This window comes from Entelurus aequoreus, linkage group LG19 (assembly GCF_033978785.1).
Source record: "Entelurus aequoreus isolate RoL-2023_Sb linkage group LG19, RoL_Eaeq_v1.1, whole genome shotgun sequence".
In the NCBI taxonomy this organism is placed as follows: Eukaryota; Metazoa; Chordata; class Actinopteri; order Syngnathiformes; family Syngnathidae; genus Entelurus; species Entelurus aequoreus.
The window spans coordinates 46386558-46530736 of NC_084749.1; the positions used below are offsets into that span (position 1 = coordinate 46386558).

Consider the following 144179-nt stretch of genomic DNA (forward strand, 5'->3'; position numbering starts at 1 on the left):
TCACATGTGAATAACATAAATACAGTCTATTACACAGTATTATTCACATGTGAATAACATAAATACAGTCTATTATACAGCATTATTCACATGTGAATAACATAAATACAGTCTAGTATACAGAATTATTCACATGTGAATAACATAAATACAGTCTATTACACAGTATTATTCACATGTGAATAATATAAATACAGTCTATTATACGGCATTATTCACATGTGAATAACATAAATACAGTCTATTATACAGAATTATTCACATGTGAATAACATAAATACAGTCTATTACACAGTATTATTCACATGTGAATAATATAAATACAATCTATTATACAGCATTATTCACATGTGAATAACATAAATACAGTCTATTACACAGTATTATTCACATGTGAATAATATAAATACAGTCTATTATACAGCATTATTCACATGTGAATAATATAAATACAGTCTATTATACAGCATTATTCACATGTGAATAACATAAATACAGTCTATTACACAGTATTATTCACATGTGAATAATATAAATACAGTCTATTATACAGCATTATTCACATGTGAATAACATAAATACAGTTTATTTTACAGCATTATTCACATGTGAATAATATAAGTACAATTTATTATACAGCATTATTCACATGTGAAAAACATAAATACAGTATATTATGCAGCATTATTCACATGTGAATAATATAAATACAATCTATTATACAGCATTATTCACATGTGAATAACATAAATACAGTCTATTACACAGTATTATTCACATGTGAATAACATAAATACAGTCTATTATACAGCATTATTCACATGTGAATAACATAAATACAGTCTATTATACAGAATTATTCACATGTGAATAACATAAATACAGTCTATTACACAGTATTATTCACATGTGAATAATATAAATACAGTCTATTATACGGCATTATTCACATGTGAATAACATAAATACAGTCTATTATACAGAATTATTCACATGTGAATAACATAAATACAGTCTATTACACAGTATTATTCACATGTGAATAATATAAATACAGTCTATTATACGGCATTATTCACATGTGTATAACATAAATACAGTATTATACGGCATTATTCACATGTGAATAACATAAATACAGTCTATTATACGGCATTATTCACATGTGAATAACATAAATAGTCTATTATAAAGCATTATTCACATGTGAATAACATAAATACAGTCTATTATACAGCATTATTCACATGTGAATAACATCAATACAGTCTATTATACAGCATTATTCACATGTGAATAACATCAATACAGTCTATTATACAGCATTATTCACATGTGAATAATATAAATACAGTCTATTATACAGCATTATTCACATGTGAATAATATAAATACAGTTTATTATACAGCATTATTCACATGTGAATAACATAAATACAGTCTATTACACAGTATTATTCACATGTGAATAATAAAAATACAGTCTATTATACAGCATTATTCACATGTGAATAACATAAATACAGTTTATTTTACAGCATTATTCATATGTGAATAATATAAGTACAATCTATTATACAGCATTATTCACATGTGAAAAACATAAATACAGTCTATTATACAGCATTATTCATATGTGAATAATATAAATACAATCTATTATACAGCATTATTCACATGTGAAAAACATAAATACAGTATATTATACAGCATTATTCACATGTGAATAATATAAATACAGTCTATTATACAGCATTATTCACATGTGAATAATATAAATACATTATACATTTACAGTACATGTACAGTCAAAATGAACATATGCATTATACAGTCTGATGGCTGTCAGTATTAGTAATTGTAGTAAATGTAATATTAGTAATTAATGATGTTTCGATAAGGTTTTATGCTACAGAATCCGATCATCCACAAGTAAGATCGACCGATAGCAATACTGATACGGATCACAGGTATTTACATTTTTCAATGTATTTACTGACTGTTTAAAAATATCAGAACAATATTTTAACCAGCTCTTATGATCTTTTGTTTGAGAAAAACAAAGTCAATAGTACTAAATAACGAAACGAGAAAAAAAAAAAAAAAGGTATCTACGACATAGTTTTTTTCCCCTCAAAGTCGTCCTGCGTCCAGGGACTTATTTTCTGAATTTGTAAATATTAACAACCCAAATGAAAAAAATATTTTGACAAATCGAAATATTGATGTGATCATTCGAGTATCGATCACATACTGATATTATCTTTGGTGTTGACACAACCAATTTTTAGATTGATCCTTGCACTGACTGACACTGCTCACACACCAGCAGTTGTTATATTATCTTCTCTCTCGAGTCGAGAGAGACTGATACAAAGTGGAAAAGTGTTCTGTGGTCTGACGAGTCCACATTTCAAATTGTTTTTGGAAATTGTGGATGTCGTGTCCTCCGGACCAAAGAGGAAAAGAACCATCCGGATTGTTGTAGGCGCAAAGTGTAAAAGGCAGCATGTGTGATGGTATGGGGGTGTATTAGTGCCCAAGACATGGGTAACTTACACATTTGTGAAGGCACCATTAATGCTGAAAGGTACATACAGCTTTTGGAGCAACATATGTTGCCATCCAAGCAACGTTACCATGGACGCCCCTGCTTATTTCAGCAAGACACGTGTTACATCAACGTGGCTTCATAGTAAAAGAGTGCGGGTACTAGACTGGCCTGCCTGTAGTCCAGACCTGTCTCCCATTGAAAATGTGTGAAGCCTAAAATAGCACAAGGGAGACCCCCGGACTATTGAACAACTTAAGCTGTACATCAAGCAAGAATGGGAAAGAATTCCACCTGAGAAGCTTCAAAAATGTGTCTCCTCAGTTCCCAAACCTTTACGGAGTGTTGTTAAAAGGAAAGGCCATGTAACACAGTGGTGAACATGCCCTTTCCCAACTACTTTGTCACGTGTTGCAGCCATGAAATTCTAAGTTAATTATTATTTGCAAAAAAGTTTGAACATCAAATATGTTGTCCTTGTAGCATATTCAACTGGATATGGCTTGAAAAGGATTTGCAAATCATTGTATTCCGTTTATATTTACATCTAACACCATTTCCCAACTCATATGGAAACGGGGTTTGTACTTAATGTTGACGCTGAAGTAAGTCAGCTCGTAGTGACAGTGACTAGTTTTACGTAATCTAACCAACCTGGCTTTAAGACCAGTGTGCATCACGCATGGAGGCAGCCCAGAGGCAGCAAGCATGTGAAGATGTGGGCACATGGTTGCACAATCCCGCACAACTTCACACTCCAACGGGGATTGGAAAGATAGCGACGAGCCTGCATCGTACGGAAGATGACCGGCTGAAGATGGGTGTTGCACAAATAGGTCGCGCGTGAGTGCTGGAGGGAGATAGTGAAAGGAAATGCATGAAAAGAAGGAGTAGTGCATTCATACACTCAGTGCTGCATTGTGTTCGTGCACGTACACTATATTGCCAAAAGTATTTGGCCACCCATCCAAATGATGAGAATCAGGTGTCCTAATCACTTGGCCCGGCCACAGGTGTATCAAATCAAGCACTTAGGCATGGAGACTGTTTCTACAAACATTTGTGAAAGAATGGGCCGCTTTCAGTGATTTCCACCTGTGCAACAAATCCAGTCGGGAAATTTCCTCGCTCCTAAATATTCCAAAGTCAACTTTATTATAAGAAAAGTAAAGAGTTTGGGAACAACAGCAACTCAGCCAAGCCTAAACTCACAGAGAGAGGTCAGCATAGTGCAAAGACTTTCTGCACAGTCAGTTGCTACAGAGCTCCAAACTTCATGTGACCTTCCAATTAGCCCACGTACAGTACGCAGAGAGCTTCGTGGAATGGGTTTCCATGGCCGGGCAGCTGCATCTAAGTCATACATCAGCAAGTCCAATGCAAAGCGTGGGATGCAGTGGTGTAAAGGACATCACCACTGGACTCTAGAGCAGTGGAGACGCCTTCTCTGGACTGATGAATCACACTTTTCCATCTGGCAATCTGATGGACCAGTCTGGGTTTGGAGGTTGCCAGGAGAACGCTACATTTCGGACTGCATTGTGTGAAATTTGGTGGAGGAGGAATTATGGTGTGGGGTTGTGTTTTCAGGAGTTGGGCTTGGCCCCTTAGTTCCAGTGAAAGGAACTTTGAATGCTCCAGGATACCAAAACATTTTGGACAATTCCATGCTCCCAACTGTGTGGGAACAGTTTGGAGCGGGCCCCTTCCTCTTCCAACATGACTGTGCACCAGTGCACAGAGCAAGGTCCATAAATACATGGATGACAGAGTCTGGTGTGGATGAACTTGACTGGCCTGCGCAGAGTCCTGACCTGAACCCTGATAGAACACCTTTGGGATGAATTAGAATGGAGACTGAGAGTCAGGCCTTCTCCACCAACATCAGTGTGTGACCTCACCAATGCGCTTTTTGGAAGAATGGTGGAAAATTCCTATAAACACACTCCGCAACCTTGTGGACAGCCTTCCCAGAAGAGTTGAAGCTGTAATAGCTGCAAAAGGTCATATTGAACCCTATGGGTTAGGAATGGGATGGCACTTCAAGTTCATATGTGAGTCAAGGCAGGTGGCCAAATACTTTTGGCAATATAGTGTAGATTGGTAATAGGCCAACAGCTGTGTCATGGCTTTCATCTGGAATCCTATCGGGTGCCCAATGGCAGCATTTCATGCACCCAAAATAACACACTGGGCTGTTTGTGTTGTCAGTGTGTCACCTGGCCCGCCTGACCTCAGGAGGAAGCTATGCTGGAGTTGAACCCGAACATAGTCCGGTCCATTTGTACGCTGACATAAGCCGCTCCTTTTGCATCACAACATTATATCCACTTTATTTGCCAGCCTCTTTTAGCAGCAACATTTAGGTGGAGGCCAAGGATGGAGGCAAACTTTCTGGCTTCTAAAGTGGAAGATTAGGGGATTTAAAACACAACACATCCAAAATATACAGTCGTGGTCAAAAGTGTACATACACTTGTAAAGAACATCATGTCATGGCTGTCTTGAGTTTCCAATCATTTCTACAACTCTTATTTTTTTGTGATTGGAGCACATACTTGTTGGTCACAAAAAACATTCATGAAGTTTGCTTCTTTTATGAATTTATTATGGCTCTACTGAAAATGTGAGGGTCAAAAGTATACATACAGCAATGTTAATATTTGCTTACATGTCCCTTGGCAAGTTTACCTGCAATAAGGTGCTTTTGGTAGCCATCCACAAGCTTCTGCTGGAATTTTTGACCACTCCTCTTGACAAAATTGGTGCAGTTCATCTGACCACAGAACTTTCCTCCAGAAGGTCTTATCTTTGTCCATGTGATGTCAGATGAAACAAAAAATGGAGCTGTTTGGCCACAATACCCAGCAATATGTTTGGAGGAGATAAACTGAGGCTTTTAATCCCAGGAACACCATCCCTACCGTCAAGCATGGTGGTGGTAGTATTATGCTCTGGGCCTGTTTTGCTGCCAATGGAACTGGTGCTTTACAGAGAGTAAATGGGACAATGAAAAAGGAGGATTACCTCCAAATTCTTCAGGACAAGCTAAAATCATCAGCCCGGAGGTTGGGTCTTGGGCGCAGTTGGGTGTTCCAACAGGACAATGACCCCAAACACACTTCAAAAGTGGTAAAGGAATGGCTAAATTAGGCTAGAATGAAGGTTTTAGAATGGCCTTCCCAAAGTCCTGACTTAAACGTGTGGACAATGCTGAAGAAACAAGTCCATGTCAGAAAACCAACACATTTAGCTGAACTGCACCAATTTTGTGGTCAAACATTCAAGCAGAAGCTTGTGGATGGCTACCAAAAGCGCCTTATTGCAGGTAAACTTGCCAAGGGACATGTAAGCAAATATTAACATTGCTGTATGTATACTTTTGACCCTCACATTTTCAGTAGACCCATAATAAATTCATAAAAGAAGCAAACTTCATGAATGTTTGAAAGTATGTGCTCCAATCACTACATCACAAAAAAATAAGAGTTGTAGAAATGATTGGAAACTCAACACAGCCATGACATGATGTTCTTTACAAGTATATGTAAACTTTTGACCATGACTGTATAAATATATATAAATATAGTCGAGGTTTCTGTGGTTTATCCGTTATACAGTGCACAATACCGGGGTAGAGCGGAATATACGTTAGGTCAGGAAAAACACAGAGGCGATTTCATCCCTACAAGCCTGTTTTGCAGGTTTGTCTGCTCTTCAGGGGATTTTGTATATATATACATATACATACATATATGTATATATGTATATATATTAAAGATAATATCGGCCTGCCGATATTATCGGCCGATAAATGCTTTAAAATGTAATATTTGAAATTATCGGTATCGTTTTTTTTATTATCGGTATTAGTTTTTTTTTCTTTGTTTATTGATTTTTAATTAAATCAACATAAAAAACACAAGATACACTTACAATTAGTGCACCAACCCAAAAAACCTCCCTCCCCCATTTACACAAAAGGGTTGTTATTAATATTCTGGTTCCTACATTATATATCAATATATATCAATACAGTCTGCAAGGGATACAGTCCGTAAGCACACATGATTGTGCGTGCTGCTGCTCCACTAATAGTACTAACCTTTAACACTTAATTTTACTCATTTTCATTCATTACTAGTTTTTATGTAACTGTTTTTATATTGTTTTACTTTCTTCTTTATTCAAGAAAATGTTTTTAATTTATTTATTTTATTTTATTTTATTTTTAAAAAAAGGACCTTATCTTCACCATACCTGGTTGTCCAAATTAGGTATAATAATGTGTTGATTCCACGACTGAATATATCGGTATCGGTTGATATCGGTATCGGTAATTAAAGAGTTGGACAATATCGGATATCGGCAAAATGCCATTTTCGGACATTCCTAAAAAAAAAAAAAATATATATATATATATATATATATATATATATATATATATATATATATATATATATATATATATATATATATATATATATATATTTTTACTCTGGTCTTCCCACGGGCCGTAGTTTGGGGACCGCTGAGTTAGACTGCAAAAAGTGATAGTGTTTTTGTAAAATAAGGATGTCCAAAGGGCCATTTTTGGACTGTTTTAATTGGACTTTTAACATATTCTAAAAATACAATGACTTCATAATTAATGAGGTCTTTTTTTAGGTATTAGTAGGGTGTCCCGAACTGATATTGAATATGAAAATCGGTGCTATATGAGCAAAAAACAAGATGATATCGTCTTGCATCTAAAATCTATATACTGTACCTCTGAATGCTCCTATAGGAGCTTCATAATGGGCCACACATTTTCAATGGGAGACAGGTCTGGACTACAGGCAGGCCAGTCTAGTACCTGCACTCCAGATGTTTCTACTCCTCTTTGGTCCGGAGTACACGAAGTGTCCACCGTTTCCAAAAACAATTTGAAATGTGGACTCGTCAGACCACAGAACACTTTTAAACTTTGCATCAGTCCATCTTAAATGAGCTCTGGCCCAGCGAAGCCGGTGGCGTCTCTGGGTGTTGTTGATAAATGGCTTTGGCTTTGCATAGGAGAGTTTTAACTTGCACTTACAGATGTAGCGACGAACTGTAGTTACCGACAGTGGTTTTCTGAAGTGTTCCTGAGCCCATGTGGTGATATCCTTTACACACTGATGTCGCTTATTGAATCAGTACCGCCTGAGGGATCGAAGGTCACGGGCTTAGCTGCTCACGTGCAGTGATTTCTCCAGATTATCAAGATTCAAGATGCTTTATTGTTGTCCATTCTTTAACATGTACAAGACACATAAGAACTGAAATTCCATTTTGGGCACAGTCCCGCTAAGAGCAGACATACGTTACAAGGGGACAAGACGGGACCACCAACGGATCAGCCACTTACAGCGCTCCTTAAAAAAGGTGGGGAAAAGGTGACATTGAGAAAGGGGGAAGAGTAAAAAAAGTATCAGTCTAAGGCTGGACCCTCGGGAGGGGTCCGGACTGAGTCCGAGGAAAAAAACCTCACATAGCATAGCACACATAAACATGGTACATGTAATCACAACAACTCGCAACCGAGGGGGGGGGGTTGGGGCCCTGGAGGCCGGCTGCCGCCATAAAGCGCTACTCAGCCATCCACAACCCCGAAGAGGAATTAAGCAGTGGTGAAGGCGTTGATTGGGGGAGGGGCGGGTGCGTGCATGTATGCCCAATTAACTTGGGTGAGATGTTGAAATGTTTTTGTGGACTGGGGCCGATCTCAAAGTTCGACACCAGGTGTTATTGAAAACAGGACAAGGACGCATGAAAGCAAGCAGGGAAGGAGGGAGCGGAGAAAAATGCGACCGCCCTCACCAAGAGGCAAGACAGAATATGAACCTTTTGATGATATTACGGAGCGTAGATGGTGAAATCCCTAAATTCCTTGCAATAGCTGCTTGAGAAATGTTGTTCTTAAACAATTTGCTCAGGCATTTGTTGACAAAGTGGTGACCCTCGCCCCGTCCTTGTTTGTGAACGACTGAGCATTTAATGGAAGCTGCTTTTATACCCAATCATGGCACCCACCTGTTCCCAATTAGCCTGTTCACCTGTGGGATGTTCCAAATAAGTCTTTGATGAGCATTCCTCAACTTCCCCAGTCTTTTTTGCCACTTGTGCCAGCTTCTTTGAAACTTGTCGCAGACATCCAATTCCAAATGAGCTAATATTTGCAAAAAATAACAACGTTTTCCAATTCCAACATGAAATATCTTGTCTTTGCAGTCTATTCAATCGAATATAAGTTGAAAAGGATTTGCAAATCATTGTACCGTATTTCCTTGAATAGCCGCAGGGGCGTTAATTAATTTAAAACCTCCTGTCACTCCTGCGTTTACCGGAAACCGGCGGGATGGCCGTGCATGCGGTAATTATTTTAAAACCTCTTCTCACTCCGGCGTTTACCAAAAGGAATCCATAAAATTTAGGCATGCGCTTTGAGTGTGATGTAAGCATACCATCATGAAAAGCACATTTAATTAAAAAAAACGTTATTATGGTCTTACCTGTACTTATAAATGGAGTCCATTTGCAGCTCCTTCTGACCAAAAGCATCGATAACTTGTTTATAGAAGTCTTCATTATTTTCTTTTTTCAGTTTTAAAAGTCTCTCTGTCTCGATGGAGATATTCCTTTAATTATTACCTCCTGCTTCCATTGAAAGTCCAGTTTAGAAAACTGTTTTATTTTAGATACCGGTATGTAATCCTCCATGTTAAAAGTTCAGGCAGAGGAAAAAAAAAAAATCTCTTGCTGCGTGTGTTCACTTCTTCTGCAGTACCGGAAGTCGCAAGAAGGATCACTAGCGCGGCAGCGCCCTCTACCACCAGGAGGCGGGAGTCATTTAATGACTTATACAGTATTTCACACACGCAGCTACGGTATATTAATAAAACATAGCTGCTTACTGTTCTCTTTAGCATACTGTACCGGTATTCAATAGCTTGGACCTTAAATCCTACTGAAAAGCTTTTTATCTTTTTTCCTTTGTGCGATTGTAAACTACTGAAAGCAGCTTCCTCCATTTTGAAAATGAGGACAGATGCGTCACTCGTGACGTAACGAATTTGACCCGGTGGAAGTTCTAGCCATATGCTAAATATTTTGCGAAACGAGTTTGACCCGGCGAAAATTATAGACATGCGATAATAAAATTAATATTTTGCGAAACGAATTTGATCCGGCTTCAATAATAAACCGGCGATAAGGCCAAGCATGCGTTAATTATTTTGAGAAACTAGTTTGACCCGGCAGTAATTCTAGACGTGCGAATACTATATTCCCTGCGCCAATTCAAGGAAATACGGTATTCTGTTTTTTTATTTACCATTTACACAACGTGACAACTTCACTGCTTTTGGGTTTTGTAACAAATGTCCTTCATTGAACAAGATTGCCGTCTTAAACACAACAGTTGTCCATATAAATAATTGTAGTTGCATATTACTTACACTACCGTTCAAAAGTTTGGGGTCACATTGAAATGTCCTTATTTTTGAAGGAAAAGCACTGTACTTTTCAATGAAGATAACTTTAAACTAGTCTTAACTTTAAAGAAGTACACTCTATACATTGCTAATGTGGTAAATGACTATTCTAGCTGCAAATGTCTGCTTTTTGGTGCAATATCTACATAGGTGTTGTGGATAATGCATATTTTTAAGAGTTATTTCTTTATTCATAATCATGTTTGAATCAGCTCATATTTTTCCATGTATACTCTGTATACCAGTTTCTCTTTGTCTTCAGATTGCCTGTTTAGACAGGGTCGTAAACCATCAGGAATGTGAACACAACCCCCAAGTCTCTCTTCTTATCAGTGTTGAGAGGAGGGGGGGGGGGGAGATGGGGGCTTTCTTTGTGTGAAAAGAGTTGCTTTTTCCTTTGGAATGCCAGATCAACTTGGGCTACGCATTTGTATGTGTTGTACGAGGCTGGTCTCTATTCTCAAATATTTGACAATAAATTACAAAATACCTATTCTGTGCTTGGTGGTACCTTTGAGTTCAGTGTATATGTCATTAAGGAACTTGGGACTGACCAGCGTTTTACATCCCACTTGGAGGAACATCTGGTCAAACGCAACAATTTATAGAGGCCCATTTCCAGCAACTATCACTCCAGTGTTCTAATGGTACAATGTGTTTGCTCATTGGCTCAGAAGGCTAATTGATGATTAGAAAACCCTTGTGCAATCATGTTCACACGTCTGAAAACACTTTAGCTCGTTACAGAAGCTACAAAACTGACCTTCCTTTGAGCAGATTGAGTTTCTGGAGCATCACATTTGTGGGGTCAATTAAACGCTCAAAATGGCCAGAAAAAGAGAACTTTCATCTGAAACTCGACAGTCTATTCTTGTTCTTAGAAATGAAGGCTATTCCACAAAATTGTTTGGGTGACCCCAAACTTTTGAACGGTAGTGTACATATGCAGAGTCTCCAAGGCAGAAGTTTATTAGAAAGCATTCAGTTGCCCGTGTTGGTAATAACGGCGTTGGAGTATAACGGCATTATTAACGGCGTTATTTTGTTGTTGTTTTTGTAACAACTCTGAGTGATCTAAGTCATTACTGTTGCCATCGTTGCAACGCCGTTTGCAGTCACTAAGTTTGTAAGGTGCAGTTTGGTTGAACGGGTTTAAGGCGTGCATGAACGTGACCGCAGACAGAAGGCGTGGGGATGATGAGGCTCTTGTAAACGCTTCTTACCGCACGCTTTGACTGACACAACAATGCTACCATTTTTTTTAAAGCGTCAGAACCAGGGAAATTCAAACGAAATGTTCTCAAACTGGAAATACCAGTACTACTTTTCGCTCAAATGAAAGGCAAGAATATTTATGTAACTAACATGTAACAACAGCCTTTCTCCATGTCTCATCGTCACATTTCGGATTAATCACGGGTGATTACACGCTAGCATAAAGGAAATACACTTAATATTTGTACGTCAGTGCAATTTTATTTGTCAGGATGTCATCCAGGAACGTTTTGAAATGTCTCACTTGAAAAAAAAAATCCTATTTTTATGGTTAATTTTCAATTTTTTTTAAAATAGCTTATAAAACTGTAGATTTGAAGACATTATCTGTAAATAAACAATCCGCATGTTATTCAAGTAATATGCCAGTAATGACAAACTATGTATATTTCTATTTTTTGTACAGAAAAATACCCAATTAATTATACATAGCATTTTCTGTTTTCTTAAAGGCCTACTGAAACCCACTACTACCGACCACGCAGTCTGATAGTTTATATATCAATGATGAAATCTTAACATTATAACACATGCCAATACGGCCGGGTTAACTTATAAAGTGACATTTTAAATTTGCCGCTAAACTTCCGGTTCGAAACGCCTCTGAGGATGACGTATGCGTGTGACGTAGCCCGACGAACACGGGTATGCCTTCCACATTGAAGCCGATACGAAAAAGCTCTGTATTCATTTCATAATTCCACAGTATTCTGGACATCTGTGTTCGTGAATCTGTTTCAATCATGTTCATTGCATTATGGAGAAGGAAGCCGAGCAAGCAAAGAAGAAAGTTGTCGGTGCGAAATGGACGTATTTTTCGAACGTAGTCAGCCACAACAGTACACAGCCGGCGCTTCTTTGTTTACATTCCCGAAAGATGCAGTCAAGATGGAAGAACTCGGATAACAGAGACTCTAACCAGGAGGACTTTTGATTTGGATACACAGACGCCTGTAGAGAACTGGGACAACACAGACTCTTACCAGGATTACTTTGATTTGGATGACAAAGACGCAGACGTGCTACTGTGAGTATGCAGCTTTGGCTTTTTTTTGCGTATGTACGTAACTTTTTTTAAATATATAAGCTTTATGAACCTTGGGTTAGGTGAACGGTCTTTTGGGCTGAGTGATTGTGTGTGTTGATCATGTGTTTGAATTGTATTGGCGTGTTCTATGGAGCTAGGAGCTAGCAGAGGAGCTAGGAGCTAGCATAACACGTACCTACCGTACGTGCGCGTCACGTACGTAACTTTTTAAAAATATATAAGCTTTATGAACCTTGGGTTAGGTGAACGGTCTTTTGGGCTGAGTGATTGTGTGTGTTGATCGGGTGTTTGAATTGTATTGGCGTGTTCTATGGAGCTAGGAGCTAGCAGAGGAGCTAGGAGCTAGCATAACAAACACGCAGGTGTTTTTATGCAGGATTAATTTGTGGCATATTAAATATAAGCCTGGTTGTGTTGTGGCTAATAGAGTATATATATGTCTTGTGTTTATTTACTGTTGTAGTCATTCCCAGCTGAATATCAGGTACCGTGAGTATGCAGCCTTGGCTGCTAAACATTCGATAACTTGACCGTATGTGCGCGTCACGTACGTAACTTTTAAAAAATATATAAGCTTTATGAACCTTGGGTTAGGTAAACGGTCTTTTGGGCTGAGTGATTGTGTGTGTTGATCAGGTGTTTGAATTGTATTGGCGTGTTCTATGGAGCTAGGAGCTAGCAGAGGAGCTAGGAGCTAGCATAACAAACACGCAGGTGTTTTTATGCAGGATTAATTTGTGGCATATTAAATATAAGCCTGGTTGTGTTGTGGCTAATAGAGTATATATATGTCTTGTGTTTATTTACTGTTGTAGTCATTCCCAGCTGAATATCAGGTCACCCCCGGCTCTCACAGCATCTTCCCTATCTGAATAGCTTCAACTCCCCACTAGTCCTTCACTTGCACTTTACTCATCCACAAATCTTTCATCCTCGCTCAAATTAATGGGGAAATTGTCGCTTTCTCGGTCCGAATCTCTCTCACTTCATGCGGCCATCATGGTAAACAATAGGGAACTTTGCGTATATGTTCAACTGACTACGTCACGCTACTTCCGGTAGGTGCAAGCCTTTTTTTTATCAGATACCAAAAGTTGCAATCTTTATCGTCGTTGTTCTATACTAAATCCTTTCAGCAAAAATATGGCAATATCGCGAAATGATCAAGTATGACACATAGAATAGATCTGCTATCCCCGTTTAAATAAAAAAAATTCATTTCAGTAGGCCTTTAAATTACTTTCAAATTCATGTAAAATGACAGTAATTATCTTTCATTAAACATGTAGCTTGTTATATAAAAGTCTATGTCCATACTAACAATCTAACCCAGGGGTGTCAAACAAATACAGAGTGGGCCAAAATGTAAAAGTGAACAAAGCCGCGGGCCAAGGTTGAACAAATTAACCTTTTAATAGGGACCCAAATAAGTTTTGCATTGAATATTGAACAAGCAAGGCTTATATAACTTTATAGTGACATGCAAAATCCAGTTTCCAATAATAATAATAATAATTAAAAAATATCAATGGCATATCAAACAAAATGTAAATAAAAATTGAATGCCTCTTTTCTATGTGCAGCCTTCTGAGGTAAATATCAAAATAAACTTGTTCCACAGGCTAATAATACATTTGAAAATAAAATAATAATGAAAATACACCCCCCGTACCACCAAACCTCCCCACCACACACACACACCTTGTAGCGTCCCGGAAGAGTTAGTGCTGCAAGGGGTTCTGGGTATTTGTTGTGTTGTGTTTATGTTGTGTTACGGTGCGGATGTTCTCCCGAAATGTGTTTGTCATTCTTGTTTGGTGTGGGTTCACAGTGTGGCGCATATTTGTAACAGTGTTAAAGTTTTTTATTCGGCTACCCTCAGTGTGACCTGTATGGCTGTTGATGAAGTCAATCAATCAATGTTTATTTATATAGCCCTAAATCACAAGTGTCTCAAAGGGCTGCACAAGCCACAAGGACATCCTCGGTACAGAGCCCACATACGTATAAGTATGCGTTGCATTCATTTATGTGTGCATGCAGAAGCCGCACTGGCTGACTGACTGGCTGACTGACTGGTTGGCTGGCTGGTTGGCTGGCTGGCTGGCTGACTGGCTGGCTGACTGGCTGGCTGGCTGGCTGACTGGCTGGCTGGCTGGCTGGCTGGCTGACTGGCTGACTGACTGGCTGACTGGCTGACTGGCTGGAGTTTGGAAGACTCCCGGGAGGGTTGGCAAGTATTAGAATTAGTGGTGAATGCGGTGGCGGGCCAGCTGTAGTGTTAATTTGATATCTCCTCAAGGCCAAATTTGGCCCGCGGGCCAGAGTTTGACACCCATGCTATAGAATAAAGGTATTTTTCTGCAGAACTGTTTGCATCGTCACTTTATTAAAGGCCTACTGAAAGCCACTACTACCGACCACGCAGTCTGATAGTTTACATATCAATGATGAAATCTTAACATTGCAACACATGCCAATACGGCCGGGTTAACTTATAAAGTGACATTTTAAACTTCCGGTTGAAAACGTCTATGCATGATGACGTACACGCGTGACGTCAATCGTTGAAACGGAAGTATTCGGCCTTATTGAATCCAATACAAATAGCTCTGTTTTCATCTCAAAATTCCACAGTATTCTGGACATCTGTGTTGGTGAATCTTTTGCAATTTGTTTAATGAACAATGGAGACTGCAAAGAAGAAAGCTGTAGGTGGGATCGGTGTATTAGCGGCGGACTACAGCAACACAACCAGGAGGACTTTGAGATGGATAGCAGACGCGCTATCCGCCGACCTCACCTTGACTTCCTCCGTCTCCGAGCCGCCGACCGCACTGATGATTGGGTGAAGTCTTTCGTCGCTCCGTCGATCGCTGGAACGCAGGTGAGCACGGGTGTTGATGAGCAGATGAGGGCTGGCTGGCGTAGGTGGAGCGCTAATGTTTTTAGCATAGCTCTGTGAGGTCCCGTTGCTAAGTTAGCTTCAATGGCGTCGTTAGCAACAGCATTGTTAAGCTTCGCCAAGCTGGACATCATTAACCGTGTAGTTACATGTCCATGGTTTAATAGTATTGTTGATTTTCTGTCTATCCTTCCAGTCAGGGGCTTATTTATTTTGTTTCTATCTGCATTTAAGCACGATGCTATCACGTTAGCTCCGCAGCTAAAGAGCTTCACCGATGTATTGTCGTGGAGATAAAAATCACTGTGAATGTCCATTTCGCGTTCTCGACTCTCATTTTCAAGAGGATATAGTATCCGAGATGGTTTAAAATACAAATCTGTGATCCACAATAGAAAAAGGAGAAAGTGTGGAATCCAATGAGCCAGCTTGTACCTAAGTTACGGTCAGAGCGAAAAAAGATATGTATTTCACTACATTCTAGTCCGTCACTCTATTGTTCCTCATCCACGAATCTTTCATCCTCGCTCAAATTAATGGGGTAATCGTCACTTTCTCGGTCCGAATCTCTCTCGCTGCTGGTGTAAACAATAGGAACATATGAGCAGTCCTTCCTCCGGTGTCGTCATGCTACTTCCGGTACAGGCAAGGCTCTTTTTTATCAGAGACCAAAAGTTGCGAACTTCATCGTCGTCGTTCTCTACTAAATCCTTTCAGCAAAAATATGGCAATATCGCGAAATGATCAAGTATGACACATAGAATGGATCTGCTATCCCCGTTTAAATAAAAAAAAATTCATTTCAGTAGGCCTTTAAGGGTGGTTGATCTTAACAATTCAGAAAAAGTGTGTAAAATAATGGTATTTTTCTGTGGAGCTGCCAGCATTGTCACTTCATTAAAGGTGTTTGATCGTAATAATTTGGAGAAACTCTGTAGAATAAAGGTATTTTTCTGCAGAACTGTTTGCATCGTCACTTTATTAAAGGTGGTTGATCTTAATCATTTAGTAAAAATCTGTAAAATTACGATATTTTTCCGCAAAACATTTCATGAAAATTTCTGTAAATATAATGTTTTTGATCGTTATTTGGTTTACAATGTTTTATTTTAATTTTATGGTTTTCGTTTGGCAGCCGTAGCTGCCAGTAGATGACCGTTTTTTTTACAGAATTTTTTTTTTACAGTGTGTCGTCTACTTAGTTTTATCTGATGTTCTTTCAGGCTGTATTTTGGTGTACAGGTGCAGAGAATTGCACTACTTGAAGGCCAAATGTTCCATTGTGTCTTTTTGACCAACGTTGACATTTTCTGGTACTGTTGTCTCGGCTCTCAAACAAACATAAGCCTAAAGCAGCGTTTTTCAACCCTAGTTGAGCCAAGGCACATTTTTTACATTGCAAAAATCCAAACCAAAAGCAGAAATCATTAAAAAAAACAAAACTCAGTCGTAGTGTTTTAGTTCTTGTCTCGCGCTCCTATTTTGGTGGCTTTTTCTCTTTTTTTGGTATTTTCCTGTAGCAGTTTCATGTCTTCCTTTGAGAGATATTTCCTGCATCTACAAACCCCGTTTCCATATGAGTTGGGAAATGGTGTTAGATGTAAATATAAACAGAATACAATGATTTGCAAATCATTTTCAACCCATATTCAGTTAAATGCGCTACAAAGACAACATATTTGATGTTCAAACTCATAAACATTTTTTTTTGTTGCAAATAATCATTAACTTTAGAATTTGATGGCAGCAACACGTGACAAAGAAGTTGGGAAAGGTGGCAATAAATACTGATAAAGTTGAGGAATGCTCATCAAACACTTATTTGGAACATCCCACAGGTGAACAGGCAAATTGGGAACAGGTGGGTGCCATGATTGGGTATAAAAGTAGATTCCATGAAATGCTCAGTCATTCACAAACAAGGATGGGGCGAGGGTCACCACTTTGTCAACAAATGCCTGAGCAAATTGTTGAACAGTTTAAGAAAAACCTTTCTCAAGCAGCTATTGCAAGGAATTTAGGGATTTCACCATCTACGCTCCGTAATATCATCAAAGGGTTCAAAGAATCTGGAGAAATCACTGCACGTAAGCAGCTAAGCCCGTGACCTTCCATCCCTCAGGCTGTACTGCATCAACAAGCCACATCAGTGTGTAAAGGATATCACCACATGGGCTCAGGAACACTTCAGAAACCCACTGTCAGTAACTACAGTTGGTCGCTACATCTGTAAGTGCAAGTTAAAACTCTCCTATGCAAGGCGAAACCCGTTTATCAACAACACCCAGAAACGCCGTCGGCTTCGCTGGGCCTGAGCTCATCTAAGATGGACTGATACAAAGTGGAAAAGTGTTCTGTGGTCTGACGAGTCCACATTTCAAATTGTTTTTGGAAACTGTGGACGTCGTGTCCTCCGGACCAAAGAGGAAAAGAACCATCCGGATTGTTATAGGCGCAAAGTGTAAAAGCCAGCATGTGTGATGGTATGGGGGTGTATTAGTGCCCAAGACATGGGTAACTTACACATCTGTGAAGGCACCATTAATGCTGAAAGGTACATACAGCTTTTGTAGCAACATACTGTATGTTGCCATCCAAGCAACGTTACCATGGACGCCCCTGCTTATTTCAGCAAGACGATGCCAAGCCACGTGTTACATCAACGTGGATTCATAGTAAAAGAGTGCGGGTACTAGACTGGCCTGCCTGTAGTCCAGACCTGTCTCCCATTGAAAATGTGTGAAGCCTAAAATAGCAGAAGGGAGACCCCCGGACTGTTGAACAACTTAAGCTGTACATCAAGCAAGAATGGGAAATAATTCCACCTGAGAAGCTTCAAAAATGTGTCTCCTCAGTTCCCAAACCTTTACTGAGTGTTGTTAAAAGAAAAGGCCATGTAACACAGTGGTGAACATGCCCTTTCCCAACCACTTTGGCACGTGTTGCAGCCATGAAATTCTAAGTTAATTATTATTTGCAAAAAAAAAATAGAGTTTATGAGTTTGAACATCAAATATGTTGTCTTTGTAGTGCATTCAACTGAATATGGCTTGAAAAGGATTTGCAAATCATTGTATTCCGTTTATATTTACATCTAACACAATTTCCCAACTCATATGGAAACAGAGTTTGTACTTTGTTTTAGCAATCAAGAATATTCCAGTTATTTTTATCCTCCTTTGTGGGGACATTGTTGATTGTCATGTCATGTTGGGATGTACTTTGTGGACACCGTGTTTGCTCCACAGTAAGTCTTTGCTGTCGTCCAGCATTCTGTTTTTGTTTACTTTGTAGCCAGTTCAGTTTTAGTTTCGTTCTGCATAGCCTTCCCTAAGCTTCAATGCCTTTTCTTAGGGGCACTCACCTTTTGTTTATTTTTGGTTTAAGCATTAGACACCTTTTTACCTGCACACTGCCTCCCGCTGTTTCCAACATCTACAAAGCAATTAGCTACCTGCTGCCACCTACTGATATGGAAGAGTATTACACGGTTACTCTGCCGAGCTCTAGACAACAACAACACATCATTTGCAGACTATAGTTACTGCTTTGCAAAAAATATTTTTAACCCAAATAGGTGAAATTAGATAATCTCCCACGGCACACCAGACTGTATCTCACGGCACACTAGTGCCGCGGCACAGTGGTTGAAAAATAGTGGCCTAATGGACGCCTCGGGGTAGAATTCTCCACGCGCTGCGGTATCACTTGTTGTCGTTTTGCTTGATACAGTTGTGGTCAAAAGTGTACATACACTTGTAAAGAACATCATGTCATGGCTGTCTTGAGTTTCCAATACTTTCTACAACTCTTAATTTTTGTGATAGAGTGATTGGAGCACATACTTGCCGGTATGTTGTGGCCAAACAGCTCCATTTGTGTTTCATCTGACATCACATGGACAAAGATAAGACCTTCTGGAGGAAAGTTCTCTGGTCAGATAAAACAAAAATGGAGCTGTTTGGCCACAATACCCAGCAATATGTTTGGAGGAGAAAAGGTGAGGCCTTTAATCCCAGGAACACCATTCCTACCGTCAAGCATGGTGGTGGTAGTATTATGCTCTGGGCCTGTTTTGCTGCCAATGGAACTGGTGCTTTACAGAGAGTAAATGGGACAATGAAAAAGGAGGATTACCTTTCAAATTCTTCAGGACAAGCTAAAATCATCAGCCCGGAGGTTGGGTCTTGGGCGCAGTTGGGTGTTCCAACAGGACAATGACCCCAAACACACCTCAAAAGTGGTAAAGGAATGGCTAAATCAGGCTAGGATGAAGGTTTTAGAATGGCCTTCCCAAAGAAATTCCAGGAATTCCATAATACCATTTCTCAATTCAACATGTTACTGCTTCAACATTTCTTGACTGATTTGAAAAATTTCAACACCAACCATTTCAACTCATTTAGACCATTCAAGTTATTTACCATTTTCAAAAAAAAATCCCGCTTTTCCCGAAATTCCCAATTTTTTCTGAAATTCCCATTGAAATGAATGGGACATTCTTCAAAGTTGCACAATTCCCACATTTTTCATCTGTTTCAAACTGTTTTAACTTCAAAATATTCAGCCTGTTCAGAAATTATGTGCTCTACTTCAACAATTCTAAAAAAAATTCCCGGATTTCCCATAATTTCTTCTTTTTTTTTTTTTTTTTGCATTTTCCCCATTCAAAATGAATTGGCCATTTTTCAAACTTTCACAATTCCCACATTCTTCAAACCATTCAAACCATTCCACCTTCAACACATTCCACCATTCTGGAAATTCAAACTACCTTTTTTCCACATTCAACACATTTCCAGAAATTCCCGTTTTTTGGTAACCTATTTCCACCCTTCTTAAGTTCGACTACTCCTTTAACATTTTTCAACCCATTTCAACCGTTCCACCGTCAAAGCACTCCTCATATACAAGACAAAAACCAAGTTGGTTAAGAAACTAGAACATTTCCCGGTTTTCCCGAAATTTCAGGAATTTCTCTATTAAAAACTGTTACTAATTCAACATTTCTTGACCAATGTAAACAATTCCAACACCAACCAATTCAGCTCATTCAGTACATCCATGCTCCTAAATCATTTTTTTTTAAAATCCTGCATTTCCCAAAACTCCAAAATTTCCCGGATTTTCCCATTGAAATGAATGGGACATTTTTCCAAGTTGCACAATTCCCACATTTTTCATCTGTTTCAAACCGTTTCAACTTCAAAATATTCAGCCTCTTCAGGAATTGTGTGCTCTACTTCAACAATTCTAAAATAAATTCCCGGATTTCCCATAATTCCTTTTTTCTTTTTCCTTTGCATTTTACCCATTCAAAATGAATTGGCCATTTTTCAAACTTCCACAATTCCCACATTCTTCAAACCATTCCACCTTTAACACATTCAACTCATCCTAGACATTTAAACTACCATTTTTCCACATTCAACACATTTCCAGGAATTCCCGTTTTTTGGTAACCTATTTCCTCCCTTCTTTAGTTCGACTACTCCTTTAACATTTTTCAACCCATTTCAACCGTTCCACCGTCAAAACACTCCTCATATTCAAGACAAAAACCAAGTTGGTTAAGAAACTAGAAAAATTCCCGGTTTTCCCGAAATTTCAGGAATTTCTCAATTAAAAACTATTACTAATTCAACATTTCTTGACCAATGTAAACAATTCCAACACCAACCAATTCAGCTCATTCAGGACATCCATGCTCCTAAATCATTTTTTAAAAATCCTGCGTTTCCAAAAATTCCAAAATTTCCCGGATTTTCCAATTGGAAATGAATGGGGCATTTTTCCAAGTTGCACAATTCCCACATTTTTCATCTGATTCAAACCGTTCCAACTTCAAAATATTCAGCCTGTTCAGGAATTGTGCGCTCTACTTCAACAATTCTAAAAAAAATTCCCGGATTTCCCATTATTCCTTTTTTTTGTTTTTGCATTTTCCCCATTCAAAATGAATTGGCCATTTTTCAAACTTTCACAATTCCCACATTCTTCAACCCATTCAAACCATTCCACCTTCAACACATTCAACTCATCCTAGACATTCAAACTACCATTTTTCCACAATCAACAAATTTCCAGGAGTTCCCGTTTTTTGGTAACCTATTTCCTCCCTTCTTTAAGTTCGACTACTCCTTTCAAAATTTTCAACCCATTTCAACCGTTCCACCGTCAAAACACTCCTCAAATTCAGGACAAAAACCAAGTTGGTTAAGGAACTAGAACATTTCCCGGTTTTCCCGAAATTCCCGGAATTTCTCAATTAAAAACTGTTACTAATTCAACATTTCTTGCCTGATTTAAACAATTCCAACACCAACCAATTCAGGACATTCATGCTCCTAATCGTTTTTTTAAAAATCCCGCATTTCCCAAAATTCTAAAATTTCCCGGATTTTCCCATTGGGGCAATTTTCCAAGTTGCACAATTCCCACATTTTTCATCTGATTCAAACCGTTCCAACTTCAAAATATTTGGCCTGTTCAGGAATTGTGTGCTCTACGTCAACAATTCTTAAAATAAATTCCCGGATTTCCCATAATTCCTTTTTTCTTTTTTTTTTTGCATTTTCCCCACTCAAAATGAATTGTCCATTTTTTAAACTTCCACAATTCCCACATTCTTCAACCCATTCAAACCATTCCACTGTACTTAACAAAAAAAGGTGAAATAACTGAAAACACATTTTGTATTCTCGTTTCTTCAAAATAGCCACCCTTTGCTCGGATTACTTTTTCGCACACTCTCGGCATTCTCTGGATGAGCTTCAAAAGGTAGTCACCTTAAATGGTTTTCACTTCACAGGTGTGCTTGAAGCTCATCGAGTGAATGCCAAGAATGTGTTCACCACACCTAGTGTGTGTGTGTGTGTGTGTGTGTGTGTGTGTGTGTGTGTGTGTGTGTGTGTGTGTGTGTGTGTGTGTGTGTGTGTGTGTGTGTGTGTGTGTGTGTGTGTGGGTGTGTGACTATCAGTTGTATGGGTCAAATGCAAATAATAATTTCACCACACCTAGTGTGTGTGACAATCATTGGTACTTTAACTTGAACTTAACTTAAAGCAGTCATCAGAGCAAAAGGGTGGCTATTTTGAAGAAACTAGAATATAAAACATGTTTTCAGTTATTTCAACTTTTTTTTTTAAGTACATAACTCCACATGTTTCATTCATAGTTTTGATGCCTTCAGTGACAATCTACAATGTAAATAGTCATGAAAATAAGGAAAAAGCATTGAATGAGAAGGTGTGTCCCCACTTTTGGCCTGTACTGTATATAGTTGTTTTTTTTTTTACCTGCCAGCAGTTTGCAATTTTTTTATATTCCATTTTAAAAATCATTACAGCTGTTGACACAAAAAGCTACATTGTTTGTCGTGGTGTATTTTATTTCATTACTGTACTGAAAAAGGACCAAACTGTGATCTTAAAACCCGAAAAACGTCCTAGTGTTGTTGTCAGGTTCAAACACTGATGGCATTTATTAAACAGACAAGAAGCAAGGAATTAAACAGAGACAGAATTCAATTTAGCTCATTGAGGATAAACGTCTGGACTGTACTTTGTGTAAAGTCTTCCACCACGCTCTGACGAAAGGTCGCACGCCTCCTTTTATTTGGACTTTCCATGATTACATGGCAACAGCTGTTTCTAAAGGGAGGGGGGGTCGTAAACAGCCGCTGCCTTTGGTTACAAAACAGTTCAAAAAGGTCCTGCTTTCTCTCCGCTTTGTAGATCTCGGGTCAAGACAAAATCTTCCTATGGATTACGATACATCAAAGAAACCGACACCTTCATGTCGCTTCCCATCCTACACAGTGGAGTTTTACAAGCGTTTTGATTGGTAAGATCAAAGACAGCTTTTGACTGCTCGCCGGGAACTCATGCAAACACAAAGTTTTGTGATAACTTAGATCAAATTATTCTGACTGTTGTGATTCCGATTCAATTGTAAACCACCAAAGTTGGTTTTCATTGCTCGTTTTGAAGTCTTGTTTTTAGTTTGAAAACCAAGCATACAAAACCTCCTTCCATTCTTGGGAGCCCGGGATCCACTGAGAATCTCTAAATAGGCCAAGTGTCTTTTTTTTCTACAGTTCCAATCAATTATGGAGCAATGAGAAGCACATGCATCATGCGCTTCTTCATTCTGCTTCACTGGGCAATAAAAAAGAAAAAAAAAGCCAAGAAAGCATTATGGACAAAACATGTCTCTTTACGCAACACTTACTGCACTACAGCTTTGTATAATCTAACATGTACTTTACTACTTTATTGTTATTTCAATGTCTCTACAAACAGGTTTCTTCAACCATTTTAATGGCATGACTATTTTTTTTTAGCAGTTTTTATTAATACTCAATAAGAAATGGTACTAGGCAGAGAGAATGTTTATTGTGAATGGATGAGTAATGTATTCACTTAAGCAATTGATATGTTTAGTTTATTATTTTTTTCTTCGGTCAGTGGTCAACAAAACAAACAAACAGTTTTACATGGACAAACAGTTGTACATTCATAAATTGAAAATGTTGCAGACCGAAAGGGTTTAGGCTGAAGTTGAACACTTATTGCGCCTAACCCTATAAACAATGTCAAATACAAGATGAGCTTCCGAAAAATATGAAATTTCCTTTGCACAACATACTACAAATACACCTTGTACACAACATTGTCAGGTTCAAACGCTGATGGCATTTATTAAACGAGACAAGAAGCAAGGAATTAAACAAGAGACAGAATTAAATTTGGCTCAATTGAGGAGAAACGTCTGGACTGTAGTCTTTGTAGTTCCACCACGCTCTGACGAAAGATTGTACGCCTCTTTTATTTGGACTTTCCCTGATTACATGGCAACAGCAGTTTCTAAGGGAGGGGGGGTCGTAAACAGCCATCGCCTTTGATTACAAACAGTTCAAAGAAAAGGTCGTAAACAGCCGTTGCCCTCGGTCATAGAACAGTTCAAAGAAAAGGTGCCTGGAGGGGGGTCAGGCCCTGCCTCCTCTACGCTTTGTAGATCTCGGGTCAAGTCAAAATCTTTCTGTGGATTACAATACATCAAAGAAACCGACGCCTTCACGTCGCTTCCCATCGTACACAGTGGAGTTTCACAAGCCTTTTGCTTGGTAAGATCAAAGATAATAATATGCCCACTGCAGATGTATATTTAATATTTACTGCTTGTTAAGCAACCAACAGCCCGAGACAAATTAAAGAAGTGTTTACAAACATTTATTCAGACAAAGTTTCATATTGTAAAAATGTCACACCACAACTCAATACGAAAATGTCACAAAAAGTAGATCCGTGCCGATTTGCCGTTTGGCATTCACTCCCCAGCATGTTGCAGATGTGCTTCCTATGCTTGAAATTGCAAAACAAAAAAAAAAAGGACTAAATTAGGGGTGTCAAACTCATTTTAGGTCTGGGCCCACATGGAGAAAAATCTACTCCCAAGTGGGGCGGACTGGTGACTTCACGGCACGATAACTTCAAAATAAAGACAACTCCAGATGATTTTTCTTTGTTTAAAAAAAGAACAACTACATTCTGACAATGTACAAATCATAATGTTGTTGTTGTTTTTTTTACACTTGCATGTTGCGGTTAATAGTATTTTATCTTTATTCGTCGTTATTTATACTTTCTGAATACATTATGTGATAATAGGAGGGGGTGGGGGGGGGCACAGGTCCGGTGGCCATGGATGAAGTGCTGGCTGTCCAGAGTCGGGACCCGGGGTGGACCACTCGCCTGTGCATCGGTTGGGGACATCTCTGCGCTGCTGACCCGTCTCTGCTCGGAATGGTCTCCTGCTGGCCCCACTATGGACTGGACTCTCACTATTATGTTAGATCCACTATGGACTGGACTCTCACTATTATGTTAGATCCACTATGGACTGGACTCTCTCACTATTATGTTAGATCCACTATGAACTGGACTCTCACTATTATGTTAGATCCACTATGGACTGGACTCTCACACTATTATGTTAGATCCACTATGGACTGGACTCTCACTATTATGTTGGATCCACTATGGACTGGACTCTCACACTATTATGTTAGATCCACTATGGACTGGACTCTCACACTATTATGTTAGATCCACTATGGACTGGACTCTCACTATTATGTTAGATCCACTATGGACTGGACTCTCACTATTATGTTAGATCCACTATGGACTGGACTCTCTCACTATTATGTTAGATCCACTATGAACTGGACTCTCACTATTATGTTAGATCCACTATGGACTGGACTCTCACACTATTATGTTAGATCCACTATGGACTGGACTCTCACTATTATGTTGGATCCACTATGGACTGGACTCTCACACTATTATGTTAGATCCACTATGGACTGGACTCTCACACTATTATGTTAGATCCACTGTGGACTGGACTCTTCACTATTATGTTAGATCCACTATGGACTGGACTCTCACACTATTATGTTAGATCCACTATGGACTGGACTCTCACTATTATGTTGGATCCACTATGGACTGGACTCTCACACTATTATGTTAGATCCACTATGGACTGGACTCTCACACTATTATGTTAGATCCACTATGAACTGGACTCTCACTATTATGTTAGATCCACTATGGACTGGACTCTCACTATTATGTTGGATCCACTATGGACTGGACTCTCACACTATTATGTTAGATCCACTATGGACTGGACTCTCACACTATTATGTTAGATCCACTATGGACTGGACTCTTCACTATTATGTTAGATCCACTATGGACTGGACTCTCACACTATTATGTTAGATCCACTATGAACTGGACTCTTCACTATTATGTTAGATCCACTATGGACTGGACTCTCACACTATTATGTTAGATCCACTATGGACTGGACTCTTCACTATTATGTTAGATCCACTATGGACTGGACTCTCACACTATTATGTTAGATCCACTATGGACTGGACTCTCACACTATTATGTTAGATCCACTATGAACTGGACTCTCACTATTATGTTAGATCCACTATGGACTGGACTCTCACTATTATGTTAGATCCACTATGGACTGGACTCTCACACTATTATGTTAGATCCACTATGGACTGGACTCTCTCACTATTATGTTAGATTCACTATGGACTGGACTCTCACTATTATGTTAGTTCCACTATGGACTGGACTCTCACACTATTATGTTAGATCCAGTATGGACTGGACTCTCACACTATTATGTTAGATCCATTATGGACTGGACTCTCACTATTATGTTAGATCCACTATGGACTGGACTCTCACGCTATTATGTTAGATCCACTATGGACTGGACTCTTCACTATTATGTTAGATCCACTATGGACTGGACTCTCACACTATTATGTTAGATCCACTATGAACTGGACTCTCACACTATTATGTTAGATCCACTATGGACTGGACTCTCACTATTATGTTAGATCCACTATGGACTGGACTCTCACACTATTATGTTAGATCCACTATGGACTGGACTCTCACTATTATGTTAGATCCACTATGGACTGGACTCTCACACTTTTATGTTAGATCCACTATGGACTGGGTTCTCACACTATTATGTTAGATCCACTATGGACTGGACTCTCACTATTATGTTAGATCCACTATGGACTGGACTCTCACACTATTATGTTAGATCCACTATGGACTGGACTCTCACACTTTTATGTTAGATCCACTATGGACTGGGTTCTCACACTATTATGTTAGATCCACTATGGACTGGACTCTCACACTTTTATGTTAGATCCACTATGGACTGGGTTCTCACACTATTATGTTAGATCCACTATGGACTGGGCTCTCACACTATTATGTTAGATCCACTATGGACTGGACTCTCACACTATTATGTTAGATCCACTATGGACTGGACTATCACAATATTATGTTAGATCCACTATGGACTGGACTCTCACAATATTATGCTAGATCCACTATGGACTGGACTCTCACACTATTATGTTAGATCCACTATGGACTGGACTCTCACACTATTATGTTAGATCCACTATGGACTGGACTCTCACACTATTATGTTAGATCCACTATGGACTGGACTCTCACACTATTATGTTAGATCCACTATGGACTGGACTCTCACTATTATGTTAGATCCACTATGGACTGGACTCTCACACTTTTATGTTAGATCCACTATGGACTGGGTTCTCACACTATTATGTTAGATCCACTATGGACTGGACTCTCACTATTATGTTAGATCCACTATGGACTGGACTCTCACACTATTATGTTAGATCCACTATGGACTGGACTCTCACACTTTTATGTTAGATCCACTACGGACTGGGTTCTCACACTATTATGTTAGATCCACTATGGACTGGACTCTCACACTTTTATGTTAGATCCACTATGGACTGGGTTCTCACACTATTATGTTAGATCCACTATGGACTGGGCTCTCACACTATTATGTTAGATCCACTATGGACTGGACTCTCACACTATTATGTTAGATCCACTATGGACTGGACTATCACAATATTATGTTAGATCCACTATGGACTGGACTCTCACAATATTATGCTAGATCCACTATGGACTGGACTCTCACACTATTATGTTAGATCCACTATGGACTGGACTCTCACACTATTATGTTAGATCCACTATGGACTGGACTCTCACACTATTATGTTAGATCCACTATGGACTGGACTCTCACACTATTATGTTAGATCCACTATGGACTGGACTCTCACTATTATGTTAGATCCACTATGGACTGGACTCTCACACTTTTATGTTAGATCCACTATGGACTGGGTTCTCACACTATTATGTTAGATCCACTATGGACTGGACTCTCACACTATTATGTTAGATCCACTATGGACTGGACTCTCTCACTATTATGTTAGATTCACTATGGACTGGACTCTCACTATTATGTTAGTTCCACTATGGACTGGACTCTCACACTATTATGTTAGATCCAGTATGGACTGGACTCTCACACTATTATGTTAGATCCATTATGGACTGGACTCTCACTATTATGTTAGATCCACTATGGACTGGACTCTCACGCTATTATGTTAGATCCACTATGGACTGGACTCTTCACTATTATGTTAGATCCACTATGGACTGGACTCTCACACTATTATGTTAGATCCACTATGAACTGGACTCTCACACTATTATGTTAGATCCACTATGGACTGGACTCTCACTATTATGTTAGATCCACTATGGACTGGACTCTCACACTATTATGTTAGATCCACTATGGACTGGACTCTCACTATTATGTTAGATCCACTATGGACTGGACTCTCACACTTTTATGTTAGATCCACTATGGACTGGGTTCTCACACTATTATGTTAGATCCACTATGGACTGGACTCTCACTATTATGTTAGATCCACTATGGACTGGACTCTCACACTATTATGTTAGATCCACTATGGACTGGACTCTCACACTTTTATGTTAGATCCACTATGGACTGGGTTCTCACACTATTATGTTAGATCCACTATGGACTGGACTCTCACACTTTTATGTTAGATCCACTATGGACTGGGTTCTCACACTATTATGTTAGATCCACTATGGACTGGGCTCTCACACTATTATGTTAGATCCACTATGGACTGGACTCTCACACTATTATGTTAGATCCACTATGGACTGGACTATCACAATATTATGTTAGATCCACTATGGACTGGACTCTCACAATATTATGCTAGATCCACTATGGACTGGACTCTCACACTATTATGTTAGATCCACTATGGACTGGACTCTCACACTATTATGTTAGATCCACTATGGACTGGACTCTCACACTATTATGTTAGATCCACTATGGACTGGACTCTCACACTATTATGTTAGATCCACTATGGACTGGACTCTCACTATTATGTTAGATCCACTATGGACTGGACTCTCACACTTTTATGTTAGATCCACTATGGACTGGGTTCTCACACTATTATGTTAGATCCACTATGGACTGGACTCTCACTATTATGTTAGATCCACTATGGACTGGACTCTCACACTATTATGTTAGATCCACTATGGACTGGACTCTCACACTATTATGTTAGATCCACTATGGACTGGACTCTCACACTTTTATGTTAGATCCACTATGGACTGGGTTCTCACACTATTATGTTAGATCCACTATGGACTGGGCTCTCACACTATTATGTTAGATCCACTATGGACTGGACTCTCACACTATTATGTTAGATCCACTATGGACTGGACTATCACAATATTATGTTAGATCCACTATGGACTGGACTCTCACAATATTATGCTAGATCCACTATGGACTGGACTCTCACACTATTATGTTAGATCCACTATGGACTGGACTCTCACACTATTATGTTAGATCCACTATGGACTGGACTCTCACACTATTATGTTAGATCCACTATGGACTGGACTCTCACACTATTATGTTAGATCCACTATGGACTGGACTCTCACTATTATGTTAGATCCACTATGGACTGGACTCTCACACTTTTATGTTAGATCCACTATGGACTGGGTTCTCACACTATTATGTTAGATCCACTATGGACTGGACTCTCACTATTATGTTAGATCCACTATGGACTGGACTCTCACACTATTATGTTAGATCCACTATGGACTGGACTCTCACACTTTTATGTTAGATCCACTATGGACTGGGTTCTCACACTATTATGTTAGATCCACTATGGACTGGACTATCACAATATTATGTTAGATCCACTATGGACTGGACTCTCACAATATTATGCTAGATCCACTATGGACTGGACTCTCACACTATTATGTTAGATCCACTATGGACTGGACTCTCACACTATTATGTTAGATCCACTATGGACTGGACTCTCACACTATTATGTTAGATCCACTATGGACTGGACTCTCACACTATTATGTTAGATCCACTATGGACTGGACTCTCACTATTATGTTAGATCCACTATGGACTGGACTCTCACACTTTTATGTTAGATCCACTATGGACTGGGTTCTCACACTATTATGTTAGATCCACTATGGACTGGACTCTCACTATTATGTTAGATCCACTATGGACTGGACTCTCACACTATTATGTTAGATCCACTATGGACTGGACTCTCACACTTTTATGTTAGATCCACTACGGACTGGGTTCTCACACTATTATGTTAGATCCACTATGGACTGGACTCTCACACTTTTATGTTAGATCCACTATGGACTGGGTTCTCACACTATTATGTTAGATCCACTATGGACTGGGCTCTCACACTATTATGTTAGATCCACTATGGACTGGACTCTCACACTATTATGTTAGATCCACTATGGACTGGACTATCACAATATTATGTTAGATCCACTATGGACTGGACTCTCACAATATTATGCTAGATCCACTATGGACTGGACTCTCACACTATTATGTTAGATCCACTATGGACTGGACTCTCACACTATTATGTTAGATCCACTATGGACTGGACTCTCACACTATTATGTTAGATCCACTATGGACTGGACTCTCACACTATTATGTTAGATCCACTATGGACTGGACTCTCACTATTATGTTAGATCCACTATGGACTGGACTCTCACACTTTTATGTTAGATCCACTATGGACTGGGTTCTCACACTATTATGTTAGATCCACTATGGACTGGACTCTCACTATTATGTTAGATCCACTATGGACTGGACTCTCACACTATTATGTTAGATCCACTATGGACTGGACTCTCACACTTTTATGTTAGATCCACTATGGACTGGGTTCTCACACTATTATGTTAGATCCACTATGGACTGGACTCTCACACTTTTATGTTAGATCCACTATGGACTGGGTTCTCACACTATTATGTTAGATCCACTATGGACTGGGCTCTCACACTATTATGTTAGATCCACTATGGACTGGACTCTCACACTATTATGTTAGATCCACTATGGACTGGACTATCACAATATTATGTTAGATCCACTATGGACTGGACTCTCACAATATTATGCTAGATCCACTATGGACTGGACTCTCACACTATTATGTTAGATCCACTATGGACTGGACTCTCACACTATTATGTTAGATCCACTATGGACTGGACTCTCACACTATTATGTTAGATCCACTATGGACTGGACTCTCACACTATTATGTTAGATCCACTATGGACTGGACTCTCACTATTATGTTAGATCCACTATGGACTGGACTCTCACACTTTTATGTTAGATCCACTATGGACTGGGTTCTCACACTATTATGTTAGATCCACTATGGACTGGACTCTCACTATTATGTTAGATCCACTATGGACTGGACTCTCACACTATTATGCTAGACACTTACAGCTGTCCATATGATCTTATTGTTCTGTCTTTATATATTTTTTTCAATTGGAATATATTTCTACAATCTTTTATCTCATTGTAAAGAGAACTCCATAGTTGAACCCCCACCACTGATGTACACATTTGTTTTAAACTTGTCCTTGAATACTGATGTTTGAAATGACCTTTCCTTCTATGCTCTGATGAGAGTATTTGGCAAGCACCGTTTTGTCCTACTAATTTCAGCGATCCTTGAACTCATCGTAGTTTGTTTACATGTACAACTTTCTCCAACGCTGCCACAGTGAGACGTGTTTTAACCTCCTGAGACCCAGCGTCCTCTGAAGTGGAAATTCATGTTAAGTATATACACTACCGTTCAAAAGTTTGGGGTCACATTGAAATGTCCTTATTTTTGAAGGAAAAGCACTGTACTTTTCAATGAAGATAACTTTAAACTAGTCTTAACTTTAAAGAAATACACTCTAGTCCAGGGGTCGGCAACCTTTACCACTCAAAGAGCCATTTTGGCAAGTTTCACAAATTAAAGAAAATAATGGGAGCCACAAAAAATTTTTTTAAATGAAAAACACTGCATACAAAGCTTAAATTGCTTTGTGCTATGTTAACCAGGGGTCTCAGACACACGCACCGGCACGCACTTTAATATGGAAATTTGTGGCCCGCGAGTTTTGAATGAATGGCGCTTGATAGCGTCGTACTTGCTAACCCTCTCATTATCAGGGCGTGATGGCACTGCTTTTGGCGCCTTCTACAGCCTGCCCAAACAGTGTACCTGCTCAACCACATGTAGAATGCAGCTTCAGCTTGCTCACGTAAGTGACAGCAAGGCGTACTAGCTCAACAGCCACACAGTTTACACTGACGGTAGCCGTATAAAACAACTTTAACACTGTTACGTTACAAATAAGCGCCACACTTTGAACCCACACCAAAAAAGAATGACAAACACATTTCTGGAGAACATCTGCACTGTAACACAACATAAACACAACACAACAAATACCCAGAATCCCATGCAGCCCTAACTCTTCCGCTCAACCGACGCACGGAGGGGGGTGGGGGGGTTGATGTGTGGGGGGGTTTTGTGGTAGCGGGGGTATAATCTAGACCGGAAGAGTTAGGGCTGCATGGGATTCTGGGTATTGGTTGTGTTGTGTTTATGTTGGGTTACGGTGGGATGTTCTCCAGAAATGTGTTTTTCATTCTTTTTTGGTGTGGGTTCACAGTGTGGCGCATATTTGTAACGTAACAGTGTTAAAGGCCTACTGAAACCCACTACTACCGACCACGCAGTCTGATAGTTTATATATCAATGATGAAATCTTAACATTATAACACATGCCAATACGGCCGGGTTAACTTATAAAGTGACATTTTAAATTTGCCGCTAAACTTCCGGTTCGAAACGCCTCTGAGGATGACGTATGCGCGTGACGTAGCCCGGCGAACACGGGTATGCCTTCCACATTGAAGCCAATACGAAAAAGCTCTGTTTTCATTTCATAATTCCACAGTATTCTGGACATCTGTGTTCGTGAATCTGTTTCAATCATGTTCATTGCATTATGGAGAAGGAAGCTGAGCAAGCAAAGAAGAAAGTTGTCAGTGCGAAATGGACGTATTTTTCGAACGTAGTCAGCCACAACAGTACACAGCCGGCGCTTCTTTGTTTACATTCCCGAAAGATGCAGTCAAGATGGAAGAACTCAGATAACAGAGACTCTAACCAGGAGGACTTTTGACTTCGATACACAGACGCCTGTAGAGAACTGGGACAACACAGACTCTTACCAGGATTACTTTGATTTGGATGACAAAGACGCAGACGTGCTACTGTGAGTATGCAGCTTTGGCTTCTAAACATTTGATCGCTTGACCGTATGTGCGCAACTTTTTTTTGCGTATGTACGTAACTTTTTAAAAATATATAAGCTTTATGAACCTTGGGTTAGGTGAACGGTCTTTTGGGCTGAGTGATTGTGTGTGTTGATCAGGTGTTTGAATTGTATTGGCGTGTTCTATGGAGCTAGGAGCTAGCAGAGGAGCTAGGAGCTAGCGTAACAAACACGCAGGTGTTTTTATGCAGGATTAATTTGTGGCATATTAAATATAAGCCTGGTTGTGTTGTGGCTAATAGAGTATATATATGTCTTGTGTTTATTTACTGTTGTAGTCATTCCCAGCTGAATATCAGGTCACCCCCGGCTCTCACAGCATCTTCCCTATCTGAATAGCTTCAACTCCCCACTAGTCCTTCACTTGCACTTTACTCATCCACAAATCTTTCATCCTCGCTCAAATTAATGGGGAAATTGTCGCTTTCTCGGTCCGAATCTCTCTCACTTCATGCGGCCATCATTGTAAACAATAGGGAACTTTGCGTATATGTTCAACTGACTACGTCACGCTACTTCCGGTAGGGGCAAGCCTTTTTTTTATCAGATACCAAAAGTTGCAATCTTTATCGTCGTTGTTCTATACTAAATCCTTTCAGCAAAAATATGGCAATATCGCGAAATGATCAAGTATGACACATAGAATAGATCTGCTATCCCCGTTTAAATTTAAAAAATTCATTTCAGTAGGCCTTTAAAGTTGTTTTATACGGCTACCGTCAGTGTAAGCTGTGTGGCTGATGACTAAGTATGCTTTGCTGTCTCCTATGTGTGCAAGTAAAAGCTACACACAACATGTGGCCGGGCTGGCACGCTGTTTGTAGATGCTATAGAGAACAATTACTGTAGTGTAATTAGGGCACGCTCTTAATTTAGTAATTAGAGAGATAATAGGATTATATTTGCCCTGGGAGTTATGTAGGAGAGGCACTGAGATCCATAAGTCTCCTGGGAAAATCGGGGGGGGTCGGCAAGTATGCAGCTGAGCCGCATCAGAGTGGTCAAAGAGCCGCATGCAGCTCCGGAGCCACGGGTTGCCGACCCCTGCTCTATACATTGCTAATGTGGTAAATGACTATTCTAGCGGGGCAGCACGGTGGGAGAGGGGTTAGTGCGTCTGCCTCACAATACGAAGGTCCTGAGTAGTCGTGAGTTCAATCCCGGGCTCGGGATCTTTCTGTGTGGAGTTTGCATGTTCTCCCCCGTGACTGCGTGGGTTCCCTCCGGGTACTCCGGCTTCCTCCCACCTCCAAAGACATGCACCTGGGGATAGGTTGATTGGCAACACTAAATTGGCCGTAGTGTGTGAGTGTGAATGTTGTCTGTCTATCTGTGTTGGCCCTGCGATGAGGTGGCGACTTGTCCAGGGTGTACCCCGCCTTCCGCCCGATTGTAGCTGAGATAGGCTCCGGCGCCCCCCGCGACCCCGAAGGGAATAAGCGGTAGAAAATGGATGGATGGATGGACTATTCTAGCTGCAAATGTCTGGTTTTTGATGCAATATCTACATAGGTGTATAGAGGCCCATTTCCAGCAACTATCACTCCAGTGTTCTAATGGTACAATGTGTTTGCTCATTGGCTCAGAAGGCTAATTGATGATTAGAAAACCCTTGTGCAATCATGTTCACACATCTGAAAACACTTTAGCTCGTTACAGAAGCTACAAAACTGACCATCCTTTGAGCAGATTGAGTTTCTGGAGCATCACATTTGTGGGGTCAATTAAACGCTCAAAATGGCCAGAAAAAGAGAACTTTCATCCGAAACTCGACAGTCTATTCTTGTTCTTAGAAATGAAGGCTATTCCACAAAATTGTTTGGGTGACCCCAAACTTTTGAGCGGTAGTGTAACTTTCTGAGAACAAACGTCCTCCAAAGTGGACATTTGTGTCAATGTCCACATTGGAGGACGTTTGTTCTCAGAAAGTTATATACTTAACATGAATGTCCACTTCAGAGGACGCTGGGTTTTAGGAGGTTAAGCCACTCCTTCTTTGTCCCGTTTTGTCCACCAAACGTTTTATGCGGTGTGTGAATGCACAAAGGTGAGCTTTGTTGATTTTAATGAGTTCTTGGAGTGCTTATCGGGCATATGCTAACATGCTATTTAGGCTAACTGTATGTACATATTGCATCATTAGGCCTTGTCTGTAATAAATGCATTCAAATCCCGAAAATAAAATTTAAGAAAATCTGAGTCGTGGCGGACGTAATTCTTGCCCTATATAAGTGTTATAATGAAGGCAACACATGATGTGTCTATTAGCCTACTATCAAAATGACTTTAAAAGTCTTATATAAGTGTTATAATGAAGACAACACATGATGTGTCTATATTAGCCTACTATCAAAATGACTTTAAAATCCTTATATAAGTGTTATAATGACTGCAACACATGATGTGTCTATATTAGCCTACTATCAAGAGGACTTTAAAATTCTTATATAAGTGTTATAATGAAGGCAACACATGATGTTTCTATATTAGCCTACTATCAAAATGACTTTAAAAGTCTTATATAAGTGTTATAATGAAGGCAACACATGATGTTTCTATATTAGCCTACTATCAAAATGACTTTAAAATTCTTATATAAGTGTTATAATGAAGGCAACACATGATGTTTCTATATTAGCCTACTATCAAAATGACTTTAAAAGCCCTATATAAATGTTATAATGAAGGCAACACATGATGTAAGTGTCTATATTAGCCTACTATCAAAATGACTTTAGAAGTGGAAGGCATCATGTGTTGCCTTCATTATAACACTTATATAAGGATTTTAAAGTCATTTTGATAGTAGGCTAATACAGCTAATATAGACACTTACATCATGTGTTGCCTTCATTATAACACTTATATAAGGATTTTAAAGTCATTTTGATAGTAGGCTAATTTAGACACATCATGTGTTGCCTTCATTATAACACTTATATAAGGCTTTTAAAGTCATTTTGATAGTAGGCTAATACAGCTAATATAGACACTTACATCATGTGTTGCCTTCATTATAACACTTATATAAGGATTTTAAAGTCATTTTGATAGTAGGCTAATTTAGACACATCATGTGTTGCCTTCATTATAACACTTATATAAGACTTTTAAAGTCATTTTGATAGTAGGCTAATACAGCTAATATAGACACTTACATCATGTGTTGCCTTCATTATAACACTTATATAAGGATTTTAAAGTCATTTTGATAGTAGGCTAATTTAGACACATCATGTGTTGCCTTCATTATAACACTTATATAAGGCTTTTAAAGTCATTTTGATAGTAGGCTAATATAGACACATCATGTGTTGCCTTCATTATAACACTTACATAGGGCTTTTAAAGTCATTTTGATAGTAGGCTAATATAGACACTTACATCATGTGTTGTCTTCATTACAACACTTATATAGGGCTTTTAAAGTCATTTTGATAGTAGGCTATTGTAGCTAATATAGACACTTACATTGTGTGTTGCCTTCATTATAACACTCATATAAGACTTTTAAAGTCATTTTGATAGTAGGCTAATATAACTAATATAGACACTTACATCATGTGTTGTCTTCATTATAACACTTATATAAGACTTTTAAAGTCATTTTGATAGTAGGCTAATATAGACACATCATGTGTTGCCTTCATTATAACACTTATATAAGACTTTTAAAGTCATTTTGATAGTAGGCTAATACAGCTAATATAGACACTTACATCATGTGTTGTCTTTGTTATAACACTTATATAAGGCTTTTAAAGTCGTTTTGATAGTAGGCTAATATAGACACATCATGTGTTGCCTTCATTATAACACTTATATAAGGCTTTTAAAGTCATTTTGATAGTAGGCTAATATAGACACATCATGTGTTGCCTTCATTATAACACTTACATAGGGCTTTTAAAGTCATTTTGATAGTAGGCTAATATAGCTAATATAGACACTTACATCATGTGTTGTCTTCATTACAACACTTATATAAGGCTTTTAAAGTCATTTTGATAGTAGGCTAATATAGACACATCATGTGTTGCCTTCATTATAACACTTATATAAGACTTTTAAAGTCATTTTGATAGTAGGCTAATACAGACACATCATGTGTTGCATTCATTATAACACTTATATAAGATTTTTTATTTTTTTGCGGCTCCAGGCATATTTTTGTTGTTGTTGTATTTTTTGGTCCAAGATGGCTCTTTCAACATTTTTGGGTTGCCGACCCTGCCCTAGCCCCTTCCTGCTCTGCCACTGATAAGAATACGGTGGCAAATTGCATGGTCTCCCGTGGGGGGGGGGGGGTTGCTATGATATGCCGTGTTACGTCCAATCCGCGTTATAATCATGTCAGACGTGCAGCAGCGAGTTCTGATGGGATTGCAATTTCTCTCACAACAGCTGATGTGACAATGCATCCTTTTTTTCTTCTTCTTTTTTTTTCTTGCTGCAGCATACTGGTGCGAGACTGAGGTCTATGATGCATGAACACCTTCTCTACTGTACTGTACTGTATGACTGGTGCATTTCAGTAAAGACTTGTTTTGTTCCACCTAGTATGGAAACAAAAAGCCAATAATGCACACTTTGTTCCACCTTGTATGTCAACAAAAAGCCAATAATGCACACTTTGTTCCACCTAGTATGTCAACAAAAAGCCAATAATGCATTTTGTTCCACCTTGTATGTCAACAAAAAGCCAATAATGCACATTTTGTTCCACCTCGTATGTCAACAAAAGCCAATAATGCATATGCTTGCATAGAATCCACAAATAGTACCTCTCCCCATGTGCACTGCGGCGCAGACAAGAGGTCTCCTTACCTGGCAAAGGGGGGAGATAATGGCTGCTGACACCGGTAAGATTCCTGCGGTAGTGTGCAGTCTGATAGTAGGCTGCGTCCTGGTTCCTCAGCTGCAGCGTCATGGCAGCAGCAGCGGCCCCGCTCTCGTCCACCACAAACCTGGGCGGGATGGCGGAGTCTGCCAGCCGCCACCACTCCCTCACAGACGGCGGCGTTCACGGCAGGGGTCGCAGTCTCCGGCGGAGGGACTTGAGGGCGGAGAGGAGGGATCCACTCGGGGAGGAAGGAACAAACATCGCGTGGTCATGTTGGTGGTTCGATCAAAAAAAAAACGACAGCATGCGGGTGGAAAGCGGAGATACGCGCGGTCGATAATGATCCAGCACCCCTTTCGTGTATAGTGGTATAGTCTATTACCGATACCACTGCTGTTAATGTGCATGGGCGGCAATGACACATACAGTGTCGATGCAGATACTTTTTTTCCCCCCAACATATATATATATATATATATATATATATATATATATATATATATATATATATATATATATATATATATATATATATATATATATATATATATATATATATATATATATATATACATACACTTGTAAAGAACTGTTCTTTACAAGTGTATGTAAACATACATACATGTTCTTTAAGAACATGATGTCATGGCTGTCTTGAGTTTCCAATCATTTCAACAACTCTTTATTTTTTTGTGATGTAGTGATTAGAGCACATACTTGTTGGTCACAAAAAAAAAACATTCATGAAGTTTGCTTCTTTTATGAATTTACTATGAGTCTACTGAAAATGTGAGCAAATGTGCTGGGTCAGAAGTATACATACTGCAATGTTAATATTTGCTTACATGTCCCTTGGCAAGTTTCACTGCAATAAGGTGCTTTTGGTAGCCATCCACAAGCTTCTGCTTGAATTTTTGACCACTCCTTTTGACAAAATTGGTGCAGTTCAGCTAAATGTGTTGGTTTTTCTGACATGGACTTGTTTCTTCAGCATGTCCACACGTTTAAGTCAGGACTTTGGGAAGGCCATTCTAAAACCTTCATTCTAGCCTGATTTAGCCATTCCTTTACCACTTTTGACGTGTGTTTGGGGTCATTGTCCTGTTGGAACACCCAACTGCGCCCAAGACCCAACCTCCGTACTGATGATTTTAGCTTGTCCTGAAGAATTTGGAGGTAATCCTCCTTTTTCATTGTCCCATTTACTCTCTGTAAACTTTACAGAGAAGGCCATTCTAAAACCTTCATTCTGGCCTGATTTAGCCATTCCTTTACCACTTTTGACTTCTTCCAGGAGGTCTTATCTTTGTCCATGTGATGTCAGGTGAAACAAAAATGGAGCTGTTTGGCCACAATACCCAGCAATATGTTTGGAGGAGAAAAGGTGAGGCCTTTAATCCCAGGAACACCAATTCCTACCGTCAAGCATGGTGGTGGTAGTATTATGCTCTGGGCCTGTTTTGCTGCCAACGGAACTGGTGCTTGTAAAGCATAATAGAATAGAATAGAATAGAATAGAATGGACTTTATTGTATTATATTTGCATATAACGAGATTAAGGACTCCAACTTAAGGTGCGGTAAATTGTTAGTTTTTACTTTATTACACAAGAGATAATAAAGAAAAAACAAACAATTTAAATAAACAGACTACTATCCAATAAAAATAATAAGCAATCCTGTGCAATATACAAAACACTATAGAAATACAGAATACTGTACAATATACAGAACAAGACAAGAGTACCGGAGTAATAAATAACAATCAGTGTCAGATGTATTGCACTCGAAGGGTAATATTGCACAGTAGGGTATCAGGGTAGGATATTGTATAGGGGTGAATTATCATTATAAATTACAGTTCAAGATGGTGACAGCTCTGGGAAAGAAGCTGTCTCTGAGCCTGTTTGTTCTGGCTCTGATGCACCTGTAGCGCCTGCCCCATGGTAGCAGGTCCAACAGGTGGAAGCCATGCAGGGTGTGTGCCGTCCTTGGTGATGCTTTTTGCTCTGTTGAGGCAGCGGGAGTTGTGTAAATAATACTACCACCACCATGCTTGACGGTAGGCATGGTGTTCCTGGGATTAAAAGCCTCACCTGTTCTCCTCCAAACATATTGCTGGGTATTGTGGCCAAACAGCTCCATTTTTGTTTCATCTGACCACACAACTTTCCTCCAGAAGGTCTTATCTTTGTCCATGTGATGTCAGATGAAACAAAAATGGAGCTGGAAGTCTTAAGTGTTGTACATGCGTACAAATGTTTTATATTACATTTTTCTCTAAGATTATATTTCTCCTCTTTTTTGTAACACCGTTAATGAATGAGGTGTACTTTTGTAGTTATTTCCCCATATTTCTACACAATAAGTCAGATATGGTAACACTAGTGAGCAGTAGAGAATATGAAGTGATTTTTGGTCTAGAACATATTTTGCTTTATTCATTATTGACGTGTTTCTTGCTACCTTATGTTGTATATTTTTTACATGAGATTTCTAGTTCAATTCATCATCAATCATTATATCTAGAAATGTGGTTTCATTTAGTCTTTCAATTTCTATTCCGTCTATTTGTATTTGTGTTTGACTTTCTCTTCTACTGTTACCAAATAGCATTATTTTAGTTTTACTGGGATTCAAAGATAGTCTGTTTTTGTCAAACCATCTTTTTTAACTTGTTAATTGCTTCTGTTATTATTTGTATTAGCTTCTGTGTGTTCTTTCCTGAACAAAACGCTGTTGTATCATCCGCAAATAGTACCAACTTTAAATCGTTTGTAATTTACAAATGTCCTTTATATTGAGATTGAACAATTTTTGGTCCCAGTATTGATCCCTGGGGTACAACACAGGATATATTTAGCGTTGTAGATGTGTGTTCGCCAAGCAGTGACACTACTAATGTGTGATTAATTCCAATATATTAGAGGGACACGTATGCGGTAAAAACAAATGGATGGATGTATATTGTAGAGACATGGGGCCGTACTTATCAAGCTTCTTAGAATTACTCCTAAGAAGTCTGCTAAGAGTTGACTTAAGAGTAAATCAATTCTTCGCTGAAAGCTGCACTTAAAAGTTAGTTATCAAGCGTCTTACTCACACTTTCAGCGAAGTGTAGGACTGAATCTTAAGTGTCACACTCAGAGCTGAATTACGACTTTACTATGTGCCGTAAACGGAATTTTAGGTGACGTCATTTCTGTGTCCATAGAAATGACCAATCACGGAAGGGAATCCGTTGTCTAAGAATAAAGAAATATCTTGGAAATATTTAATTGGACAATGGGAGTGTATATTTTGACAATAAACTACAAAATAATACAAAACAAACTAGTCCCCGCCGGCACTCACGCTACCGCTCCCTCTCTTCTCTCGCCCACACACTCACTGACGTCACTCACCTCACGGCCACACACATACGCTACTGTCATAACATTTTCTTTCCAATTCATTAATTAGGCAACTAATTTGAAACTGGTGTGGGTGGCTCTATATATACTAGCCCACTGCAGACACATGCAGAAATCAACAAGGAATCGAAAAGTATTAAATCTGTGACAAAAATAATATCCGCTCTGTCTAAACGATACCGTTTGATCAGCTGCTCGTCATCAAAAAAACAACAACATTGTTCCGTTCCCTGAACGTTGGCGCACGTCTCTCTCGCCTCAGTGCCATCCCCTGCTGGCAACTCCTAACCACTTAAGACACCTCTGAAGGTCTCTTAAATATCGTGGAGAGTAGGAGTGATTCTTAGACTTAAGAACGTTGATAAAAAGCTTTTATTCTTAAGTTTGAGAGTAGGACTAAATTTCGCAAATTCTCAGGACTTAAGTGTAAAATGGCACTCTAAGAAGCTTGATAAGTACGGCCCCTGGATTTTAGAGATTGAACAATTTTTGGTCCTAGTATTGATCCCTGGGGTACGCCACATGATATATTTAGCTTCACGTATTGTTTCCTGTTCGCTAAATAACTTCTAGTCCAGTTTAATTAAGACCGACCCTCAGATGCCATACCGTTCTAGTTTTTTGATTAAAATATTGTGATTAATTGTGTCAAATGCATAGTTTGATTGGCAACACTAAATTGGCCCTAGTGTGTGAATGTGAGTGTGAATGTTGTCGGTCTATCTGTGCTTTGATTGATTGATTGAAACTTTTATTAGTAGATTGCACAGTACAGTACATATTCCGTACAATTGACCACTAAATGGTAACACCCGAATAAGTTTTCCAACTTGTTTAAGTCGGGGTCCACGTTAATCAATTCATGTTAGATTCATGTTGGCCCTGTGATGAGGTGGCGACTTGTCCTGGGTGTACTCAGTCTTCCGCCCGAATGCAGCTGAGATAGGCTCCAGCGACCACCACGCGACCCAGAAAGGGACAAGCGGTAGAACATTTTAAAATTTCTTCTGTAATTTCAATTAAAGCCATCAAAGTTGAAACATTAGCTCTGTATCCATATTGGTTCTCAACGAGTATTCTGTTTTTGTTCGTGAACAAAAGTTTTAGCAACTACTACGTAAAGGAAAAGGGGTGGTAGGGTTAAATAAGCTCTGCTTCTTCCTACTCCTTTTCGAACATGTCTGAATAGAGAACCTGGAAATTGTGACGTATCATGTTATATGCATGCATGTTCCAAATAAACTCAAACTCTCATTATTACACTGCAAAAACTGAAATTTAAGTAAGATTAAATACCTCAAATAAGGGTGATATTTACTTATTTTCTGTCTGATAAGATAATTCTTCTCACTAAGCAGATTTTATCTGAGAGTGTTTTACTTGTTTCAAGTGTTTTGGTCCTAAATGATCTCAGCTTGTTGCTGAGATTTGATGACCTATATTGAGTAAAACATGCTTGAAATTAGAATATCAACTGTTGCAAAGCTGTGTCATCAACACTCACAAGTATAAAACTACTTTTTTAAAGTAATAATTTCTGATTTCAAGCATGAAAAAAAAAAAATCAGGATTTTGACACAATTGTGTCTCATAATTAAAACAGATGACAGCCAAATGGACTTTTTTATTTTCAATGAAACAATAGAAAACACGTACTCATATAGTAGTACAGTTGGCACAGTACAGCAAACTGACAGTTAATATTTAAACATTTGACATTTCAAACAATTTTGAACAGAAATAGTTCATGCACATTCAGATAAATTCCTCAAAATTACAATTAAAAAAATTTTGGCCGGTGGCCGGCTGTATATATGCACTAGGGGTGTGGGAAAAAATCAATTCGAATTCGAATCACAATTCTCACGTCGTGCGATTCAGAATCGATTCTCATTTTTAAAAAATCGATTTTTTAATTTTTAAAATTTATTTATTTTAATTTTTATTTTTTAGTAATCAATACAACAAAACAATACACAGCAATACCATAACAAAGCAATCCAATTCCAAAACCAAACCCGAACCAGCAACACTCAGAAGTGCAATAAACAGAGCAATTGAGAGGAGACACAAACACCACACAGAACAAACCAAAAGTAGTGAAACAAAAATGAATATTATCAACAACAGTATCAATATTAGTTACAATTTCAACATAGCAGTGATTAAAAATCCCTCATTAACATTATCATTAGACATTTATAAAAAACAAAAAAGAAAGAATAGTGTCACAGTGGCTTACGCGTACATCGCATCTCATAAGCTTGACAACACACTGTGTCCAATATTTTCACAAAGATAAAATAAGTCATATTTTTGGTTCATTTAATAGTTAAAACAAATTGACATTATTGCAATCAGTTGATAAAACATTGTCCTTTACAATTATAAAAGCTTTTTACAAAAATCTACTACTCTGCTTGCATGTCAGCAGACTGGGGTAGATCCTGCTGAAATCTATGTATTCCATGAATAGAGAATCCTGTTGAACCGGGAAAATATAGTTTTTGAATCGAGAATCGTGTTGAATTGAAAAAAAAAAAAAGATTTTGAATCGAATCGTGACCCCAAGAATCGATATTGAATCGAATCGTGGGACACCCAAAGATTCACAGCCCTAATATGCACACTAATTGACTGAAAGAGCAGGCACTTGGCGCGATGATGTCATGTTATCGATGGAAAAATGCATTTTTAGACAATATGATTTGCCTGAGCGACCTTGTTGCCTTTCCATTATGAACTATAAATTAGTTTTTAGTGTAAGTTTGCTGGTTTCAAGAAATGTAATGCCGAGCGCATATCATTATGTCAAGATAATGGCACTAGCATTTACTTCATTTAAGAATATTTTTCAACATATTGAGCTAAAAAGGTCTCTTTTTTTTCTACCAAGAAAAGTGCACTTAGTGAGAATGTCCTTATTTTAAGGTATTTTGGGGTTCATCGAGGTTAGCTAATTTTACTTGTTTTGGAAAATCTTGACAAGCCAAATTTTCTTGTTCTATTGGCAGATAATTTTGCTTAGTTCAAATAAAATACCCCTCATTTTTGTATTTTTTTTCTTGTTTTTGAACACTGACTTTTTGCAGTGTACCCTCGCCGCTCGACTCATTAATGCACTGCAAAAACCGAAATCTAAGTAAGATTAAAAATCTCAAATATGGGTTATATTTGCTTATTTTCTGTCTGATAAGATAATTCTTCTCACTAAGCAGATTTTATGTTAGAGTGTTTTACTTGTTTTAAGGGTTTTGGTCCCAAATGTTCTCAGTAAGATATTACAGCTTGTTGCTGAGATTTGATGACCTATATTGAGTAAAACATGTTTGAAACTAGAATATCAACTGTTGCAAAACTGTGTCATCAACACTCACAAGTATGAAACTACTTGTTTAAAGTCATAATTTCTTATTTCAAGCATGAAAAATAAAGCATTTAACATGTCACATTTCAAACAATTTTGAACAGAAATAGTTCATGCACATTCAGATAAATTCTTCAAAATTACAATTAAAAAAAATGTGACCGGGGGCCGGGCTGTATATATGCGCACTAATTGACTGAAAGAGCACGCACTTGGCGCGATGATGTCATGTTATCCATGGAAAAATACATTTTTAGACAATATGATTTGCCTGAGCGGCTAGGAGACCCCGAGAGTAACAAGCGGTTGCCTTGTTGCCTTTCCATTAAGAACAATAACTGTATTTTTCGGAGTATAAGTCGAAAATGCATAATAAAGAAGGAAAAAAACATATATAAGTCGCACTGGAGTATAAGTCGGATTTTTGGGGGAAATTTATTTGATAAAAGCCAACACCAAGAATAGACATTTGAAAGGCAATTTAAAATAAATAAAGAATAGTGAACAACAGGCTGAATAAGTGTACGTTATATGAGGCATAAATAACCAACTGAGAACGTGCCTGGTATGTTAACGTAACATATTATGGTAAGAGTCATTCAAATAACTATAACATATAGAACATGCTATACGTTTACCAAACAATCTGTCACTCCTAATCACTAAATCCCATGAAATCTTAGTCTCTTACGTGAATGAGCTAAATAATATTATTTGATATTTTACCTAATGTGTTAATAATTTCCACATAAGTCGCTCCTGAGTATAAGTCGCACCCCCGGCCAAACTGTGAAAAAAACTGCGACTTATAGTCCGAAAAATACGGAAATTAGTTTTTAGTATAAGTTTGCTGGTTTCAATAAATGTAATGACGAGCGCATATCATTATGTCAAGATAATGGCACTAGCATTTACTTCATTTAAGAATATTTTTTAACATATTAAACAAAAAGGTCTCTTTTTTTTATACCAAGAAAAGTGCACTTGTTATTAGTGAGAATATACTTATTTTAAGGTCATTTTGGGTTCATTGAGGTTAGCTCATTTTACTTGTTTTGGAAAGTCTTGACAAGCCACATTTCTCTTGTTCTATTGGCAGATAATTTTGCTTAGTTCAAATAAAATACCCCTAATTTTTGTATTTTTTTTTTCTTGTTTTTGAACACTGACTTTTTGCAGTGTACCCTCGCCGCTCGACTCATTAATGCACTGCAAAGACCGAAATCTAAGTAAGATTAAAAATCTCAAATATGGGTTATATTTGCTTATTTTCTGTCTGATAAGATAATTCTTCTCACTAAGCAGATTTTATGTTAGAGTGTTTTACTTGTTTTAAGGGTTTTGGTCCTAAATGATCTCAGTAAGATATTACAGCTTGTTGCTGAGATTTGATGACCTATATTGAGTAAAACATGCTTGAAACTAGAATATCAACTGTTGCAAAACTGTGTCATCAACACTCACAAGTATGAAACTACGTGTTTAAAGTCATAATTTCTTATTTCAAGCATGAAAAATAAAGCATTTAACATGTCACATTTCAAACAATTTTGAACAGAAATAGTTCATGCACATTCAGATAAATTCTTCAAAATTACAATTAAAAAAAATGTGACCGGGGGCCGGGCTGTATATATGCGCACTAATTGACTGAAAGAGCACGCACTTGGCGCGATGATGTCATGTTATCCATGGAAAAATACATTTTTAGACAATATGATTTGCCTGAGCGGCTAGGAGACCCCGAGAGTAACAAGCGGTTGCCTTGTTGCCTTTCCATTAAGAACAATAACTGTATTTTTCAGAGTATAAGTCAAAAATGCATAACAAAGAAGGAAAAAAACATATATAAGTCGCACTGGAGTATAAGTCGGATTATTGGGGGAAATTTATTTGATAAAACCCAACACCAAGAATAGACATTTGAAAGGCAATTTAAAATAAATAAAGAATAGTGAACAACAGGCTGAATAAGTGTACGTTATATGAGGCATAAATAACCAACTGAGAACGTGCCTGGTATGTTAACGTAACATATTATGGTAAGAGTCATTCAAATAACTATAACATGTAGAACATGCTATACGTTTACCAAACAATCTGTCACTCCTAATCGCTAAATCCCATGAAATCTTATACGTCTAGTCTCTTACATGAATGAGCTAAATAATATTATTTGATATTTTACCTAATGTGTTAATAATTTCACACATAAGTCGCTCCTGAGTATAAGTCGCACCCCCGGCCAAACTATGAAAAAAACTGCGACTTATAGTCCGAAAAATACGGAAATTTGTTTTTAGTATAAGTTTGCTGGTTTCAATAAATGTAATGACGAGTGCATATCATTATGTCAAGATAATGGCACTAGCATTTACTTCATTTAAGAATATTTTTTAACATATTAAACAAAAAGGTCTCTTTTTTTTATACCAAGAAAAGTGCACTTGTTATTAGTGAGAATATACTTATTTTAAGGTCATTTTGGGTTCATTGAGGTTAGCTCATTTTACTTGTTTTGGAAAGTCTTGACAAGCCACATTTTCTTGTTCTATTGGCAGATAATTTTGCTTAGTTCAAATAAAATACCCCTAATTTTTGTATTTTTTTTTTTCTTGTTTTTGAACACTGACTTTTTGCAGTGTACCCTCGCCGCTCGACTCATTAATGCACTGCAAAAACCGAAATCTAAGTAAGATGAAATATCTCAAATATGGGTTATATTTGCTTATTTTCTGTCTGATAAGATAATTCTTCTCACTAAGCAGATTTTATGTGAGAGTGTTTTACTTGTTTTAAGGGTTTTGGTCCTAAATGATCTCAGTAAGATATTACAGCTTGTTGCTGAGATTTGATGACCTATATTGAGTAAAACATGCTTGAAACTAGAATATCAACTGTTGCAAAACTGTGTCATCAACACTCACAAGTATGAAACTACTTGTTTAAAGTCATAATTTCTTATTTCAAGCATGAAAAATAAAGCATTTAACATGTCACATTTCAAACAATTTTGAACAGAAATAGTTCATGCACATTCAGATAAATTCTTCAAAATTACAATTAAAAAAAATGTGACCGGGGGCCGGGCTGTATATATGCGCACTAATTGACTGAAAGAGCACGCACTTGGCGCGATGATGTCATGTTATCCATGGAAAAATACATTTTTAGACTATATGATTTGCCTGAGCGGCTAGGAGACCCCGAGAGTAACAAGCGGTTGCCTTGTTGCCTTTCCATTAAGAACAATAACTGTATTTTTCGGAGTATAAGTCGAAAATGCATAATAAAGAAGGAAAAAAACATATATAAGTCGCACTGGAGTATAAGTCGGATTTTTGGGGGAAATTTATTTGATAAAAGCCAACACCAAGAATAGACATTTGAAAGGCAATTTAAAATAAATAAAGAATAGTGAACAACAGGCTGAATAAGTGTACGTTATATGAGGCATAAATAACCAACTGAGAACGTGCCTGGTATGTTAACGCAACATATTATGGTAAGAGTCATTCAAATAACTATAACATATAGAACATGCTATACGTTTACCAAACAATCTTGTCACTCCTAATCGCTAAATCCCATGAAATCTTAGTCTCTTACGTGAATGAGCTAAATAATATTATTTGATATTTTACCTAATGTGTTAATAATTTCCACATAAGTCGCTCCTGAGTATAAGTCGCACCCCCGGCCAAACTGTGAAAAAAACTGCGACTTATAGTCCGAAAAATACGGAAATTTGTTTTTAGTATAAGTTTGCTGGTTTCAATAAATGTAATGACGAGTGCATATCATTATGTCAAGATAATGGCACCAGCATTTACTTCATTAAAGAATATTTTTTAACATATTAAACAAAAAGGTCTCTTTTTTTTATATCAAGAAAAGTGCACTTGCTATTAGTGAGAATATACTTATTTTAAGGTAATTTTGGGTTCATTGAGGTTAGCTCATTTTACTTGTTTTGGAAAGTCTTGACAAGCAACATTTTCTTGTTCTATTGGCAGATAATTTTGCTTAGTTCAAATAAAATACCCCTCATTTTTGTATTTTTTTTTCTTGTTTTTGAACACTGACTTTTTGCAGTGTGCCCTCGCCGCTCGACCTATTAATGGCACTGTCGGCACGGCTCACAACATCCTCGCACACGACATGCTGCTCTGCTTCCGTTCACGACCATCGAAGGCGGTTCCCCTATGTTTGTGACGGGCTCCTGCCGTGAAGAGTGGCCGGTGAAAGGACGGAGAACAGGCGGCGTGGGGAACCGCAGGGCTCGGCTCGGCTGGCTGCTGTTAGCCGCGGAGAAGCTAGCAGCGCCGCCATCATCTCCGTAAGCTCGTATTTTTTATTGTGTACTATAATGTTAGCGTGTTAGTTAGGCGGGCTTAAATCGACTAGCATTATAAAGGCGGACACGGCTAATTGTAACGTTTTTGTTGTATTATCATACGAGGCTTGTCGTCATTGTGTGACGAGTTAACGTTCGCATCATCACAGCGCTGTCATTCTTTAACACAGCTAGCCGAGCCACCATCAACACCCTTGACCTCATCTTGTTTGTTCCAGTCTCCTCTTCCCACGTCGCCCGCTGACAAGCCCGAGGATGGATGGAAGCCTGAAGGCTGGATCTAGCCCGCCATCTGCCGCCCTCTGAGGTATGTCTACAACAGGCTTGGGCAATTATTTTGACTCGGGGGGCCAAATTTAGAGAAAAAAATGTGTCTGGGGGCCGGTATTATTTTTAGGAACACTAATACAAAACCTCACAATAATGTCTGATTGAATGCCAGCACCCCCCCGCGACCCCAAAAGGGACAAACGGTAGAAATACATGGATGGATGACTGCTAAAAACGTTATGACAGACCGCCTTAAATACGGAATGGAATTTAAATTTTTTTTACTGAGTGAGACACCCAGAATGTACAAACCCCGTTTCCATATGAGTTGGGAAATTGTGTTAGATGTAAATATAAACGGAATACAATGATTTGCAAGTCATTTTCAACCCATATTCAATTAAATGCACTACAAAGACAACATATTTGATGTTCAAACTGATAAACATTTTTTTTTTTTTTCAAATAATCAGTAACTTTAGAATTTGATGGCAGCAACACGTGACAAAGAAGTTGGGAAAGGTGGCAATAAATACTGATAAAGTTGAGGAATGCTCATCAAACACTTATTTGGAACATCCCACAGGTGGACAGGCAAATTGGGAACAGGTGGGTGCCATGATTGGGTATAAAAGTAGATTCCATGAAATGCTCAGTCATTCACAAACAAGGATGGGGCGAGGGTCACCACTTTGTCAACAAATGCCTGAGCAAATTGTTGAACAGTTTAAGAAAAACCTTTCTCAACCAGCTATTGCAAGGAATTTAGGGATTTCACCATCTACGCTCCGTAATATCATCAAAGGGTTCAGAGAATGTGGAGAAATCACTGCACGTAAGCAGCTAAGCCCGTGACCTTCCATCCCTCAGGCTGTACTGCATCAACAAGCGACATCAGTGTGTAAAGGATATCACCACATGGGCTCAGGAACACTTCAGAAACCCACTGTCAGTAGCTACAGTTGGTCGCTACATCTGTAAGTGCAAGTTAAAACTCTCCTATGCAAGGCGAAAACCGTTTATCAACAACACCCAGAAACGCCGTCGGCTTCGCTGGGCCTGAGCTCATCTAAGATGGACTGATGCAAAGTGGAAAAGTGTTCTGTGGTCTGACGAGTCCACATTTCAAATTGTTTTTGGAAACTGTGGATGTCGTGTCCTCCGGACCAAAGAGGAAAAAGAACATCCGGATTGTTATAGGCGCAAAGTGTAAAAGCCAGCATGTGTGATGGTATGGGGGTGTATTAGTGCCCAAGACAAGGGTAACTTACACATCTGTGAGGGCGCCATTAATGCAGAAAGGTACATACAGCTTTTGGAGCAACATATGTTGCCATCCAAGCAACGTTACCATGGACGCCCCTGCTTATTTCAGCAAGACAATGCTAAGCCACGTGTTACATCAACGTGGCTTCATAGTAAAAGAGTGCGGGTACTAGACTGGCCTGCCTGTAGTCCAGACCTGTCTCCCATTGAAAATGTGTGGTGCATTATGAAGCCTAAAATAGCACAAGCGAGACCCCCGGACTGTTGAACAACTTAAGCTGTACATCAAGCAAGAATGGGAAAGAATTCCACCTGAGAAGCTTCAAAAATGTGTCTCCTCAGTTCCCAAACGTTTACTGAGTGTTGTTAAAAGGAAAGGCCATGTAACACAGTGGTGAACATGCCCTTTCCCAACTACTTTGGCACGTGTTGCAGCCATGAAATTCTAACTTAATTATTATTTGCAAAAAAAAAAAAAAGTTTATGAGTTTGAACATCAAATATGTTGTCTTTGTAGTGCATTCAATTGAATATGGGTTGAAAAGGATTTGCAAATCATTGTATTCCGTTTATATTTACATCTAACACAATTTCCCAACTCATATGGAAAATGGAAACGGGGTTTGTATATATATATATATATATATATATATATATATATATATATATATATATATATATATATATATATAACAGCCACGTTTTTTTATTATAATTTTGAAGAATTTACATGAATGTGCATGAACTATTTCTGTTCAAAATAGTTTGAAATGTTAAATGTTTAAATATCAACTGTCAGTTTACTGTACTGTGCCAACTGTACTACTATGTGAGTACGTATTTTCTCTTGTTTCATTGAAAATAAAACGGCAAAGTCCATTTGGCTGTCATCTGTTTTAATTGTGAGACACAATTGTGTCAAAGTCATGATTTTTTTATTTCACACTTGAAATAAGAAATTATTACTTTGAAAAAGCGGTTTTATACTTGTGAGTGTTGATGACACAGCTTTGCAACAGTTGATATTCTAGTTTCAAGCATGTTTTACTCAATACAGGTCATACAATCTCAGCAACAAGCTGTAATATCTTACTGAGATAATTTAGGACCAAAACACTTAAAACAAGTAAAACACTCTAACATAAAATCTGCTTAGTGAGAAGAATTATCTTATCAGACAGAAAATAAGCAAATATCACCCTTATTTGAGATATTTAATCTTTCTTAGATTTCAGTTTTTGCAGCGTATGAACGATAAAACACTGAATATTGCCAACGTTTGAACGTCACACCCCCTCTCCATCCACATATACAAACACAGCAAAATATGATCGCTAAGGGTAAAAAAACCAAAAAAAACACCTATCTGATATATCACTAAGCTTTAGAACTTTGTTGTAAAAGTCTCCTTCCGCATCTGTCCCTAAAACCCACATTTCGGGCTCTTGAAACGCACTGTGGAAACGCTTCCCACCCACACTGCTTGGTGCCTCGTCTGAACTGCTGTGACTTAGATTACCATAGTAACTAATTAGATTACCATAGTAACTAGTATATCAAGCAAAAGTGCAGATTCCAACCATTGAAAGACTTAGTATAGTTGAAGACTTACGGTCATTAGAAAACATCACTGCACATCATAATGGAAGCTACATTTTCCAGCTTAAAGATCTAAAAAAAATTATTTGAGAATGTCCGGCGGGCCAGATTGAAAAGCTTAACGGGCCGCATGTGGCCCCCGGGCCTTAATTTGCCCAGGTCTGGTCTAGAATGATGTAGCTTGTTGTTTGAAGTCTACTATAGCAGTGTTTTTCAACCTTTTTTGAGCCAAGGCACCTTTTTTGCGTTGAAAAATTCCGGAGGCACACCACCAGCGGAAATCATTAAAAAACGAGAAACTCAGTTCACAGTAAAAAGTCGTTGGATATCACTTTAAACCATTACCAAGCATGCATCAATATAGCTCTTGTCTCCAAGTAGGTGTACTGTCACCACCTGTCACCATACTTGCCAACCTTGAGACTTCAGAATCAGGGAGATATTCAAAAGGCCCGCATATGTCACCGATTCTGTTCATAACTTTTATGGACAGAATTTCTAAACGCAGTTAGGGCGTTGAGGGGATCTGGTTTGGTGGCTGCAGGATTAGGTCTCTGCTTTTTGCAGATGATGTGATCCTGATGGCTTCAACTGGCCAGGATCTTCAGCTCTCACTGGACCAACAAGTATGTGCTCCAATCACTCTATCACAAAAAAAAGAGCTGTACAAAGTATTGGGAACTCAAGACAGCTATGACATTATGTTCTTTACAAGTGTATGTAAACTTTTGATCGCGACTGTATGTTTGCCAATGTGCTGTTGCTGGACCATTCAACTAGCCTGTTTTTGAGGCCAATGCTCCCCCACACCCTTACATCCTGTGTTGTTTGGAAGCTTCCTTTTTTGGCCAAAAGTGCTCAGTCGCATCCTGATTAGGGTCACAGCTCACAAAACCGTTCAATGAATGTTATGTTGTTAAGTTTATTTTTTAAGCTTGAGCACATTTGATTTTTCCCTTTAATATTTTTGTCTCATTCTTAAGGGGTCATATTGTGATTTTTTTTTCTACGTTTAAAATCATACCATGGTCTACATCAGTGGTCCCCAACCACCAGTCGGTGACGCATTTTCTAACGGGCCGGAGAGAAACATTAATTAATTTATAAAGGACTGCATTTTCTCCAACTTAACTTTGTTCTGTCCCACTAGACCAGGGGTGTCAAACTTGTTTTCATTGAGGGCCACACCGCAGTCATGGCTGCCATTAGAGGGCCGCTCGTAACAATAAATAATTAATGAATTTGCCTATGAATTTAAATGTTTTACATTTTTTTAATGTAAAGAGTAAAAAAAATCTGCGGATTTTACCATAGTTTTTTACAGAAAAACTTTTACTGTAAAATACTGTGTATAGTGTTTTTTTTAATTATTTTTTTCAACGTATTACTGTAAATAGAAATACTGTACCGCTGTTTAATTTTATTTTGGCAACTCAGCTGCCAGTTTTTTACCATAATAAAATGTGATACCATAAGATTATCAACCGTGGATTTTACAATAAAAAAAACACACAAAACTGACAGCTCAGTCGACAGAATTTTACTGTAAAAAAAACAACATTGGTGGGGGTTTTTTTCAACTTACAGTAATATGCTGTTAAAAAAACTCCCAAAATTTTACAGTAAATCAAATCAAATCAACTTTATTTATAAAGCACATTTAAAATTTACCACAGGGGTAGCCAAAGTGCTGTACAATGGGCAGGTTAAAAATAATGCGAGAACCGAGCAAACACAACACAACACAAACAGAACACGATAAAAAATAAATAAATAAATAAAATATAAAAACTTAAAAACAGGTTCACAGCAGGTGTATTATGGGGCGCCATTGCAGGATGGATATCACTCAGTGTTAAAAGCCATGGAATAAAAGTATGTTTTTAAGAGAGATTTAAAAACAGGAAGAGAGGAGGCTTGTCTAACACTCAGAGGTAGGTCGTTCCAGAGCTTGGGAGCAGCAGCAGCGAAAGCTCTGTCACCTAAGCTTCAGCCTTGTGTCAGGGACCGTCAGTAGCAGCTGATCGGCTGATCTTAGGGATCGGGTGGGGCAGTAAGGCTGAAGGAGGTCGGAGAGATATGTTGGCGCGAGGTTGTTTAGACATTTAAAAACAAATAAAAGGAGTTTAAAATTGATTCTGTAACACACAGGGAGCCAGTGAAGGGACGCTAATATAGGGGTGATGTGTTCACGTCTGCGGGTCTGTTTTAGCAGACGAGCAGCAGAGTTCTGCACGAGCTGCAGGCGGGCGAGGGAGGCCTGGCTAATGCCTACATACAGGGCATTGCAGTAGTCTAAACGAGTCGAGATAAAGGCGTGGATTAATTTCTCGAGATCATGTCCTGATAGAAGTGGTTTCACTTTCGCTATTTGGCGTAATTGATAAAAGCTTTTTTGTACGACGCTGCTGATTTGTTTTTCGAATTTAAAATCTGAGTCGAACTTTACCCCCAGGTTTGTGACACAAAAAAATGACTTAGAGGGCCAGATCTGGCCCGCGGGCCTTGAGTTTGACACCTGTCACACCAATAAGCTCGTTTATAGATGTACAATGAACCTCCTCATAGGAAGATGCTATTTGTTATATTTTTTATAACTTTGAAAAGAGACACATTGTAGCCAAAGGCTGATTTCCATCTGCATCTCTTTGCAAAGAAACACTATTTCAGCGTTATAATGAGTTGTATTTTTTATGCACTTAATTTTGCTGTATTTTATCTGGCACAAGTGGGAAGCCGGCCCCTGAAAATAAAGTCTACATTAAACCGGTCCGTGGTGCAAAAAAGGTTGGGGACCACTGGTCTACATAACACGTAACAATGGTGCTTTGGTCATTATTTTGCATAAATTTTGATTTGCAGACCATCTTCAGGATTCTTTCTGACGGTCTATCCTGTTTTGTAGGCGGTCTTATTTAGAGATCAACCGGAAAAAATATTTTCAGGACCGATATCGATTATCAGTATTCAAGGAGGCCGGTATTCATTTGCAGTAAAAGTTATTTAAACATGAATTGTAGACGTCAGTAAACAGCTGGACAAGGCTTTAAGTTGTTTTTTCAACATGTTTTTTTTAGGAAACATCAGACCAGTGGCAACATAATGTTGATGCTGGGTGGGGTCTTCTGTTCTGCAGCTTAGCAGAAAGGAGCACTGGGTATAACTAACTTACTCTCTACTTATCACCATTATTTGATCCTAAATACTGGTATCATATGGGTGTATATTGAATGTGCTGATCTATTTCTGTTGTAGTTGTAAAAATATAAATAAAAAATGTCAGCCAATACCAATAAAAAAAGGCCGATATAGATATACATCAAAATGCCAAATATTGGGTCCGGTAATCGGTCGATCCCTAGTCTTATTTACGTGCCAAAGCCCTCTTCAACTGCGTCTTCACCCCGTAGTTTTTACAGCTTCCATATAGTCTACTGACAAATATAAGTTAGAATTATATCCTACTTTTCATAAAAAATGGCTACATTGGAGGATTTTAACATGCATATGCATGTGCGAGCCAGTCTGCCCCACAACAAGAGGATAGAGAAAAAAAAAAGGAACTTGCTGATTACAACTTTGAACTACAACTAAATGAAATTGGGAACTCGGTTTACCCAAAGCTTTTTTGGGTAAACCTCTACCATGCATGGAGATATCCGCTGATGTAACTAAGGCAAAATACGTCACTAAAGTTGCAAAATCCACCTTGCTCATTTGAAGCAAGTTTGGGGAAAAAATAAGATTGTTTTATAAATATTTCTGCCATGCCTCAGTGGTTTTTTATCAAATTTTCAAGACTTATGAGAATCCCTAACAATAAAAAACAGGTAATACCCAGTAAGAAAAAATGGTTTTGCATAATAGGACCCCTTTAACACATTAACTAGTTAGTAGCAGTTTTCCAACCGCTTTACCTAATCTGCTTCACACTTGATAGTCTTTAATTTTGATTTGATATATATGATTTGATATATTTTTATTTCAAATATGCAAAAAAACAAGAGCAAGCCTGATCCAATACAGTGTTATAGCCTTAACAGCCATTATAACAAAATGAAAACAATGGAGAATAAAAACAAATAAACAAAATGAGCAATAGACTTTTTATTTAATTTTTTTAATTTTTCACATGTTTGAAAAGGAGTCAGAAGAAGTTTACACTTATAGACTTTAATCAACATGTACAGGTTAGCCTTAATAACTCATTTGTTTAGCATTCAGATGCTATTTACCAAGGGTGTCAAACTCAAATACAGAGTGGGCCAAAATTTAAAACTGAAAAAAAGCAGCGGGCCAAGGTTGAACAAATTAACTTTTTAATAGGGACCCAAACAAGTTTTGCATTGCATATTGAACAAGCAAGGCTTATATAACTTTATAGTGACATGCAAAATTGAGTTTCAAATAATAATAATTAAAAAATATCAGGCAGCACGGTGGCGGAGGGGTTAGTGCATCTGCCTCACATATGAAGGTCCTGAGTAGTCCTGAGGTCAATCTCGGGCTCAGGATCTTTCTGTGTGGAGTTTGCATGTTCTCCCTGTGACTGCGTGGGTTCCCTACGGGTACTCCGGCTTCCTCCCACCTCTAAAGACATGCACCTCGGGATAGGTTGATTGGCAACACTAAATTGGCCCTAGTGTGTGAATGTGAGTGTGAATGTTGTCTGTCTATCTGTGTTGGCCCTGCGATGAGGTGGTGACTTGTCCAGGGTGTACCCCGCCTTCTGCCCGTGTACAGCTGAGATAGGCTCCAGCGACCCCAAAAGGGACAAGCGGTAGAAAATGGATGGATAGAAAAAATATCAATGGCATATCAAATAAAATTTAAATAAAAATTGAATGCCTCTTTTCTATTTGCAGCCTTCTGAGGTAAATATCAAAATAAACTTTTTCCACAGGCTAATGATAAATTAGAAAATAAAATAACAATAATGAATGAATCAAACATTCAAGCCTTGAAGTAGCAAGAGAAAGTGCATGAATAAAACGTAAATTATTGCTCAGTTTGCTACACTGATTTGCTTTAACACTGAATATGGAACAAGCAACGCTTATATAACTTAATAGTGCAAAATCTACTTTCAAAAAGTTGAGGTGCGGGGTTGAGGTGGGCGGAGTTTGGTGGTAGGGCGGGGGGTGATTGTATATTGTATCGTCCCGGAAGAGTAAGTGCTGCAAGGGGTTCTGGGTATTTGTTCTGTTGTGTTTATGTTGTGTTATGGTGTGGATGTTTTCCCGAAATGTGTTAAGGGTCGTTAAGTATACTGGGAAAACCGGGAGGGTCGGCAAGTATGCAGCTGAGTGGTCAAAGAGCCGCATGCGGCTCCGGAGCCGCGGGTTGCCGACCCCTGATCTAGTTCAACCCTTAGCAATACTGCTGCATAGTGTTTCAATAAAGCTGGATTTGTTCAGCACTCAGTTTCTAAAATTTGTAAATCATCCTCCATATACTCAGGCTCAAACATATAAGGTTCTGATCATCATTTGTGCCAAAGTAATCGTTGTTGGCTCTTATGAAGTATGCAAGAGTAGGAGTGCTGTCGTTGAAAGGAAAAGCGAACATTGTGATGCGTCTGTGAAATTAATACGCCACCGTATGCTGAAAATGACCAAAATACGTAAATATTACATATTATCATTAATGTGTCTGTTACTACAGTACATATATACTCAAAGCATGCATATAAAACGTTGAAAGAGGTCTTTTGGATGTTTTTTTTAGAGCGCTGAATAGGCTTCATTGTTAGCTGACCTTTGCTAGCGTTAATTTACGAGTTTGAATGCATAAAAAGAAGACGTATGTGTGTGCCTGTCTTACATAAAAATTGTGAATGATAGGCAAAATTCCAAAAAAAGTGCAGTTCTTCACATACACATGCATAAACATGGAGAATTCTTGACAGGTTATCCAGCGGTTTATCTGTTGCAGGCTGCCACAAATACATTTATGAGAAACTGGTATTATACTAAAATTACGAGACATTATTCTAATTTTACCTAATAGAGTGCAGACCCCAGACTATGCTGGTCTGTTAAAGGGGAATTGTACAATTGTACAATCCCATGTGAGACAAGAACACACGTCTTTTTCTTCCGTGCAGTCTAAAACTAGGAAAACCAAGAGGCAGCTGACAATGTGTAAGTCATAGCCCTTTGAGACACTTGTGATTTAGGGCTATATGAATAAACATTGATTGATTGATTGATTAGAATACAATTTATTTTGCATATGATGCACTCTAAAAAAATCTCCAAAAGCCTCCAACGTCTGTTATACATGCTGTAAATATATATGTAATAATAACAGGCACATTGATGATAGCATGTAATATTTAAAGTACTTTGGTCATTTTTAGCATTTCCGGAACTCCTTCTTTGGGCATGTTGATTTTACAGAGCGCATAGCAACATTTGCTATTTCCGCCAACAAAACAAGTGCCACTAACCGTGCTAGACTTCAACAGAGCCAACGATGGCTACTACGGGACAAGGATGATCCAGAATCCTATCTTTTTGAGCCTGAATGTAAGGAGGAAGAGCTACAAGTTTTAAAAGCTGGGCTCTAACTTCCTCTAAGCCAGGGGTATGGAACCTATGGCTCTAGAGCCAGGTCTGACTCTTTTGATGACTGCATCTGGCTCTCAAATAAATCTTAGCCGACATTGCTTAACACGATAAGTAACGAATGATTCCGCTGGTAATCACAGTGTTAAAAATAACGTTCAAAATTAAAAAATTTAATCCATCCATCCGTGTTCTATCGCACCTGTTCAAGAAGTTGCATTAATATTTTATTTATTTTTGGTTAGTTTCAGAATAACAATGTTATTAAAAAGAATAAGAGACTTAATATACTCTAAAAATGTTAGTCTTACTTAAAAATGCACTTATTTAGTTGTATTCGGTGTTAAAAAATATTGGTAACACTTTAGTATGGGGAACATATTCTCAGTAACAGACTTAATTTAGAGTTATTTGGACACCAGGGGAACATATAAGGGTTAGGGTTAGGGTTACTAATAAGCAATAATTCTGAGGTTACTAAGGGAAGACTCTTAGTTAATGGCTTCCTGGTTGTATAATAAGGCCATGCAGAATAAGGCATTAATAAGTACTTAATGACTAATTAAGACACAATATGTTACTAATTTTCATGTTATTAAGTAACTAATTAATGGTGAATATGTTCCCCATACTAAAGTGTTTCCAAAATATTATATGGCGCTCACGGAAATACATTTTACAATATTTGGCTTTCATGGCTCTCTCAGCCAAAAAGGTTCCCGACCCCTGCTCTAAGCAGATCCAGCTCGGGTAAAACACTAAGCCATCATATAGCACTAGTGCTACGTGCTAAAAAAGAAATACAAACTATGAACATAATACAACAGTCATTACATATTTGACATTAGAGAGTCGTAACGTTTTTGACCGCGGGGGCCCAACTTTTCCACTACAGCGGTGCCCACTCAAATATTTACATTGAATTAGTCATTTTACTTTTGATTTTAATCGTATTATTGTGGTGGAAAAATGTATTAAAACTGAGTACCGCTGCGGCCTATACAGACCACAGCTGAGGAACATATTTTTTGGCAGCCCAACAGTGGGCCTCGGCCCTATGGTTAACAAACACTGACTTACTGGGACGCCGACTGATGGAGTGTTCATATCTTTCAGCACAAGACTTGTGCTCTCTGTTTAGGTGATGAATTAATCAGTCTTCACTTCTCCGGTAAAGAAATGCTGCGATGAAACAAGCATCTTTCCCCATCTTCCTAGCGACGTCGTCGGGTCTAAGTTGAATTTCAAAGTTGACCAATTTCACGGCTCATGGCCACAACCTTCTACTATACAAGTGTGATGCATTATTTATAAACTAGCATTACCTTTTACAAACCTTGGGGATTCAGAAGCAGTAGCAGCTGAGGAGCTCAATGCCTGCAGTACTTAGTTGACCTTGCTGTGAACAATGTGCTGAGTTACTAAAGGTAATTCCTCGATGTTAGCTTTTACAATATCAATGTTGCTATGGCTTGTTTAATATGCCTATTAATAGAGCGTTTCTGAATGTTTTTTAGAGGGCTTTATGGGCTAAAAAAGATGAATCCCATTACCTACATTGTTAGACGCTTCATACAAGCAGTTTTTTGTTTGTTTTTTACAATTAAGGCTGCACAAAATATGGCAATATGTGTGTTCTTCTCTCATTTTTTGTTTGTTTTTTACAATTAAGGCTGCACAAAATACGGCAATATGTGTGTTCTTCTCTCACATTGGGATTGGGAATGATAGGCAAAACAAAAGTACAGTTCTCCTTTAAAGGAGACCTATGATGAATTTTGTCTTTTCTGATTTATATATGTTGTCACAATGTTGGGTACTGGTTATAAATAGAGATGTCCGATAATATCGGCAGTCCGATGTTATCGGCCGATAAATGCTTTAAAATGTAATATCGGAAATTATCGGTATCGGTTTCAAAAAGTTAAATTTATGACTTTTTAAAACGCCGCTGTACGGAGTGGTACACGGACATAGGGAGAAGTACAGAGCGCCATTAAACCTTAAAGGCACTGCCTTTGCGTGCCGGTCCAATCACCAATCATCCAATTACCATGAATTGATTAACGTGGACTCCGACTTAAACAAGTTGTAAAACTTATTCGGGTGTTACCATTTAGTGGTCAATTGTACGGAGTATGTACTGAACTGTGCAATCTACTAATAAAAGTTTCAATCAATCAATCAAAAAAATCTCATAATATATCTACGGCTTTTCACACACAAGTGAATGCAAGTCATACTTGGTCAACAGCCATACAGGTCACACTGAGGGTGGTCGTATAAACAACTTTAACACTGTTACAAATATGTGCCACACTGTGAACCCACACCAAACAAGAATGACAAACACATTTCGGGAGAACATCCGCACCGTAACACAACATAAACACAACAGAACAAATACCCAGAACCCCTTGCAGCACTAACTCTTCCGGGACGCTACAATATACACCCCCCGCTACCCCCCACCTCAACCCCGCCCCCCCCAACCTCCTCATGCTCTCTCAGGGAGAGCATGTCCCAAATTCCAAGCTGCTGTTTTGAGGCATGTTAAAAAAAATAATGCACTTTGTGACCTCAATAATAAATATGGCAGTGCCATGTTGGCATTTTTTTCCATAACTTGAGTTGATTTAATTTCGAAAACCTTGTTACATTGTTTAATGCATCCAGCGGGGCATCACAACAAAATTAGGCATAATAATGTGTTAATTCCACAACTATATATATCTGTATCGGTTGATATCTGTATCGGTTGATATCGGAATCGGTAATTAAGAATTGGACAATATCGGGATATCGGCAAAAAAGCCATTATTGGACATCTCTAGTTATAAACAATGCTACAGCGTCAAATCTGAAGTTTCATGCATTTTAGCATGTGCATTTACATTTTCAAAAGATAATTATGATACTTTTGGAGAGGGTGGTGCGTGGTTTCACTTGCAATCAGGGAATGCCTCTGGAAACCAACATCTTGCAGACACATTTAAAAACGAGTTACAAAAGTGATTGTGGAGCAAAATTTACACCAAATCCAATATTTATTATCTAGAACACAAGAAAATGTTTTAAATGTAGATTAAAATTATCATAGGTTTTCTCTTAAGCGTAATAGGGGGGAAAATGTTGCACAAAATGTGGAATGAGGGGTTTCACAAAGATCCTGGGACAAGGATCTTTCCTTAAATCCCGTTGCATTGTGACTCAAACAGAGAAAATCACTGTTAAAGTTAAAGTACCAATGATTGTCACACACACACTAGGTGTGGTGAAATGTGTCCTCTGCATTTGACCCATCCCCTTGTTCACCCCCTGGGAGGTGAGGGGAGTAGTGGGCAGCAGCGGTGGCCACGCCCGGGAATCATTTCAACCCTTGATGCTGAGTGCCAAGCAGGGAGGTAATGGGTCCCATTTTTATAATCTTTGGTATGACTCGGCCGGGGTTTGAACTCACAACCTACCGATCTCAGGGGCGGACACTAACCACTAGGCCACTGAGTAGGTACAGTTCTAACCTTCCTGCATATTCCAGCAAAAATGAGTCGGTCTTTACTTTGGGGATTATTTCGAGTTTTTCTATCCATTTCTATTAAGAAATCTCTCAACTGCCATTCCGGGATTTTCGATTGAAAAGATCATTAGAAGTTTCCAGCACAAAGCTATGAGGAGCCTGCATAAAAAAATGTTTGCTGTCATATTTTATGGTTGCAGCAATTTTGTTTGACTGAACTGGGAGAAAAAGAGGAAGATGCCTCCCAGGCCGTCCTCAGGGGAATTATGGGGCATCCACCTAATGCCTCCAAGGTAGGGCACTCCAAAATTATTTTAAATGCATGTGTATTCTGTGTACGCAAGCACTTGATGAGAATTTAGCATGCACCTGCAGGATCCTGGTGGATTGCCTATTGCCCAATGGGATGATTCTGACCCTGGAGTGCCTCCGTGAGGCTACGCTCATTACCATCAAGCATGAGCTGTTTAAAGAGGCCAGAAAGTACCCACTCCACCACCTTTTGCAGGAGGAGACCTCCTACATCTTTGTCAGTGTTACTCAGGTATGAATATTCCATCTCAATGTAATATTGAGACACACCTGTAAGGCTTTTTAAAATTGTGCCGGACTGCTGTTTGCGTACGGGAAGTAGATTTGTGTCCAATTATGATTAAAAAAGAGAAAGGAAAAAGAAAAGTAATACATGTAAAGCTCATTTTTCCTGCCTGCAGGAAGCTGAGCGGGAGGAGTTTTTTGACGAGACTCGAAGGTTGTGTGACCTTAGACTTTTTCAGCCCTTCCTTAAGGTCATTGAACCAGTTGGCAACAGAGAGGAAAAGATCCTGAACAGAGAGATTGGTGGGTCCGCATTGGGCTAAATAGAATGGGTTTTGTTGCCTTTTTGTTTTACAGTTTCATTGTTACAAAGAATGAGGATAATTTGATCTGTTGTTGCTCATATCAAATGCTTACCAGGCTTAATGCAGTACCACATCTCTCAAGTGATCTTGTCACACAAAACTGCCTCATTCTTGCCTCAGGTTTTGCCATTGGTATGCCGGTGTGCGAGTTTGACCTGGTGAAGGACCCCGAAGTTCAAGACTTTAGGAGAAACATTCTGAATGTGTGTAAGGACTCTGTGGAGCTGAGAGATGCCACCGGGCCCCACAGCCGAGCCCTCTATGTTTATCCACCCAATGTAGAATCCACACAGGAACTACCAAAACACATTTACAGCAAACTGGACAAAGGTAGGCTGTCGAGTTTTTCGACCCGCACATGCGTTATTGATTCCTTTTTATTTTTGAGAAAAATAACGCAATTAAAGGCAGCAACAAAAAAGCACTAAGTCTTTTGCTGGCCATTACAAAACAGATGCACTAAATCAAGCTGTCCCCAGGGAATTCATGAATGTGCTGATAACTAGGGGTGTAACTGTACACAAAAATTTCGGTTGGGTACGTACCTTGGTTTAGAGGTCACGGTTCGGTTCATTTTCGGTACAGTAAGAAAACAACAAAATATAAATTTTTTGGTTATTTACCAAATTTGTAAAAAAAATGGCTTTATCCTTTTAACATTGGGAACACTATAATAATTCTGCCCACGTTAATCAACATTAAACTGCCTCAAGTTGTTGCTCAGATTAAATACAATGACAACACTTTTCTTCTACATATAAAAAGTGCAACATTAAACAGTTTCAAGTCAAGATAGATAGATAGATAGATAGTACTTTATTGATTCCTTCAGGAGAGTTCCCTCAGGAAAATTAAAATTCCAGCAGCAGTGTACAGAATTGAGATCGAATTTAAGAAAGTAAATAATGGGGGTATGAATGGAAACAAAATAGAAAAATATTACAATAGAATAAAAACAAAAAGCATCAATGAGAATACAAATATAACAGTAAAATAAGAATATAACAAGAGAAACTAGGCATTAGTGACCATGTTATGAAAACGTATTACACTGTTATTGTTTTGCATCCCCCGTCATTCTAGTACCCCCCCTCGCCCCCAGAGAGGAGTTGCACAGTCTAATGGCGTGTGGGACAAAGGAGTATTTTAGTCTATTAGTCCTGCACTTGGGATGAAGCAGTCTAGCACTGAACAGGCTCCTCTGGCTACTGACAACGGTATGCAGAGGGTGACTGGCATCATCCAGGATGCTCACTAGTTTTTCCACAGTCCTCTTCTCTGCCACCGTCACCAGTGAGTCCAGTTTTAGTCCGATCGTAGAACCGGCCCGCCTGATCAGTTTCTCCAGTCTGGAGCTGTCCTTCTTAGATATACTGCCCCCCCAGCACACTACGATGTAGTACAGAACACTGGCAACCACAGACTGGTAGTACATCCACAATAGTTTTTTACAGACGTTGAAGCGTACTTCTGGATGTGACACAGCTCTGAGTTGTAGCAGAAGTCAGCGGTGTACAGGGTGAAGAGAAGAGGGGCCAGCACCGTTCCCTGGGGTGCTCCGGTGCTGCTGATCACAGTGTCAGATGTGATGTCCTTCAGTCTGACGTACTGTGGCCTATCGGTGAGGTAGTCTGAAATCCAGGCAACCAGGCAGGGATCCACTCGCATTCTGTCCAGCTTGTCCTGGAGTAGGCGGGGCTGGATAGTATTAAAGGCACTCGAGAAGTCCAGGAACAGGATCCTCACAGCGCCATTTCCCTTATCCAGGTGTGAGTGGGCTCGGTGCAGCAGGTAAAGGATAGCATCCTCCACACCAACGCCTGCCTGGTACGCAAACTGCAGGCTGTCCTGGGCATTTTGCACCTGTGGTCTGAGGAGGCTGAGAAAGAGCCGCTCCATTGTCTTCATTATATGAGAGGTGAGCGCCACTGGTCTGTCTGCACTCTCCCCAGCTGCAGGCTGAGGTTGAAGATCCGCTGGAGTGGTTCACCCAGTTCTGCAGCACAGGTCTTCAAGAGTCGGGGGCACACCTTGTCTGGGCCTGCTGCTTTCCTAGGCTGTAGCTTCCTCAGTTGACCTCTGACCTGGTCTGCAGAGATGACTGTCTGTGTAGATGTGGTGGAGGGGGGTGTTGCCATGGCTGGGGGGGAGGTGCGTTGAGGGGAAAGGGGGTGGCTGCGATGGGGAGTGAGGGGTGGAGAGGACACGGGCTGGTTGAACCGGTTGAAGAAGTTATTCATCTCATTGGCCCTCTCTATTGTCCCCCCAACAGCTCTGGTCTTTGCCTTGTGGCCTGTGATGGTTTTCACACCTTCCCAGACCTCCTTCATGTTTTTCTGCTGTAGCTTCTGCTCCAGCTTCTTCCTGTAGCTGTCCTTAGCTTCCCTCACGCGTTGTTTCACCTCTCGCTGTGCTGCTCTCATTGCCTCCCTGTCTCCACTCCTGAAGGCAGCTTTCTTCTTGTTGAGGACAGCTTTAACCTCTTGTGTTACCCAGGGTTTGTTATTAGGGTAGCACCGAACAGTCTTAGCAGGGCAGATCACGTCCACACAGAAGTTGAGGTAATCCGTGAGACAGTGAGTCAGCCCATCAATGTCCTCACCCTGTGGAAGCAGCACGTCCCAGTCTGTGGTGTTGTAGCAGTCCCTGAGGGCATCTTCCATTTCAGGGGACCATCTCCTCACAGAGCAAGTGTTAACAGGCTGCCTTTGGACCAGGGGGGTGTATTTTGGCTGCAAATGGACAAGATTGTGGTCAGACTTCCCTAGTGGGGGGAAGGGTGTGACCTTGTATGCATCCTTGACATTAGCATACAGTAGGTCAATTGTCCTGTTGTTTCTCGTGGGACAATCCACAGCCTGGTAAAAAGCAGCTAACGTTGAGTCCAAAGTAGCATGATTGAAGTCCCCAGAAATGATGAAAAAAGCCTCAGGATGTTTTGTCTGTAGCCTTGATGTGATGGCGTGGATCATCTCACATGCACTGGCTGCATCTGCCCTCGGGGGAATGTAAACACAGAGGGAGATCACGTGACTGAACTCCCTCGGCAGATAGTATGGCCGGAGGCTAACAGCTAGTAGCTCCAGGTCCGGGCAACACAAGACTTTCTTCACGGAGATGTGTCCCGGGTTACACCAGCGGTTGTTAACGTATATGATGAGCCCCCCACCTTTGCTTTTCCCACATGCTTTAGTGTCTCTGTCAGCTCTCACTGCGGTGAATCCCTGCAGGTCCACGTTAGCATCCGGTACCAGATGGTTTAGCCACGTTTCCGTGAAGATAAACAGGCTGCTCTCTCGATATGCACGCTGGCTTTTTAGTCCATGAAGCTCGTCGATCTTGTTTGGCAGCGAGTTCACATTCCCCATGATGACGGAAGGAATGGATGGTTTGTAGCACCGTCGATTTTCCTTCGCTTAGCCTTTAGCTTAGCCCCCGCTTTGCAGCCCCGAGGATTCTTCCTCAGCTCCACTGGAATGGAGTGTCGGATACCAGTACGCCCCAATGTTTTCAGAGTGAGCAGCTCCTCTCTCAAATAAGTAAGAAAGCTGGCTCTTGGTCTTTTAAAACTGCCAAAAGTATCCATTGGATATGTACAGGGATTTACTGTCTTCAAGGAAAACATAAAAAAGATAAAAGACAAAAGATAAAAGATAAAATAAAAGTTTATAAGATCTAATAAATAATAATAATTATAATAATAATAATAATAATAATAATAATTAAAGATTAAAGATCAACTCATAATGCTTAATTTATTACAGCATTTGGGAAGCCTGTAGTTGATTTTTATTATGTAAATGTTATATTTTTATCAACGTGATAGCAGGGACCCTGCCATTCAAAACTAGGCTGCTGCATTTCTAATGATTAATGTAACTGTAGCTGAAAAATAGTACAATAGCAATAGGAGAGACTATTCATCCCTGAACACCATGGAGTTCATGTAGGCTTAATGATGCAGTTACATATTCATCCCTGAACACCATGGAGTTCATGTAGGCTTAATGATGCAGTTACATATTCATCCCTGAACACCATGGAGTTCATGTAGGCTTAATGATGCAGTTACATATTCATCCCTGAACACCATGGAGTTCATGTAGGCTTAATGATGCAGTTACATTATTATATCAACTAGCAGAGACAGAAACTCTTCATTTAACATAATGTCCTTTTTTTGCTGCTTCAACACAGCTCAATCAACACAGAAAAAGGTAGAGTGAAATAACAGACAGACAGGGCTTTGATGTCCGTAACACACACACACATCACAAAATGAGCTAATGTTACGATAAAAGCGAATTAGCCTTCACCTCAAGCCAGGACTGCGAGCGAGCTGAACTGCCTTTTATATTTCTAGAAGGTCAACGGGCTCATAGTGATGTTACTAGTAGTTGACTGGGAGGTGTTTATTATAATTTGGGGAGAGTCCGCTGCCTGACGCTTACCTGCTAAACGCTAAGCACTGAATACATGCGCTCTGAATATGCACTGCTGATTGGCTGTTACCACTCTGAATACACACTGCTGATTGGCTGTTACCGCTCTGTTTGTAACCAATCAGATGGTTGTGTGGGTGGGACAATGCTGGGTGCTGTGTAGAAGACTGACAGATACAGAGGCAGAAGGAAGCGGAGGCGGCTACTTAATATGTTGGTGTGGAAACTCGTTCGGTACACCTCCGGACCGAACCGAAACCCCCGTACCGAAACGGTTCAATACAAATACACGTACCGTTACACCCCTACTGATAAACAATACTATAAGACTAATCAAAGATTGGTTCTGGTTTGCTGTTTGTGGCAAAATAAATGTATTGATGTATTTCCGCACCATTATGTTAACCTGTTTGTCTGTTTTAGGTCAAATTATTGTTGTAATTTGGGTTATTGTGTCTCCAAATAACGACAAACAAAAGTATACGTTGAAGATCAACCATGACTGCGTGCCCGAGCAGGTTAGTGAACACTACCTACTTTAACTTGTTTATTCAAGTCAAGAAATTCCATAGGAAATCATATGAACAGGAACAGATCAACATTGAAGTCCAGTACAACCATCTTGCTGCTTTACCAAACAAAAATTTGGACTATTGTTTACTTTGTCCTAAAGGTGATTGCAGAGGCCATTCGTAAGAAGACGCGCAGCATGCTGCTTTCCCCCGAACAACTAAAGATGTGTGTTCAGGAATATCAGGGTAAATACATACTCAAAGTTTGTGGCTGCGATGAGTACCTACTGGAAAAGTACCCTATCAGCCAATATAAGGTAATAATGCCTTTGAAATAAAGCTATATAAATTATTACTTACATCAAAGGAAAACACTAAAACTGATATTCTTGTACTTGCACTTTCAAATCTTCCCATTTAAAACATGGCTCCTCCTGGGGAAAAACTAATTCACTCATTGGTCAACCTCAGAAAGTCTATCATACTGTATGTATTTCATATTATCTTCTCATTTTTGTCTTTCTCTAGTACATCCGTAGTTGTATCATGCTGGGCAGGATGCCTAACCTGATGCTCATGGCTAAGGACAGCCTCTACACCCAGTTGCCTCCTGATAACTTTGTCATGCCGTCATACTCACGCCGCATCTCCACGGCAACATCATATATGAATGGTGAGGCAGCTGCCAAGTCGCTGTGGACAATCAATGGAACACTCCGAATACGGATCCTCTGTGCCACCTACGTTAACGTCAATATAAGGGACATAGACAAGGTGGGAATACTCAGATTTGACAAAGTAGTCACAGGAAAAATCATGAATTATATTTGTACAATCTGATGAGATTGATTACAGAACCACATCGAAATCCTACCTTTTAAAAGATAATCATTGTTAGATAAGTTTGAGTAAATTTTTTTGCACATTAATGAACACAACAAAAAATATGTAAATATGCCGGATTATAGCAAGGATGCTAATTTCCATCCGCAGTCGCTCACCCAGTCCCAGTTTACTCAAGTATTCATTTAACATGTTTAGCATTGGGAATATACATCCATCCATCTTCTTCCGCTTATCCGAGGTCGAGTCGCGGGGGCAGCAGCCTAAGCAGGGAAGCCCAGACTTCCCTCTCCCCAGCCACCTCGTCCAGCTCTTCCCGGGGGATTCCGAGGCGTTCCCAGGCCAGCCGGGAGACATAGTCTTCCCAACGTGTCCTGGGTCTTCCCCGTGGCCTCCTACCGGTCGGACGTGCCCTAAACACCTCCCTAGGGAGGCGTTCGGGTGGCATCCTGACCAGATGCCCGAACCACCTCCTCTGGCTCCTCTCCATGTGGAGGAGCAGCGGCTTTACTTTGAGCTCCCCCCGGATGGCAGAGCTTCTCACCCTATCTCTAAGGGAGAGCTCCGCCACCCGGCGGAGGAAACTCATTTCGGCCGCTTGTACCCGTGATCTTGTCCTTTCGGTCATAACCCAAAGCTCATGACCATAGGTGAGGATGGGAACGTAGATCGACCGGTAAATTGAGAGCTTTGCCTTCCGGCTCAGCTCCTTCTTCACCACAACGGATCGATACAGCGTCCGCATTACTGAAGACGCCGCACCGATCCGCCTTTCGATCTCATGACCCACTCTTCCCTCACTCGTGAACAAGACTCCGAGGTATTTGAACTCCTCCACTTGGGGCAGCGTCTCCTCCGCAACCCGGTGATGGCACTTTTCCGGGCGAGAACCATGGACTCGGACTTGGAGGTGCTGATTCTCATCCCAGTCGCTTCACACTCAGCTGCGAACCAATCCAGTGAGAGCTGAAGATCCTGGCCAGATGAAGCCATCAGGACCACATCATCTGCAAAAAGCAGAGACCTAATCCTGCAGCCACCAAACCAGATCCCCTCAACGCCCTGACTGCGCCTAGAAATTCTGTCCATAAAAGTTATGAACAGAATCAGTGACCAAGGGCAGCCTTGGCGGAGTCCAACCCTCATTGGAAACGGGTCCGACTTACCACCGGCAATGCGGACCAAGCTCCGACACTGATCATACAGGGAGCGGACCGCCACAATCAGACAGTCCGATACCCCATACTCTCTGAGCACTCCCCGCAGGACTTCCCGAGGGACACGGTCGAATGCCTTCTCCAAGTCCACAAAACACATGTAGACTGGTTGGGCAAACTCCTATGCACCCTCAAGGACCCTGCCAAGAGTATAGAGCTGGTCCACAGTTCCACGACCAGGACGAAAACCACACTGTTCCTCCTGAATCCGAGGTTCCACTATCCGGCGTAGCCTCCTCTCCAGTACATCTGAATAGACCTTACCGGGAAGGCTGAGGAGTGTGATCCCACGATAGTTAGAACACACGCTCCGGTTCCCCTTCTTAAAGAGAGGAACCACCACCCCGGTCTGCCAATCCAGAGGTACCGCCCCCGAATATACAGTCGCGATCAAAAGTTTACATACACTTGCAAAGAACATAATGTCATAGCAATAATTTCTACAACTCTTATTTTTTTGTGATAGAGTGATTGGAGCACATACTTGTTGGTCACAAAAAACATTCATGAAGTTTGCTTCTTTTATGAATTTATTATGAGGCTACTGAAAATGTGAGCAAATTTGCTGGGTCAAAAGTATACATACAGCAATGTTAATATTTGCTTACATGTCCCTTGGCAAGTTTCACTGCAATAAGGTGCTTTTGGTAGCCATCCACAAGCTTGATTTGCCCATTCCTTTACCACCTTTGACGTGTGTTTGGGGTCATTGTCCTGTTGAACACCCAACTGCGCCCAAGACCCAACCTCTGGGCTGATGATTTTAGGTTGTCCTGAAGAATTTGGAGGTAATCCTCCTTTTTCATTGTCTCATTTACTCTCTGTAAAGCACCAGTTCCATTGGCAGCAAAACAGGCCCAGAGCATAATACTACCACCACCATGCTTGACGGTAGGAATTGGTGTTCCTGGGATTAAAGGCCTCACCATTTCTCCTCCAAACATATTGCTGGGTATTGTGGCCAAACAGCTCAATTTTTGTTTCATCTGACCACAGAACTTTCCTCCAGAAGGTCTTATCTTTGTCCATGTGATGTCAGATGAAACAAAAATTGAGCTGTTTGGCCACAATACCACTTTTGACGTGTGTTTGGGGTCATTGTCCTGTTGGAACACCCAACTGCGCCCAAGACCCAACCTCCAGGCTGATGATTTTAGGTTGTGCTGAAGAATTTGGAGGTAATCCTCATTTTTCATTGTCCCATTTACTCTCTGTAAAGCACCAGTTCCATTGACCACATAACTTTCCTCCAGAAGGTCTTATCTTTGTCCATGTGATGTCAGATGAAACATGGCCACAACACCCAGCAATATGTTTGGAGGAGAAAAGGTGAGGCCTCTAATCCCAGGAACACCATTCCTACCGTCAAGCATGGTGGTGGTAGTATTATGCTCTGGGCCTGTTTTTCTGCCAATGGAACTGGTGCTTTACAGAGAGTAAATGGGACAATGAAAAAGGAGGATTACCTCCAAATTCTTCAGGACAACCTAAAATCATCAGCCCGGAGGTTGGGTCTTGGGCGCAGTTGGGTGTTCCAACAGGACAATGACCCCAAACACACATCAAAAGTGGTAAAAGAACGGCTAAATCAGGCTAGAATGAAGGTTTTAGAATGGCCTTCCCAAAGTCCTGACTTAAACGTGTGGACAATGCTGAAGAAACAAGTGCATGTCAGAAAACCAACAAATTTAGCTGAACTGCACCAATTTTGTCAAGAGGAGTGGTCAAAAATTCCAGCAGAAGCTTGTGGAGGGCTACCAAAAGCGCCTTATTGCAGTGAAACTTGCCAAGGGACATGTAAGCAAATATTAACATTGCTGTATGTATACTTTTGACCCAGCACATTTGCTCACATTTTCAGTAGACCCATAATAAATTCATAAAAATACCAAACTTCATGAATGTGTTTTGTGACCAACAAGTACAAGAGTGATTGGAGCACAAACATCACAAAAAAATAAGAGTTGTAGAAATTATTGGAAACTCAAGACAGCCATGACATTATGTCCTTTACAAGTCTTTTTAAGAGGTATTTCTAATAACTTTTACCATATCTGTACACAATTTTTAAATACATACTTTATAAAAAGTCGAATAGTTGAATGTAAAATAGTGTATAGTGACAGTTTTGATCATCACTAATTACTGTATTTTCTTTTTACAATATTGTAGATTTATGTGAGAACAGGCATTTACCATGGAGGAGAACAGATGTGTGACAATGTGAACACACAGAGAGTGCCCTGCTCCAACCCCAGGTAAATTAACACTTTTCCACCAAGGTTTCATTTGCTTATTCTTAGCGCAAGCTTTTAGCATTTTTGCACTGCTAATTTAGCTTTTGATTATGATTGGTGACTGCAATATACATTATTATATGTTACTATGTACTTGTAGTTCATTATTGTCTACACTTTTGTTGTTTATCTACAGATGGAATGAGTGGCTGACCTATGACATGTACATCCCGGACATTCCCCGTGCTGCCAGACTTTGCCTCTCCATTTGCTCAGTCAAAGGCAGGAAAGGAGCCAAAGAGGTACTGTAGAACAGTGTTTTTCAACCTTTTTTGAGCCAAGGCACATTTTTTGTGTAGAAAAAATTTGGAGGCACACCACCAGCAGAAATCATCAAAAAAACGAAACTCAGTTGACAGTAAAAAGTCGTTGGGTATGACTTCAAAGCATAACCAAGCATGCATCAATATAGCTCTTGTCTCAAAGTAGGTGTACTGTCACCACCTGTCACATCACGCCGTGACTTATTTTGAGTTTATTGCTGTTTTTTTGTGTGTAGTGTTTTAGTTTTTGTCTTGCGCTCCTATTTTGGCTTTTTCTAATTTTTTGGTATTTTCCTGTAGCAGTTTCATGTCTTCATTTTGAGCGATATTTCCCACATCTACTTTGTTTTAGCAATCAAGAATATTTCAGTTGTTTTTAACCTTCTTTGTGGGGACATTGTTGATTGTCATGTCATGTTCGGATGTACATTGTGGACGCCGTCTTTGCTCCACAGTAAGTCTTTGCTGTCGTCCAGCATTCTGTTTTTGTTTACTTTGTAGACAGTTCAGTTTTAGTTTCGTTCTGCATAGCCTTCCCTAAGCTTCAATGTATTTTCTTAGGGGCACTCACCTTTTGTTTATTTTTGGTTTAAGCATTAGACACCTTTTTACCTGCATGCTGCCTCCCGCTGTTTCCGACATCTACAAAGCAATTAGCTACAGGCTGCCACCTACTGATATGGAAGGGTATTACTCAGTTACTCTGCCGATCTCTAGACAGTACCGACACTCAACAACAACACATAATTTGCAGATTATAATTACTGGTTTGCAAAAAATATTTTTAACCCAAATAGGTGAAATTAGACCATCTCCCACGGCACACCAGACTGTATCTCACGGCACTAGTGTGCCGTGGCACAGTGGTTGAAAAACACTGCTGTAGAAAGCAGGGGATAAGCTAAAATGTTAAATTATTACTGGTTTTAGTAAGAGTAACCATTTATCATAGTACAATATGTATTAATATTAATATAAAGTACTTCTGTGTTCACATTTCATTGACTAAATACTGTATGTGCTAGAATGCTTTCATATTTATTCCGAATTAGCTACTTTCATAACAACTAGTGACTTTTTTTTTTATTATTCATTGTGGTAGTATCAAAGTGCAGTAAACAGTGTTTAGGCTAAGCTTCCATTTACTTCAATGGGAAAGCGTAGAGTGGGTTGTTCCACGGCTGCCACACTAGACAGTCATTGGATAAATGCTGGGCGATATCCCGACCAACGGACGCCAAGTTTCTCTGGAAGTGTATGGAAAGTAAGCTTGGCCTTGGCTGGCCTGGAGGCTGGGCTTCCGCATGATGAGTGGATGATCTGTTTGAGGCTGAATCCCTTTTTGATTGACAGCAAAATGAGTGAATCTGCAATCTTGGAATATAAATCCCTGCCAGAGTATTTTTCAAGTTTCATTTCGTTGTTGAGTTGATATGGAGAATTTCACAATCCTCTTAAGTGACATTTTCTTTGTACAATCTGGCGTCTTTATAGCTTTTATCTGTTATTGGAGACTGTAATCGTGTTTGGAGCATTCTTGACAACATTCACGTTTTTGCAGGGGAATCACGTTTTCTGTCCTTTCTTCCCAGTGTCTTAATGGTCCTGTTTTTTTCCGGGATTTTGTGGGGGTGGCTGCAGCCTATCCCATGTCATATTTATATCTGGCATGCTGAGGAGATTATGTAGTTAAAGTAAAGTGCATTGTATTTATATAGCGCTTTTTCTCAGAGTGACTCAAAGTTCTTTACATTGAGAAAATATGTCAGAGTAAAGGTCGAAATAGTTAGGGACACTTTGTTTTGAGTCAAAGGGACATGAGTTTGGTTCTAATCTAAAACCCAGTTTTACTTTTTTTATATCCCCTATTTAGAAATGCAAATGTTGACAGGTATGGCTTAAAGATTAGCTGAAATTGAGCTTCCCCTACTTAAAACACCAGCTGCCGCCACTGTACAAGGCCTAATGACTGAGGTTTGCTTGTCAAAATACCAGGGTGTCTATCTAGCCATCATAATAATACACGTTACAACGACAGAGAGTACAGACAAAGAGAATGATGTCATCCATAAGATCTTGTAAGGTACTCAATCAAAGTTGACCTATATAGCCCTTAATCACAAATGTCTCAAAGGGCTGCACGAGCCACAAGGACATCCTCGGCTCAAGTCCCACATCAGGGCAAGAAAAAACCCAACTCGATGGGAACAACAAAAAACCTCGGAAGGGACCGCAGATCTGGGAATACCCCCCTGGGTGACCAGTGCAATGGATGCCGAGTGGATGCATGTAGACATCACCGACTGAGACATAAGGAGTGGTCACCCCGGGTCCCGACTTCAGGTGCAAGTCCAGTCTATTAGGAGACCAGCAGGGGATCATCTTGAATGGAGACAAGTCATCAGTGCACAGACGTCACCAACTGATGCTAAGAGGAGTGGTCCATTCTGGGTACCGACTTTGAACAGCTAGCGATTCATCCGTGGAGGCTGATCCATGGTCACCTGATAACCTCTCCATGCAGGAGAAGTGGCAGAGCAGAAAATGGAGACAGCATATCAACTGGTCTGAAAAGGGGGTGTATTTAAAGGCTAGAGTATACAAATGAGTTTTAAGATGGGACTTAAATGCTTCTACTGTTTAAATCCTTATTAATGAGAATGAGAAAGAAATGCTCATAGAGACAGACTGGTGCAATGGTGTGAGTCGAAGGACATGCTCATCACAATTACTCAGTTGAAAGACCACCCCCGAAGGTTGTATACTTGGATGGGGAGCTCTCAAAGAACCAGATAGACAACAGATTCAAGAATGCAGTGAAATGTGCAAAAACTCATACCTGTGGTAACGGTGGAACAGGCGGAGGATGATTGCTAACCCTATGGAGCGTCACAACAGCTGCGATGGCGGATGAAGGCTGCAGCAGAAAAGGGTCTCCAGTCGTCTTGGACTCCATGCCACTGGACCCTGACCCGGATTTGCCAAGGATCGTGTGGTGACTGTCTGTGCACCAGTCTCCCCACGTTAAACAGAGTCACGCACAGGCATCCTCCATAAAGGTATACACCCCTACCAGGAGGACCGTCATACTCGCTTCGAGTGACCGCCGATGATGATGATGATGATGATGATGATGAACCACACTCTAATGCAAACCCAAACATTTGAAGTGAGCAAGAACAGTACAAAAGCTGGACTTTGAAAAACAGTCAAAGCCTGATTTTTTTATTTCAATCTTCTGTTCAGGTTTAAAAATAGTTGAAGTACTTGTTGATGAAGAGGACAAGACAAGCTGGGATACAGTGAGAGACATTTTAGTCCAGATAGTCAAAGACACTTTGCTTAATAAAGACCAAAGGACGCTTCAGAAGTGTATGGCAGTGGATATTGGTATTTTGGGATTAAACAAAAGGTTAGAGAATGTAGAAATGTAGAGAAGCAAATAATAGACTATAATAATGATCAGTGTGTGAAACAGAAAGTGACTTGGCAAATATTACAGTGTGTACAATAAGCTTGATTACAATTCTGGCAGAAAGGCAGGCCATGTAAGTTATGGGTGCAAAACTTCAAAAGCTTCCTATATCCTATCATTTTGGAGAGTATATAGGAGAGTTATTTCACAATATGAGAGAGACTATGCCAAATGTTCCAGAACCACTGGAAGGCCCCAAATTTCTGAAATCCAATCTGAACTGCCATGAAGATGATGTGGAGTTACAAAGCATCTGATCAAAATGGGGTTGTGCTCGAGAGGATTGATGCCCCGGAGGAGTATACTGTTGAGAAACTAATGGATGTCTTAAATATGTTCGAGAAACATTTCCAGAGGTTCTGGCTCAGTTAATTTTCATTGTACTCCCCAAGAAATACGATGCAGTGAAAATGGCCCAATCCGCCTAAAGAGCTATGCCGCAAAGATTGTTCTCAGAAATGTGCTACTCACAGCATGCAGGAGGATAACGCCAGCAATTGGAAATCAACAGTTTGTAAACTATGCAGGCACAAGATAATTGTTTTAAAAATCATGACAAAAATGCAGGTATGTCTGTGCATGTTTAATTGATTATACAAAAGCTCACAAAGGATTGTCTGAAGATGTTAGCAAACTGGACCTGCATGCGGAAGACTTCTGTTTGCTGACAGGTTTATACTGGAACCAGTCAGCATGTATTAACAATTGATTAAGACTACAGAAAATCTACAAATATATTTGTAACATGGGTAAATGATGCAAAATGATCATTGGGGAGCTAGAAAAAGAGAGGGATCTAGGAATTGGAGGCAAAAGCATAACAAATCTGACTGACGAACATGGACAATCATATTACAGTATCTGTTAAGTATTAGCCCACATTTAATGTATTGTATGTACACAGCTAGCCAGACAGCATATACAAGTATACTGTAGTTGTAATAGCGCGCATGACGTGCCGCATGTATCATGATCAATATAAAGTGTGACTCACTCGACGGACTGTTATCTGTTTGGGCCAGCTGGCCGGGGATGTTTTTTCCGACGTTTTTGGAAAATAGCATGTTTTCAAATTCCACAAGTTGCAGTTTCGAGTGACTTTCACCTCACTCTCTCAGCTTCCGTCTGCTCCAACGTCTCACTCTTCCATTCGTGCTGGCTTCTAAAAGCAGTAGTTCATCCTCCGTATATTTAGCATTAAAAAGATAAGGTTGTGAATTCTCATTTGTTTAAAAATAGTCGTCTTTGTTGTTTCTTACCATGTCTGCCATGATTAGAAGACACACATGCCTTGTTTACGGAAGTAGGACTGCTATAGAAACTGAAATAAATGTGACGAAGAACTAGTTCTGGCAATGATTAAAATGACCAAAATACGGTAAATATTGTACATATTTCATATTGTTATGAACGTGTCTGTTACTACATTATATAAATACTTGCAGTGTGTATATACAAAATGTTGATGGAGGGTTTTGAAGTTGTCTTAGTGGGCTTTGAACGCTACAATGATGAATACCATTAGCTGCATTTTCCAAGCGTTTTTTATCATCTTTAAAATAAAATAAAAAATAAGCGTGTTCTTGTCTGTCATAATGATTGTGAAATTCCCAAAAAAGTGCGGTTCACCTTTAACATTCACTTATTATAGAAGTGAAGTATTGTCAATAACGCCAGGCACGATCTGGGCTGGGCGAAAATACAATCTCAGATTATTTTCATAAATAATGTGATTCACAATTTATATTTATCTTTTTTCTTTTTTAAAATAGGTACAGATAAAAATAAATTTAAAAAGTTTTGTTTTTATTTGATCAAAAACTTAAAAGTAACCCATAGTTCTCTCTTTGACTCAAAGTGCAAGCTGTGCTTTTGTTTATAGGTGATAAACTTGTTTATATTTACATTGAAATCTGCACAAAAAAAAAACATTAACATGTAATTCTCTCATTCCAGAATCTGAACAAAAATAGACTGAGCATTTTCCTTATCTCCAGGTTTATACAATGCCACAACTTTCAGGAATAATTAGTGATGCAAAGCGACCGCTTTAGTCATCACTCTTCATACGTGGTACCTTAGGCAAATAAATACACAACAGTAAGCTGCTTTTTAGCGGCAGTTTGTTGGTTGTAGCGATGTTGTTCCCTTTGCAAAAGTGGCATTTCTTCCACTTGGCCAGATGCCTGTTTTAGATGCTGGTATACTGTATAAACTAGTTGTGCTGATGCCGTTTGCTGCAATGGGCTTGAGACAAACTTTGCAGGCAGCATCACTTGTTCCACGTCTGTTGCCTCACACTCAAACCACTTCCAAACCATTGGCAATACTATTCCTTTTTTGGGAATAGATTTCTCGCTCTCATTAGCCTTGTTGTTGCTCTGCATGTACTTTATATCTCTGTTATAGAAATGAAAGTTAACTTTCACAGGGAAGATAGTAGTAAAGATACTAGTCTTTGATTGGTCTTAATGCATGGATTGGAGAGAGGTATAAGATATTAAGAAATGGAGCTGATTGAGAATGCTAAAAACAGATTTGTGGAATACCATGATTGTCTATGTCTCCAAATAAAGCACTTCCAGAGAGCATTCGAAAGAGAGATGTAAGGTGAATGAGAGCAGTGAGATCGTCTTTGGTTCTGTTCAATTGCTAATCAAGGAGTGTGGTGACAGAAAACGTCATTGGAAACTCTATCGGTAAGATTAGTCTTTTCCGTTTGTATAAACACTCAAACTTACTGTATTCTAGGAAGACCAGAACACTTACTCAAAGCATAAATAACAACTTCAAATACATCACTTATTGGTTGGATATCAAGCAAAGTGGTTAAGCTAAAAATACTATATAAATGTATTTAAATTGTCCTATGTAGATTTGTTGGTGTTTTATTGATGGTGAATCAAAGATGGACGCAGATTTTTTCCCCCTCTTCTGTCTTTCATTGGTGGAGAAATGTGTGTGCGATTGTGTCAAAGTGTGGCAGACATGTATATGGTAAACAGACACCAGGGGTTCGTCCTTTCCCCTGTTGTGCCATGGCAGGTTGAGGTTAGGTTTGCGGATGTTCTTTCAGACACTACTTGAATTAAAGATAAACACCTCTTTACAGCAGCCTTTTGTTCAATCACTTACTTTAAATAGACCCTTTTTGACTGGCTGCCAATGTGAAATTCTGTCCACCTCCCCACATTGTCGTTTATCACCTGCTTCCATCACTGACTCTCAGTGCACAGTAAAGAATCATCTTGTAGATCAAGACCTTTCCTTTCCAATAGAATTACCAATAAACAAGATTGTGTAATTATACGTCCATATTGCTCCTGTAATAGGTTTTATTTTTTCCTGCTAATTTTTGTATAGTAGCATATAAAGGTGAAAATACTATGAGAATATGCTAGTACCTTCTTTTTTTTAAACATGATAGATAAAAGAAAAGGAGGGTATGCAAAGATGTCCAGAATCCCAAGATATAAAAATAAGTTTAATAATGCCATCTTATTTCAGTAGTTTTAAAGATATGTAGATTTACAGTGGAGGAAGTCATCAAAATATTGATCTTTTGCTGGCTGTTTAAGTTAGTTTTGTTTAACCACATGAGCAGTCTAAATGTTGTGAACAATACACAAATAGTGTATTTGTGATATATCACCTTAGATGTTTCAGATTTCTTTCTTGATATTCCCTCCATCGCTGTTAAAACACATGATTATAATTAGCGACTGCTCATGCATTTGCATTTTATTTTGTCGTTAAAACTATTTACAGAGAAATTATGAAGCAACGTAAAAGTGTCAGTTGGTTCATTAAGTTACCATTATGTGAATGCATCTTATTTTGGCATGAATATCTCACTGCTTTCCTTCCTCTTTTTAAGGAGCACTGTCCTTTGGCCTGGGGAAATGTCAACTTGTTTGACTACACCCACACTTTGGTGGCGAACAAGATGGCACTGAACCTCTGGCCTGTTCCTCATGGCCTGGAAGATCTCCTTAATCCCATTGGTGTCACAGGCTCCAACCCCAATAAGGTATACTCATCAAATGAGATACTCAAATATCATACAGCAGCATAGACCACGCCGTTGAGTTGAAGAGTCTAAATACTGAAAAAAAAGAATGCATATTGGGGCCATGGCAGTCTAAAGAATGAATGGTTAATTTCCTCAGTAAAATTATTATTTTTTGTTATAAAAAAAACCTGAACTTGTTGCACCCTTGCACAGATTTTGCTGATATTCACAGTTTGACTCTGTTGTACAGGAAACACCATGTCTGGAGCTGGAATTTGACCATTTCAGTAGTCAGGTCAAATACCCAGATATGAACGCTGTTGAGGATCATGCTAACTGGACAATCTCAAGAGAATTGGGGTTTAACTACAACTTCTCTGGTCAGGTATCAGTTACCTACTAATGCGTACAACAACGTTGTGGCATTATTCATGTGTTGGTGTTTTTTGTAACGCATATTATTATTAATGATCACAGTGACTTATCTGTCAATGTATTTAAAGTGATACAATATTTGCAAACTGCCAGTGTAAAAAATGTGTAGTTTACATGGAGAATGTGGGGAATGAAGACACAAGCTTGAATGTGTGATTTCATGCTACAGATTATTATTTTATAGCATGAAATCACATGTGTTTTATTAGCTGGGTGCATGACTATGTACGAGTTTAACTCTAAGCTATGAAGACAAATGCAAAGCACGTGAAAAAGGTCAAACAAAATCTGTCTTGGTTATTGTGATAGATTCATTGTGTTGCAACAGTTAGGCTCGGTAGGAACCAATAATGGTGGACAGACGTTGAATTAAATTAGTAAGTGGATTTAATTTAATACAGTTAAATTGCCACCACAAGTTGTGCTTATTAGGTATCTTTTTACAGGTTCATCAGATACGGGATGACAAAAGAGGGATAATACACAATTTATTTATTTATGATGGAGTAATGTGATGTTTTAAGTGATACCTTTTATCTGTAACTTGAGTTGTTTGAGAAGCTTTCCTAACCGGTCCTAATGCATCACTACTGTGGATTGTCCGGGCTTCGTTTGTTCCACACAATGACTGCATGGCTGAATGACTGCATTGACCTCCACTAACCGTACTATTTTGTTAATCTTGCAACAAAACTCTCACCACTAATTCAAATATAGTTTCGTGTTCCTGATTTCCCTTGTGAGATGTGAATAGTAAAGGAGGAAAAATGTAATAATAAGTGAGGCAGTAATGTAGAGTGTATATGTCTTACCATTGTGTTCCAGAGCAATCGTGTGGCAAGAGATCACGCCCTGACCGACGGTGACACGGATCAAATGAGACAGCTGAGTAACAGAGACCCTCTCTCAGAAATCACTGAACAAGAAAAAGACTTCCTCTGGAGACACAGGTATTTGCTTAAGCAATAATTAATATTTAGAAGTCAATATTTCATTAGAAAAGCTAGGATTTTCTTTTAGCCTTGAAATCAGGACAAAATTATGCAAAAGTAGGCAGGTTATACATAAACTTTGTTGATACATGTACTGGCATGCAGATGTATGCAGGTTTTAATACCTTTCACTTACTAGGCACTATTGCATGAATATCCCAGAGATCCTCCCCAAGATCCTCCTTGCTGTCAAATGGAACTCCAGAGATGACGTAGCACAGGTATTAAAATTGCCATAATGTCAAAAAGTATTTTGAGTTCTTTTTTATTTCCTTTGTGGGTGCACGGGTTCTTGATTGTATGTGATGAATATGGCCCCTAATTGTTTATCGGTACACACTACACAGCGTTGACAAATTGTTGTTATAACTTCTACTCCATACATTTATAATTTTGAGTGTTGAATACCCAATTTTAATTTGATGTTAGGTGTTTTCCATCACTCTACAATGTTTGAGTGTTATGTTTCCTAGATGTACTGCCTATTGAAGGAATGGCCCTCCATTCGTCCAGAGCAGGCCATGGAACTGTTGGACTGTAACTACCCGGATCCCATGGTCAGACACTTTGCTGTACGCTGCCTGGATAAATACCTGACTGATGACAAATTGTCTCAGTACCTCATCCAGCTTGTACAGGTTTGTACTTTTTACAATTTTGTTTCAAATCTATATCATTTGGTGTATAATATGTGGAAAGCAATTACAGTACAACATGTGAATTGTCTGTATTTGTAATAGAATAGAATATATCTTTATTGTCATTGTACATTGTACAACGAAATTGTATGCAAAACTAATTTAGTGCAAATTCATAATAACACATAAAAACATAAGAACATAGATAAATAGATAAAAATACCAAGCACACAGCTCACATGCACAGTCATTATTGTCTTGTGTTCAGCGACACTAATACACTAATGTTTTCAATTACAAATTATATTATTTTTAGTGGATGATTAAACATTTGATCCTCTGTTGTCTTCGATTCCTCATAGTAACTGTTCCTTTAATGTTTCTCATCTTGTGCCAGGTGTTGAAATATGAGCAGTACCTTGACAATCCTCTGGCCCGTTTCCTCCTTAAAAAAGCTTTAACTAATCAAAGAATAGGACATTTTTTCTTTTGGCATCTTAAGTGAGTTAAAACATTACATTTCCCTGTCTTTCTAGTTATTTTTTTTTTGGCTGAATACAGCTATTACTTTGCTAATGTAAGCCTCTGCTTGTTTTTCTTTCTCTCAGGGCTGAGACGCACAACAAAACAGTGAGCCAAAGGTTCGGTCTGCTGTTGGAAGCATACTGCAGGGCTTGTGGCATGTATCTCAAACACCTCAGCAGACAAGTGGAGGCCATGGAGAAGCTCATCAACCTCACTGATATTCTCAAACAGGAAAAGAAAGATGAGACGCAAAAGGTGAGATTATGCACACGTTCACAGAATTTTGCATGTATATATCATCCATCCATCCATTTTTCTACCGCGTGTCCCTTTCGGGGTCGCGGGGGGCGCTGGAGCCTATCTCAGACATGCACCTGGTGATAGGTTGATTGGCATGTGTATATATATATATATATGTATGTATGTAATTATGTATGTATGTGTATGTATATATATATATGTATATATGTATATATATATATGTGTGTGTATATATATATATATATATATATATATATATATACGGTATACATATACCTGTGTGTGTGTGTGTGTGTATGTGTATATATATATATATATATATATATATATATATATATATATATATATATATATATATATATATATATATATATATATATATATATATACACACACACATACAGTCGCGATCAAAAGTTTACATACACTTGTAAAGAACATAATGTCATGGCTGTCTTGAGTTTCCAATCATTTATACAACTCTTATTTTTTTGTGATAGAGTGATTGGAGCACATACTTGTTGGTCACAAAAAACATTCATGAAGTTTGGTTCTTTAATGAATTTTTTAAGGGTCTACTGTGACATGTGAGCAAATCTGATGGGTCAAAAGTACAGCAATGTTAATATTTGCTTACATGTCCCTTGGCAAGTTTCACTGCAATAAGGCGCTTTTGGTAGCCATCCACAAGCTTCTGGCAAGCTTCTGGTTGAATGTTTGACCACTCCTCTTGACAAAATTGGTGCAGTTCAGCTAATAAGAAGAATACAGTATATAGAAAATTTATAGCACAAAGAACTATAGAGGCAGAAATTAAGTACAAAAAGTATAAAAACCAGTTAACAGACATACTACGATCATGTAGAAACAATATTACAGTGAATTATTGGACAGGAACAAAAATAATATGAGAGCAACATGGGGCATTCTCAATAGCATCATTAAAAATGGCACAAAGAGGGACTACCCTCAATACTTCTTAGACGGAAATAAAATAATGACAACATAAAGGAAGTAGTTGAAAGCTTCAATAATTATTTTGTAAATATTGGACCAAAATTGGAAGAAAGGATTCCAGACCCAGTTCCAATTGAGGACTATAATGATACCATAGAGCGAAATCCCAACTCCATGTTCCTCAGTAATGTGACACAGGAGGAAATAGTTACAATCGTGAAAAAATGTAAATTACTGATTGTAACGGAATTGATATGGAAACGATAAAAAAGGTTATTGAAGAGATCTCAGGACCATTAATGTATATTAGTAACCTATCATTTCAAACAGGTACATTTCCAAACAAAATGAAAATAGCTAAAGTTGCACCAATTTATAAGACTGGAGACAAACATCAATTTACAAATTATAGACCTGTTTCTCTACTTCCACAATTTTCTAAAATCATTGAAAAACTGTTCAATAACAGATTAGAAAGTTTCATAAATAAAAATAGAATACTCAAGGAGAACCAATATGGATACAGAGCTAATGTTTCAACTTCAATGGCTTTAATTGAAATTACAGAAGAAATTAACAATGCTATTGATAGTAAAAAATGTGCGGCAGTGGTTTTTATGGATCTAACTAAAGCATTTGACACAATTAATCACAATATTTTAATCAAAAAACTAGAACGATATGGCATCAGAGGGTTAGTCTTAAACTGGATAAGAAGTTATCTAACGAACAGGAAACAATATGTGAAGCTAGGCGAACACACGTCTACAACGCTAAATATATCCTGTGGTGTACCTCAGGGATCAATATTAGGACCTAAATTATTCAATCTCTATATAAATGACATTTGTAAAGTTACAAAAGATTTAAAGTTAGTATTATTTGCGGATGATACAACAGCGTTTTGTTCAGGAGAGAACACACAGGAGATAATACAAATAATAACAGAAGAAAAGAACAAATTAAAAAGATGGTTTGACAAAAACAGACTATCGTTGAATCTCAGTAAAACTAAAATAATGCTATTTGGTAACAGTAGAAGAGAAAGTCAAACACAAATACAAATAGACGGAATAGAAATTGAAAGAGTAAATGAAACCAGATTTCTAGGTATAATGATTGATGATAAATTGAACTGGAAATCTCACGTAAAAAATATACAACATAAAGTTGCAAGAAACACGTCAATAATGAATAAAGCAAAACATATTCTAGACCAAAAATCCCTTCATATTCTCTACTGCTCACTAGTGTTACCATATCTGAGCTACTGTGTAGAAATATGGGGAAATAATTACAAAAGTAGACTTCATTCATTAACGGTGTTACCGGAAAGATCAGTTAGAATAATACATAATGTTGGATATAGAGAACATACAAACCCTTTATTTATTGAATCAAAAATACTGAAATTCCACGACATAGTGAATTTGCAAACAGCTAAAATTATGCACAAAGCAAACTATAACCTGCTACCCAAGAATATACAACAATTCTTCTCAACAAAAGAGGAGAAATATAATCTTAGAGAAAAACGTAATTTAAAACATTTGTTTGCACGTACAACACTTAAGACCTTCAGTATATCAGTATGTGGAATTAAATTATGGAATGGATTAAGCAAAGCAATCAAACAATGTACTAATGTGATCCACTTCAAGAAACTCTTCAAACTTAAAGTGTTTACAAAGTACAAAGAAGAAGAACCAAGACAAACATTCTCAATTTATTTCATCCATCCATTCATTCATTCTTAAAGTAATCTTACTTATCTCATCATATGAAATATGACTTACTTCACCAATTATTATTATTAAATTCTTACTATTATTTATTTATTTATTTATTTATTTTTATTGTGATTACTTATGGAGTTTATTGTGAATAAATTGTAAACAGGAAGTGAACAAAAAGTTTTGCAACTGTTATGTAAAGAAAAGGGATAGGATTAAATAAGCTCTGCTTCTTCCTACTCCTTTTCGAACATGTTGAAAAGAGAAACTGGAAATTGTGATGTATCATGTTGTATGCTTGCATGTTCGAAATAAACTCAAACTCAAATTTGTTGGTTTTCTAACATGGACTTATTTCTTCAGCATTGTCCACACGTTTAAGTCAGGACTTTGGGAAGGCCATTCTAAAACCTTCATTCTAGCCTGATTTAGCCATTCCTTTACCACTTTTGACATCTTCCAGAAAGTCTTATCTTTGTCCATGTGATGTCAGATAAAACTAAAATTTAGCTGTTTGGCCACAATACCCAGCATTATGTTTGGAGGAAAAAAGGTGAGGCCTTTAATCCAAGGAACACTAGGCCTACCGTCAAGCATAGTGGTGGTAGTATTATGCTCTGGGCCTGTTTTGCTGCCAATGGAACTGGTGCTTTACAGAGAGTAAATGGGACAATGAAAAAGGAGGATTACCTCCAAATTCTTCAGGACAAGCTAAAATCATCAGCCCGGAGGTTGGGTCTTGGGCACAGTTGGGTGTTCCAACAGGACAATGACTCCAAACACACGTCAAAAGTGGTAAAGGAATGGCTAAATCAGGCTAGAATGAAGGTTTTAGAATGGCCTTCCCAAAGTCCTGACTGTGTGACGTAAGACGTGTGGACAATGCTGAAGAAACAAGTCCATGTCAGAAAACCAACAAATTTAGCTGAACTGCACCAATTTTGTCAAGAGGAGTGGTCAAAAATTCAAGCAGAAGCTTGTGGATGGCTACCAAAAGCGCCTTATTTCAGTGAAACTTGCCAAGGGACATGTAAGCAAATATTAACATTGCTGTATGTATACTTTTGACCCAGCAGATTTTCATTTAAATTCATTACATTATTGCAGTGCTTCTCTATTTTTTGCCACAACACCCCTAGGCAAAATAATCATAATTTGCGCCCCCCAACTCCCTGCCGCGTCTATAAATAGTATAATTTGTCGATAAATTGTTATAAGTACACCTCTGCGTAACATTGTATCCTTATTAACATTAAAGACAACAAAAAAGAAAAATAGATCAACTTACTAAAAATAATAACTTTTTATACATGTGTTAGGCTGTCACAGAAAATATTTAAATTGCATCAATTTGCCTGGATTTTTTTTTTTTAACTATAAACATTTTTTTGACAGACTTGAATTATTTAATACAATAAGTAATAATAAATTATAATTGACTAGCAACATTTACTCAGGAGCACAATTAAACATTTTAACCTACAAAAAAGCTAATAAAACAAATTTGCTGGGATTAATGGCTACAATGAGCACACCTGCTCCACTATTTGACAACAACTGTGTTATTGTGACAAATCAAAAAATGTACATATAACCAAAGAAAGTGGCTTCATTAAGTTTTTTAGTTTTTTTTATCAGATACAGTTTTAGCCATTTACTAAAATAAGGTAATCAGGTCCATACAAAATGCTCAAATAAACACATAATGAACGGTAAAAGCACTTTTCTGAGGAATACAAAAGCAAAGATTGAATGTTGAACTTGTTGGGTTTTGTCTGCTCAGATAATATAAAATAAATAAAACAGACCCATTAACTACACAGTGTTGTAAGTTACAATAAAACAACATTTAACTGTTTATCATTACAAAATAAAGTGATGATGAAAAAACATCAAGCCATCACTTTTTTGTAGGCTTCAGAGGACAAAAGCAGCTATCCATCCATCCATTTTCTACAGCTTGTCGCGGGGGGAGCTGGAGCCTATCTCAGCTGCATTCAGGCGGAAGCTATGCTAACTGCAATTTAATCAATGCTGGTCCTCCCCAAAACCTCTGAATTGTATCATGTAACATGCCTTTTAAAAAGAAAAAATAACTTTTTGATAAGAAATATAGCACGGTGAAAGAGGGGTTAGTGCGTCTGCCTCACAATACAAAGGTCCTGGGTTCGATCATGCGCTCGGGATCTTTCTGTGTGGAGTTTTGCATGTTCTCCCCGTGACTGCGTGGGTTCCTCCGCATACTCCGGCTTCCTCCCACCTCCAAAGACATGCACCTGGGGATAGGTTGATTGGCAACACTAAATGGTCCCTAGTGTGTGAATGTGAGTGTGAATGTTGTCTGTCTATTTGTGTCGGCCCTGCGATGAGGTGGCGACTTGTCCAGGGTGTACTCCGCCTTCCGCCCGAATGCAGCTGAGATAGGCTCCAGCACCCCCGCGACCCCGAACGGGACAAGCGGTAGAAAATGGATGGATGGATGGATAAGAAATATTGTTTAAAACACAATAGAGAGGTTTTGATTTTTTTTTTACATTTACCACAATGCATTGCCAAAATCCATATTGAAGGGCGGAAGTTAGTGAAACGCTAATTGTCTCCGATAAGTTATCCAATAATATTCAAAGATGACATACTGCCACAATCGAGGTGGAAGGAATAAAACTAGCTTGTATCACATTCCTAAGCGTATTTCTGGACACATGGAAGATGACCCGAGATTGCCACGATCAACCAAGATGTGACGTGCCGACGACTTTGTGTTTGTTTGGATCATTTCAGGTAAAAAAATAATCTAAAATAAATAACACCCAAGTCACCATTGGCTTGAACTCTTGCCCTCAGGGAGGCGCTATAAGAGCATCAAAGCAAGGACAAATAGATTGAAAAACAGTTTCTATCCTAGAGCTGTTATTGCCCTAAACTCTGCCCGTACCTGAACACTCACCACTTTATTAACTTGCTTAGCTTTGATAGAGAACTGCTGTGCAATATGTTTTTAACATTTTATTAGGTTTTTAAATTTTACATTTTTGTATTATTGTTTGTTGTCTTAAGACTATTTTATGTAGGTTGTTTTAAAAGCACTGAGCTGGATTGCTTTCCAATTTCGTTGTTTCCATACAATGACAATAAAGGTATTCTGGTTCTAAAATAAATAACAGCCCCACTTTGCATTAACTTGGTGTGCTTAGTTGAATAACTTTTATGGTAATTGTATTAATATAAATATGTGATATTTCGCTCTACTTTAATTTTCTGAACTTCTGCTTCTTGTTTTCTGACCACACAACCCCCATAAGCTGCCGAATGACTTCCTCCACAGTTACAACATTTGAACAGTGACATTGCATCCACATTTTCCATAATCGTGTTTTCCTCCACACCTTCCACAACGTTGACTAGATCGACATACTCTCGCTACGTGTCCATATCTGACAATTATAACACCTTGTCGCCAGTGGAACATACGGTCGAACATAGCTCACGTATGCTATTATAATGCGCTTTGGCGATACTTCTTCCTCAAAACACAACATCAATAACTCACTTTATTTTTCGCTCTCTCAACGCAAACAGTTTCTTAATTTCAGTGACATGTCCTCCTTTGATTTCCTCTTTTATTTCTTCCAGTTTGTCTTGTACAGGGATTCCCGTCACCACACCTCTAGTTCCTCTCCTTTCACCCACAATCTTGCTTTCTATCACTTCCTTTCGAAAAAATGTTTTTAAGGTTCATTGCTCTATTTCATTTTTACATTTTATCAGCAGATTGCCATCTCCTATAACTTTCCCCGTTTGCACTTCTCTTATTTCCTTCTTCACTCTCTTAGTCTTACTCACTGGGCTTAGTGCTAAAAAACTGACTTCAAATTTTACGAGGACTTTGTCCCTCGCAATCTTCTTCCTAGCATCTCCTTTCCAATTTTCCTCCTAAGCTTTTTCACATTTTTTTTCTTCTCTCGTTACTTCCGCCACCTTTTCTTCCACGCGCCAGTCTCGTCCAGTCCTTTTCCCCCCTCTTCCAACCAACTCTGACATCTCCTCCACCGTGGTATCAGGTCCTGGGGTTTTCAGCTGATAACCCTTTTCAGCTGATTGGGCCAAATTAGATGCAGCTGTGAGGCCTGCAAACACATACAATGTAGAGGGAAAATAGATGAGAAGAAGAGAGGGGGAGAGGGAGTGGAGGTGGCCTAGCAGGCTTCCACTCTGAACCTATTCCCACAAGGCTCCCACAAGGCCTGGGCCATAACAATTATATAGAATATCTGTCAGAATAATTGTATCTTAAGTTATCACAAAACTTTGTGTTGCCATGAGTTCCCGGCGAGAAGACAAAAGCTGTCTTTGATCCTACCAAGAAGAAGGCTTGTAAAACTCCACCGTGTAGGATGGGAAGCAACATGAAGGTGTTCTGTTTCTTTGAACTGTGTGTAATAAAAGGCGGCGGCTGTTTACGACCCCCCTCCCTTAGAAACAGCTGTTGCCATGTAATTAGGGAAAGTATAAATAAAAGAGGAAGTGTACAATCTTTTGTCAGAGCGTGGTAAAACTGCAAAGAGTACAGTCCAGACGTTTCTCCTCAATTGAGCCAAATTGAATTCTGTCTGTTTAATTCCTTGCTTCTTGTCTTGTTTAATAGATGTCATCAGTGTTTGAACCTGACATATCAGACTTTGAGTGTATCTAATTCTCGTTGCTTCTCCGCCAAACACGCAGACCGCAGCTTCTCCATATTCTCATGGATAAATGTCCGCCGTTTAGATATTCTTGTGTCCGTCCTTTACTCTCCTAAGTCCTTGCTGTATTTTCCCGGTCAGTGTTTTTGGAGAAGCAACAGTTACAATCTAGTACTATAAGGCTGTGCTTTCACTTTTTCGTTGTCATACTTTTTGTTAGTAGAAAGCAATTTCGTTTTTTCAACAAAGCATCATGTCTATGCCTATTTATATAACAATTAACTTGTGTGGTTCTGTGTGAAGGTCCAGATGCGGTTCCTTGTGGACCAAATGAAAAGACCCGATTACATGGATGCGCTACAGAATTTCACATCTCCTCTCAACCCTGCGAACCAACTGGGCAGCCTGAGGTTAGGGGCGTGTGAATGGGTGTGAAAGGATAGAATACAATATAATAGAATACCTTGGATGTGTAGTGTGTCTAAGAGACAGGAACAACAAAGGGATACATAAATAATGCATGATTATTTCTGCACAGGTTAGATGAATGCAGGATCATGTCATCTGCAAAAAGACCATTGTGGCTCAACTGGGAAAATCCAGACATAATGTCTGAGTTGCTCTTTCAGAACAATGAGATTATCTTCAAAAACGGAGATGGTAAAGATACATGAGCTGCATAATAAAACCAATAATACACACATATCCTAAAATATTGTAAATATGTAACAGCAGTTTAAAGGCTGGTATCATTTTTGTTATCAAACATTAATTATGACTGTCCTTGTGTTGTAGATCTGCGACAGGATATGCTGACTCTACAGATTATCAAAATCATGGAGAATATTTGGCAGAATCAGGGACTGGACCTACGGTACACGCTCTCTATCTTTGCCACTGTGTATATATCTCCCACCACCCCCGGCAGGGGCTAAGAAATGATCTTGTGTGTGGACTTGCATGTTTGTTTTTGCCCCCAGCATGCTGCCATACGGCTGTCTGTCATTAGGAGACTGTGTGGGACTCATTGAAGTGGTTCGGAGCTCACACACTATCATGCAGATTCAGTGTAAAGGTGGCTTGAAAGGGGCTTTGCAGTTTAATTCAAACACTCTGCATCAGTGGCTCAAAGATAAGAACAAGGGCGAGATGTAAGTCCTTTCACATTTTTAACCACATCATTTCACTGCACCATGTCCTTCACTGTGGCCTAATCATGCTTTGATGTTCCATTTTTTTGTTATTTGTATGTAATTGATTGCAGGTATGATATGGCGGTGGATCTTTTTACAAGGTCATGTGCTGGCTACTGCGTAGCTACGTTTATTCTTGGTATTGGAGACAGGCACAACAGCAACATTATGGTCAAAGACGATGGACAGGTAACCACACACACAACTGCAATGTGTTACCATCTTGAAATTATTGATACCAAATTATGAAAATTGCTACCAAGTTAAATTCCTTCTGTGTTAATAAACATACTTGCTTGACAATACATCTTATTGTGATTCTAATTAAATGTCCCTATTGTACAATTTTTCAATGATTTTAAGTAAGCCTCTGAGGTCCCACAATGGGGAATTCAACGTTTATTGCCTAAACAATAACCTTGATGCTGGAACTCAGACAATTTTAAAGTTCTTACTAGAACCATGCTGTTTGTTGTGTCTGTGGCTTTAAAGGCCTACTGAAAGCCACTACTAGCGACCACGCAGTCTGATAGTTTATATATCAATGATGAAATCTTAACATTGCAACACATGCCAATACGGCCGGGTTAACTTATAAAGTGCAATTTTAAATTTCCCGCTAAACTTCCGGTTGAAAACGTCTATGTATGATGACGTTTGCGCGTGACGTCAATGGTTGAAACGGAGGTATTCGGACACATTGTATCACAATACAAACAGCTCTGTTTTCATCGCAAAATTCCACAGTATTCTGGACATCTGAGTTTGCAATTTGTTTAATGAACAATGGAGACTGCAAAGAAGAAAGCTGTAGGTGGGATCGGTGTATTAGCGGCTGGCTGCAGCAACACAACCAGGAGGACTTTGAGATGGATAGCAGACGCGCTATCCGACGCTAGCCGCCGACCGCATCGAGGATCGGGTGAAGTCCTTCGTCGTGCCGTCGATCGCTGGAACGCAGGTGAGCACGGGTGTTGATGAGCAGATGAGGGCTGGCTGGCGTAGGTGGAACGCTAATGTTTTTAGCATAGCTCTGACGATGTCCCGTAGCTAAGTTAGCTTCAATGGCGTCGTTAGCAACGGCAATGTTAAGCTTCGCCAGGCTGGAAAGCATTAACCGTGTGGTTACATGTCCATGGTTTAATAGTATTGTTGATTTTCTGTCTATCCTTCCAGTCAGGGGCTTATTTCTTTTGTTTCTATCTGCATTTAAGCACGATGCTATCACGTTAGCTCCGTAGCTAAAGTGCTTCGCCGATGTATTGTCGTGGAGATAAAAGTCACTGTGAATGTCTATTTCGCGTTCTCGACTCTCATTTTCAAGAGGATATAGTATCCGAGGTGGTTTAAAATACAAATCCGTGATCCACAATAGAAAAAGGAGAAAGTGTGGAATCCAATGAGCCCTTGTACCTAAGTTACGGTCAGAGCGAAAAAAGATACGTCCTGCACTGCACTCTAGTCCTTCACTCTCACGTTCCTCATCCACAAATCTTTCATCCTCGCTCAAATTAATGGGGTAATCGTGGCTTTCTCGGTCCGAATCGCTCTCGCTGCTGGTGTAAACAATGGGGAAATGTGAGGAGCCCTTCAACCTGCGACGTCACGCTACTTCCGGTACAGGCAAGGTTTTTTTTTTTATCAGCGACCAAAAGTTGCGAACTTTATCGTCGATGTTCTCTACTAAATCCTTTCAGCAAAAATATGGCAATATCGCGAAATGATCAAGTATGACACATAGAATGGATCTGCTATCCCCGTTTAAATAAAAACAATTCATTTCAGTAGGCCTTTAATGCAGTGACAGTGCGTGGCTACAAGAAGCACTATTGTGTACCTAATCCACTTTTTACTACTGTATTTATTTAATGTAATAGTTGCCATATATCTGATACAAACAATAAAAAAAAGGTTTTGGAGGGAGCTTCTTTACATCACAGAATTTCAAAACCGACCGTCTCTTTGCACAAATATGATAGATTTTTAGGTATGAAAGATTAGGTGGTCATAAATAGGCTCTGGTGACACATATTTTTGTTATACCATTTTTAAAAAGTATTTTTTGCAAAAAAGGGGATCTTTTGTCTTTTAACTGTGGAGGTGAGCCGTGAAGGTAAGTCTTTGCAGTTATGTTAAAGGGGAACTGCAAATTTTTTTATTTTTTTTTAGAATTGTGCATATCATTTACAATAGTTATCTAAGACGAGCACACATATGTTTTTCATTTTTTCATGCACTCTAACTAGCAAATAAATGCTGGCAAAAGTAATCTTATAATGGAAATTTAAACATCCAAACACTTCCATCTATGTTTTATATACATTCTGTAAGTATATATGTAATGTAGTTATGGGCACATTCTTAATAACATGTAATATTTGTGTATTAATTTAATAAACGCATCACAACGTTCGCTCTTGCCTTAAACAACACTGACTACTCATGGCAGACTTTATTAGAGTCAACAAACAATCCAACATCACTTACTGTACAATGCCTGCTCTTGCTGGAATGGTGACTGATGAGTTGTTCATATATTCCCGTTTATGACTCATAATCGTCACAAAGAAAAATGGGGCGTGCAACCGAGTGTCTTTTCGGGTATTTTTTCGCCATTTCAGAGTCTCAAGTTGGCTGTCAAAGTGTACCAACTTCTCAGTTCATGTCCTCTTACTTTTACAATCCAGGCGAGAGGCGTAATTTCTAATCTAGAATTAACTTTCATCAGGTCAGAGGCGAGAGAGCAGCTCCCAGCACATGACGTCAATATAGAAGCATGAACTATAGTTACCACTCTCTGATGAATGCGCTGCTAAAAGTAGGTCCTTAATGTTAGCGCTTACCGTATATTAACATTATCGCTGATACTCAGTTAATATTCAGGTTACGAAGTGTGAATGAAGTATTTTTGGCAGTTTTTAAATTTTTTTTGGTGGTTTTTATGGGCGTAATAGACACAATGACATCGTGGCTCCAATTGGCTCCATTGTAAGCTGACTGTAATTTACAAGTTAGAATGCATGTTCTTGTTTCCCATAAGGATTGTGAATTATAGGCAAAATTCCAAAAAAATGCAGTTCCCCTTTAAAAGTCAAAATTTAGAGTTGGTATAAAATCTAGTGGTCATGTTGTGGTCAAAGATTTACTTTGTTGTCCCCCAGTTGTTCCATATAGACTTTGGACATTTCCTGGATCACAAGAAGAAGAAATTTGGCTATAAGAGAGAGCGAGTGCCCTTTGTATTGACCCAAGACTTCCTCATTGTCATCAGTAAGGGTTCTCAGGAGTGTGCCAAAACCAAAGAGTTTGAAAGGTACTGTTCCTTGGCACTTCATTTTTAAATACAAACCAGTGAGCAATGAGCATGTTATTTTATTAATACTGTCTGGTCTTGCTGAGGGTGAAACAGTGGCTTTGTAGTGTTACCTGATTGAAACTTTAATCATTAATGTGTCTCACCCTCCAGGTTCCAGGAAATGTGTTATAAAGCTTACCTTGCAATCCGGCAGCATGCTAACCTGTTCATCAACCTATTCTCCATGATGCTGGGTTCCGGCATGCCTGAGTTGCAGTCATTTGATGACATTGCTTACATTAGGAAGACACTGGGACTGGAAAAAACTGAACAGGTATAATATTTATGACAACATTGTCTTTTGTCATTTGTCTTTTTTTTAATGAACTGCCATTTAAACAAATGTTTTTGATTCATAATGAACATGCCAAATGTGATACAGCCCTGCTACTGTACAATATACTGCAACAAATGCACTGCACACCTGAATTGTTACCTTGCTGGTTCCCATCAAGTAATTAACGCCATTATGCCTCTATTTCTGGCTTCCTCGCACCTCCATACACATGCACCTGGGGATAGGTTGATTGGCATACACGCATAAATATATCAACACTAAATTGCCCCTAGTGTGTGAATGTGAGTGTGAATGTTGTCTATCTGGGTTGGCCCTGCGATGAGGTGGTGACTTGTCCAGGGTGTACCCCGCCTTCCACCTGAGTGCAGCTGGGATAAGCTCCAGCACCCCTGCGACCTTGATAGGGACAAGTGGTAAAAAAATGGATGGATGGATGGATGGATGCTTCAAGGTCGGAAAAAACCCAACTTTTATTATCCCAATTCCCTATTAGGTATTCAGAAAATCATTGTACCGACTGTTACTCCTGTCTCATGGTGTTTTTGTTCCTGATGCAGGAGGCGTTGGACTATTTTATGAAACAAATGAATGACGCTCACCACGGGGGGTGGACCACTAAGATGGACTGGATTTTTCACACTATCAGACAACACGCACTAAACTGAGCCGCACACCAACGATTTCCATTCGCCGCTACATGGTCCTCTCCTCGCTTGCAGGTTTGACGTGTCACTGAATTTTTTAGTCATACCGGTCGGTGTTCTCCAGTGTGTTGTTATCTGTGTTGGACCCTCAATATACTGGAAGTTCCTTCATCAAGGCTGACAGAATGCATTCTTTGTTTTTGTTGATAGCTCTAGGACATGGAGAATGGACATTGCTCCTTAAATGTGAGAGTAATCCATAATGTGTGTGTGCGTATTGTCCTGCTGCAAAAGGAGAGGCTTGCCTGGAAAACTTTTTCTAACCAGTGCCAAAATGCTGGATGGCACAAAAAAATGATCAAAATCGGATAATCGTGTTTTACTTCAGTAGTGGGACCTGTGTGATGGCTGCCACTGCACATTGTTTTTAGTCTTCCGCCATGTTTGTGGTATAACAAGCTTAAGCGGGGACACGCCTTTGCCACTTTTAGTAACCTTTTGCATATGCAGAGCTTGTCATTTGCAACTTACCAGTATCCCCCCCAGCCTTAAAGAGAAAGCACTGCAGGCTCAGCAGCATTTGTTGGTGGTGCACTCGAGTACTTTTGAACCAACTTTCAGGGTTATGTTGCGTCCTTAAAAGCCACCATTTGGAATTTCTGGAACAATATTTATTAGAACTTTCTGAAGGTTTATGTATGTCTTTTTATTCATTGTTACTGTGGCAAGCCCTCACTTGCTATTGTTTGTGTCACTTTCTGTTGCTGGGTTCCAGACAAGTGACATAGGCAATTTGTTTACAGTTTTCACTTTGGGGCAAACATTTCAATATAGCCACTGTTTAGTTTTTATTTTCAAGTTTCTACAGACGTTGACAAAGCAGTCACTGCAAACTTTAGCGTGTTCGGACTCGGCTCCCCCCGAAGAGAGCGACAGGCTCAGCACTGCGATTCTTTTTTGGTTGTTTTGTGTACTTGTGTTCCCTATGTGAAGGACTGATTAAGAAACTCTGTAATAACGTCTCTATTGGAATAATATCCACAGACAAAAGCAGCCCATGTATTTGGCAATTTAGCTCTGAAATTTACTTGAATACTTACTGTGACTACACTTGTTTGCCCCCCCGAGTCCACAGCAACTGGACGTGAGACATTCATAGCGGGCTGTGCATTTTGTACCGGGGCCTTCAGTTGGGACTTGGATCATTTAATCCACCTTTTAATACTACTATCATGTCGCAGTCTAACATACCATTGGTAATGAACAAAAATGCAGTAGAACAAAACAAGGCTTTTTTTTTTATTTATGGGACTGATGATACCATCATAACAAAGAAAGGTGGTCATCCATCCGAGCCCAGACTTCCCTCTGAGGCGTTCCCAGGCCAGCCGGGAGACAAAGTCTTCCCAACGTGTCCTGGGTCTTCCCCGTGGCCTCCTACCGGTCGGACGTGCCCTAAACACCTCCCTAGGGAGGCGTTCGGGTGGCATCCTGACCAGATGCCCGAACCACCTCATCTGGCTCCTCTCGATGTGGAGGAGCAGCAGCTTTAGTTTGAGCTCCTCCCGGAGGGCAGAGCTTCTCACCCTATCTCTAAGGGAGAGCCCCACCACCCGGCGGAGGAAGCTCATTTCAGCCACTTGTACCCGTGATCTTGTCCTTTCGGTCATAACCTAAAGCTCATGACCATAGGTGAGGATGGGAACGTAGATCGACCAGTAAATTGAGAGCTTTGCCTTCCGGCTCAGCTCCTTCTTCACCACAAAGGATCGATACAGCGTCCGCATTACTGAAGACGCCGCACTGATCTGCCTGTCGATCTCACAATCCACTCTTCCCTCACTTGTGAACAAGACTCCGAGGTACTTCAACTCCTCCACTTGGGGCAGGGTCTCCTCCCCAACCCGGAGATGGCACTCCACCCTTTTCCGGACGAGAACCATGGACTCCGATTCTCATCCCAGTCGCTTCACACTCGGCTGCGAACCGATCCAGTGAGAGCTGAAGATCCTGGCCAGATGAAGCCATCAGGACCACATCATCTGCAAAAAGCAGAGGCCTAATCCTGCATCCACCAAACCGGATCCCCTCAACGCCCTGACTGTGCCTAGAAATTCTGTCCATAAAAGTTATGAACAGAATTGGTGACAAAGGGCAGCCTTGGCGGAGTCCAACCCTCACTGGAAACGGGTCCGAATTACTGCCGGCAATGCGGACCAAGCTCTGACACTGATCATACAGGGAGCGGACCGCCACAATCAGACAGTCCGATACCCCATACTCTCTGAGCACTCCCCACAGGACTTCCCGAGGGACACGGTCGAATGCCTTCTCCAAGTCCACAAAGCACATGTGGCCCTCAATTACCAAATTATACACCTTAATTAAAATTAATTACGAACTATGTGAGCATATAGAAAATAGCAGAAGTAAGTTCTTACAACATACTAATTAAATATGAATTCACACAACTCTTTAATTTGTCCATGTTGGGAGTTAAAGGAAATATGTGGGTGAGAAGTGAATTCCACAGGCGCGACGTCCTTGGTATGTAGAAAGAGTGATGGAGATATGTGTTAGACCTTGGTGCAGTGAGTCTGTAGGGGTGTGCAGTTGCAGAAGATTGTGTCGTTCGAACATTAAAGGCCAATCGGAGGAGAATTCCAGACAGCTCAAGGGACGGTTTGAGGAAGATGTGAATGTAGAAGGTGCAAAGGGATGCTCCAGTGGATAAATACCAACGTTGGTAGGGTCATCTACTCTTAGGAAGCGAAGGGCTTTCCTCTGTAGCCTGTCCAGAAGTCCAAGTCCAGTGGTACCATCTCCAGTCCATATCGGAAATGTATACTCCATTAAGAGCCTAATGTAAGCTTTGTAGATGGTGACTCTTAGGGATGAATACAATGATTACTTTATCTTCCAATACTTTGTTGCTGATACGCCTGAGTTACAATTCTGCTTGTAACTAAAAGCATTACAGTGTGTAACTTTCAATGCCAATCACTGGTAGAAACTGCCTGTAAATTTGGCGCTGGACCAAAAAGCACTCGGCGAGTGCAGACTTCCATCCTCTTTAATATTGGGTCGATGGTGCATCGACCCAATAATAAAGAGTCCTTTAAAAAAAATGTAATCGAGACGGTGATCCAGATTGCTCCCAAAATCTAATCATTTGTTCCTTATCCAATTTCCGATATTTCCTGAAAGTTAAATCAAAATCCGACAATAAGAGCAGAATGTTCGAGAGCAGAATTAAATAAACAGAGTGAACCCTCTTGTCAGTCATCCACTCTTTGTGGGTGGAGGCGGGGAGGCTAACATACATAGAGCAGTTCAGTCTCGTAACATGGTAGAAATGATCTGACTCACCCCCATAATCTAAACACCTGTTCCTTGCCCTGTATCTGACATTTTCTGAAAGTTCATGAAAACTATGTTGCTATCTTAACGGACAGGCAGATAAGCCTCAGTGAATACAATAATAAGATAAAACGATTGAGTGATAAATGTTTCAGACATCTCAATTCATCTGGAACAGCTCAGAATCAATATCTATCTAATAACATGACACAAAGTTAAATCAATCAATCAATGTTTATTTATATAGCCCTAAATCACAAGTGTCTCAAAGGGCTGCACAAGCCACAACGACATCCTCGGTTCAGATCCCACATCAGGGCAAGGAAAAACTCAACCCATTGGGATGACAATGAGAAACCTTGGAGATCATTCAAATTAAATTCATCATACTCACCAGAGATGCAAATTATATAAAATTCGATTTAGCGGGTCAAACAGTTTTGCTCTAATCAACTAATCAGAGGATTGAAAAATGCAGCCATTCTCGTACGCCATTATTAGCTGGCTCACTGTGACGAGGATCTGAAATTTGATTGGTGAAAGAAGCAGCACCATTGCTAATAGTTTAGGCCAGCACTACTGATTCTGAAGGCCTTGGGTTGAGTAATTTGACGTGGCCGCACCGTTTTTTTGTCCAATCAGATTTCAGCTTCGAACACATACTGGTAGCAGTGCAGCCAGAAGACAAGCGACAAAATGAACATATTACTGTAAACTGTTAGGATTCATGAGTAGGGTTGCAAAGGGGTGGAAAGTTTCCAGTAAATTTCCGGAAACTTTCCGGAAATTTACCACGGGAAGTTAAGCTCGGGAAGTCTGGAAATATTGACCATTTTTTGATTATTCAAAGTTGGACACCATCCATGGGAATTTATGGGAATGAATGGGGAATTACAATAATTATATATTATTGGGCACTTGTCTATATGCTGCTGCATCTTTGTGGCATTTTGCACAGTATTTGCAAATGTACCCAGCCTTTATGCCTACATTGGTTGGGGTGAAATGTCTCCACACATCATACGTGGCATTATTCTGTTTGTATTTATTTATTCTTGTAAAACACTAATGCAATGCCACACACACAGATATAAATAGTCAGCTAAACAATTGGAGTAGTCTTTAAAAATATTTGACTGATGGACAAATGAATAGAAATAGGCCAGATGAATAAATGAACAGTCAATCAGCATTCTAAATCAAACTATAACCTACATTCTTGTATGACAACAGAATGGCTAGCAGAACAGAAGGCAGAGGAAACTACACCTTTTGATTTAGTATTTGCTAGTTGAACTTTACACATCACAAACAAGGTAAATTCGGATCGCCAACATTGTTAGCATAAATGAATGGGATTTAACAGAGAGAAAATTAGCATCACGGCTAACGAAGAAACATTTTTGGTTCATTATGAGACTGGTGGTACATAAACCTAGCTAGCTAGAGATATTGGCCACAAAATCATTTAACAAGTACAGGAACAGCTAGCTAGCTTGAGTGGAAGTCTGTTGGAGTAGTCTACAGTCATACAGTAACAAGCAATTACACCTCTATTCAACTTAAAGGCCTACTGAAAGCCACTACTACCGACCACACAGTCTGATAGTTTATATATCAATGATGAAATCTTAACATTGCAACACATGCCAATACGGCCGGGTTAACTTATAAAGTGCAATTTTCAAATACTAGTGTGGCCTCAATAGCCCTGCTGTAGTGTGTAGCATGCTGGGAATTATCTGTGCATGTGATGGAGGAATGCACCGTGCGGGGTTGAAATTCTACTGATATTTGCAAACCTCTAAAGGCTTAGTGGCCACATGCATGGACAGCACCTTTTAGCTCTTATTTCCAAAATTGGGTACACTACTGAATTGGGGTCTTATGGCCGCTTATGTGGACACTTATACTGCCATCTGATGGTGTCAGAAGAGTATAACATACAATGAAATTTGGTAAAAATAAAATAAAAATAAGAATGAGCATATTCCCGTTAATTCCCATGGAAAGTTTCCAATTTTGAATAATCCCGGAATTTTGCAACCCTATTCATGAGTACAATTTCATGGGACAAGTGATAGTACTTAAGTTGTAAATGTAGGTCAGTGCGTCTCATAGCATTTATTAGACCGCGGCCTGCCACTTACATGCATCAGGTGGAAGTGTGTAAATGTTTTTTGTGTTGCAAAATGGAAAAGGGTGACAGTTCGAGTCTCATCTTTTTGTAACCTAATGAGACCCAGGGGAATGTCATGTCTTCCTGTTGATAAAAATGCCTTTTTGTAAAAGCGCAAAACGTTATTGCACACGGCTTCATTAATGTTACTATCACTGTTGCCAACCGTAGCACTCAAAACATTGATTTAATTAGCCTCGTTTAACATTGCCCTTACTATGTCTGTGTGAAAGTCGCTTCCTCTCAGTTCAACTGAAGACAGGGCACAAGAGCCCAGCGTGCAGTTTTTAACAAAGGTTTTAATGTACATAGGATTTTTCAAAGTCTTTTTCCCCCAGAACGTGACTTTTCAGTCTCCGTCCGTATCCTCTCTCTTCTTCTGCTCCCGGCGGCTTACTGTTATAGACAACAGATGATTAGATTAACACGTACCACCTGTGAAATCTAATCACCTGCCAGCTGTGTCTCGCCGTCAGCACTGCCACGTCCCCGTCTGATGGTGCTCTGTCCTCAGCACCATGGACAGAGGTGGTGACTTTTGTTCCTGCAGGCAGCGCTGGCTACATCTCCCCCCACAGAGTTTGTTGAATGTTTTACATAGCTTTATTTTTATTAGTTACTATATTTACGCACACTTAATTGACTTTTGTCTCTCCTATAACAAAACAAAGCACTCATGCCTTTTAGTGGTGATCCACTTTAAAGAGTCTTTGAGGTGTGCTAAGGACGCACATTGTATAAGACAATTATTGTTCGGGTATACATGGTCAACTTGTCAACACTCAAACTGTCAGTCCAGTGGTTGATTGTACTGGAACTGTGATGATGGCTAGAATGTATTGAACTGCTACCACAGGCCTTTACTGTATGTGCACTCGTTATTTATGTCAGGTCTTAATGTTTTTTGATATTTTTTCCATGCCGCTCACAATTCCTCACGCATTTGGTCCAATTTAAAAAAATATATTTGTTGCAGACTTTGCAAGAAAGAAAACTGTGCACTTAAAAGTTGAACACAATGCCTTTCCGTCCAAAAGTGCAAGTAGAAATCCCACCTTTTTTTTTTGCATGCTTCTAAAGCATCACTACATGTAAAGTATTTAGCGGTATGCATGTAGAAGGTCCAGACCAACAACTTGTGTGTATTGTAGTCCTGAATGTCCTTGCCGTGTGTGCATGTGTACTTATGTCTGCACGGGCTGCAGAACATCACTGGCAGGTCCCAGTGACAACCCACTATGAATTTCTACTCGTGTGTGTGTGTGTGTTCATTTGTCACTCACTCATTCCTAGCATAGTAATCTTGTTTAATTTAACAAGAGTGAGGAATTGTAAAATGAGAAAAATGCAAATGTGTTTTTTTGACCGACATTTTTTGCATTACATGTTTCTACAAATTGATTTTAAACCCAATTGTGTGTGTGGAGAAATGATGATTGAAAATACGGTCACATGGTCTAACACTGAGCAACCCCCAAAACATAATGCAATCCAATGCAAATGCAAATACAGGATATGTGAAATGAACAATTCATGTTTAGGTGCTATGTTTTTGATTGTGTTTCTGTCTAATCGTTTAAACATATTTCCCTCTATTGGAGCGACTGTAATTGTGAGTGTGACTAATTGTGCTCTCGGGCCTTTCAATGGGCTTTAAACTGAATGGATATTGAGGGTTGTGGAAATACACTAAGTCCTGTTTAGATCAAAATATTGTTGATGTTTTATTACATATCATCCTTCTGAAATGACCCAGAGTAATATAGATGCAGTGATTTACATGTTGTCTTTGTTTTTATATACATGACAGAACCTTAGTCGTTACTATGAATGTGCAGTGCCCCAATGTATTGTTTTTTCACATCCTAGCTGCATGAGATTGTGTAAAGGTTAAGTGTTTACCATGCAAAGCAGTTACAAAGATTCATAAACGAATGCCTTAATTTTCCCCCTCATCTTCTCATTAACATGTTTTATTTATAACTACTGTATAATGTATTGTTTTTTTCCTTGTTCAAGTTTGCACCCGGACTGACTGACCATACGAGTGTTTTGTGAGGATGTACAAATACATTTGGTAAACATTCACCTGGCTTTGTGTGTGCTTGTGTGCACGGTGCAATACTTCTGGCCCCTTCATGAAATATCTAACCTAATAAGGCTCAGTGTAATCATCACATAGCCTTATTTACTTTGCACATTATATCTGTCTATACATTTACAATAGTGCTAAAGAGAAGTGCATACACAAAATACATCCGTACATGACAAGGATAGTAAGAATTTAAATAGTCTTGATTGCTAAAACAAAGCAGGTGTGGGGAATAGCGCTCAGGGAAGAAATTAATCTGCTACTGGAAAACACCAACAAAACAGGAAAAGCCACCAAAAGACAAGAACTAAAACACTATACACAAGAAAACACCAAAAAACTCTAAGTTGTGGCGTGATGTGACAGGTGGTGACAGTACACCTACTTTGAGACAAGAGCTATAGTGATGCATGCTTGGTTATGGTTTGAATACATATCCAACACTTGCGAGAACAACTTTTTACTGTCAATATCTGCTGAGTTTCATTTTTTAAATGTTTTCTGGTGGTGGTGTGCCTCCGCATTTTTTCAATGAAGCTCTCTGCGTACTGTACGTGGGCTAATTGGAAGGTCACATGAAGTTTGGAGCTCTGTAACAACTGACTGTGCAGAAAGTCTTTGCACTATGCGCTTCAGCATTCACTGACCCATCTCTATCAGTTTATGTGGCCTACCACTTGGTGGCTGAGTTGCTGTTGTCCCCAAACTCTTCCATGTTCTTATAATAAAGCCCACAGTTGACTTTGGAATATTTAGGAGTGAGGAAATTTCATGACTGGATTTGTTGCACAGGTGGCATCCTATGAAATCACTGAGAGCGGCCCATTCTTTCACAAATGTTTGTAGAAACAGTCTCCATGCCTAAGTGCTTGATTTTATACACCTGTGGCCGGGCCAAGTGATTAGGACACCTGATTCTGATTATTTGGATGGGTGGCCAAATACTTTAGGCAATATAGTGTATGTCACTGCCCAATTTACTGAGCTTCCACTCCCTACTCAACAGAAGTTTTTCCATAAAATTTGTATTTTAAAATGTTTCTAAACTACTGGTTTGGAAAAGTATCCACTCACCATGTCAAATAATTCGACAGCCACAACTTTTATGCATTCACATCTTCATTCGTTGTTTAAATTTGAAACTTCCCTTTTTTATCTTAGGTTGGACTACGATGACACATTTGTAGGCACATCATTAAATAAACTTGCATTTCGCAGTGTTAACTGAAGAGGTCCGTTATTTAAAAATAATGTACGCTGATGTGAATGCACTTGCGTTGTTATTTTGTAACATTTCCTGCAAAGTTGTTAAGTTTGCGCATGCACGTTGCAGCTCAGATTGAGCAATTCAGTAAATAGGGACAAAAAGATACTTTTATTAAATTTTATTACATTTTTAAACCATAACATTTTAATTATGTCATGCTTGTATCACATTTTCAACGACTATTACACTTATTTGCAATAGTTTGAAGGGGAAGAATACAATATTTAAAAATGGATTCTCCACAGGGGGCTGAGATACATTTTTAATTCCATGAGAAATACACACAAAAAAATAATGTACCTGTTGGGGTGGACTATGTAGTCAAACAATAACTTCTACTGAGAAATACAGCATTCCATATATTCTACAGAGCAAAAAAATACAGTATATTACATTTCTCGTTTGAATTAATTCAAATATTGGTTTCACTCCTAATAGAAGTCAACCCCTCTCTTTTGTATAATTTCCAGTCATTTGGCGACATTAGAAGACATTGTAATTGATAGTTTTGCATTACACTCATAAAATATTACAATACTCAGTAGAATTTGATGGAAGGGATTATTTCCTATGATAGGCCCGAAGAAGCTTTCATGCCAACAAGTCTTCATCGAGGAGAGGCCTGTTTGTGGGAGGTGCTGGTGTGGCCGCCATGGCGGGAGCTACAAACTGGACCGGGTGGAACTTTTTCCAGGGCTTGGATGGACAGTGGAAGGGGTTGTCATTCTCAGCGTCGGCGGCTCCGCCAGTGGGAGAAGCTGTCGCGTCCTCTTCAGATGATTCCTCCTTGCCCGATGCCACCGAGGGGGGAGGTAGGACCATCGTGGCATCCCTAAACGGAGTCCAGCCAGCGGGAAGGCGCCTGCTGAACGGCCCAGCCTTCAACAAATAGGTAAGTCATCAGAGGTTTATTTTACTACATCACATCTTCTTTTAAAAAGGTTGTTTGGTTTCCAGTGGAAATACATTATACAACAGAAATATACACTTCTATATATTCATCGTTATATTTAGGAGATGTTTATTTGTTCTCACAAGTTTACAGTTAATTTCATTGAGCATTTGTACATTTTATTTCCTGGTGACCCAAGTGGCACTAATTTGGTGAAATGCTCCTTATATGCTGTTTGTGAGTTGACTATTTAATTCAAATGAACTTGTATTGTGAATTAGGGGGGTACGAGTAAAACATCTTCACTTCCGATACAATACCAATATTAGAGGCTTAAGTACCGGCCTATACCAATATTAATCTGATACGATATCAGCATAATGATAGTACTGTACATACTTTTGTAGTGTGGGATGTTAGAAAAGGTTTAATTAAATAAAATTACTCGGGAGAACTATGGTAGGTATGGAAAAAAACTAACCAAGGTATGACAGACTTTTATAGTGTCTTTAAATTGCCGTGGAGGGAAAATGTTGTTTTGGCAGGCAATTGCATGATGTGTACAAGTTTGTTACTGGATACTTCAGAATAGGCTTCTACCTTGGACACTATGTGTAACTAATATGCAACTGTAATTATTTGATACTTATTCATATCGACAAATGCCACGTCTGAGACTATATAATTTTGTTTAATTAGGACACTTGTTACAATAATAATAACAATAATAATATATTTTATTTGTAAAAAAACACTTTACATTGAGCAAACAACCTCAAAGTGCTACAGTGTATTCAAAAAATAAAATGAAAAGATAATTTAAAAAATTTAGAACAGCCTAATAGCTAGAACTAGTATGCATACATCTAAAAAAAAAAAAGGCTTTTTTTCCCAATTTTTTTTTAAAAAGAAGGGTTTTTAAGCCTTTTTTAAAAGCATCCACAGTCTGTGGTGCCCTCAGGTGGTCAGGGTGAGCGTACATAGAGTCCATCCAGAAAGTATTCACTGCGCTTCACTTTTTCAACATTTTGTTATGAAATAATATTTTTGGTTTTAAATTTGGCAATTTATTGAAAATGTAAAAAAGTCCCATCTATGTAATCACAGCCTTTGCTCAATACTTTGTTGATGCAGCTTTGGCAGCAATTACAGCCTCAAGTCTTTTTGAATGCGATGCCACAAGCTTGGCACACCTATCTTTAGGCCAGGGGTGCTCACACTTTTTGTGCAGGCGAGCTACTTTTCAATTGATCAAGTCGCGGGGACCTACCTCAGTCATATATATAATTTATATTATTTATGAAATATGTTTTTGTTAACAAGTTAAAGGTGTTTAATGATAATGCAATCATGTTTAACACATAGTTAATATTGTTAACAAGTTAAAGGTGTTTAAAGATAATGCAAGCATGTTTAACACATGGTTAATATTGTTAACAAGTTAAAGGTGTTTAAAGATAATACAAGCATGTTTAACACATAGTTAATATTGTTAACAAGTTAAAGGTGTTTAAAGATAATGCAAGCATGTTTAACACATAGTTAATATTGTTAACAAGTTAAAGGTGTTTAATGATAATACAAGCATGTTTAACACATATAGTTAATATTGTTAACAAGTTAAAGGTGTTTAAAGATAATACATGCATGTTTAACACATAGATTCCTTTCTTTCATTAAGACAAGAATATAAGTTGGTGTATTACCTGATTCTGATGACTTGCATTGATAGGAATCAGACAGTAGTGATGATAATGTCCACATTTTCAAATGGAGGAGAAAAAAAATTCTCCTTTCTGTCCAATACCACATGAAAGTGGTTGGTTTTTGGCATCTTATTTGTCCAGCTTCCAAACTCCTTTGTATACACTTTACAAGTAATACATTAGTGGCAAACTCCGTAGCTTGCTAGCTTGTGCACGCCAGCTTTCTGAGACTCATTTTGTTAGCGCAGGCAGGATGAAGCAGAGCTTTTATTGTGCAACTGTGCAGTCGGTCTTTGGAGTTTTGACGACAGGTACGGTGCCAGAGTCTGTTGAAATAAAAAGTGTTTCTCGCCTTCCTGTTGGTAATTTTTTCTTAATAATGAGCTGGCAGCAACCAGTGTCACCTCAGAAGACCCTCGGGTGCCGTGAATGTCAATCAAGTGACGAAAGTGACGTCATAGTGAAGATTTATGATCGCTCATTTTTAGGGCTATTTTTTTAATGCCTGGCTGGCAATCGACTGGCACACCCTCCGTGATCGACCGGTAGCTCGCGATCGGCGTAATGAGCACCCCTGCTTTAGGCAGTTTTGCCCATACCTCTTTGCAACACCTCTCAAGCTCCATCAGGTTAGATTGGAAGCATAGGTTTTCATCCAGCATGTCTCTGTACATTGCTGCATTCATCTTAGTCTAGTCAGGAAGGTGACCAAGAACCCGATGGTCACTCTTGTCAGAGCTAGAGCATTCTTCTGTGGAGAGAGGAGAACCTTCTAAAAAGACAACCATCTCTGCGGCAATCCACCAATCAGGCATGTATGGTATAGTGGCCAGGCGGAAGTGATTCCTTAATAAAAAAGTTTGCTAAAATGCACCTGAAAGACTCTCAGACCATGAAAAACTAAAGTCTCTGGTCTGATGAGACAACAATTGAAGTCTTTGGCATCATGTTTGGAGGAAACCAGGCGTAGCTTATCACCAGGCCAATACCATCCTTGCAGTGGTGGCAGCATCATGCTGTGGGGGTGTTTTTCCATTGCAGGAACTGAGGGACTAGTCATAATAGAGGGAAAGGTGACTGCAGCAATGTAAAGAGACATCCTGGATGAAAACCAACACTTCCCATCCAGCCTGATGGAACTTGAGAGGTGCTGCAAAGAAGAATGAGCGAAACTGCCCAAAGACAGGTGTGCCAAGCTTGTGGCATCGTATATATATATATATATATATTAAATAACATACTTGAAGGCGTAATTGCTGCCAAAGGTGCATCAAGTATCAGTGAAAGGCTGTGCAAAATTTTAAAATATAAAACTTTACATTGTCATTATGGGGTTTGTGTGTAGAATTCAGATGCAAAGTACACTATATTGCCACATGTATTTGGCCACCTGCCTTGACTCACATATGAACTTGAGTGCCATCCCATTCCTAACCCATAGGGTTCAATATGACGTCGGTCCACCTTTTGCAGCTATTACAGCTTCAAGTCTTCTGGGAAGGCTGTCCACAAGGTTGCGGAGTGTGTTTATAGGAATGTTCCACCATTCTTTCAAAAGCGCATTGGTGAGGTCACACACTGATGTTGGTGGAGAAGGCCTGGCTCTCAGTCTCCGTTCTAATTCATCCCAAAGGTGTTCTATCGGGTTCAGGTCAGGATTCTGTGCAGGCCAGTCAAGTCCATCCACACCAGACTCTGTCATCCATGTCTTTATGGACCTTGCTTTGTGCACTGGTGCACAGTCATGTTGGAAGAGGAAGGGGCCCGCTCCAAACTGTTCCCACAAGGTTGGGAGAATGGAATTGTCCAAAATGTTTTGGTATCCTGGAGCATTCAAAGTTCCTTTCACTGGAACTAAGGGGCCAAGCCCAACTCCTGAAAAACAACCCCACACCATAATTCCTCCTCCACCAAATTTCACACTCGGCACAATGCAGTCCGAGATGTAGCGTTCTCCTGGCAACCTCCAAACCCAGACAGGTCCATCAGATTGCCAGATGGAAAAGTGGGATTCATCAGTCCAGAGAAGGCGTCTCCACTGCTCTAGAGTCCAGTGGCGACGTGCTTTACACCACTGCATCCCACTCTTTGCATTGGACTTGGTGATGTATGGCTTAGATACAGCTGCTCTGCCATGGAAACCCATTCCATGAGGCTCTCTGCGTACTGTACGTGGGCTAATTGGAAGGTCACATGAAGTTTGCAGCTCTGTAGCAACTGACTGTGCAGAAAGTCTTTGCACTATGCGCTTCAGCATCCACTGACCCCTCTCTGTCAGTTTACGTGGCCTACCACTTGGCGGCTGAGTTGCTGTTGTTCCCAAACTCTTCCATTTTCTTATAATAAAGCCGACTGTTGACTTGGGAATATTTAGGAGCGAGGAAATTTGTTGCACAGGTGGCATCCTATGACAGTTCCACGCTGGAAATCACTGAGAGCGGCCCATTCTTTCACAAATATTTGTAGAAACAGTCTCCATGCCTAAGTGCTTGATTTTATACACCTGTGGCCGGGCCAAGTGATTAGGACACCTGATTCTCATCATTTGGATGGGTGGCCAAATACTTTTGGCAATATAGTGTATGTCTAGCTTGTGTGCTATTGTGTTGTTGTGTCACTGTTAGCTCCTTTTATCCATTCTTGTTTACCTTTTCTAAATTACTTCACTCAAATACAATACATGCTAATTGGAGGACAGTTAGGTTTTAACTGGGACAGGTTTTAACTGGTTGTCCAGCTTTGCTCAAGTAAACACGCAAGCATCGGACTTTTAAATCATGTTGTTATAGTTTCCTACCTGATTAAACAGGCCACCTTTCTCACATTTTATGTGAACTTGTGGGGCTTCGAATCTCCACGGTGCTACGTCCACTGTGGAATTACAGTTGATGAACTCCTGAGTGCATAGAAACACAACCAGAGTTGCCAGGTGACAAAACACTACAGAAGAGATGACAACGTGGTTGTGTTTACAATTTCTTCGTCGTCATGCACACACAGGTCACTGAGATCGTTGTGTTCCGCCTTTGCACAGGTGGTCTTCCTCATATCGAATCTCAGTTTGAATCTGAAACCCGCCACCACCTTAAGGCCCACACACAGATTAGAAGGGGAAAAAGACCACGTTTTAAAGCGTGTGATATTTCTTGCTCTGTACGTCAAGATGAACATCGTCTACCTGTCTGGTGGCGCTTTCCACATTGTTAAGATTGAACAGGTGTGTAGAGTTGGAGATGGAGTTGTACTTGACGATGGAGACGGACAGAGGAACCTTAAGGTCCTCTGCGTTCTCATCGATTGGCATCGGGCATCCCAGACAAGGAGCTCTCACTGAGAGGATGTAGTCATCTTGCCAAAGATTGTGAAAAAGAAAAACTTGTTCAGTTAACTTGGTTGGGTTCAGTTCCAATCAGTAAGAGGCAAGGCTAGTTTAGTTATAGAGCACAATTCGTACACAGGGCAACTCAACGTGCTTTACATAAAATTACAAGTAGGCAAAAATAAAAATTGAAAATGATCAATCAATCAATGTTTATTTATATAGCCCTAAATCACAAGTGTCTCAAAGGGCTGCACAAGCCACAACGACATCCTCGGTTCTGATCCCACATCAGGGCAAGGAAAAACTCAACCCAATGGGACAATGACAAACCTTGGAGAGGACCGCAGATGTGGGGACGCCCCCTCCCTAGGGCGACCGGTGCAATGGACGTTGAGTGTATCTAGCATAATATTATGAGAGTCCAGTCCATAGTGGATCTAACATAATAGTGTGAGTCCAGTCCATAGTGGATCTAACAATAGTGTGAGTCCAGTCCATAGTAGATCTAACATAATAGTGAAAGTCCAGTCCATAGTGGATCTAACATAATAGTGAGAGTCCAGTCCATAGTAGATCTAACATAATAGTGACAGTCCAGTCCATAGTGGATCGAATAGTGTGAGAGTCCAGTCCATAGTGGATCTAACATAATAGTGTGAGTCCAGTCCATAGTGGATCTAACATAATAGTGTGAGAGTCCAGTCCATAGTGGATCTAACATAATATTGTGAGAGTCCAGTCCATAGTGGATCTAACATAATAGTGAGAGTCCAGTCCAAAGTGGATCTAACATAATAGTGTGAGAGTCCAGTCCATAGTGGATCTAACATAATAGTGTGAGAGTACAGTCCATAGTGGATCTAATAGTGTGAGAGTCCAGTCCATAGTGGATCTAACATAATAGTGTGAGTCCAGTCCATAGTGGATCTAACATAATAGTGTGAGAGTCCAGTCCATAGTGGATCTAACATAATATTGTGAGAGTCCAGTCCATAGTGGATCTAACATAATAGTGAGAGTCCAGTCCAAAGTGGATCTAACATAATAGTGTGAGAGTCCAGTCCATAGTGGATCTAACATAATAGTGTGAGAGTACAGTCCGTAGTGGATCTAACATAATAGTGTGAGTCCAGTCCATAGTGGATCTAACTGTTACAGTTAGATCCAAAGGCGGACCACTCATCTGTGCATCAGTTGGGGACATCTCTGCGCTGCTGACCTGTCTCCACTCAAGATGATCTCCGGCTGGCCCCACTATGGACTGGACTTCACTATTATGTTAGATCCACTATGGACTGGTGTCAGGTTCAAACACTGATGACATCTATTAAACAAGACAAGAAGCAAAGAATCAAACAGACAGAATTCAAGAAACGTGGACATCTGCACCCTTGTACAGTGTCATTACGCTCTGACGAAAAAAGGTTCACGTCTCTTTTATTTGAATATTCCCTGTTTACATAACAACATCTGATTCTAAAGGAATGGGGGGTATGTAAACAGCTCTTGTTTTTGGTCACATTGAAAACAAGAAAAAGGCCTCGGGCTTGGGCTGGTCCTGGATCTAGCGTGGGCAGGTCTTGGATGACAATATATAAACCCCTCTCCCGTCTCCTCCCATCGTACACAATGGAATTTTCCAAGCCTTTGCTTGGTGCAACAAAGACAAGCTCTTGTCTGTTCATTGGGAACTTAGAGAACGGAAAGTTTTTTGATAATTTACATACAATTTTCTGACAACTGGACTCACAATATTATGTTAGATCCACTATGGACTGGACTCGCTATTATGTTAGATCCACTATGGACTAGACTCTCACAATATTATGTTAAATCCACTATGGACTGGACTCTCACTATTATGTTAGATCCACTATGGACTGGACTCTCACTATTATGTTAGGTCCACTATGGACTGGACTCTCACACTAGTATGTTAGATCCACTATGGACTGGACTCTCACAATATAATGCTAGATCCACTTGACGTCCATTGCACTGGTCGCCCTGGGGGCGGGGGGGTCCCCACACCTCCAAGGTTTCTCATTGTCATCCCATTAGGTTGAGATTTTTCTTGCCCTGATGTGAGATCTGAGCCGAGGATGTCGTTGTGGCTTGTGTAGCCCTTTGAGACACTCGTGATTTAGGGCTATATAAGTAAACATTGGTTGATTGATTGATACTTTTGCATGTTAATATTTTGTCCTGTTCTTCTTATCGTTAAAATAACGAAACACGTTGACTCACCTAACTGGCAGTGCACATACTCAGTATCTGTGTCGGCCTCTGTCACGCGGACTGTAGCGTTGCATGAGAGGGGATTCTAGGAAACATCAGGATATTTGTTTGGGAGCACACTGGGAAAATGATTTACTGATGCCTAATGTCCACTGGTTTAGAGTGGCAAAGGTCTACAGTAGATGTGTGTGTTGAAGTTAAAGAACATGGCTGTTTATCTTCCCTTTGAGAGGCTTTATCAAACTTCTAAGAGTATTAAGCATTGGGAATTTGGGAAGGAAAAGTAGAAGATCCAAATGTTTTGAGCTTAATAGCAAGTACGGTTGCAAAATTCCGGGAATATTCAAAGTTGGAAACTTTCCATGGGAATTAATGGGAATAAACATTGAATGCAACATGCTAGATCTTGCAGCATGATTATTAGCTAAAACAACCTGATTTAATGCAAATTCTGTAGAATTTCAACCCTGCACTGTGCATTCCTCCATCACATGTGCAGTGCATTCTTCCATCACATGCCCAGATAATTCCCAGCATGCTACACACTACAGCAGGGCTATTGAGGCCACACTAGTATTTGAGCCCAAGGACTGGTAAGTTTTGATGTTATTACTGGGGTAAATATATTTGATCTGTGGTATTTAAGTGTAATAGAGGTGTAATTGCTTGTTACTGTATGACTGTAGACTACTCCAGCAGACTTCCACTCAAGCTAGCTAGCTGTTCCTGTACTTGTTAAATGATTTTGTGGCCAATATCTCTAGCTAGCTAGGTTTATGTACCACCCCAGGCTCATAATGAACCGAAAATATTTCTCCGTTAGCCGTGATGCTAATTTTCTCTGTTAAATTCCATTCATTTATGCTAACAACGTTAGCGATCCGAATTGACCTTTTTCGTGATCTGTAAAGTTCAACTAGCAAATACTAAATCAAAAGGTGTAGTTTCCTCTGCCTTCTGTTCTGCTAGCCATTCTGTTGTCATACAAGAATGTAGCTTATAGTTTGATTTAGCATGCTGATTGACTGTTCATTTATTCATCTAGCCTATTTCTATTCATTTGTCCATCAGTCAAATATTTTTAAAGATTACAATTGTTTAGCTGACTATTTATATCTGTGTGTGGCATTGCATTAGTGTTTTACAAGTTTCTCATCTATTTCTACAGAATAAGATGGACTTTGAATAATCAAAAAAATTGTCACAATTTCCAAACTTCTCGAGCTTAACTTCTCGTGGTAAATTTCCGGAAACTTTCCACCCCTTTGCAACCCTAATAGCAAGCAATGATTTTTAAAAGTCGCTTTGCAGCCAACAATGGCGGAATTACAGAATGAGAAATGTCTTTCATACGTTGCGTTCATGTGGCAAATAGTTGCAGTCTGTCCAAGGTTTGGGACTTCTTGCCACACAGTCACTCCTCCTGCTGGTGAACTGCAGCGCGTAGACGTTGTCGGAACCATTCTCCGACTGAGGAGACACACAAACGTTTATATGTATGAGCATGTTATTTATTGTACACTCATTTTTGCTACTCCTTATACTGATTATTGTCATGCCTGGTGACTACCATTTAAATGCTCGCACAATCGCTTTTCTTGGTTAAATGTTTCTACTCTTTAGAGTATTCCCAAAGTGAAGCCTAGCTTTTGTCTGTTTTCCAAAAAATACGATGCTGGAATGACATTGTCTCTGGAGTTGCTTTACCTTGCTGGCTGTTAGTATCTGATAGAGGGCAAACTTGTATCCAGTGTTCAACCTTTCATTGAACTCTTGCAGAGCGCTGCTCACGGCCTTCTCAACAGAAGGGTCATCGCAAAAGATGTGAACGCCGGACTGGAGGTCCACTGTGTCCTTCAAAAAAGACAAAGAAAACAGAGGCTTCCATGGAAATATCACTTGGTGAATTGGAAAGAGTACTGATTTTTGACAAAGCATAAAACTCACTGAAGAGACAGTCGAATATTACAGTTTATACATTTTTTTTACTTGTGACTTGGATCTATTGTATTACCGTTACGATGCGTGGGTTCATTTATTTGTGTAAGACCACAGCTATAAATTATAGTCTGGAGCGCCACGCACGGAGGGTCTGATGGGGTATTCATATGGATATTAAAATCCCCCATTATAATTATATTGTCGGCGTGCGTCACTAGATCAGCGACAAACTCTGAAAATTCACTGATAGAGGCCGAATAAGGCCCAGGGAGGCGGTAGATAACAGCCAGATAGAGAGGCAGTGGTGCGACAGACCTCTTAGTGGTAAGCACCTCAAATGTTTTATACATTTTTGACAAAGCATAAAACTCACTTAAGAGACAGTCGAGTAATACAGCCGAGTATTACAGTTTATCTATTTGTTTTACTTGTGACTTGGCCCTAGTGTGTGAATGTGAGTGTGAATGTTGTCTGTCTATCAGTGTTAGCCCTGCGATGAGGTGGCGACTTGTCCAGGGTGTACCCCGCCTTCCGCCCGAATGCAGCTGAGATTGGCTTAATTAGACAATTGCTAATGTGGGCCATATCAAAATCCACCACTGATCCAATCACCACTAAAATTGAACTCTGTACTGGGACGGCGTGGCGAAGTTGGTAGAGTGGCCGTGCCAGCAATCGGAGGGTTGCTGGTTACTGGGGTTCAATCCCCGCCTTCTACCATCCTAGTCACGTCCGTTGTGTCCTTGGGCAAGACACTTCACCCTTGCTCCTGATGGCTGCTGGTTAGCGCCTTGCATGGCAACTCCCGCCATCAGTGTGTGAATGTGTGTGTGAATGGGTGAATGTGGAAATACTGTCAAAGCGCTTTGAGTACCTTGAAGGTAGAAAGGCGCTATACAAGTATAACCCATTCATCATTTATTTACTAAAAGGACAGGCATCAAATAATTGTGAAAATCATGAGTTAACCATTCCATATGGTTGAAGCTTGGAGGCAAAGTTTGTTAAATCGCCTTGAAAGACATAGCCGCTTTAATTACTTTTGTCTGAAAACCGACAACATTTACTGTAATTTACCTCAATTTAAATCCAACTGCTGAAATACTGTTTGTTTATAGCAGCGATAGTCACAACACTCTACTCTCCGACAGTTGCAGTTTGGGTCGTGGCTAGTGTGTGCTAGTATGTAAATACAACCTATAGTTATTTAGTTTAGTTTATTAAGGATCCCCATTAGTCTACACCGCAGTGGAGACTATTCTTCCTGGGGGGTCCAGGCAAAAAAACATCACACAATCACAAAACAAAAGATTACAATGCAGTACAACATGATCAATAATGAAATGTTGTAGTACAAAAATAGCAACAAAAAAAACAATAACTTCGAGTTTACATAATAATGTTCATACCAAAGATAAAAAGAGCAATATAAAAATAGATACATATTTTTGCAAAAATAAAACTAAGAACCAATGGCCTATAACAGACCTGGGCAAATTAAGGCCCCGGGGCCACATTCCCAAATAATTTTTTTAGATCTTTAAGATGTAAAGTGTAGCTGCCATTATGATGTGCAATCATGTTATCTAATGACCATAAGTCTTCAACTATACAAAGTATTTCAATGGTTGTAATCTGCATTTATGGATGATATACCAATTACTATGGTAATCTAATTAGTTACTATGGTCGTCTAATTAGTTACTATGGTAATCTACATCACAGCAGCTCAGACGAGGCACCAAGCAGTGTGGGAGGTAAGCGTTTCCACAGACGCAGAAGGAGATTTTCACAACAAAGTTCTAAAGCTTAGTGATATATAGAATAGAATAGAAAGTACTTTATTGATCCCTGGGAGAAATTCAGCAAATATCAGAATGTAGGTGGGTTTATTTTGTACCCTTCGCATTCATATTTCACTGTTTGTTGCATTTTTGTTGCGTTTCACTTGATTGTAAAATATGTCGATCGAAAGGGGGTGTGACATTCATATTTTGTCAATATTCAGTGTTTTATCGTTCATAGAAAATTTAAAATTACATTACATTTTTTAAGGTGGTCTGTCATAACGTTTTAAGCATCCAATCAGACATCATTGTGAGGTTTTGTATTAGTGTTCCTAAAAATAGATATACTGGCCCCCAGACAAATTTTTTTCTCTAAATGTGGCCCCCCAGTCAAAATAATTGCCCAGGCCTGGCCTATGATATACACATTAGTGTACCAAAGACAAACAATGAGTGACGAAAAAGTACCATCCATCCATTGTCTACTGCTTGTCCCACAATCAATAAAATAGTTAATCATCAATAAAACCAGTCATGACTTTAGGTACAATCTAGAACAGTCTCTTTCCGCAGTACTTCTCCTCTTAGTCTATTCTTAAAACCCACTCTGCTGGTGATCGATACCAGATATTGAGGAAGTCCATTCCAGTAAGTGATTGCCCTATAAATAACAGTCTTTTTCAAAACTTAGGGCTAGCCTAGTATCATAGTTGTGACTGTCACTAGCAAGCAACAGCTGAGAATACAGATAAGCAGGTTTATGGTATGTATAGATTTTTTTTTAAAAATAGAATCAAACTACAAGCTAGTCTTTCACCAAATGTTTTTTATACAATCAATATTAGTACTATCAGGGCCCCAAAAAATAGGATTAAAACTGACTATCATGTCGATGATTTTCTTACCTGGCCAAGAACAAGACTTAGACCCAGCAGGCCCAACACCCACATACCTAACCCAGTCCTCATTGTATTTGGTTCTGGTCAGCTCTGAAAGCAAAGATGAGGCAAAAGTCATACAGATACATACACACACTGAACAACAATTTCAGCATCCCTTGTATCAACACACATAACCCTGTTTGTCCCCAAAGACAAGAAGAAACTAATAGCCCTTAGACAAATGAGCTTACAGTTCACGAGTTGATCCGATTGCACTTGACTCCTCTTCAGGCAGGAATGGATGACTGAATGAAGTTTTCCTGTAAAATGTGGGTGGAAATTCTGAGAAGGATGATGACACTGCATGATCAACACATGGGACAGGAGGGCAGAGAGGACACACACACACACACACACACACACACACATTCTCTGGCTAAAAGGAGAGTAAATGTTTGCTTGTTTGTCTGACCTGTTCAGTCACAGTCCGTCAGGGTGAAGTAGCTTAAAATGAGTTGCACTAACTTCCATTATCATCTACGTTATTAGGAGTTAGTGTGCATGTCTGCACTAAAACACACACTGCAGACCCTTCATTTACAGTATAGTTATAAGTATTATCACTTGTCTGGCAAATCCTTTCCTCACTAAGTGTTTTAGGGGCTCTATTTACATGTGTGTTTTGTGTGTTTAGGAGGTACTTTGTCCCTAACAACCTTTGTCCTCTATGGCTGATATTTTTACTGTTTTACTATTTTTCTAAACTACTGCACTGCAAAAAGTCAGTGTTCAAAAACAAGAAGAAAAAAAAACAAAAATTAGGGGTATTTTATTTGAACTAAGCAAAATTATCTGCCAATAAAACAAGAAAATTTGGCTTGTCAAGACTTTGCAAAACAAGTAAAATTAGCTAACCTCAATAGACCCCAAAAATACTTAAAATAAGTATGTTCTCACTAATAACAAGTGTACTTTTCTTTGTAGAAAAAAAGAGACCTTTTTGCTCAATATGTTGAAAAACATTCTTAAATTAAGTAAACGCTTGTGCCATTATCTTGACATAATGATATGCGCTCGGCATTACATTTCTTGAAACCAGCAAACTTATACTAAAAACTAATTTATTGTTCTTAATGGAAAGGCAACAAGGCAACCGCTTGTTACTCTCGGGGTCTACTAGCCACTCAGGCAAATCATATGGTCTAAAAATGCATTTTTCCATCGACAACATGACATCATCGTGCCAAGTGCGTGCTCTTTCAGTCAATTAGTGCACATATATACAGCCCGGCCCATACCAAATTTTTTTAAATTGTAATTTTGAAGAATTTATCTGAATGTCCATGAACTATTTCTGTTCAAAATTATTTGAAATGTTAAATGTTTAAATATTAACTTGTCAGTTTACTGTACTGTGCCAACTGTACTACTATATGAGTACGTATTTTCTATTGTTTCATTGAAAATAAAACGGCAAAGTCCATTTGGCTGTCATCTGTTTTAATTATGAGACACAATTGTGTCAAAATTATGATTATTATTATTATTTTCATGCTTGAAATAAGAAATTATTACTTTGAAAAGGCAGTTGTATACTTGTGAGTGTTGATGACACAGCTTTGCAACTGTTGTTATTCTAGTTTCAAGCATGTTTTACTCAATATAGGTCATCAAATCTCAGCAACAAGCTGTAATATCTTACTGAGATCATTTAGGAGCAAAACACTTCAAACAAGTAAAAGACGCTAACATAAAATCTGCTTAGTGAGAAGAATTATCTTATCGGACAGAAAATAAGCAAATATCATCCTTATTTGAGATACTCAATCTTACTTAGATTTCAGTTTTTGCAGTGTGGTTTGGAAAAGTATCCACTAACCATGTCAAATAATACAACTTTTATGCATTCACATCGTTCCTTGTCTAAATTTAAAACTGCCCTTTTTATCTTAGCTGGGACTATGGTGACACATTTGTAGGCACATCATTAAATAAACTTGCATTTGGCAGTATTAACTGAAGAGGTCCGTTATTTAAAAAATAATTTACGCTGATGTGAATGCACTTGCGTTATTTTGTAATATTTTCTGCAAAGTTGTTATGTTTGCGCATGCACGTTGCAGCTCAGATTAAGCAAAAAGATATACATTTTTCTTCAATTTTTTTTATTTCATTACATTTTTAAACCACAACATTTTAATTATTTCATGCTTGTTTCATCTTCTGAACGACTGTTACACTTATGTGCAACAGTTTGAAGGGGAAGAATACAATATTTTAAAATGGACTCTCCACAGGGGGGCTGAGACAAATGTTTAATTCCATGAGAAATACACACAAGAAAATAAAATGTACCTGTTGGGTTGGACTAAGCAGTCAAACAATAACTTCTACTGAGAAATACAGCATTCCCTATATTCTACAGAGCAAACAATACAGTATATTACATTTCTCATTTGGATTAATTCAAATATTAGTTTCACTCCCCTCTCTTGATTTTGAATAATTTCCAGTCATTTGGCGACATTACAAGACATTGTAATTGATAGTTTTGCATTACACTTATAAAATATTACAATATTCTGTAGAATGTGATGGAAGGGATTATTTCCTATGATAGGCCTGAAGAAGCTTTCATGCCAACAAGTCTTCATCGAGGAGAGGCCCGTTTGTGGGAGGTGCTGGTGTGGCCGCCATGGTGGGAGGAACTGCAGTGGGAGAAGCTGTTGCGCGCACTTCAAATTCGAGCATCTTCATAGGAGTCATGCCAGGGGGAAGCTCCATGGGTAATGCCCCAGCCTTCAACAAATAGGTAAGTCATCAGAGGTTTATTTTACTACATCACATCTTGTTTTAAAAAGGTTGTTTGGTTTCCAGTGGAAATACATTATACAACAGAAATATACATTTCTTATATTCATTGTTATATTTAGGAGATGTTTATTTGACTTCTCACAATTTTACAGTTCATTTCATTGAGCATTTATACATTTTATTTCCTGGTGACCCAAGTAGCACTAATTTGGTGAAATGGCCCACCTGTTTGTGAGTTGACCTTATATAATTAAAATGAACTTCACTTCCGATACAATACCAATATTAGAGGCTTAAGTACTGGCCTATACCGATATTAATCTGAAACGATATCAGCATAATCATAGTACTGTACATACTTTTATAATTTTTGTAGCGTGGGATGTTAGAAAAGGTTTGATTCAATAAAATTACTCGGGAGAACTATGGTAGGTTTGGAAAAAAACGTTTAGTATTTTATACGTAAGTAGTAAAACCTTAAAGTCGCATCTTAAGTGCACAGGAAGCCAGTGCAGGTGTCGGTCAGCTTTAGGGGCGTGTAGAGTTGGGTGTCATCCGCATAACCGTGAAAGCGAACATATTTGCGTATGATGTCACCTAGCGACAGCATGTAGATGCTGAAGAGTGCAGGGCCAAGAACCGAACCCTGTGGAACTCCACACGTTACCTTAACATACTCCGAGGTCACATTGTTATGGGAGATGCACTGCATCCTGTCAGTAAGATAGGAGTTTAACCAAGACAAGGATAAGTCTGACATACCAATACATGTTTTGATACGCTCTAATAAAATATTATGATCGACGGTATTGAAAGCAGCGCTAAGATCAAAAAGCAGCAACATGGATGACGCATCAGCATCCATCGTTAGCAATAGATCATTAGTCATTTTGGAGGAATTGTTCAAATGTGTAAATGGGACAAAACAAACAACATGTTTACTTGACCCAATTCCTGGTAAACTTATCAAGGAGCTTTTTGTATTATTAGGTCCATCACTGTTAAATATTATAAACTTATCACTTTCCTCTGGCACTGTTCCACTAGCATTCAAAAAAGCGGTTATTCATCCTCTACTCAAAAGACCTAACCTCGATCCTGATCTCATGGTAAACTACCGGCCGGTGTCCCACCTTCCGTTTATCTCGAAAATCCTCGAAAGAATTGTTGCACAGCAGCTAAATGAACACTTAGTGACTAACAATCTCTGTGAACCTTTTCAATACGGTTTCAGGGCAAATCACTCTACGGAGACAGCCCTCGCAAAAATGACTAATGATCTATTGCTAACGATGGATTCTGATGCGTCATCTATGTTGCTGCTTCTTGATCTTAGCGCCGCTTTCGATACTGTTGATCATAATATTTTATTAGAGCGTATCAAAACACGTATTGGGATGTCAGACTTAGCCTTGTCTTGGTTTAACTCTTATCTTACTGACAGGATGCAGTGTGTCTCCCATAACAATGTGACCTCGGACTATGTTAAGGTAACGTGCGGAGTCCCCCAGGGTTCGGTTCTTGGCCCTGCACTCTTTAGTATTTACATGCTGCCGCTAGGTGACATCATACGCAAATACGGTGTTAGCTTTCACTGTTATGCTGATGACACCCAACTCTACATGCCCCTAAAGCTGACCAACACGCCGGACTGTAGTCAGCTGGAGGTGTGTCTTAATGAAATTAAACAATGGATGTCCGCTAACTTTTTGCAACTCAACGCTAAGAAAACGGAAATGCTGATTATTGGTCCTGCTCAACACCGACATCTATTTAATAATACCACCTTAACATTTGACAACCAAACAATTACACAAGGCGACTCGGTAAAGAATCTGGGTATTATCTTCCACCCAACTCTCTCGTTTGAGTCACACATTAAGAGTGTTACTAAAACGGCCTTCTTTCATCTCCGTAATATCGCTAAAATTCGTTCCATTTTGTCCACAAGCGACGCTGAGATCATTATTCATGCGTTCGTTACGTCTCGATTACTGTAACGTGTTATTTTCGGGCCTCCCTATGTCTAGCATTAAAAGATTACAGTTGGTACAAAATGCGGCTGCTAGACTTTTGACAAAAACAAGAATGTTTGATCATATTACGCCTATACTGGCTCACTTGCACTGGCTTCCTGTGCACTTAAGATGCGACTTTAAAGTTTTACTACTTACGTATAAAATACTACACGGTCTAGCTCCTGCCTATCTTGCCGATTTGTATTGTACCATATGTCCCGGCAAGAAATCTGCGTTCAAAGAACTCCGGCTTATTAGTGATTCCCAGAGCCCAAAAAACGTGATTCCCAGAGCCCAAAAAAAGTCTGCGGGCTATAGAGCGTTTTCTATTCGGGCTCCAGTACTCTGGAATGCCCTCCCGGTAAAAGTTAGAGATGCTAGCTCAGTAGAAGCATTTAAGTCCCATGTTAAAACTCATTTGTATACTCTAGCCTTTAAATAGACTCCCTTTTTAGACCAGTTGATCTGCCGTTTCTTTTCTTTTCTTTTCTCCTCTGCTCCCCTCTCCCTTATGGAGGGGGAGGACACAGGTCCGGTGGCCACGGATGAAGTGCTGGCTGTCCAGAGTCGGGACCCCGGGTGGACCGCTAGCCTGTGCATCGGTTGGGGACATCTCTACACTGCTGACCCGTCTCCGCTCGGGATGGTTTCCTGCTGGCCCCACTATGGACTGGATTTTCGCTGATGTGTTGGATTCACTGTGGACTGGACTTTCACAATATTATGTCAGACCCACTCGACATCCATTGCTTTCGGTCTCCCCTAGAGGGGGGGGGGGGGGGGGTTACCCACATATGCGGTCCTCTCCAAGGTTTCTCATAGTCATTCACATTGACGTCCCACTGGGGTGAGTTTTTTCTTGCCCGTATGTGGGCTCTGTACCGAGGATGTCGTTGTGGCTTGTGCAGCCCTTTGAGACACTTGTGATTTAGGGCTATATAAATAAACATTGATTGATTGATTGATTTTTGCGAGGGCTGTCTCCGTAGAGTGATTTGCCCTGAAACCCGACTGAAAGGTTGTTAGATGCTAGGTGTTCATTTAGCTGCTGTGCAACAATTTTTTTCGAGGATTTTCGAGATAAAGGGAAGGTAGTTTACCATGAGGTCAGGATCGAGGTTAGGTCTTTTGAGCAGAGGATGAATAACCGCTTTTTTGAATGCTAGTGGAACAGTGCCGGAGGAAAGTGATAAGTCTATAATATTTAGCACTGATGGGCCTAATATTACAAATAGCTCCTTGATGAGTTTCCCAGGAAGTGGGTCAAGTAAACATGTTGTTTGTTTTATCCCATTTACACGCCGTAATAATTCCTCTAATGTTATTTCATCAAAAAGAGAGACTATTTAGGAGGGCAATATCCGTCGTATATACATTCATATCTGTGGTAATATAACCCAGTTGTAGCTGTTGTACTGAGTTCAATTTTCTTATTAAAGAAATTCATAAAGTCATCTGCCGAGTGGGTGGAGCTACTGGGAGGAGTCCCTTGTTGGGTTAGCGATACTACTGTACTGAACAAATATTTAGGATCGTTTTTATTGAGGCGGAATGAGATTTGAGTAGTAATTAGCTTCAGCTAAGGTAAGCATGCGTTTATAAGTTATGAAACTATCGCTCCATGCTTGATGGAAAACCTCAAGTTTAGTCGCATGCTATTTGCCTTCCGGCTTTCTACATGATAGTTTAAGAACTCTGGTTTCTTCTGTAAACCAGGAGGTACGCCTTTTAGGGGCCTTTTTTAGTTTTAGCGGTGCTACACTATCAATGGTGTCGCGCAGGGCGTCGTTAAAGTTGTTAGTGAGGTTATCGATAGAGCCCACATAATTTGGGAATGGCGCCATTACCGAAGGCAGTAGGCCAGCAAGAGTCATAGTTGTGACAGCAATAATGTTGTGGCTGCTAAAGCAGTGGTTATTAGTAGCTTGTTGACAATGAGGCAGAACTTCGAATTTTATAAGGTAATGGTCGGACGTTACTTTAGTGTACGGGAGTATCATAACTTTGGTGGTGACACCCCGGATAAGCTCTAGATCTATCGTATTACCGTTGTGATGTGTGTTCATTTATTGTTTGTGTAAGACCACAGCTATCAATTATAGTCTGGAGCGCCACGCACGAAGGGACTGATGGGGTATTCATATGGATATTAAAATCCCCCATTATCAATCAATCAATCAATCAATGTTTATTTATATAGCCCTAAATCACAAGTGTCTCAAAGGGCTGTACAAGCCACAACGACATCCTCGGTACAGAGCCCACATACTCACCCCAGTGGGACGTCAATGTGAATGACTATGAGAAACCTTGGAGAGGACCGCATATGTGGGTAACCCCCCCCCTCTAGGGGAGACCGAAAGCAACGGATGTCGAGTGGGTCTGACATAACATTGTGAATATTATAATTATATTGTCGGCGTGCGTCACTAGATCAACGACAAACTCTGAAAATTCACTTATAGAGCCCGAGTAGGGTCCAGGGGGGCGGTAGATAACAGCCAGGTAGAGAGGCAGCGGTGCTACAGACCTCATAGTAAGCACCTCAAATGATTTATACATTTTTGACAAAGCATAAAACTCACTGAAGAGACAGTCGGGTATTACAGTCGAGTATTACAGTTTATCTATTTGTTTTACTTGTGACTTGGCCCTAGTGTGTGAATGTTGTCTGTCTATCTGTGTTGGCTCTGCGATGAGGTGGCGACTTGTCCAGGGTGTACCCCGCCTTCTGCCCGAATGCAGCTGAGATTGGCTTAATAGTTTTTGCCACGCTAACATCATACACAGTTTGAACTAGCACTGTGTTTGAATATAAGAAAATAAAACACTACATTTAAATCAAGTGATTCTTTGAGAATCACCACCCTAGCGTATGTAGCCAGTGGCGGTTCTAGTGTAAATGGCACAGGGTGAAATAATTATTGCCAATTTAACCAAACCCCTCAAATTATGCGCAATCTCCCAACTTTGTTCAATCCCCACAACTTTCCAACACATTTTAGTCAATCATCGTAATTATTTTGCCCAGTCTAATTTATTCAAACACTCACATCAACTATCTAACCAATTAAAATATGTCCCTGCATCACACTTACCATACCATACCATACCAACTTTATTTATAAAGCCCTTTAAAAACAACCACAGTTGAAAGACAAAGGGCTGTACACCACAAAGAAATAAAGGCAAAGGACAGACTAAAAAATAAAATTTACAAAAACTGAAACCAGACTGAGAGCGGTAGACGGCCAGCCACACACGACGGCGCCATCTTGAAATATATTCCTTGTTTACATCGACACAGATGTCGATTTGTGGCGATAATCTCTCATTGTCGCTCTTTTATCCACTTCACGTAAGCGCCCTTCTGACACATACATTGTTAAGAATTCTCCATGTTTATCTACGTTTTCAGATACTTTATTTTGAAGCATTTTATGACAGTGTCACTTCCGCTTCCTTCCTGTAGGGGTCACTTCCGCTTCCCTTTTGACATGTGTTAATGTGTGCTGACTTGTTTTCTCTGCTACGTTTAATCGGTGCTCTAGTCTTTGACGATGTGAGTATGTTGATTATTATATAAGACTAATTTAGTTTATTAATAGACATCACTGTGTTTGTGTAACATTTAGGGGTGTTTATATAATATTATTGATGCTGTATTGTCAGAATGCTACGAGCTAACATCTCCCTGTTAAGGATAGCATTGCTGCTGCTAATGTGGCTAGCTCATATGCCATTGTGGAAATGCAATATATTATGTCTCTAGTATTTTACTTTGAGCATATATATAGGCATATATATATATATATATATATATATATATATATATATATATATATATATATATATATATATATATATTGTTGTTTAGTTAAATGACATAAATGTTGATGGGTGTTTGCTTGTGGTTTACAGATACTAACTAACTAACTAAATGAACCTACACCAATATGTACCATTAAAGTTGGAGGAGTCCAAATGATGACTGTGTGTTCTCTGACCGGAACCCCAACGTGGTCAATATCCGAAAAAACCAGTCGCAGAGTTTAATACTCAACACACATCCTCAACTGAGGAGCAAGTGAGCGGTGAGCACAAATAAATATGTTTGCCCCCCCATTATGGTTGGGGTTCCCCTTTGAGAAAGACAATTGCTAATGTGGGCCATATCAAAATCCACCACTGATCCAATCACCACTAAAATTGAACGGTGTACTAAAAGGACAGGCAACAAATAATTGTGAAAATCATGAGTTAACCATTCCATATAGTTGAAGCTCGGAGGCAAAGTTTGTTAAATCTTCTTGAAAGACATTGGTGGCATTACAAGACATATTGTAGTTTATTGTTTTGCATTACACTTATAAAGTTTTAAAGTTAAAGTCCCAACGATAGTAAGACACACACTAGGTGTGGTGAAAGTATCCTCTGCATTTGACCCATCCCCATGTTCACCCCCTGGGAGGTGAGGGGAGCAGTGAGCAGCAGCGGTGGCCACGCTCGGGAATCATTTGGTGATTTAACCCCCAATTCCAACCCTTGATGCTGAGTGCCGAGGAAGGAGGCAATGGGTCCCATTTTTATAGTCTTTGGTATGACCCGGGGTTTGAACTCACAACCTTCCAGGTCTCAGGGCGGACGCTCTAACCACAAGGCCACTGAGCAGGTCTAAAGTAATTTAATAATAAAAGATCAAAAACATATTACAATATTCAGTAGAATGTGATGGAAGGGTTTATTTAATATGACAGGCCTGAAGAAGCTTTCATGCCAACAAGTCTTCATCGAGGAGAGGCCCGTTTGTGGGAGGTGCTGGTGTGGCCGCCATGGTGGGAGCTACAGGCTAGACTGGGTGGGACTCTTTCGAGGGCTTGGATGGAGAGTGGAAGGGGTTGTCATTTTCAGCTTCGGCAGTTCCAGCAGTGGGAGAAGCCTTTGAAAGTACTTCCTCCAAGGGAGCTGCTTCCGAATGCATTGCAGTAAAGCCAGGGGGAAGGTCCATGGGTAATGCCCCAGCCTTCAACAAATTGGTAAGTCATCAGAGGTTTATTTTACCACATCACATCTTGTTTTAAAAAGGTTGTTTGGTTTCCAGTGGAAATACCTTATACAGCAGAAATATACATTTCTTATATTCATGGTTATATTTAGGAGATGTTTATTTGACTTCTCACTATTTTACAGTTAATTTCATTGAGCATTTGTACATTTTATTTCCTGGTGACCCAAGTGGCACTAATTTGGTGAAATGGCCCACCTGTTTGTGAGTTGACCTTATATAATTGAAATGAACTTGTATTGTGAATTAGGGGGGTACGGATAAAACATCTTCACTTCCGATACAATACCAATATTAGATTAAGTACTGGCCTACACCAAGATTAATCTGATATGATATCAGCATAATCATACTATTGTACATACTTTTGTAATTTTTGTAGCGTGGGATGTTACAAAAGGTTTGATTAAATAAAATTACTCGGGAAAACTATGGTAGGTATGGAAAAAAACATTTAGTATTTTATACTTAAGTAGTAAAACCTTAAATTTGCATCTTAAGTGCACAGGAAGCCAGTGCAGGTGAGCCAGTATAGGTATATACACTACCGTTCAAAAGTTTGGGGTCACATTGAAATGTCCTTATTTTTGAAGTAAAAGCACTGTACTTTTCAATGAAGATAACTTTAAACTAGTCTTAACTTTAAAGAAATACACTCTATACATTGCTAATGTGGTAAATGACTATTCTAGCTGCAAATGTCTGCTTTTTGGTGCAATATCTACATAGGTGTGTAGAGGCCCATTTCCAGCAACTATCACTCCAGGGTTGTAATGGTACAATGTGTTTGCTCATTGGCTCAGAAGGCTAATTGATGATTATAAAACCCTTGTGCAATCATGTTCACACATCTGAAAACAGTTTAGCTCGTTAGAGAAGCTACAAAACTGACCTTCCTTTGAGCAGATTGAGTTTCTGGAGCATCACATTTGTGGGGTCAATTAAACGCTCAAAATGGCCAGAAAAAGAGAGCTTTCATCTGAAACTCGACAGTCTATTCTTGTTCTTAGAAATGAAGGCTATTCCACAAAATTGTTTGGGTGACCCCAAACTTTTGAACTATAGTATATATATTAATATAAAGGTATATACAGTATAGGCGAAATATGATCAAACTTTCTTGTTCTTGTCAAAAGTCTAGCAGCCTCATTTTGTACCAACTGTTGGATTTTAATGCTAGACATACAAAGGCCCAAAAATTCATACCAAAGACTATAAAAATGGGAGCCATTACCTCCCTGCTTGGCACTCAGCATCAAGGGTTGGAATTGGGGGTTAAATCACCAAAAATTATTCCTGGACGCGGCCAACGCTACTGCTCCCCTCACCTCCCAGGGGGTGAACAAGAGGATGGGTAAAATGCAGAGGACAAATTTGACCACACCTAGTGTGTGTGTGACAATCATTGGTACTTTACTTCTAACTTTAACTTACCATTTTACAGTAATCGAGACGAGACGTAATGAACGCATGAATAATGATCTTGGCGTCACTGGTGGACAAAATGGAACACATTTTAGTGATATTACGGAGATGAAAGAAGGCTGTTTTAGTAACACTCTTAATGTGTGACTCAAATGAGAGACTTGGGTAGAAGATAATGTCGAGATTCTTTACCGAGTCGCCTTGTGTAATTGTTTGGTTGTCAAATGTTACCAGTGGTGCCCAACAAATACTCTGTTATCAAAATACACCACTGATCCAACCACCACTAAAATTGAACTCCGTACTAAAAGGACGGTCAACAAATAATTGTGAAAATCATGAGTTAACCATTCCATATCGTTGAAGCTCGGAGGCAAAGTTTGTTCAATCTTCTTGAAAGACATTGCCGCTTTAACTACAGTTCGATTTTTGTCTGAAAACCGACATTTACTGTAGTTACCCTCAATTTAAATCCAACTGGTGAAATACTGTTTGTTTATAGCAGCGATAGTCACAACACTCCACTCTCCGACAGTTGCAGTTCGGGTCGTGGCTGGTGTAGGTTTGTATTTAAATACAATTTATAGTTATGTTTTTTATACAATCAACTTAATTAGTACTATCAGGGCCACAAAAATCGGATTAAAACTGACTATCATGTCGATGATTTTCTTACCTGGCCAAGAACAAGACATAGACCCAGCAGGCCCAACACCCACATACCTAACCCAGTCCTCATTGTATTTGGTTCTGGTCAGCTCTGAAAGCAAGGATGAGGCAAAAGTCACACAGATACATACACACACTGAACAACAATGTTTGTCCCCAAAAACAAGAAGAAACTAATAGCCCTTAGAAAAATGGTAAGAATGAGCTTACAGTTCACGAGTTGATCCGATTGCCCTTGACTCCTCTTCAGGCTGGAATGGATGACTGAATGAAGTTTTCCTATAAATATTGGTGGAAATTCTGAGAAGGATGATGACACTGCATGATCAACACACGGGACAGGAGGGCAGAGAGGATACACACACACATATTCTCTGGCTAAAAAGAGAGTAAATGTTTGCTTGTTTGTCTGACCTGTTCAGTCACAGTCCGTCAGGGTGAAGTAGCTTAAAATGAGTTGCACTAACTTCCATTATCATCGACTTTATTAGGAGTTAGTGTGCATGTCTGCACTAAAACACACACTGCAGATCCTTATAATTATAAGTATTATCATTTGTCTGGCAAATCCTTTCCTCACTATGTGTTTTAGGGGCTCTATTTACATGTTTTGTGTGTTTAGGAGGTACTTTGTCCCTGACAACCTTTGTCCTCTATGGCTGACATTCATCCCACGCACCGAACTTATCATGCAGACTACATGTTTTTGCCCGATTCATCATGTGCGCTTGAGAAAGAAAATACGAAAAATAAAGTACCGGTATTTGTTTTAATAGACCTCGTCGCACTAGTTCCCAACTAAGAGGAGCAGCCACAGAGAAAATGGTGCTCACATTAGCATGTCTGCAACAAGAACAACAATTCCGTACATCACCAAAGTCAGACTACCAAATAGCGCCATTATTAAGTGCCTTCAGTTCTGTTTTCAGTGCTTGCAGCTTTCCAGGGTCAAATTCAATCAATCAATCAATGTTTACTTATACAGCCCTAAATCACGAGTGTCTCAAAGGGCTGCACAAGCCACAACGACATCCTCGGTTCGGATCCCACATCAGGGCAAGGAAAAACTCAACCCAATGGGATGACAATGAGAAACCTTGGCAGGGACCGCAGATGTGGGGACACCCCCTGGGCGACTGGTGCAATGGACTTCGAGTGGATCTAGCATAATAAAGTGAGAGTCCAGTCCATAGTGGATCTAACATAATAGTGTGAGAGTCCAGTCCATAGTGGATCTAACATAATAGTGTGAGAGTCCAGTCCATAGTGGATCTAACATAATAGTGTGAGAGTCCAGTCCATAGTGGATCCAACATAATAGTGTGAGAGTCCAGTCCATAGTGGATCTAACATAATATTGTGAGATTCCAGTCCATATTGGATCTAACATAATAGTGTAAGAGTCCAGTCCATAGTGGATCTAACATAATAGTGTGAGAGTCCAGTCCATAGTGGATCTAACATAACAGTGAGTCCAGTCCATAGTGGATCTAACATAATAGTGTGAGAGTCCAGTCCATAGTGGATCTAACATAATAGTGTGAGAGTTCAGTCCATAGTGGATCTAACAAAATATTGTGAGAGTCCAGTCCATAGTGGATCTAACATAATAGTGTGAGAGTCCAGTCCATAGTGGATCTAACATAATAGTGTAAGAGTCCAGTCCGTCCAGTCCATAGTGGATCTAACATAATAGTGTAAGAGTCCAGTCCATAGTGGATCTAACATAATAGTGTGAGAGTCCAGTCCATAGTGGATCTAACATAATAGCGTGAGAGTCCAGTCCATAGTGGATCTAACATAATAGTGTAAGAGTCCAGTCCATAGTGGATCTAACATAATAGTGTGAGAGTCCAGTCCATAGTGGATCTAACATAATAGTGTGAGTCCAGTCCATAGTGGATCTAACATAACAGTGAGAGTCCAGTCCATAGTGGATCTAACATAATAGTGTGAGAGTCCAGTCCATAGTGGATCTAACATAATAGTGTGAGAGTCCAGTCCATAGTGGATCCAACATAATAGTGTGAGATTCCAGTCCATAGTGGATCTAACATAATAGTGTGAGAGTCCAGTCCATAGTGGATCTAACATAACTGAGAGTCCAGTCCATAGTGGATCTAACATAACAGTGAGAGTCCAGTCCATAGTGGATCTAACATAACAGTGAGAGTCCAGTCCATAGTGGATCTAACATAATAGTGTGCGAGTCCAGTCCATAGTGGATCCAACATAATAGTGTGAGATTCCAGTCCATAGTGGATCTAACATAATAGTGTGAGAGTCCAGTCCATAGTGGATCTAACATAACAGTGAGAGTCCAGTCCATAGTGGATCTAACATAACAGTGAGAGTCCAGTCCATATTGGATCTAACATAATAGTGTGAGATTCCAGTCCATAGTGGATCCAACATAATAGTGTGAGAGTCCAGTCAATAGTGGATCCAACATAATAGTGTGAGAGTCCAGTCCATAGTGGATCTAACATAATAGTGTGAGAGTCCAGTCCATAGTGGATCTAACATAATAGTGTGAGAGTCCAGTCCACAGTGGATCCAACATAATAGTGTGAGATTCCAGTCCATAGAGGATCTAACATAATAGTGAGAGTCCAGTCCATAGTGGATCTAACATAATAGTGTGAGAGTCCAGTCCATAGTGGATCTAACATAATAGTGAGAGTCCAGTCCATAGTGGAGCCAACATAATAGTGAGAGTCCAGTCCATAGTAGACAGCCAGCACTCTGGACAGCCAGCACTTCATCCATGGCCACTGGACCTGTGTTCCCCCTCCACAAAGGAGAGGGGGGCAGAGGAGAAAAGAAAAGAAACGGCAGATCAACTGGTCTAAAAAGGGGGTCTTTTTAAAGGCTAGAGTATACAAATGAGTTTTAAGATGGGACTTAAATGCTTCTAAAAAACATTGACCCCAACCTGCCCAGCACAGATATCATAATCAGCTCCTGTTTGAACTATGTGCAATCCACGGGGTCCTCAAAGGTACTCCAAGGGTGGGGCCGTGGAAATGTTGGTATATTTTTTTTAACTATTACATTTTCCACAAATGTAAATGTCTTTAAAGGCCTACTGAAAGCCACTACTACCAACCACGCAGTCTGATAGTTTATATATCAATGATGAAATCTTAACATTGCAACACATGCCAATACGGCCGGGTTAACTTATAAAGTGCAATTTTAAAATTCCCGCCACACTTCCGGTTGGAAAACTCCTTTGGATATGATTTATGCGCGTGACGTCACAAAAGCAACGGAAGTGGTTGGACCCCATCGGACCCGATAGAAAAGCCTCTTGTTTTGTTCGACAAAATTCCACAGTATTCTGGACATCTGTGTTGGTGAATCTTTTGCAATTTGTTTAATGAACAATGGAGACTGCAAAGAAGAACGTTGTAGGTGGGATCGAGCGGTGTCTTAGCGGCTAAGTACAATACTGTAATATCTGTGATATTTGCATTAGTGTACTGTGTCTTTAAGGGTTTGGGGAACGCGCATGCGCGAGTGAGTTGGCGGAGAACTTGAGTGTGTGAGCGTGAGTTGTTAATAAAGCGATTGAGCAGCGCATCCTCGTCTGTGTGACTCCTTCTCCACTGCGGGGCATTACAATACTTACAGCAACACAACAAGGACTACTTACTACGCCTAGCCGATGCTTGCCGCCAAACCCACGGATGAAGTCCTTTGTCGTGCCGTTGATCGCTGGAATGCAGGTGAGCACGGCTGTTGATGGGTTTCTATCTTCATTTGAGAACGATGCTATTGCGCTAGCTCAGTAGCTAAGTGTGTCACCGATGTATTGTCTTGGAGATAAGTCACTTTAAATGTCCATTTCGCGTGCTCGACTCTCATTTTCAAGAGGATATAGTATCTGAGGTGGTTTAAAATACAAATCCGTGATCCACAATAGAAAAAGGAGAGAGTACATAGTTCTGTGAGGTCCGGTTGCTAAGTTGCTAAATTAGCCTTAGCGTCGTTAGCAACAGCATAGTTAAGCCTTACCAGGCTGAGAATTTTTAACCGTGTAGTTACATGTACATGGTTTAATATTATTGTTGGTCTTCTGTCTATCCTTCCAGTCAGGGGTTTATTTATTTTGTTTCTATCTTCATTTGAGAACGATGCTATCACGCTAGCTCAGTAGCTAAGTGTGTCACCGATGTATTGTCTTGGAGATAAGTCACTTTAAATGTCCATTTCGCGTACTCGACTCTCATTTTCAAGAGGATATAGTATCCGAGGTGGTTTAAAATACAAATCCGTGATCCACAATAGAAAAAGGAGAGAGTGTGGAATCCAATGAACCAGCTTGTACCTAAGTTACGGTCAGAGCGAAAAAAGATACGTCCATCACTGCCTCTCAAGTCCTTCACTGTAACGTTCCTCTTCTACGAATCTTTCATCCTCGCTCAAATTAATGGGATAATCGTCACTTTCTCGGTCCGAATCTCTCTCGCTCCATTGTAAACAACGGGAATTGTGAGGAATACTAGCTCCTGTGACGTCACGCTACTTCCGGTACAGGCAAGGCTTTTTTTTATCAGCGAGCAAAAGTTACGAACTTTATCGTCGATTTTCTCTACTAAATCCTTTCAGCAAAAATATGGCAATATCGCGAAATGATCAAGTATGACACATAGAATGGATCTGCTATTCCCGTTTAAATTTTAAAAAATCATTTCAGTAGGCCTTTAAATCCATATAAACTAAATGTGTCGACCATGGTCAGACCCAGAACCAATTATAAGTGATAAACAAGGGTTTACTATAGTTAAAAAATGTCTCATTATGGCCAGGTTATTCCTGTAAGAAGTATTGTGTGTTTATTCTAACTACATTGCAACTTTTAGGCCCTGAAAAAGGACCGCCAGTTTAAAAAAAAAATAGTCTGAGGTGTCAAAACCCAGCGGCAAGTGGTGGCAGTTCGACCTCATCTGATAGTTCACTTCCTCTGCAAAAAACTTGTCAAAAGAGTGTCACGTTGACCGGCTAAACTGCCAGGCAGAATCTGCACTGTCGTTCATTTCCATTGAAGCGTTTTCATAATGCCAGGAGGTGACAGAAGTGGATGGTATGTGCTTTTCCTGGCTGCTATAATTCCAGGTATGTTTGCAATTGTTGCTTTCTGAATACATTCTTTGGTAGTTGTCATCAGCTTGTACTTCCTGTCCCAACTGAAACTAACTACGGTATACTTAAATGTTTATCAGCACATTCTTAAAAAAAAGTATCACCGATGACGGGAGGAGCACATGACTAATTATTTACAGTATGCATTAAAATAATGTTTTTCTTCAGAAAGTCATTGTTTCCCTGAAATGTGAGTGTGTGTGTGTGTGTGTTCTTGTATTTATACCCTTCTTGAGACATCAACAAGGAAAAGTACCTTCCATATGAGGACCGGTGAACAAGTTAGGACATAAATCATGATGCCAATACAAAAAACCATTGCATCTAGCCAAATACTAGAGTCCGTGAACATTGCTCCAAAGTCTTGATTTTTTTGTTGATTTAATGTGCATACAAAAGTAAACATTGACAGGTGCAAAGTTAGCAATATATGATAAAACAAGATGGCAGCTAAAGAAGGACTTCCCTATTCATCCCCGAAAAAACCCGCCAGGTTAACAGCTAATTTTACGACTTCTGTTGCTGACGTAAGACAACCCGCGTCCCATATGTGACCATAAATACACTACGGTCCTAAGACTATAGTGGCCATTAACAGTTAGCTTCTACAGCTGGGTTGCCCAAAGTGCGGCACAGGGGCCATCTGTGGTCCGTGACTCCTTTGTCATCGGCCTTAAGCACATTACAAATTAAAAAAAATAGAGATCTCGTTTGCACCCCTGGTGGTGAAATCTATCAAAATTAGGGTGGTCCCAAAATGGAGGGATTTTTTTTTCAAATTGACTGTGTCGGTTTTAAAACTACTCCCCCTCTGGTCAACATATGAAATAACAAGTGTGTGTAAAACTTTGAAGTGCTCCCCCTCTGCCCATCATGTGTACTAACAAGTGTGTGTGAGAAATTGAAATGCGCCCCCTTTGGCCATAATTAATTAAAAAAAACATAAAATACATATATCTATAGCGACATAGTATAATAACTTAAAATATGTAAATAATAAAGATTAAAAACCAATTACACAGAAAAAAAATTCTCATTTTTCTTAAACTTTCTTCTTCTAAACGTTTTATCACAATATTGCAAATTTTTTTGTTGATCTTGTAAAATAGTGAAAAAAAAATTTCTAAAATTTTGACTTTTGTTATAATTTTGCCAAGTAAAAATTCAGATTATTATTATAATATTGGCAAAATGTTAAAGTTTTCTCATTAAATTGTGACTTTTGTCGAGTAAAATTGTCTCTTTTCATAAAATTGCCAAAATGTTAAGCTTTTCTTGTAAAATTGCGACTGTTACTGAGTAAAATTCCAACTTTTATTGTAATATTGCACAAATGTTCAGTTTTTCTTGTAAAAAATTTGACTTGCATTGAGTAAAAGAACGACTTTTAGATTTTCTTGTGAAATTCCAACTCATTTTTCACAACAAGCTTTTTTATATTTGCATAGGATGTATATATTATTAATAATAAATAAATAAATTAATTGATTAATAATAATTTATGTTGTAAATACAAATATTTATATATCTAGAAAGGGTGGTCCTAAAGAGCTAGGTGTTTTTTGTAGGTCTCAATAAAGTAAGAAATACAGGAATGTGTGTGTGTGTGTGTTCTTGTATTTCTACCCTTCTTGAGACATCAACAAGGAAAAGTACCTTCCATATGAGGACCGGTGAACAAGTTAGGACATAAATCATGGTCCCAATACGGAAAACCATTGCATCTAATAGAGAATGTCTCATAATAATGTCAAATTATTACTTTTTAATGCAAAATGGTGACATTTGTCATGTAAAATTTTGACTTTTATCGCAATATTGCCAATTTTTGTTTAGTTCTTGTAAAATAGTGACATTTTTTGAGTAAAATGATGACTTTTGTCATAATTTTGCCAAGTAAAATTCCGATTATTATTATAATATTGCCAAAATTGTAAAGTTTTCTTATAAAATTGTGACTTTCGTCGAGTACAATTACGACTCTTTTCATAAAATTGTTAGCTTTTCTTGGAAAATTGCGACTATTATCGAGTACAATTCCAACTATTGTAATAACATTGCACAAATGTTCAGTTTTTCTTATAAAATTCTGGCTTGCGTTGAGTAAAATTACGACTTTTCTTATAATAATGCCAACATTTTTCTTGTGAAACTGTGACCTTGTGAAATTCCAACTCATTTTTCACGAGTGAGGTAGGCATTTTTCGGAGGTCTCCAGAAGGTAAGAAATACAAGTGTGTGTGTGTGTGTGTGTGTGTTCTTGTATTTCTACCCTTCTTGAGACACCAACAAGGAAAAGTAGCTTCCATATGAGGAGGTGTGAACAAGTGATGACATAAATCATGGTCCCAATACGGAAAACAATTGCATCTAATAGAGAATGTCTCATTTGCACCCCTGGTGGTGAAATCTATCCAAAAAAAAAGGAGGGATTTTTCAAATTGACTGTGTGTCTGTTTTAAAAGTGCTCCTCTCTGGTCAACATATGAAATAACAAGTGTGGGTAAGAAATTGAAATGCGCCCCTTTTGGCCAAAAATAATAATACAAATAAAATTTTTTATCTAGAGACATACTGTCATGACTTGAAGTAAATCATGAAGATTAAAAACCAATTATGAACAAAATAAATGAACTAAAAGCAGTTTTTTTTTTTACAATGTGTCGACTTTTTTCTGATAAAATTGGGAATAATTTCTCATTTTCTTTCTGTTTCTGTAATATTGCAAATTTTTTTGGGGGTAAAATTATTACTCTCTCATGTTAAATTCTGACTTTTTAATGCAAAATGGTGACTTTTGTCATGTAAAATTCTGACTTATCACAATATTGCCATTTTTTTTAGTTCTTGTAAAATAGTGAAATTTTTTGAGTAAAATTTAGACTTGTCATAATTTTGCCAAGTAAAATTCAGATTATTATAATATTGCCAACATTTTAAAGTTTTCTTATAAAATTGTGACTTGTCGAGTAAAATTACGACGCTTTTCATAAAATTGCCAAAATTGTAAGCTTTTCTTGTTGAATTGCGACTGTTATCGAGTGAAATTCCAACTTTTGTCATAACATTGCACAAATGTTCAGTTTTTCTTGTAAAATTGTGGCTTGCGTTGAGTAAAATTACGACTTTTCTTATAATGCTGCCAACATTCTAAGTTTTTCTTGTGAAATTCCAACTCATTTTTCACAACGAGCGAGGTAGGCCTTTTTCGGAGGTCTCCAGAAGGTAAGAAATACACAAATGTGTGTGTGAGTGAGTGAGTGAGTGTGTGAATGAGCTGTTTGCACTGTCCCTAACACACTTCTAATTTTGAAATGTGCAAGGTCTTATGTTTACATTACTTTACTTGATGTATTAATGATTGTTGATTTGTTTTATTAAACAATGAATTTCTTATATATGTAGGTATGCACCTACAAGGAAGCGATGAATCCTTGTTTGCAGTTCCAAACTTGGAGGACGGATCAGACAGACCAGTCCTCCAGCCCTCTCAGGTCCTCCCTCAGATAGGTACACACAGGCACAATGTTACAATATAAGCATTGCAGTATTCCGATTTAGGACAAATCAGTTTTTATGCTCAAGACTGAGTCAAGTTTTTGTTGTTGTGTGCAGGAACATACACACTGGCAAAACCTGGGGGGGAACTCTGCGTCAAAGCCACCCTTGGAGCGCAGTACATCGTCACCTTAAAGAAGGTTACACACTGTGAATGTACCCTGATTGTGTTTGTGGATCTTCTAGGGGTCTTTCAACACTGTCCAATTAAACGCAAAACATGTTTTCCCTTTCCCCAAATTCCCGGTTTTCCAGGAATGTTCTCCCCATTGACAATGAATGGGCACTAGACAATCTACTGCATATCCCACAGTTTATCCGATCAGAACTGTTCAAACTTGCACAACTCCCACGTTACTCAACCGCTTAGACCCGTTCCACCATCCACGCACTCCACTCACCTTGGAAAATTAAACTACCTTTTTCCAAGTAAAAAAAAATTCCAGGAATTACCGGTTTTACAAAGCCCTATGTTTAGCTCTTCTCTGTAAAATTTTCACAGTCCACATTTTTTTGACCTTCAAAACATTCCTCTAAGTTGAGACAGAAAAGTTATCATTTTTTTGTGTGCAAATTCCCGGTTTTCCCGAAGTTGCAGGAATTCTGTAATACGCCAACCCATTCATATCATCTAGGACAGTGTTTTTCAAACTTTTTTGAGCCAAGGCACAAGGACAGCAGAAATCACTAAAAAATGAAACTCAGTTGACAGTAAAAAGTCGTTGTCGCAATTGTTGGGTATGACTTTAAAGCATAACCAAGCATGCATCACTATAGCTCTTGTCTCAAAGTAGGTGTACTGTCACCACCTGTCACATCACACCCTGACTTATTTTGAGTTTATTGCTGTTTTCTTGTGTGTAGTGTTTTACTTCTTGTCTGGCGCTCCTATTTTGGTGGCTTTTCGTCTTATTTTTTTATTTTCCTGTAGCAGTTTCATGTCTTCCTTTGAGCGATATTTTCCGTATCTACTTTATTTTAGCAATCAAGAATATTTCAGTTGTTTTTATCCTTCTTTGTGTGGACATTGTTGATTGTCATGTCATGTTGGGATGTACATTGTGGGCGCCGTCTTTGCTCCACAGTAAGTCTTTGCTGTCGTCCAGCATTCTGTTTTTGTTTACTTTGTAGCCAGTTCAGTTTTAGTTTCGTTCTGCATAGCCTTCCCTAAAGGCCTACTGAAATGATTTTTTTTTATTTAAACGGGAATAGCAGATCCATTCTATGTGTCATACTTGATCATTTCGCAATATTGCCATATTTTTGTTGAAAGGATTTAGTAGAGAAAATCGACGATAAAGTTCGCAACTTTTGCTCGCTGATAAAAAAAAGCCTTGCCTGTACCGAAAGTAGCGTGACGTCACAGGAGCTAGGATTCCTCACAATTCCCCGTTGTTTACAATGGAGCGAGAGAGATTCGGACCGAGAAAGTGATAATTACCCCATTAATTTGAGCGAGGATGAAAGATTCGTAGATGAGGAACGTTACAGTGAAGGACTTGAGAGGCAGTGATGGACGTATCTTTTTTCGCTCTGACCGTAACTTAGGTACAAGCTGGCTCATTGGATTCCACACTCTCCTTTTTCTATTGTGGATCACGGATTTGTATTTCAAACCACCTCGGATACTATATCCTCTTGAAAATGACAGTCGAGAACGCGAAATGGACATTCAGTGCCTTTTATCTCCATGACAATACATCGGCGAAATGCTTTAGCTACGAGCTAACGTGATAGCATCTTGCTTTAACTGCATATAGAAACAAAAGAAATAAACCCCTGACGGGAAGTATAGATAGAAAATCAACAATACTATTAAACCGTGGACATGTAAATACACGGTTAATGCTTTCCAGGCTGGCGAAGGTTAACAATGCTGTGCTAACGACGCCATTGAAGCTAACTTAGCAACCAGACTGCACAGAGCTATGCTAAAAACATTAGCTCTCCACCTATGCCAGCCAGCCCTCATTTGCTCATCAACACCCGTGCTCACCTGCGTTCCAGCGATCGGCAGAAGGACGAAGGACTTCACCCGATGCGTTTGGCGGCCCGGAGACGTAGGAAGTCAAGGTGAAGTCGGCGGCTAGCGCGGCTAGCGCGGCTAGCGCGGCTAGCGCTCCAACAAAGTCCTCCTGGTTGTGTTGCTGTAGTCCGCTGCTAATACACTGATCCCACCTACAACTGTCTTCTTTGCAGCCTTCATTGTTCATTAAAAAATTGCAAAAGATGTCCAGAATACTGTGGAATTATGAAATGAAAACAGAGCTTTTTGTATAGGATTCTACGGGGTACCATAACTTCCGTTACTCGGACTTCGTCACGCGCATACGTCATCATACTGCGATGTTTCAGCCGGATATTTCCCGGGAATTTTAAAATGTCACTTTATAAGTTAACCCGTATTGGCATGTGTTGCAATGTTAAGATTTCTTCATTGATATATAAACTATCAGACTGCGTGGTCGGTAGTAGTGGCTTTCAGTAGGCCTTAAGCTTCAATGCCTTTTCTTAGGGACACTCACCTTTTGTTTATTTTTGCTTTAAGCATTATATACCTTTTTACCTGCACGCATACTTGCCAACCTTGAGAACTCCGATACCGGGAGGTGGGGGGTGGGGGTTTGGGGGGGCGTGGTCGGGGTTGGTTGGGGGCGTGGTTAAGAGGGGAATATAAGGTAGAATTCACCAACTCAAGTACTTCATATATATATATATATATATATATATATATATATATATATATATATATATATATATATATATATATATATATATATATATATATATATATTTTTTTTTTAATTTTTTTTATTATTATTTTTTTTTATTATACATATAAATAAAATAAATACTTGAATTTCAGTGTTCTGGAGGCTCTCCAGTAGATGGCAGTATTGTCTTGTTTAAGAGTGTCACAACATTGCTGTTTACGGCAGACGAACTGCTTTACGGTAGACTAAACGTGACTGCTGTTGTTGTGTGTTGTTACCGCGCTGGGAGGACGTTAATGAAACTGCCTAACAATAAACCCACATAAGAAACCAAGAACTCACCCTCGATCATTCTACAGTTATGACTTCATTGGGCTGGCAAGCTGTTTATATTGAGAACAGGCTGTCCCCACTCTCAGGTCTGCATTGAGCTGGAGGGGGCGTGGCCTCCAGCTCCGGCTGAATACCGGGAGTTTGTCGGGAGAAAATTTCTGCCGGGAGGTTATCGGGAGAGGCGCTGAATACCGGGAGTCTCCCGGTAAAAACGGGAGGGTTGGCAAGTATGCCTGCACGCTGCCTCCCGCTGTTTCCGACATCTACAAAGCGATTAGCTACCGGCTGCCACCTACTGATATGGAAGAGTATTACACGGTTACTCTGCCGAGCTCTAGACAGCACCGACACTCAACAACAACACATCATTTGCAGACTATAATTACTGGTTTGCAAAAAATATTTTTAACCCAAATAGATGAAATTAGATAATCTCCCACGGCACACCAGACTGTATCTCACGGCACAGTGGTTGAAAAACATTGATCTAGGACAAATGTGCTAGTATCAGTATTTTCAGAAATTACCTTTTTTTTACCCAAAATCCCCTTTCAAATGAATGGACATATTCAATGCCCCAAATTCTCCGAAATGTTGCATCATTATTTACCTGATTCTGACCTTTCAACCATCCACCCACGCTACTCCTCCGATAAATCACAAGTTTGCAGGTGTTTTGATACTCGCTAACCTTTAGTAGATCATCAGGCCCTGTGTGCCTCATGTGCAGCTACACGCCGAGGAAGCATCACTTATTAGTTCACTTCATGCACTTCATCATGTTAATAGTGCTTGTGTGATTGGTGTACCCCACCCGAGACACCGATGAAGACAAGATGTAAAAACGTCGGACGGATGAATGGATCTCAAATGATTTGTTTGTAGATCCTAACAGATCTCATTCTCTTTTGTGTGTTTTCAGAAGAGATGGTACTACAACTTGGACCCTTCCCAGGTCCTGTCCAGTGGTCACTGTCACAAGGAAGCTGCCGTCCTCTCTCTCACGCTACGCAATGATGCCGCCAGCCTGCAGTTTCACTTCAAAAAGGTTAGACGTCAAACATACTCAGTGGCCAGGTGGTTAGAGTGTCCGCCCTGAGATGGGTAGGTTGTGAGTTCAAACCCCGGCCGAGTCCTATCAAAGACTGTAAAAATGGGAGCCATTACCTCCCTGCTTGGCACTCCGCATCAAGGGTTGGAATTGGGGGTTAAGTCACCAAAAATGATTCCCGGGCGCGGCCACCGCTGCTGCTCACTGCTCCCCTCACCTCCAAGGGGGTGAACAAGGGGATGGGTCAAACGCAGAGGACAAATTTCACCACACCTAGTGTGTGTGTGACAATCATTGGTACTTTAACTTAACTTAATACCAGTTGCACATGTTCTTCCTTTTCTTACATTTACATCACACACTTCTGGTCAATCCTGTACATCCCGTTTCTCTTATGAAGTTGATGCATACTTTTTCAACCTTTTTTGAGCCAAGGGGCATTTTTTTTTTCATTGAAAAAAATCCGGAGGCACACCACCAGCAGAAATCATTGAAAAAATGACACTCAGCAGACAATAAAAAGTGGTTGTCGCAATTGTGAAGTGAAGTGAAGTGAATTACATTTATATAGCGCTTTTTCTCAAGTGACTCAAAGCGCTTTACATAGTGAAACCCAATATCTAAGTTACATTCAAACCAGTGTGGGTGGCACTGGGAGCAGGTGGGTAAAGTGTCTTGCCCAAGGACACAACGGCAGTGACTAGGATGGCGGAAGCGGGGATCGAACCTGCAACCCTCAAGTTGCTGGCACGGCCGCTCTACCAACCGAGCTATACCGCTATTGTTGGGTATGAATTTAAACCATAACCACTATTGAATAGCCCTGTTCTGTGCTCTTATTTTCCCAGGAGAAAAATACTTTCTACGTCACCAAGCTGACTGCATCTCTGTCTCCTCTGCCTCTCTGCTTAGGATGTGCCCGTAAGACCACACAAAAAACCCCCCACGAATCATAACTTCAGTCTCTGAGACTGTTGGCGGACGTTACAATTTGTCACCGTGACCTCCTCCAGATAAGACTTATTCTGGATTGGTGGAACATGACAGGCTGTTTGCTGCATCCTTCGGTCAAAGCTTCGGGTGCAAATCAGCAAATGTGCTCCACACATCTTCAGAAATGAGCCTCCGGCTGGTCCCTCTGCAAGTGCAAGCCTTCAGCGTACCTGGTGGACGTTATGGAGAAGGTGAAAGACTTTGCCGCTTCGCCACATTTACGTTGACTTTGCTGATGTTTTT

At 39.4% G+C, this 144179-nt stretch overlaps 4 protein-coding genes and 1 long non-coding RNA gene across 10 annotated transcripts in view; 2 read left to right on the forward strand and 3 right to left on the reverse strand.

The window, feature by feature from the left end:
- The window catches only part of zmat3 (zinc finger, matrin-type 3), a 52253-nt gene extending 13716 nt beyond the window's left edge, over positions 1–38537 (reverse strand). The window contains exon 1 of the mRNA XM_062027636.1: positions 38435–38537. Within this exon, the coding sequence (XP_061883620.1) occupies positions 38435–38537 (103 nt within the window). The remainder of the gene's footprint in view (positions 1–38434) is intronic.
- A 10620-nt stretch (positions 38538–49157) lies between these two features.
- pik3ca (phosphatidylinositol-4,5-bisphosphate 3-kinase, catalytic subunit alpha) lies at positions 49158–105223 on the forward strand. Of its 2 annotated transcripts, XM_062028591.1 has the most exons (26): positions 49158–49568; positions 49805–49893; positions 63008–63100; positions 63183–63351; positions 63521–63647; positions 63830–64039; positions 68575–68669; positions 68825–68980; positions 69192–69437; positions 72896–72981; positions 73157–73262; positions 80636–80788; positions 81021–81155; positions 82031–82155; positions 82337–82418; positions 82671–82835; positions 83233–83336; positions 83444–83615; positions 91297–91403; positions 91532–91653; positions 91789–91867; positions 91974–92144; positions 92258–92375; positions 95348–95499; positions 95653–95815; positions 96397–105223. In XM_062028591.1, exons 3-26 carry the CDS (start codon positions 63045–63047, stop codon positions 96502–96504), a joined length of 3207 nt encoding a protein of 1068 aa, XP_061884575.1. In that variant the 5' UTR covers positions 49158–49568; positions 49805–49893; positions 63008–63044; the 3' UTR covers positions 96505–105223. The 2 variants fall into 2 exon arrangements, with proteins under 2 accessions (XP_061884575.1, XP_061884576.1); XM_062028592.1 differs by lacking the exons at positions 49158–49568; positions 49805–49893 and having other exon boundaries at positions 63170–63351.
- Positions 105224–105470: 247 nt separating this feature from the next.
- On the reverse strand, positions 105471–118477 carry kng1 (kininogen 1). The gene is made up of 9 exons (XM_062028593.1): positions 118400–118477; positions 118173–118256; positions 115247–115393; positions 114893–115009; positions 113549–113624; positions 111158–111327; positions 110953–111063; positions 110777–110875; positions 105471–106260 (listed from the first exon to the last, which is right to left on the reverse strand). Exons 2-9 carry the CDS (start codon positions 118233–118235, stop codon positions 105973–105975), a joined length of 1071 nt encoding a protein of 356 aa, XP_061884577.1. The 5' UTR covers positions 118236–118256; positions 118400–118477; the 3' UTR covers positions 105471–105972.
- A 6921-nt stretch (positions 118478–125398) lies between these two features.
- The window catches only part of lamp3 (lysosomal associated membrane protein 3), a 19150-nt gene continuing 369 nt past the window's right edge, over positions 125399–144179 (forward strand). Inside the window, exons 1-6 of one of the 4 annotated variants that reach the window (XM_062028597.1) lie at positions 125399–126542; positions 138693–138797; positions 138903–138985; positions 142815–142940; positions 143792–143864; positions 143957–144127. In XM_062028597.1, the coding sequence (XP_061884581.1) occupies positions 138695–138797; positions 138903–138985; positions 142815–142940; positions 143792–143864; positions 143957–144127 (556 nt within the window). In that variant the 5' untranslated portion in view covers positions 125399–126542; positions 138693–138694. Of the gene's footprint in view, positions 126543–126928; positions 127075–133773; positions 133871–134914; positions 135261–138692; positions 138798–138902; positions 138986–142814; positions 142941–143791; positions 143865–143956; positions 144128–144179 lie in introns of those variants that run through there. The other 3 variants (XM_062028596.1, XM_062028594.1, XM_062028595.1) reach the window with 3 other exon arrangements.
- Positions 127708–130568, reverse strand: LOC133635416 (uncharacterized). 2 transcript variants are annotated; one of them, XR_009822062.1, is made up of 4 exons: positions 130554–130568; positions 130350–130418; positions 130147–130230; positions 127708–128003 (listed from the first exon to the last, which is right to left on the reverse strand). It is a non-coding gene; the product is annotated as an uncharacterized LOC133635416 (long non-coding RNA). The 2 variants fall into 2 exon arrangements; XR_009822061.1 differs by lacking the exon at positions 130554–130568 and having other exon boundaries at positions 130350–130453.

Bases quoted from the DNA above. Each gene is read 5' to 3' on its own strand.
- kng1 (XM_062028593.1), bottom strand. From the start codon at position 118,235: ATGAGGACTGGGTTAGGTATGTGGGTGTTGGGCCTGCTGGGTCTAAGT. The intron at 115,394-118,172 runs GTAAGAAAATCA...TCTTTTTTGAAG, and splicing joins TAAGTCTTGTTCTTGGCCAG to GACACAGTGGACCTCCAGTC. The intron at 111,064-111,157 runs GTAGACGATGTT...GTGGGCCTTAAG, and splicing joins TGGAAAGCGCCACCAGACAG to GTGGTGGCGGGTTTCAGATT.
- pik3ca (XM_062028591.1), top strand. From the start codon at position 63,045: ATGCCTCCCAGGCCGTCCTCAGGGGAATTATGGGGCATCCACCTAATG. The intron at 83,337-83,443 runs GTGAGTTAAAAC...TCTTTCTCTCAG, and splicing joins TTTTTCTTTTGGCATCTTAA to GGCTGAGACGCACAACAAAA. The intron at 92,145-92,257 runs GTAAGTCCTTTC...AATTGATTGCAG, and splicing joins GATAAGAACAAGGGCGAGAT to GTATGATATGGCGGTGGATC.